This window comes from Python bivittatus, unplaced genomic scaffold (assembly GCF_059951505.1).
Source record: "Python bivittatus isolate LINGU-HERP-01145 unplaced genomic scaffold, Pbiv_v1 ctg000600_np1212, whole genome shotgun sequence".
NCBI lineage: Eukaryota > Metazoa > Chordata > Lepidosauria > Squamata > Pythonidae > Python > Python bivittatus.
The window spans coordinates 370-122,265 of record NW_028277082.1 but is presented as its reverse complement, the minus strand read 5'-3'; the positions used below and the strand labels follow the sequence as shown (position 1 = coordinate 122,265).

Genomic DNA, 121,896 nt, shown 5'->3' with positions numbered 1-121,896 from the left:
TCTGAACCTGTTTCTTTTCTGCCCCCAGCAGAAAGCTGCACCGTGGCTGTGGGCATGGGTGGGGCTATGCCAGTGGCATCAATTCTCCGCCCTTTGGACTCTGCTCACATAGGAAGATGGGGGAGGGTGAGGGGGATGCACAGGCGAGGCAACCTCTCCCGGATTCCATCTCATAAACAGCGACCGACCACAGAATTGGCAGCATCGGTCAAAAGCAAAGGCAGCAAAGATTGACCGCTTCCGTGGGGCTGCACCCGCTTGGGAGGGAGGGATGCTCCCTGCCCAACGCATCCAAACGACCGGGCTCCCATCCTCAGCAAATTCCCTCCGAAAGGCCAGCCTGGCCAGCTGGGGACCAGCTTTCCTGCTCCGTGGGAGGCTGTCGTCTTTCCACCCTCCCAGGCGCCGGTACTTACGACTCTGGACTCTCCCTGCTGCCGTACCTGCCGGAGACGCGAAGAGCTGGACTCGACTCCGGGCGGCTGAGCAGCAGCGGCGGCAGCAGGAGCGCCGGCGACGCTTTCGGGTAGACTCGCCGCGCACGGCTTCCGACGTTGCGAGGAACATCCGCGGATGCTCGAGCGGGCTGCGGCCAAACTGAGGCAGGAAAGAGCAAGGGAGCGCGGTCCCCCGCCGCGAGTGGCCACGGCCGCGGGCAGCTGAGGCGCCCGTGGGGACGGGAAGCGCCCCTCCACGTGCCTTCCGCGGGAGAGGGGCTGCCCACCGCCGTCCCGCCTCGACCGAGCGGGGCAGCTGCGCGGGCCCCCTTCGCCTGGCGCAAGCCGGAGGGCGGCACCAGCGTTGGGGAACTCCGCAGAGCCGCGGGGCGGCAGTGGAAAGCAGCGCGGCTTGGCCACATCTCGCCTCGTGGCCGTAGGAAGGGCCGTGCGGCGGCGGGGAGCGGGAGCAGCGGCCCTCGCTGCCCGGAGCGCTGACGCGGGCGACGCGAATGGCCGCGCCTGGAGCGGGAAGGAGCGCGGCCGGCGGCTGAGCGGGAGGGCAGCAGAGCCGGGCGCCGGTGTCCGCGCCGGCGACGAAGGAGTTAACACCCTCCCCTTTTCCCTTAGTCCGCTCGGCTGACCTTCAGGAGAAGAAAAACCATCCGCGCTGCGCATGCGCTTCTCTTGCTCCCGTCGACCGCGGGAGCCCGGTAACGGGGCGGGCCAATCAGAGGGGCGATGTCTGAAGAAGCCCAGTGGGTGGGGGTCAGCCCCCACTCCCGCCCGCCCATACTGCCTTCCGCCCCCCGCTGCGTGGGCCCTCCCTAACGGGGCTTGAGCCGGACGGGGGGGCCCGAAGGGGGATTCCATCCCGGCCCTCGCACCCCCCGGGCCCGTCCGCCGCGGCCAGTAGAGGCTCGGCATCCTCGCCGCAAGAGGTAGAGCGCCGGGAAGCAGCTGGGCGCCCGCCGCTCCTCGGTCCGCGTGGCTTCCCGCCCGCTGCCCCGGCCGCAGCCCTCGACCGCCCCCGCCGTCATGGCAGCAGCTGGGGCTGCGCTGGGCACCGACACTGCTCGCTTTAGGTACCCCGCCTGCCCGTTACCTGGCAACGCTGCCTCTGTTGCCAGGGCGATGCGCACCAGGAGATGCCGGCGTACGTTGCCGCACTCCGGCCACCGGCGGCAGGGCAGGCCCGGGAGCGGCCGCGGAGGGCGGCGGCGGCGGCGGCGCCTCCTCCTCCCCCGCACCCGGGCCACCGTCTCTGCTCTGGGTGGGGAGCCAGCCCTTCCTTCCGGCTCGCGCGGGACAGGCGGGCGGGGGTGGTCACGGGTTTCAGCGCGGCTGACCAGAGCCTTGGTTTTCGGGATTGCGGCAGCAGCGCCCGCGGGGACGGCCGCTTCCTGATCTGTCTCCCCTCCCGGCTCAGCCAGGACGGAGAGCGGGAGTTCGCGTGCCGCGCCGCGCCGCGCCGGTAGCTGGGCGGCCAGACAGTCCTAAGGGATGAGGCCCGGAAGCGACGGAGGGAGGGGCGCGACGGCGGGAGGGAGGGCGGGCGGACGGGCAGTCCTTGTGTGTCCGGGGAAGGACGGGCAGACGGAGTGCCCGGTGAGGCGGCGGCCAGGCGCGGCGCGGGTTGCGCGGCCGCCGGCGTCTCCTCTTCCCGCCCTTGGTCTTGCCCGCCAGCAGCCGCGGCAGCTGCCAGGCCTGGGAGGTTGCATGCCGCCGGCCCCTCCTCTGTCCGAGGCGCTCCCCGTCTCCGCGCGCGCGGCTTATCAGCGGAGGAATTCGGCCGCTGCCGTGGGCCGTCGCGGGAGCCCTGCCGGGGCCCCTTCCCCGCTCGGCCGGCGGCGCTGTTAGAAGTGCGAGCGGAGCGCCCAGCAGGGCTCGGCGGGAGCGAGTGGGAGAAACGGCAGAAGAGGAAACGGGGAAGAAAGGAAGGCGGCCAGGGACGCGAGCGCGAGCCAGGCGGGGAGGCGGAGCAGAGCGACCCCGATGGCCGCGGAGGAAGTCACTGGGGGCGCGCGGAAGGCGACGAAAAGCAAACTTTTCGAGTTTCTGGTCCATGGGGTGGTGAGTGGGGAAAGTTAGGGACTCGTGCGGCGCGGCGCAGGGAAGCGGCCTGGCTCGGGGCGGGAGGACCGCGCAGCCCGGCCGGGAGGGGGAGGGTCGCCGCCCCTCCCCCCGACATGTGCTCGGACGCGGGCTGGCCCCTGGGAGCAGGTGCGTCGCCGCGGGGGCGCACCGAGGAGGCTCCGCCCGGCCCTCCCCCGGCCGAGCGCGCCGGTCTGGCTCCTTACCGGGGTGGTGGTGAGGAGGGCGAAGGTTCCCCGCCTCGTCGTTCAGCCTCGGCCGTGCCGGGGTTGCTGGGCGCGAGCCCAGCACTTTCTGGCCGGGGCAGATGGGGAGCGCTGGAAGATGCTGGGCGACGCAGTTGGAGCGGAACTCTCCAGAGACCCTCAGCCAGAAGTACAGCAGCGCCCTTGCCGAGCCTCTCAGAGGGTGGACTTTTCAGCCCCTGCCTGGCTGCTGAGTGGCTCCCGCCTACAGGGCTGCTCCCTGGGCCCATTTGGCCCCACCGAGGCCTTTCCTTCTTTCCCAGGCCCCAGGGCTCCTGTCTGTGCCACAACTGGGTCCCAGGCTCTCTCGCAGCTACCAAAGGGCACTGCGGGGGCAAGCAGACGGGCACTCTGGAATCCATCCCTGCGTTGCAGGATCCTTCTTTCAATGAGGGTGCCGAGGAGCCCGTGTGGGGAGCTGGTTGGCAGTGGGATGTGGGCATTTCCCCTCGGCAGCTAGCCAGCAGTCTAGCCATAGAGTCCGGCAGCTGGTCAGTTCTGAAGACTGCCTGAAGTTCTGAAGGGTTTGTGGAGACTCACCTCCACTCCTCATGGCATGTGCCAGAGAGTGGGCCAGCCTCTAGGCAGAAAGGCTGCTCTGCTTCCAAGAGACAGTTCTAATAATAGAGGGCACCTTAACGGAAGTGGAATGTGAAGCCTCTCTGCCTTGGTATGTTTCTGGGTTTGCCTTGGACCAGGTAGAAGATGAGTGCTCCTTGCCCACCCCATTCCAGCCCTCTTGCAGGACTTTCTCTCTTTCCTGGGCTGCGCCAGGTCTGGTGGACTGTTGCACCCCCAGCCTGACCCTAGCTGGCAGTGGCCTTCCCTGTGGCATCTTGTGGCTGGTTGCTGCAGTTCCTGAAGCCCTTCTGGGGTCAGGAGGCCCTATAGAGGTAGGCATTTCTAGTAGATGGTACTCAGGGAGGTGTGTGGCATTAGCATCATTGCACCCACAGGGACCTCTCTATGGCTTGGCCCTCTGGATGGGGCACCCTTTAACTGTGCAAAGCTTGGCTGGAGCACCTCTAGAAACAGCCTGGAATGGAGTGAAAATTTTATGAGCTGAAAGGGATGTGTGTAGAAAAACATCTTCCATAGGTGGTTGGGCCAGAGTTGCTGCTCCCTCTTTTTGTCCTCTGCACTTTGGTGGGATTGGAGTTATTCTTTTCCACCTGAATGCCCCATGCTTGGACTCCCAGCCCCCCGTCACAAACATGCTCTGCTGGAATGTCTGGTTCCTTTAAGAGTCTTTAGTCATTTTTACCAAAAGTGAAAGGGGAGGAGCTCCAGTGGTAGTTTCTGAAACTCCATCACTGCCTAAAAGTTGCAGTTGGCACTGAATTCACGCCAATACTCTATGCATCATGCCTGAGTAAAGCTACTTCTTGGCCGTCTCTGGTATTACCATCTTAACAGGGGACCGTCGAGGAGGAGGAGGAGGAAGAGTTATTAGGAAGTACATAGTAGATACTTTATGGCGTTGGCTTGATGCACTTCCCAGAGGATGGGTTCTCAGTGTCCTCCCCCCCCGCCCCCGTTAAAGAGGGAAAGACAGGAGAAGAACATAGCCAGATGTATGGAAAAGTGGGCCAAAAAGATGTTGGCTCTGCAGCTCGACAGGGAAGTGCTGTAACTAGTGGGGAAGAACGGAAAAGCTTGGAGGTTTTCTGACTTGCCAAGAAAGTCTGGGCTGGAGACCCCATCTCCTTTGGGGTCTGCAAGGCAGCTTTGAAGCCTGAGTTTCCTGGCTTGCGTCTGCCAGCTACAGACACCCGTTACCATAGCAATTACTCCCAAACAATTCTAGGAATAATATCAAAAACACACCCTGGTCAACACAGACCAAGGTTTCAAAAATAATTTCAGGTGCAGCCTGGTGGCATTTCATGGGTCCGTGGCATAGGATGTAACATCTGTCCTCAGACCTGTAACCCCTGTACATACCAGGGCTGAGGATATCAGAAGTACTGCTTGGCCAAGGGTCACCACGATGAGAAACCAGGGCCTTTTGCCTGATCTGCCAGGGCTGTCCTTACATTCTGTGATCTCACGTGCTTCATCCACGTAATTTCTAAAGATGCTGGGTAACGCATTTGGCCAAAGGCAGATGCCTGGGATAGCCCACTTGCCACCATACTCCGAGCTGAGGAGTGAGCTGGGCTGCAGGCCCTGCCATCAGCCATGGGGAAGCCAAGTGGCTGCGACCTTACCTGGTCCACATTTTACCTCCTTGCCAGTAAAAGGATCACAGCTGGCCTTGCTGAAGCTGTGCTAAAATCAAGGCATGCTATATCACCAGCCTTCCTCTGACCTACCCGCCTGTAAACAAAAAAGAAGACGGGGTTGGTCTGACATTGCTTGTTCTTGGGAAGCCTTCTCTGGCTCTCTGATCACTGTCTTTGTTTTCTGAGGCTCGTAGCTGGCGATTTAAGCCATTGTTGGTGTCTAGTGATTTGTTTCAAGCTGATGGGTAGGCTGGTGGGTCCTCTTTTTTCACCTCTGGAAAGTGGGTGCAACTCTTGCTGCAAACATACTTTGCTTGGTCTCCAGAAAAGTTTGCCGAGTACGGCCAGAGGGTGGAAATGACACTTCCACCTTCTGCTGTGATCTTGGGAAGCTGTTGTGCAAGCTGATGTTCTCAAACCACTTCTTGGCGCCGCGGTTCACATTGTTCCTTTCACCTCCTTTTGCTGGACCAAGAGGGGGTGCTCTTCAGGCAGAAGACTGAGTCCAGGCGTTTCCTTCTGTTGCCTGCTGAGGCTTCCGTGTCTTTTTTCTCGCAGAAGAGTTGCCCCACTTGCTGATTCTTTTTCTTGCTCAAAAAAGCACCCCTCTTACCCAAAAGGAAAGAAAGAGCTGATTTGGGGCTCCCCCTGTCATAGAATCGTAGACTTCTTGAGTCGGCCATAGAGTCCAGTCCCCTCCCTGCTCAGGCCAGGGATTCAAATCGAGGCATGGTGATGGATGACTGTCCAGGCTTCACTTGACCACGTGCAGGGAGGGGAGCCACCTGGCTGCCTGCCTCTTGGGTCAGGGGTTGCACTGTCAAACTGCTCTTACTGTTCAGCAGTTTTTCTAACGTTCGGTCAGAAACTGCCTGCCTGTAACTTAATCCATCATTCCATGTCCTGCACTCTGGAGTGATGGCCAGGAAGTGAAAAACATAGAGCAGAACACGGTTTGTCCTCTTCCTCCACGGCTGCCTGGCATCCCATTTGTCTGATGTTGCATCCCCCTGAAGTGGCTGCCCTCCTTTCCGGCAGCTGCTCTTCTTCCCTCATAGCAGTGGCAGGAGGCGCCCCTCTCCTCTCAGCTCGTCAGCACCCCAATCCCCGAATGGGGCCTGAACTGCCCCCCTGCAGGCCGCTGACTTCTCTCTGGCTTCCTCAGGCCCCCTTGAAGCCATTTCTGGGCACGTCTTTTTGGTGATCCTGTTCTGGGCTTTCCATACAAAGGCCCCAGAGAGTCTGTTGGAGGGCACTTGTTCCCGGGGCACTGCAGATATATTCTCAGAGCTGGGCTGAAACCAAAGCGGCACATCCCTGGGATGTTTTGATCGGTCTCCTGACATGATTGACGGGGAGCAGCTGAGCTTCCTGAGGGGGAACCGGAGCTGCAGACGGGCAGCCACAGGCAGCCTCCGCTGCAGCTGTATGTGCAGCGCCAGGAAAACGGCCAGTTGGTTGGGACGCGTGTTCCCATTGCCAGCAAACGGGGGGGCGAAGGCTGGCAGTGGCAGCAGATGTGCCCTCTGGGAAGAGGGTTCTGTTGGCGCTCCCACTGCCATCGCCCCTTCCTTCCACCCGAGTGGCTCCCCAGCTGTCATCCCCGGGGGTGGGGGTGGGGGTGGGGTTGCAGGAGCTCGGGGTTCAGCTGTTGAGGACCAGGCTCGCTGAGAGCCAAGCCAGCCTCGTTCGCCAGGTGTGTACAGTCAGTCTGCCTGTGGGCAGGGTGAATGTGTGGGTGTGGGAAGAACAAGGGCTGGGCACAGGCTACCTGCACCTGCAGGGCAGGAAGGGTTAGGGTTAGGGAACTGATTCAAATTCCTTTTGCAAATGAAGAAAACTCCACCAGGAGAAGATCCCAGAAGGAACTGGGTGGAAGAGGACTCGGAAGACCAAACAGAACTAGGTGACACTTGGTGGAGTGGCCAAAAGCAGTGTATCTTGAGACTCATACTTGCATGGCCTGACCTGCCTCTTTGCTTGGGGTCCTGTCCCTTCTCAGGAAAGGCCCCCAAGCCCACCTGACGATGCAGTTGTCTTGCCAGCCAATTACCTATCAGTGCCTATCCATTGGGGAGATGGGAGTGGGGAGCAATCTACCTGCCCTTTGAGTCGGCTAGATGCTTTTGTTCTCAGTGTCCTGAAGGCCAGGTTAGCTGCTGTTCTCTTAGACGAAAGACAAGGCAAATCAGTGAATGAGAAATTAAATCTCAGCGCAACCCAGATTTAAAAGAAAGACAGTGGCCTTTTTATAGGGCTGCAAGAACTTATCAAAATAAACATTCTCCGTCCCAACCCCAAAAGGACCAAAAATACCCAGCTAAGATCTTCTGCTGGTGTTCCACAATTAGGAACTAACCGTGAGACTGTCCTGCTCCCATGCTGCTGTAGCTCCGTCTCTTGACTGAACAAACAGTGGCCAAGTTCATGTATCATACCAGTCGGCAGCAGGGAGTTGGGGTGCTGTTGGGAGTGCCAGGCTTAGGGGTGCTCAGTTGAGCTAGGGGCTCTGCTGGGAGACCTCTAGCAGCCCCAGTGTGCTGACCTGGAGGCTGGGTTCTGGGATGTTGCCCTGTCAGGGCCTCGCCCTTGGAGCTAGGGGCCCGGCATGTGTCACCTGTCCATTGGTGTGGGCTTTTATTTAGAAGGGGGCTGTAGTGACTTCCTGATAGGACCTGCTGCCTGACACCTGCAGAGCGCTAGGAGCAAAGCAGCTGGTGGAGGGCTTGAGATTTGAGTAGGACCAGATGGACTGCAGTTGTGGTGGGAGGGGCTGGGTGTGGCATTTTGGTTAAGGTGAGTCTGTTGTTGGGTGTTTGTATGTGTGTGTATGAATGGTTGGGCCTGGGACAGTGGAACCAGGGAGGGGATGGGGGGAGAAGAGAGGGCAGATGGTGTTATTGGAACTGTGACAGGCAGAAGTAGACATGGTGGGAATCTGAGGGTAGGCCACAGGAGTGCTGTTTGAGCACAATCCCAACGTCTTGCCCTCCGTATGCACCCTCTGGACCAGGTAACCAGATTCTTGGTGGCTCTGGGCTCTGGCTGTTGCTGTTGAATACCAGGTTGGGGTGTAATAAGGTTGCCCTCATCCATGGCTTGATTGTGGATGAGGACACTAACCTGGTTATGTGTTCCCGAGACCTGAGTGAGCCTAGAGTGGGGTATTCCTCTCTTGGAAATACGTTCACCTGAGTTTCAGATTCTGCATCAGCCGAGACACCAGGGGAGGGGAAGTAAGGTGGCTGTTGTTATCCATGAGTCATTGAGGGGCTCTGCTCCACAGAAAATGGATGCGAGACCCTCTGGTTGAAGTTGATCCTATGGGAACAGCTAGGGTTGCTGCTGCTGTAGTTGGTTAAACAACAGGGGACTTTAACCTGTCTCCTGGGGACATTGAGTCTGGGGCAGCTCAGGAGTTCATGGTCTCTGTGGACCTGTCCCAAGTCATAGAGGGCCCAACACACACTGGGGGTCACATTTTAGATCTGGTTTATATCTCAGGGTAGCTATGATGTGATCTGGTGTTGGAGGATGTTGCCATCAATCTGTAGCCATGGACAGATGTTTGCTTGCCCTCCAACTTGCTGGTGCCACCCAGCTGTGCAGGTTTGTTTGATCAGCCTGCCTCAGGTGACTGAAGGACCTATTGGATCTGCGTCTCTGCTTAGAGTGACCCATTCCTTCCTGGGGAGGGATGGGCCACAAGACTATCTACTGGGCCGTGGGGAAGAGTATTCACGTGTGGATGGATACTCTTTATCAATTCTGGTAGATGGAGTTGCTTGGATTTGCTTGAAGTTGGACTCCAACTGGGCAGGTCCAGATAAGTTGCCTGGGACACAGTCTTGTGATGTTATCTGGACTGAGTTTGATTCTGTTACTCCCGAAGAAGGGGACAAAGTGTAAGTTTGGCTACCTGTCTGTTAGATCCAGGCCCTTCCTGGGTTGTTAAGGCAGCTTGGGAGGTGATCTGTTGGTGGGCCATGTGATAGCTTCTTTAAGAGAGGGGGTGATCCCCTTGGCCTTGAAAGAGGTGGTGGTGCACCCCCTTCTTACAGATGGACTCCTCTATCCTGGACAGTTCCTGTCCAGTCTCCAGTCTTCCCGTTGTGGGGAAGGTTGCTGAGAAGGTGGTGAGGCAGCAGTTGTAGAGGGTCTTGGAGGGGGTAGATTATCTGTACCCACTTCAGTTGGGTTTCATGCCAGGGGATAGTAAGTACACAGCCTTGGTTGTGCTTGTTAATGACCTTTGGTGGAAGCCAGGATGGGGGTGGTGCATCCAGCCTTGCGCTCCTTGACCTCTCAGCAGCTTTCAGTGCTGTTGACCATGGTATCCTTCTGGACTGGCTGCGGGGGTTGGGAGTGGGAGGCATTGCATTGCAGTGGTTCACCTCCTTTGTCAGTGGTCAGTTCTAGTTGATCTCTCCACCAGGGGAGAGATCGCACCCACAGCCACTCACTTATGGGGTGCCTCAGGGTTCAACACTGTCACCTCTCCTGTTTGACATTTACAGTGCATTCCGAAAGTATTCAGGCCCCCTTTACTTTTTTTCAATTTTGTTATATTGCAGCCTGATACTACAATTGTTCAAATTCATTTTTTTTCTCATTAATCTACACTCAGTACCCCATAATGACAAAGTGAAAACAGAATTTTAGAAATGTCTGTAAATTTATTAAAACAAAAAAACTGAAATATCACATGTACTTAAGTATTCAGACCCTTTACTCAGTACTTTGTTGAAGCACCTTTGGCAGCAATTACAGCCTCGAGTCTTTTTTGGTATGACGCAACAAGCTTTGCACACCTGGATTGGGGGATTTTCTGCCATTCTTCTTTGCAAATCCTCTCAAGCTCAGTCAGGTTGGATGGGGACTGTTGGTGGACAGCCATTTTCAGATCTCTCCAGAAATGTTCGATAGGGTTCAAGTCAGGGCTCTGGCTGGGCCACTCTAGGCATTCACAGAGCTGTCCCCAAGCCATCCCTGTGTTGTCTTGGCTGTGTGCTTAGGATCGTTGTCATGTTGGAAGGTGAACCTTCGGCCCAATCTGAGGTCCTGAGCGCTGTGGAACAGGTTTTCATTGAGGATGTCTCTGTACTTTGCTCCATTCAGCTTTCCCTCAACCCTGACCAGTCTCCCAGTCCCTGCTGCTGAAAAACACCCCCACATCATGATGCTGCCCCCACCATGCTTCACTGTTGGGATGGTATTGGGCAGGTGATGAGCGGTGCCTGGTTTCCTCCAGACATAACGTTTAGAATTGAGGCCAAACAGTTCAATCTTGGTTTCATCAGACCAGAGAATCTTGTTCCTCACAGTCTGAGAGTCCTTCAGGTGCTTTTTTGCAAACTCCAAGTGGGCTTTCATGTGTTTTGCACTGAGGAGAGGCTTCTGTCTAGCCACTCTGCCATAAAGCCCAGATCGGTGGAGGGCTGCAGTGATGGCTGTCCTTCTGGAACTTTGTCCCATCTCCACACAGGATCTCTGGAGCTCAGTCAGAGTGACCATCGGGTTCTTGGTCACCTCTCTTACTGAGGTTCTTCTCCCCCGATTGCTCAGTTTGGCCGGGCAACCAGCTCTTGGAAGAGTCCTGGTTGTGCCAAACTTCTTCCATTTGAGAATTATGGAGGCCACTGTGCTCTTGGGAACCTTCAGTGCAGCAGAAATTTTTTTGTAGCCTTCCCCAGATCTGTGCCTCGCAATAATCCTGCCTCTGAGCTCTGCAGGCAGTTCCTTTACCTCATGGCCTTTGCTCTGATACAGTATGCGTTGTCAGGTGTGAGGCCTTCTATAAAGAAGTGTGTGCTTTTCCAAATCATGTCCAATCAATTTAATTTATCACAGGTGGACTCCAATCAAGGTGTAGAAACAGCTCAGCAACGATCAAGAGAAATGGGGGGCACCTGAGCTAAATTTCAAGTGTTGTTGCAAAGGTTCTTAATACTTATGCCAATGTGATATTTCAGTTTTTCCTTTTTCATACATTTGCAAACATTTCTAAAATTCTGTTTTCACTTTGTCATTGTGGGGTACTGAGTGTAGATTAATGAGGAAAAAAAATGAATTTGAACGATTGTAGTATCAGGCTGCAACATAATAAAACTGAAAAAAGTGAAGGAGGTCTGAATACTTTCGGAATGCACTGTATATGAAACTGTCAGGTGAGCCCATCCATTAGTCTGGGGTTTGCAGTCATCAGTATGACGATGATACCCAACTGTGCATCTCAACCCCCGACTGTGCAGGCAACGCTGTCAATGTACTGACCCAGTGTCTGGAGACTGTTTGGGTCTGGATGGGGAGGAACAGACTTCAGCTCAGTCCTGATAAGGCTGAGTGGCTACAGCTGTCTGGGTTGGAGGCTTTTTCACCTTTGGTCTTGGATGGGGTGGCACCTCCCTGTTTGAGACTCGTGTGCAACTTGGGGGTCCTCCTGGACTCACAGCTACTGCTTAAAGGGCAGGTGTCATCTGTGGGCAGGAAGGCCTTTGCGCCGTTTTATCTTGTGTGCCAGTTGTGCCTTTCCTTGACCAGAAGGCCCTTCGGATGGTCAGTCCTGCCCCAATTACCTCACAATTGGACTATTGTGATGCCCTGTACACGGGGCTGCTCTTGGACCCTCCAGCAGTTACAGCTGGTTTAAAATGCAGTGGCACAAGCAGAAACGGGTGTTTCTCGTTCTGCCCACGGGTCATCACTGCTACATGAGCTGCACTGGTTACCATTTGGCTTTTAGGTGCAGCTGAAGGCGTTGGTTGTTGCTTCTGAAGTCCTTCACGGCATAAGGCCTGGTTACTTGGGGGACCGCCTGTTTCCAGTCATTTCTGCCTGTTTGGTGCATTCAGGCAGAGCGGGTGCGATCCAGCTCCCCTCAGTTAAATGCTGAGTCTTTTTTTCTGAAAGTTGGGGATTTATTTATTTGATTTCTATAGCTGCCCATCTCAGCAAGGGAATGCTGTTTTAGTCTGGGCAGTCATGCTGTTTTAGTTCTGTTTTTTTAATTTAATGTATTGGATATGTTGTTGGCCACCCACGGTCTTTTTGGTGTTGCGCGCTTTAACAAATCTAATAAATAAATGAGAGAGAGCAGGGCTTTATCATCTTCTGTGTGACTGTCTTCAGGCATTTGAAGAGGGCCATCATATTCTTCCTGAATGGTAAACATTCCCAATTCATCCTCGTTGCTCTTCTTCAAACCTGTTCCCCAGTTTCAAAGAAAACCTTTCTTAAAATGTGATTCCAAGAAGGAGATAGAGTTTTCAAAGTGGAGTCTGATCAACACAGGATGAAGTGGACCAGTTACTTTGTGTGCTTTGGGAACTATGCTTCTGTTGATGCAACTTAAAATTGCATCTGCCTTTTTTGCAGCCACATACGCTGCTGGTTCATATTCAGTTTTCAATTACCATTCCAAACACAGTAATAGTGTTTTCATAACAGTATTATCAACTCAGTTGTCTGCCATCCTATACCTGTGTGTGTGTTTTCTGCTTCCTAAGTAAAGAAGTTTGCATTTGTCTTTGTTAAATTTCAAACAAGCAAAAATGGGGAATGTATTGTCGAAGGCTTTCACGGCCGGCATACAATGGCTGGTGTGGGTCTTCCGGGCTGTGTGGCCGTGGTCTTGAAGTTTTGTTTCCTAACGTTTCGCCAGCACCTGTGACCGGCATCTTCAGAGTGCAGGAGCACAGGCAGGAGCAGCTCTCTCTGTGCCCAGGGTGATGCTTCTGTGGGTATTTATAGAGATCTGGGGGGGGGGAAGGGGGGGATTGGGTGTGTGTGGGTGGGGTTGGGTTACTGAGTGGCTGCTTGTTTTGGTGTCAGCATCTGTGTGTATCTTCCTGGGGATTAGGCAGGGTTTTTTCTTCTATTGAATTGTTAACGAGGGGCTGCTGGGGGTGATTAGCAAGTTCATTGTGTGAACTGTTCACATGTCCTGGTGGTTGAGCTGAGTTCGTTGACCTTTTGCAGGCTGTATTTTTCAGGATTGGTAGCCAGGTTTTGTTGATTTTTAGACTCTCCTCTTTTTTATTGAAACTGTGCTGGTGTTTGTGAATCTCAATAGCTTCCCGGTATAGCCTGGTATAGTGGCTGTTGGTGTTGTCCAGTATCTCTGTGTTTTCAAATAGGATTTTGTGTCCAGTGTGCTTGAGAGCATGTTCAGCTACTGCAGATTTTTCTGGTTGCTGTAGTCTGCAGTGTCTTTCGTGTTCTTTTATCCTGGTATGGATGCTGCGTTTTGTGGTCCCGATGTATACTTGCCTGCAACTGCATGGTATGCGGTATACTCCTGCGGCGGTGAGGGGATCCCTTTTGTCTTTTGCTGATTTTAGCACTTCTTGTACTTTTCTGGTGGGTCTGAAGATTGTTTGGAAATTGTGTTTTTCCATCAGTTTTCCCATGCGGTCTGTGACCCCTTTGATATAGGGCAGAAATACTTTGTTGGTGGGTGGCTGTTTTTCTTCTTCAGTCGCATGTTGCTTTCTTGGTTTGATGGCTCTTTTTATTTCATTCTTGGAGTAGCCATTCGCTTGTAGGTCCCAATTAAGGTGGTTAAGTTCAGAGTTTAGGAACTGGGTTTTGCAGATCCGATTGGCACGATCCATGAGGGTTTTGATAATGCCTCTTTTCTGACATGGGTGGTGGTTGGAGTTTTTGTGTAGGTACCGGTCTGTGTGGGTGGGTTTTCTGTAGACTTTGTGTCCTAATTTGAGGTCTGGTTTGCGTATGACCAACGTGTCTAGAAATGGAAGTTGGCCGTCCACTTCTTTTTCCATGGTGAATTGTATATTGGGGTGGACGCTGTTTAGGTGGTTCAGGAACTTCTCTAGGTCTTCTTCATCCTGACTCCAAATTGCGAGGATCCTTCATCCTGACTCCAAATAGAGAGGTTCAGGAACTTCTCTAGGTCTTCTTCATCCTCGCAATTTGGACCACAAAACGCAACATCCATACTAGGATAAAAGAACACGAAAGACACTGCAGACTACAGCAACCAGAAAAATCTGCAGTAGCTGAACATGCCCTCAAGCACACTGGACACAAAATCCTATTTGAAAACACAGAGATACTGGACAACACCAACAGCCACTATACCAGGCTATACCGGGAAGCCATTGAGATTCACAAACACCAGCACAGTTTCAATAAAAAAGAGGAGAGTCTAAAAATCAACAAAACCTGGCTACCAATCCTGAAAAATACAGCCTGCAAAAGGTCAACGAACTCAGCTCAACCACCAGGACATGTGAACAGTTCACACAATGAACTTGCTAATCACCCCCAGCAGCCCCTCGTTAACAATTCAATAGAAGAAAAAACCCTGCCTAATCCCCAGGAAGATACACACAGATGCTGACACCAAAACAAGCAGTCACTCAGTAACCCAACCCCACCCACACACACCCAATCCCCCCCTTCCCCCCCCCAGATCTCTATAAATACCCACAGAAGCATCACCCTGGGCACAGAGAGAACTGCTCCTGCACTCTGAAGATGCCGGTCACAGGTGCTGGCGAAACGTTAGGAAACAAAACTTCAAGACCACGGCCACACAGCCCGGAAGACCCACACCAGCCAAAAATGGGGAAGTTAGGTTGGGTGGGGTGTGAACAGATCAGATTTTTGCTCTTCATCCGAGCAAAATGTATGAGTGTGGGAAAGATGATTTTACCGTTGTTGATTTAAAAGTGTATAAATAAATTTGAATTATGGAATGTTTTGCACAAATATGAAGGTGAAGTTGGCTGCTCAATGCAGTAAGTTCAGTATACGATGGAAGTAAAGCTGCATGAGAAAAAAATTGATTGCTTAGGAAATGGCTCAGCCTTGACCAAGGAATAACCCAAGGAATGCATGATGCCCCTTGATTATTTAATGTATTTATGGACACAGGCATAAGGAATGCTTCAATTAAGGTTAGAAGTGTGTTGCTTAGAACCCAAATGATTTGCAATGAACGTTAGATAGATATAAAGGGAAAAATTAGAGCAAGTAGCAGGTCTCTTGGTAGGTTTATTAAAGATTGGGAAATGGATAGAGAAATGCTAAGATTTGCAAAAATTGATAGGGTACTGGGCAGTTTGTGGTCTGTGGGGAGGAATAAATGTTGGAAGAAGCAAAAATGGCTGTAGTTAAAAAAAAACTTCTGCCCACTTTTTTTACATGGAAATGAGAGCTATGTATGTTAAGAGACAGATGAATACAGTGGGAATGAATTACTTAATAAATGCATGTGGTAAAACAAAAAGAGCGAGGATCAAAAATGTATGGCTGCTGAATGAATATGGGTCGAATACAAGCACCAGAGAAGTTTGTTGAGGTGGTCCGGCCATTTGGAGAGGATGAGCGGGGACTGGCCCACAGGGCAGGTGGTGGAAGGAAGCGTGAACGGACGAGGAGGCTGAGGCCGCCGTGCTTGGGTGGAGACGATGAGATCCTGAGAAAGGAAGCAGGGAACTTGAAAGAATTAGTCCTGAAGCCGCGGGTGGGCACAGTGGAGGCAGGGGCAGACGGGTTGGCAGAGGTCACAGCGAATGGTTGGGGCGCAGAGTCCCTTTCCTGTTTCTCTGGCCTGTGATTCCTTTGGCTTACTATTTCTCACTTGTTTTCTGTGTGTTTTAAACCCTGGAAGGAAACAGCTCAATTGGCACGCGTGTATGCATGTCAGAGGAGCGTACTGTTCATGGAACTAAACTCAAAAAGGTGCTTTGGAGCAGATGTGGGCATGTCCATTGCACCTGTCAGCACCTCCTTAAAGCAGCAGCAGCCGCCAGATCCCAGGGAGATGGATGTGGGAATGAAGGAAATGCCCATGGCGTGCCCGCTCCGACTCCTGACTGCGCCTCCTTAATTTTTGCCTGCGTTTTCCGGGGATCATGTGGCTGCCTTGCGAGCCCAGGAACAGGTGGCACGGCTTCTCTGAGGAGGCCTCAAGAGTGCCCTTTTTTGGCTTTGGATCCTGTGCACTGCACAGCCCCAGGATGCAGCGTACATGTTATTCTGCAGTTTTCATTCCATTCCTCTAATCGTCAGGGTCTAAGTCATCCATAAAAATGTTGATGAGTAGAAGGGCCAGGACTGAACCTCGTCTGGGTCGAACCGTTGGGAAATGTTATTTGAGCTGGCTGTCTACTGACCTGCATGGTATCCTGCCCACAGTTGGCTGTGGATGGGATGGGATGGGATGGGATGGGACAGGGTGTTTTGTCGAACGCTTTGCTGAAATGAAGACATGTTATGTCTCAGGCAGTTCTTGACAAATTCACAGTGGCTTTGGGTGCTTATAAATGAAGTACTGTATGACCTCCTCTAGGATCCTGCTGAGGGTCTGCAGTTCCTGGGTCCTCGTTCCACGGGCGGGGGCTTCTCTGGGGCTTCGTTTGTTCTCTGGAAGATAATAATCATCTTGCCAGACTGCCGTCAGGAGGCGATTCCTCTGGCCCTGAGGATTTAAGTTCTTTCAGGACAAGAAGGCGCTTCCGGACCGTGTCGCTGGTGTTCTCCCCTTGCAGTCCGGAGCCTGCAGTCTGCCTTCACGACTGTCTGGCAGGGCCCTTTTCCGGAGAACCCGGAGCCAAAGTAGGGATTCCCTGTTGGCACTGAGCAGATGGCCTGTTTCTCCCTCTTCCTTTTTTAACGGATGCCTCTGCAGAAGTCCTTTTATCATCCTTGGCGTCTTTGCCAAACTCGGCTCAGGACCTGTAGCTTCCTTGGCGTCCAGCCCCGTCTTCCCACCTGGCCCTCTTTCCAGCCCCGTCATGTGTCCTTTTTGTTTTTGTGTTGTAACCAAGCTTGCTGGGCCACCGCAGCATTCCTGCACAGTCCTCTCCCTCATGGCATTTTGAGGAGGAATGGCGGATTCACAAGGGACGGATGGCCTGGAGTTCCTGCTGTCGGTCTCTGTGTTTTCCGGCAGAGGAAAAGGGTTGCAGAAGTCTTGTTGGTTCTACACTGCTGAATCTTTGGCCCCGCACGGTCTGTTGTCTTCCCCGCTTGCTTTCAGGCCTTCCCTCACAGGAGAAGGCCCTCCTTCTCCAGCCCTTGGTTAGAGGGGGTAAACTTTGGGGGCATCATGAAATTTTGGCAGCCATCTCACAAAATGGCTGCCACAGAGAACGATCTTGTTCCCAAAGTGGCTGCCAGGGATCCCTTAACCCCAAGGCAAGCTAATGAAATTCCTGCCGGCTATTCTCCCAGCTTCTAGGATGTTATCTGTTACCTCGGATGATCTTTTCCTTTTTTCTGGCAAGGTGGGCACATTTTCAAAGAAAGCATGAAGCTGCAGCTACGCGCCCTTTTCTTCTCCAAGAACACCCACTGTGGAATCTAGAATAATTCATAGATAAGTTCACGATGCTAAAGGCTGGTTCTTTGCTTGCTCCATTGCCAGCTTCTGAGCTTCCCAGTTCTGAACGTCATCAGTGTTTGCAAGAAGTCTGGAGAGGCACTAATGGGCTTTCTGCAAGCCCACTGGTGCCCTCGCTGCCTCGTCCTGGCCAGCGTTCTCTTGCAGGCTGGCACTTGCCTGCCCCCTTGTTGGTTTTCTCTTCTGCTGCTCTGCAGATGACCGCGATTAGCATTATTACTCAGGTCTCTGTGCTTTAGAGGGGTGGTCTCTGCTCTGAGGAGTGCCCACTTGGGAACAGTGGGGAAGGGAAGGCGGGGACAAGGCGGGAGCAACAACTTAGTCTCCTGCATTTACACTTCCTATATTTTTGCAGTGGGATATCAGTATCCCCAACCAGCCCTACCCCCTGCCCTTGTGGGAGGGAGCTGCTGGGTGTGACGGAGCTCGCGAACGTGAAGGAAGAAGGGAGAGGCAGGTTGTGGCAGCTGGCGTGGGTCTGGAAGAGGTGGCGTTGGCCGGGCGGTGGTGGTTTGGCCCTGGGAGAAGCTGCGGTCTTGGGCTGCTGCGGGGAAGGACGCAAAAGAGTCTGGCTGGAGGGTGGCAGGCGGGAGGGGAGATGCGGTGGAGGTGGAGCGTCTGTGGAGGATCCGCTGGGATTCTGTGGATGAAAAACGGTCGTGGTGGTGACCATCTTGGATTTGGCCTTTTGCACCTTAGGTGCTAAGATGGTTTGTTCGGGCACCTTCTGCAAGGCCTCCCCTCCTGAAGGCTTAATGGCGGAAGGTCAGCACAAACTTTCAGGACCCCGGATTATTGAGACCAGACTGTAAGGATTTCCAAGTACATTCTTGTAAATCTTCCTGAGGCTTTACAACACGCACGTTCCCACCCTCTGTGTATCCTTAACATAGTAGAAAGTGGGGTAAATAACCCTAAGTAATCTCTCTCTGAAGACGTGGTCGCTAAAATCGGCCAGAGATGGCTTAGTCCAGGTTACTCTTCTGAGGAAGGGGTTCTCACTGGCCAAAACAGGCCTTGCGATATCCTGCTTGCTCTGCTCCATATTGGGAGAAGCTCCAGTGGAAAGGGGGCTCCCAGCAGGGTTAGGGTAAGGAGGGACCGTTCATACCCCCCACCAAATTTCTCCCAGGACCGCTCAGTGTTCTTCTGCTCCTGCGAGTCCCTGTTAGTAGCAGTGATGGCCATGCCCCCAGTACGTGTCCAGGTTCTGCCCTTGTGCCAGGTGGCCTGTGCGGGTTGCTGGGAGCTCAGCTTGACCAGGACCAATTTCCTGCCTTTCCAGCCACAGCAAGTGAGATTTGAGCTTCACTTGGGACGCCGTCCACATTCCTTTCCTTTTCAATTAGTTTATCCTGCCCCCCCAATTAATTTCCATTCAGATTTCCCCAACCAGTTTCCCTTAATTCACTGTGCAGATCTCCCCAAATGGAATTTTGCTTTAGTTGGGTAATTAATTCCCCCCAGACCTCCCTTGTAGAAACTCATTTCCCACTCACAGCCAATTAATTTCACCCTCTGCTCTCATCCCAGAGAGAGGCCTCTCACTCTCCCTTCATCAGAGCTGGGGGCTAGCCCTCTGCGCAAAGCTGGGGCCTCTCCTGCTCCAGCACAGAGATGACAAAAAAGAGGCTGGCATTTGAAAACACTGTCGCTGGTGCCAAGGAGCCCACCTGCCCATAGCTCCTCTCTGGTCACGATTTTTCCCCACTGCCCTTCGGAGCATTGGGTATCCTAATTTATCCCGGGTGTGCCCATGGACCATCCTGGCTTTGGTGGCTTTGCAGCCCGTGGGCCCTTGGGGCTCCAGCACAGCCCCACGGCCGCAGCTTCCTTCCTTCTGTCGAATCCCAGCAGGGTCCTCGGAGCCCCCTGGTTTCCTCAGTAGAAGGGTCTGCATGAAGAACGTGGGCTCTCAGGGAGGGACACTTGGAGCCCCTGTCCTAAAGGAAGCTTCCCAGAGGAGGGTTTCTGAACCGGTCAGCCGCCTCTGCCTCCACCGCTGTGCGTGCAGGGCTTCCGCCGTGGGGGGAGTGGCAGGGAGGAAAAACCTCCTCTTTGCCAGAGTTGTTGGCCTGGCTCAAGAAACTGCCCTCAGTCCCGCCTGACCTAAGGAGGCTGCTTCTCACCTCCGGTCGCTGGCCAGCTCGGCTAGGGGATGTGGTTCGGCCGAGGGCACAGAAAGCACCTCAGTGAAAAGACTTGTGGGCGCAGGTGTGCGTGCCTGCCCCCTCCGTCAGCCAGAAGGGACTCTGCTGGGCGAGCGGAGGCCCGAGGTCCTGGCCTCCCGGGTGTTTTGGTGCTGACTTCTCAGGAGGAGTCCCTTGTAGCCGGGGAGCCATGGGCCTCCGGTTCAGGAGGCTGGCCAGGCACGATGGCCACCCTCCTGGCTGCATCGGGACGGCTGACGCTCCCGTGCTCGTGAGCCCTGTGTGTGCCGCTCCCCTTGGCCCTGAGCTCAGCGCTCCCCTTTGCCCAGCTGCTTTGCCCCCGCTGATGCCGCCTCCTCCTTCTTCCCCCACCTAGCGTCCTGGGATGCCATCGGGCGCTCGCATGCCCCACCAGGGGGCCCCGATGGGTCCCCCAGGCCCGCCCTATGTTGGAAGCCCCTCTGTGCGCCCTGGGATGCCGCAGGCGGTGATGGAGCCCACACGCAAGCGGGCGGCCCCCCAGCAGCCGCCGCCGCCGCCGCCGCAGCAGCAGCAGCAGCAGCAGCAACAGCAGCAGCAGCAACAGCAGCAGCAGCAGCAGCAGCAGGGAGCTGCAACGCAGAACCGGTCCCGGAGGTGAGTGGCGGCAGGTGCCAGGGCCTCGCCTCTCCTCTGCTCAGGACCGAGGTGTGGGTGGGAGCCGGCCGCGTGGCACTGCTGCGGTTACTGAGCTACAGCCCAGCCGGCCTCCTCGCCACTGGAGGATGCCCGTGGGTGGTTCCCTCCTGACCACGCAGCCGTTTCCCACGGTCCAGGAAGGAAGGACGGATGGACCTCCCTGCCCTGTCACGGCCGGCGGGGACAGAAGTGCTCTGTCCGGAGGGCCGTTTGGGCCAGGCGGGAGCCCTGCCGCTTCCCGAGCCAGGTCTCTGCTGATTTGCCTGGAGGGAGGGTCTGGCAGAGGAGCGCAGCCTTTGCAAGCCCCAGCTGGAGGTTGGGATGGCTGCCCTCTCCTGCCCGGTATGCGGCTTGGGGTGGCTGTGCACGGAGCCTCGAGGAGGAAGGGGCAGCTTCTAAGCCAACCAAATTGGTGAAAGCTACCCTGGCAGTTGCCCCAGGTGTGGCTTGAGGAGGACTCCTGCACTCTGCGACGAGTCGCTGGCTGTGTGCCAGGCAGGACCTGGAAGCAGCCGGGGGCCTTTTGCCTTGCTGCTTTTCCTGGGCTGCAGCTTCCGTGGGTAGTGAACCTGTGAAAGAGCCAGCGGGACCTACAGGGAGCTTGGCCTTGGCTGCGTCCCTGAGAGTCTGAGCATAAGTGTGCGTGGGTAGGAGAAGGAGATGCTGAGAGAACCCCCTGAGACCCTCCTCGGACCAAGGGCCCCACAGGGCGGCTCCTCTGGCTCCGGGCCGCAGACCTGTGAGGCAGAGCCCTGGAGGCCCCTCCTCTGAGGCCAAGCTTAGCAGCCGGGGGGCTTGTTCCTCTGATTACTAGTCACGATGGGAATCTGTTTTTTATTTTCTTGCACACCGTACAGTGCCAAGAGGAGAAAAATGGCGGATAAAATTCTCCCTCAAAGGGTGAGTGGCTGTTTCCTGTTTTGTTCCCTCTGATCGTAGGTGCGTCCTGAGGAGCTTCAGGTATGAGATGAGGGAGGGGGAGCGGGAGCGGGAGAAGGAACTGTGCTGAGGCTGTGGCTGCCACTTCTCCCTCCTCACCCACCTGGGTGCAGCTGGGATAACGCAGCATCCTCCAAAATCTCCTTTCTGGAAGGGGTGAGGTTGACCCTCCCTGCCCTGTTGGGAGCTCTGGCAGCCCCCAGCCAGATGCACGCCCTCAGAGGCAACTGGGCCTGGACCAGAGCAGCCCGCCCTCCTCCCAGCAGGCAGCTGGGCGGGTGAGAAGAACCAGGCGGAGGAGGAAGATGGGGGTTCCTCTGGACAGGGAGGAGGGCTCCCAACTTTGGGAGCACGGCTGTCCTTCTGGCAGAGGGAGGGACCTGCTGGGGCACAGAATCATTCTGGCTTGCTTCCAAGTCAGTGCACATCAGTCTTCATGCACCAAACCATCCCTGGGCCTCTGGAATGGACACAGTGGCAGGTCTGAGGTCGGGCATGTCCTGGGCTAGTTCTCTGCAGAAAAGCAGTCTCTCCAGCTGCGCTGCCTGGCTGCTAATGGGACCTGGCAGGGGTGGATGGGGTGGGAGGGGTCAGCAAGATAAAAGCTGGACCCCCTCTTTGTGTTGAATTCAGTGCTGCAGACCCACAAACCACCACGCGTCGGTGCACAGCAGTTCCTGCTGGCACGTTACGCCTCTGAGGCTGTTGCCTGCCTTGGCCTCTTCTGTGGGTCTCGCTTCCCCCAGCTCTCCTTCCCCCCGGGGGCCTCAGCAGTGGGCCCTCCCAACCTAGTTCTGCTTTGCCATGCTCAGAAGCAACTTTCTCGGAGGGAGTCGCTTCCTGTCTGGCTTCCCCCCGCCTTGCCGATCCTAAAGGCTGAATTTGGGAGCTTCTCCAAATTGGGGTGGGGGTGGGGTTCCGTCCCCTTGTGTGGCAGCACCGCAATGCTCAGCTTCCTCCCCAGATCCGAGAGCTGGTACCTGAGTCTCAGGCCTACATGGACCTCCTGGCCTTCGAGCGTAAGCTGGACCAGACCATCATGCGAAAGCGAGTGGACATCCAGGAGGCCTTGAAGAGGCCCATGAAGGTGGGAGTGGCTGACCCATGCCACCTGGGGGCTGAGCAGCAGAGGCGGGTCAGCCTTCTGTTTTCCGTCAGGGAAGCGTCTCCCCCCCCCATTTTCAACACTCACTGACCGAGCCCCTCTTTTCTGGAGGGCAAGTGACCCCACTGCTTTTCTAGGGGCTTCTAATTGTCCCTGCCCGATGGGCCACTCAACTGCCAGATTTTGCTGGAAATCCTAAGCGTGGGAGCGTCCCTCCAGCCGACGCCCTCCCGCGGTCACCTTCCAATCGATCTCGCTCAGCTGGCCCTTGAGCCCTCAAGGGCTCTGTCACGGAGGCCGAGGTCTGGGGCACCACAGCCACCTCAGAAGGGCTGGGGAAGCTGTTCCTTTGCTGAGCAAGCAGCACCCGGGAGCAGCTCCTTGCTGGCCCTGACCGAAGTCTCTTGGCCCAACAGCAAAAGCGGAAGCTGCGCCTCTATATATCCAACACCTTCAACCCTGCCAAGTCAGATGCCGACGACTCGGACGGCAGCATTGCCTCGTGGGAGCTGCGTGTAGAGGGCAAGCTGCTTGATGATGTATGCCAGGGCCAGCCAGCGTCTCCCTGCTGGCTGGGGGGGGCTTTGCTGGACAGGCCAGATGCTCCCAAAGGTGGCAGCTGGCAGGGCAGCACGAAGGAGGTGCTCGAGTCCTCTGCGCGTGCTGTGCGACTGATGGTGGGGCGTGGGGGCGGGCCGGAGGTGGCAGGGTCCGCTTGGGGCTCTTGTCCACCCTGGAGAAGAGGGGGCCAAGGCTACGACTCCTCATCTGCTGATGGCGCTCTGTCCCCCGATTCCACAGCTTAGCAAACAGAAGCGGAAGTTTTCCTCCTTCTTTAAGAGTTTGGTCATTGAACTGGACAAGGACCTCTACGGGCCAGACAACCACCTGGTTGAGGTAAGAGCTTGCGCTCCATGCTTGGGCAGAAGCAGGAGCTGCCCTCCTTCCTCCCTCTCCCTGTCCTCGGTGTGCTGTGGTTGGCAGGGAGGGGGATCCATGCGCCCCATGAAACCCACGGTAGCATGATGGTTGGTGAGAGCAGTTCTGCTCTTCGATGATCTTCATTCATCTGGGGAGCTATTATGCCTCCCTGTCCATTCCCTGAGAGACCACGGAGAGCAACTGGCCTGCTCTGCCCACTCTCAGCATCGTGTCGGCCTGCTGTAAGTCCATCACAACGCGTTGTCCCCAAGCATTTTTGTGGAAAAGTGGTCTTCCTGATATCCACCACAGCTTTTCTTTGGCATGGTGCTATGGCACAGAAAAGACCAAGGTAAGGTGGAAGGCAGGGAGATGATTCCTCTTCATGAGGATCCTCTTATGCTACAGCAAAAGCCCACAACTGCATATGCAGCTGAGAAAGCAGCAGCTGGTGGCCAGAGTCACCAGGGACACTGCCACAGAGGCGGCAGGACGGGGTGCTGCCCCAAGCCTCTGAGGTCCCTACCCCAGTGCACAGAGCAGGGGCCCTGTGGATACCTGAGTAGGGAGCGGAGGGCCTCTGGGCTCTCTTGGGGACCCTGCGCCGTCCAGCGTTTTTATTGGCAACTCGGGCGATGGGCTGAGGAGGCGCTTGCCTGGTTTACTGGTAACACAAAGCCGAGTAGGGGGGTTAATGCTTTGGAGGAGAGCGAAGGCTCTGAAAGATCTGACTGCTGTGTGAGCTGTCCAGCCAGTGGAACAGGTTGTGGCACGATGTGATGAGTTCTCTTTGCTAGAGATCTTCAAACGGAGGCTGATAGTCATTGGTCGGAGACGATCTAGTGGATCTTGCACCGGGTGGGGGATTGGACTAAATGCCCTCTAACATACCTCCTGTATTCTGTGACTGTGTAGTCTTCTGAACAGACCACAAATGGGACTTTCTTTCTACGGATTACAGGAAGATGATGAGTGGGGCCCTCACGCACAGTCTGAAGAAGGAGTAAAGGCTGAAATTAGGCAGAATTTGCTAGCTTTAATGGGGAAATAACTTTGACTTAGCACCATAAAGGGGAAACAGGGTATCACAATTAGCTGGGTAGCTAGGCTGTCCTGAGGTAGAATTCTGCGGACCCAGATGCTCCAGTCTTTCTGGACTTCCCTTCTTTTCCTAGGAGTGGGAAGCTCTAATCTGAGGCTGAGGGGCACTGTTAGCCTCATGCCACTATTTTTCAGTTCTGCACCCCTCTCCCTTTTTTTTCCTTTTTTCCAGTCAAGCTGGGCTTGGTAAGTGACCAAGGGCCAGACATGTGTTCTGTGCCTGAGGCTGGCTGGTTGGGACTATCAGAGCTTGCACATTGGAAGGGCAGGGAAAGGCTGTATTTAGAAAGAGACCCTCACAGAAAATTAGGAAAGGCCATAGAATAGACAGTGTTCAACATCTGGTTTGGCTAATGGCTTTTCTTCCAGGCCCAGACAAAGGATTTGATCCTTAGCTCTCGTAGCGATTTGCCTGACGTTGCTAATCTGTGTATCCTTCTACTCTCTCTGCCCTTGGCCATGTCCACCTAGCCTCTTTGGGCAGGAGGGGAACATGCCAGCAGCTGTGATTTTCTTGCTAATGCAAATGGGGAAGCCCAGAGGACGTTCGCCCTACCTTGGGAAGATCTTCCCTGGGTCATTTGTAATGTCATTTTCACTACTGGAGTTCACTGCAGTATGCATTTTGGGGCCTTGTGGCTTTGATCAGACTGCTGAGGCTTGTGCAGATATTGACCTAATTGATCTAATTTGGAGAGAGGTAAACAAATTGGGTGACAACAATTTAAAAAGCAGAGATCTTTGGAGAAATCAGTCCTGGGCTTCCTTCATTGTGGAGGCCTCCTCTGCTGTCTTAGATGTACTGAAGGGACATTATCTCCTTCGCTCTCAATTAGTTTGGTTACAGTTATAGTTCCCTACTAATTTATATGGTATTAAGCTGCACTGAAGACTGTAGGTCAAGCCTCACATAGGAGTACTAAGGCAAAACTCCAGACCTTGTTTGCTTCCAGGCTTGAGGATATGTCAAGATCTGCCCCGAGACTGAGCTGCTGCACAGAGTAACCCTAAAGTGCAGTTGAATAGCCAGTAATGGCAGAGATGGGTAGTGCGTGACCACCCAAAGGTGGTGATCGCCAGCTTCTGTGCCAGACTGCGTGATCAGTGGCCAGGGGTGGTGGGAGTTGCAGTCCGGCGTCCAGAAGGCAGCTAGCGGATTCTTCGTCCCTAGCATGACGGGCTTGTTGGGCCAAGTCACACGCCCCTCTCCATGGGCTTTGCAATCTGTCAGAATCGGCAGGGCCCTCCTGATGAAGCCACCAAGGATACGGATAGGTGCCAGGGCTACATTGCCTCAGGTATTTTGGTTGATAAGCATTTGTGACTTTGGCAGAAGTGGTGGTGCTACTGCTGATCATCCAGGGAAGATGAGGGTCTTCTTCTAAGGGGCGTTCTTGTTATCTCTGGCAGTGGCACCGGACACCCACCACCCAGGAGACGGATGGCTTCCAGGTGAAGAGGCCGGGAGACGTCAGTGTGCGCTGCACTCTGCTGCTCATGCTGGATTACCAGGTTGAGAGTGGGCTTTGTGAGCACGATGGTCTGGGGTTTGGCAGGCATTCAGCCCCCTGAGGCCGAGCTCCGGAGTCACAGGGTTGTGTTGTGAAAATTATCTGAGCTGGGCTTTTGGGATGCCAACATTTTGTTATGGTCCTGGGTAGCCTCAGAGCAGAAAATATGGGGAAGGGAGGTTTGTCGTCACCCCAGACTCCAGTCCAGCAACACGCCGGCCTGTCTTCTCTGCTGTTCCAAAGCCTCAAGCCTTGGCGGGCAGATGTCCCACACTGCTGTGGTGTCACTGCTCTCCCCAAGGGCCAAACCTTTCTAGACCCCGTGGCCTAAGGGCTGCTGAAGGGAACCGACAGGGCCGTGTTCTGGGGCAGCAGCTGTTCTCTGCAGCTGACTCTAAATTCCTGTCTCTACGGAAGGCACCAGGGCCACTGGGTACTCCTGGAGCTGTTCCAGCCATTTCTTGCTTCAGTGGGAGGGCAGCCAATGAATTGAGCTGCCTGGCATCTTGCACGGAATCAACTGATCCCGTTTGGCAAACGTGGGTGGGGTCTGGGAGTGGGGAGTGCAAGACACCCAACCGCGTTGGACCATACTCGTCCTGTCTCCAACCTTCCCTTTTTAGGAAGGTTGTTGAGAGGTGGTCATGCTACAGCTTCAGAGAGCCCTGGAAGAAGCGGATTGTCTGGACCCCTCTCAGTCTGGATTCAGGCCTGGGAATGGGGCTGAGACAGCATTGGTTGCGCCCGTGGATGACCTCTGGCAGGAGCGGGATGGGAGTGGTGTGTCCATCCTGGCTTTCCTTGCTCTCTCAACAGCTTGTGATAGCCTCGATCACGGTGTCCTTCTGGATCGGCTCAGTGGGAGGCACGGTGTGGTGATAGTTTTCCTCCTTTCTCCAGGGCCAGTTCCGGTCAGTGTTTATGGGGGAGACAGATTTAGCCCAAGACCCCTTCTTTGTGGGATCCCTCAGGGCTCCATTCTCTCCCCATCCTGTTTAACCTTTACATGAAGCTGCTGGGTGAGATCATTTGTGGCACATCTCTACCACGGGCTTGTTGGGGTTCTTCCTTGGTGCCTGGAAGTTGTGGGGATCTAGATGGAGAAGAAAAGGCTTCAACCCAACCATAGCATGTCTAAGTGGCTTTGGGTTTTAGGGCCTCCTGGATTTGGTCAGTTCTTGACGGGACAGCACTGCCTCAGGCATACAGATAAGATAAAATAAATAAATAAATAAAAAATAGATCTGGTGTGCAGTATAAGGGTCCTCCTGAATTCACGGATCCTATTTGAAGAGCAGGTGGCAGCTGTGGCTAGGAGTGCTTTTGCACAAATTCATCTTGTGCACCAATGTGCCCTTTGGGAGGCACTGCTCACTGTTGCTCATGCCTGGGTCTCCTCCAAGTGGACTACTCCTGTGCAATGTGTTACACATGGGGCTGCTCTCGAAGCTCCTTTGGAAGCTACAAGTAGTCCAGAATGCAGTGGTGTGGGTACTGATGGGGGATGCCCATATTACACCACTGCTCCGTGAGCTGCACTGGCTCCCAGTGGACTTCTGGGTACAATTCAAGGTTGTCATCTATAAAGCCCGACATGCTGCTGGACCAGTTTTTTTCAGGACTGCCTTTCTCTGGTGGTTTCTGCCCATCCCACTAGATCCAGCGGGCTGGGTGTGCTCGTGGCCCCATCTAATAAATAGTGCCACCTGGCAGGGCCCAGGAAGCATGCTGTCCCTGTTGCAGGCCTGCCCTCTGGAGCACCATCTGTCCCTGAGATGTATGGAGCCCCAGCCCTACTAGCCTTCTGGAGGTCCTTAAAGACGTGCATGTTCCCTCGGGGATGGGATGTGGAAGTTGGGTGAGCCTGCCACTGTGAGTTTGTCCTTTTTGCGATTGGAGCTGGGGTTGTTTTCAGCCACCGTTACTCTTCTTGTGTTTCTTACGTCTGGTTTTAGCTCTAAGCTATATGTGCTGCCCAGAATTACAACTGTGAGATGGGTAGCTACAAGATTGGGCATGATATGATAAACAAGTGAATAAATAAGTGCCACCTGCATAGTGGGGAGGTGCAGGAGCCGTGCCGTGCCGTGCCACGCTGCCCGCCCCACTCCCCCCTGCCGAGGGACCCACGGGCGAGTTTTTCCAGACTGCACTCTGCGGCTGGACTGTTAAACTCGAATGCAGGAGAAAGAGAGCCCGAGAATGCCAAAATTAATTTTCTTCATAGATGACTTCAGTTATTTTTAAAAATACTGACACATGAAGACCTTGAGTAAATCTGGGAAAGCCATAGTGAGGCCACAGAAAACGTGGCAGCAAGTGCAGATGGCAGTGTCCGGGGCTTCCTCTGGGGACAGCAGATCTCTCGGGGAGGCAGGGTGCCTTCTGCCCACTCACGGACCAGACCCTGAGGGTGGCGGTGCTGCTCGAAAGCCTCGGAGGGGCCCAGTTGCCCAAAGCCCTTGGCCCTTATGGCGTCCTCAGCTGTGAGTCCTTTGCGTTGGCTCTCTGTCCGCAGCCTCCTCAGTTCAAACTCGATCCTCGCCTGGCCCGCCTGCTGGGGATCCACACGCAGACGCGCTCTGCCATCATCCAGGCCCTCTGGCAGTACATCAAGACCAACAAACTGCAGGATTCCCATGACAAGGAATACATAAACTGTGACAAATACTTCCAGCAGGTGAGCAGCGGTTGCAGCAGAAATGGGAGCGGGGGGGCTGATTTGGACATGTCCCGACTCTGGGATCGAGCTGCACCCCTGAGCGGGACCCGGTCACTGGTAGCAGTGGACAGAGAGAGAGCCAAGCTCCTTGCTGGCTAGTATTGGGAGCACGTGGCCTTGTATCCGGGTGGGGGTCTCCGTAGGTTCATGGGGAGGACAGGGCCTTCCCCTGTCCCTTGAGCTCCCGGGGTGCCACTTCTTCCTCAAGGAAGCCTGGGAAGGGGGCCTTCCCTTTCTCTTCTGGAGCTTCCCCGCTTATCCCAGCAGGAGGCGCTGCTTCCTTTTCCCCACGTTACACCTGGATTGCAGGCTGTGGGAGGTTCTGCCTTCTCCTGGCGGTGGCAAAGATACACTCCAGCAGATCCTTGGTCACTAGAGGTGGTACTGAAAGGAAGGGGTAGCTCTGCCTCTGTCAAGCCCAAGGTGGCCGATGAAACCAAGGAAGCATGGCCTCTTTAATGATAATCTGGGGTAAAAGCGGAGCCTTGAAAACTGTAAGAATAAGCCCAGCCTCGGTTCGACTGAGCCCATTAATGTGGAGTCTTTTTGGGGCTCGCTCTACCCACTTGTTTGGAACTGAGTGCCCCTTTAGGAGACGAGCGTTCCAGTGGTTTTTCTGGGGGCTCCATTTGTGAGCAAGGAAAGGAGTACTGTTAACAGCCATACCTGGGCAGAGCTGCCTCCCTTTATCAAATTTTATGACTCTGGGCTGCTGGGGTCAGAAAGAGTGAAGTAAGTGGGAATTCTGGGCAGCAGCAGATTCCTCTCCTGTTGGCTCCATCTCCAGGGATCCAGAGCTGTTGTTGGACTGACCCTGAAGGACCTTTCTGGTTCCCAAGGTGGACCCAGGAGTCCTGCCCTGTTCAGCAGGGGAAGAAGCCAAGGGACTTAGGAACAGAGGGGCAGGTGCCTGCTCTCCATTCGGTTCCCTCCCTACCTCTTGCCCATTGCGCATTCTGTGGCTGGTAAAGGAGGCGTGCAATGGCCTGTGCTGCAGCCAAGCCACTGGACTGAGGGGAGGGGAAGAAAGCGTAAGCCCTGTCTGCCAGCCAGAGCCGGTGGAACGAGTGACAGGCCAGGCCAGCTCTTGGTCTGGGGCCAGCCGTCTTTGGACATCCAGGGCCCCCTTGCTCTTTCCATAAGGGCTGGAGCTGGCAGGGCAGGGACTGACCGGCCTCTAAGCATGGACAGATGTCTCCCTTTCAAGGGCAGGGAAAGAATGGCCCCAAAGCCTTCTTGAAAGCGGTGGGGGCGGGGGGGAGGCTAGCATTTTAACCCCGGGGCTGACACACCCACAGTAGGCAGATTTATTTACTCCTTTGTTTATGAATTTCTATGACTGCCCAGCTCAGACAACATGACTTGTGCATAGACATTGTCCACTGTACAGTGACTTATCTGGCTGCATCAAACCTCTGCACCTGGTTGCTGAATGTGGGTGGCACCTCTGGAGAGTTGGAACTGATTGCCCTCCAGGGTGAACTCTGACATTTTCCATTGCTGTTTCAGATCTTTGATTGCTCACGGCTGAAGTTTTCCGAGATCCCACAGAGGCTCACCAACCTGCTGCTGCCGCCAGATCCCATTGTTATCAATCACATCATCAGGTCAGCATCTTTGCTGTGCTAGAATAGCCCCTCCCCAAAAGATTGCCCCAGTTCCTGCCTTCTGGGACTCTTACAGGCCTGAGCTTCGGATGTGGCACTTCTTGCCCTCCGTGGCAGGTGCAGTTTGAAACCTGACGTTGCTGAGAAAGAGGGTGAGACGCTTGAGATGTTCCTGCCAGTGCCATGGGGAAAGAAGTGGCTGGCCGAGCGAGGGCGCTCATGCTCTGCCCCACATTCTCCATCGCTCTTGCGGGGGGAACCTGGAGAACTTATTTCCTTCCCTCTCGGGATCTTTATGTCCAGCGAGCATCATAACCACAGAAGCCAGCAGTACCCAGTAGGACAGTTGTGTAGGTTTATTGAATCAAAGCGTGGGAACAGTTGTCCCTTTAGTATACAGTGTGTCTCAATTCCAGCACAGCTCACTAGAGGTACACATTGCTGAACAGCACGATTTTCCTAACTAAAGTAAGTAGAGAAGTTATCTAAATAAGTGACCAGGGAAAGACTGAAACATGACTGACAGAAAGAAGTATCAAAAGTCACATTACCAAAAATTGTCTTGTAACTCCTTGATTCCAGAAAAGTGTGCAGAAGTTAGTGACGGGAGCAGGCAGAAAGCAGGAAAAAACCCTAACAAGCTATAGAATGGAGAAGCTATTGCAGACTACACGCGTATTCTTACACACTTCACACACATACACACTGAGCTCCTCTGTCTCCTGTTTTATAAACTAAATGGACTGGATTCTGACCATCTAGTTTTCATTAGTCTTGTCATCGAATATTGTGATAATGTAGAGAGGGGTCTAGCTGTTCATGGGGAGTTCTTGATCATGGAAGTTCATGTTCTGACTTTTGATACTTCTTTCTGTCAGTCATGTTTCAGTCTTTTCCTGATCTTTGGCACATTACTGAAATTTTAGTCTACTTTACCCTGTTGTTGCCTTTCCATGCACCTCTGTGTTTGGATGGACTGTCTATACTTCATTAGATTGAGTATTCATCATACAGTTCATTAAGCTCATTATCCATCATGTTTGCTAAGCAAGTCTGCAGAGAAGTTACATTTGGTTCAAATATGGATTCACTCTAGTTCAGCTAGCCCTTGGTCCCTGTATGTCCAAAGTACCCTTCCAACATCACCAAAGAAGGAGCTGGGAGTCAGAATCAGGAATGTGGTCCATGGCTACAGCAGTCTGAAGCCCAGTTTGCTCAGGGGAAGGGCCATAGTTCTGGTGTTTGGGAAACAGTCATCTGCCTTGGGAGCAGATGGGCCAATTTCTGACAACATCTCCCACAAAGGTTGGGGAAGACCCTTCTCTGCCAGAGTGCCTGGAGAGCCCCTGATATGGATACTGCTAAGCCAGCTTTCTTGGAGGAGGGGTTATCCCTCCACCTGGAACATCCCCAGGTTGGGTACTGGGAACTTGGCTGATGCTGTGGGCTCTGAAGCTTTTGGATTTCTCCTTTAGTGTGGACCCCAATGACCAGAAGAAGACTGCCTGCTATGACATAGATGTTGAGGTAGAGGATCCTTTGAAAGGGCAAATGAGCAGCTTTCTACTCTCGACAGCAAACCAGCAGGAGATCACAGCACTGGATAACAAGGTGTCTGGTGGGAAAGCTGGGTGAGGGGGACTGGGTCTCTAAGGCATGGTGAAATGGAAGGGTGTGGATACAGAGCATCACTCAACAGTATAGCAATGTCTTCCTAGGAAGGTGGGAGAAAAACTGAAGCGGGCAAGCATGTGTGGCCGCAATCTGAGGACAAACCCTGTAAGAAAGATCAGGGGGGCTTTTCCTCCGTCTTCTGTTGGTTTGCTTTGCTGTGGGTTGTGATGTCTAGGATAGGTTGTTTCCCATCCCCTTCCCCTTTGCTTGCTACTGGTGAAGTTGTCCCTTGTGTGAGAAAGAGCCGGGATGGAGATGGCTCTTAAGTGGATGTTGATGGCAAATTCCAATTCCATACTTGAATGTACTGTACGCCTGCCCACACATGCATGAACCCTCCCTTTCTTTTTTCATACTGAACTTGGAACATTTGCAACCATAAGATATGGTTGTGGCCTTCTGAAGGCTTTCAGAAGGGCCTCCATATTTTTACAAGGTCTTCTGAGGGCCAGCTGCCAAGCCTATCAGAAGCACAGAACCAGATTGAAGACCTCCTTCATCCAGCAACCTAGACCCTGTATGTTCTGTTTGGATAGCTTTCATCTGAATAGCAAATTCCAGAGAGGGACGGCAACCACAGGAGAAAGGGAAGCTTCACACCTGACTTTTGGGGTCTTCCCAGAGATTCCTGAGTAGTGTGAAAACGATACATTTCATAAATAAAATGCAAGAAGGATCTGCTTGACCTAAAACACCCCAAACTCTTGGGGTTCTCCCGACCTACAACCCTTACTGTCCAAAGATGGGACTGCTGACCCTGGCATCTGCAAAGGCACATCTTCTGTGTCTTCTCTCCAAAGCTTCTCCAGCAATGTGCTATTTCCACAACTCATGCTGGCCACTTTCTGGGCTGCCCAGAAATCTCTCTGCAATGTATAACATACTTATTTTTCTGTTAATGTCACTGGTTGAGCCTGCTCAATGTGTAAGAAGAGGTGAAAAGGGGAAAATTGGTTGCTTTTGTATCCTGTGGTAGACAATCACATCTTGAACCCACTAGAGAGACTGCAAATGTACTGCCAACCTTAGATACTAGTTGGTAAAAGAATTCTCTAAGGAGAATGTGAGTAGAAATGAAGGTGTTGAGCATTGCCTTCAGTCGGCTGCAAAGGACTAGAAGAATTTACTTTGAGGGCCCTTTGTTGTAAATGTAAACCCTAACCCTAACTCTGCTGAGAAATGGACCTCTGTTTCCTTCTTTATTCAGATTCATGAGACAATTGAGTCCATCAACCAGTTGAAGATTCAGCGAGATTTCATGTTGAGCTTTTCCAAAGACCCAAAAGGGTATATCCAGGACCTTCTCCGTTCCCAGAGCAGGGATCTTAAGGTAGGTAGCTCTGTGTGCTTGTGGGTTAGAGTTAGGATGAGGCCATGAGAGTCGCTTGGGTCTCAGGCGTTGTGGTTGGATTTCTGGACTTTGGGGCCAGTCTGTCTCTCCAGCTATCTCTGGCTGCCTTTCCTTTCTTTGCTGTGGCTGGGGTAGGTGCAGCACCAGGAAAGGTGCTTTTGAATGGTCTGCCATTCCACAGCGCAAGTACTGGGCGGGACAAGCATCGGTGCAGCTTTAGATACACTAATATCTGCTGAGCCATATCAAAATATGATTGGTTTGAAATGTGGTCCCTCTACTAGGACAGAAGATATCTGGAAAGTGTCTCTCAGGAAGATTGGCAGGTTAGAATAGTCAAAAATGATTCCAGCTTATATCAGCTGATGGTGAGACATCCACTGTAGGGCAAGAAAGGTGGATGGGGAAGTACATTGTCAGAAGGAACCAGTAGCTAAGCTGATGATTCTACAGGTCCTGTCGTCTGAATGAAGATTAAGCAAAGCAGGGATTTGTGCTGGAAGATTGAGGGTTACAACCACAACATTGGAAAAATGTAATAGGCTCAGAGATTGCAGTTGGAATCCTGCAGGCAGCTGGAGTGGCCTCAGTTAACCACTGGGCAGCTTTTCCCATGTTCAGAGTTTCTGGGCAGAGTGTTTTTTCTGGAATAGCCATACTTAGAATCCCAGAATCCTAGGGTTGGAAGGGACTGTGGAGGTCTTGTAGTCCAACCATCAGTGCAGGGCAGCAATCTTCATACCATCCTGGTCAAATAGCTGTCCAACTGTTGTTGGAAAATCTCCAGTGTTAAAGCATCCACTCCTTAATAGTTTTCACAGTCAGGAAATGCCTCCTTGTTCGAGTTTGGATCTCCCTTTGCAAAGCTTCCACCATTAGTTCTTGACCTACCCTCAGGCACTACAGAGAATAAATCCCCTCCCTCTTCCCTGGGACAGCTCTTCAAGCACTGGAAGACTGCTGTCCTGCCCCCCCCCAACCCTGTAGCCTTCTCTTCTTTATGGTAAACGTTGTTGTTCAGTTGTTAAATCGTGTCCGACTCTTCGTGACCCCATGAACCATATCGCGCCAGGCCTTCCTGTCCTTCACCGCCTCCCTAAGTTTGCTCAGTTTCATGCTCATTGCTTCAGTGATGCTATCTAACCATCTTGTCCTCTGCCGTCCCCTTCTCCTTTGGCCTTCCATCATCGGGGTCTTTTCCAAAGAGTCCTCTCTTCGCATTAGGTGACCAAAGTATCTGAGCTTGAGCTTCATTATCAATCCTTCCAATGAGCAATCAGGGTTGATTTCCTTTAAGATTGACTGGTTTGACCTCCTAGCAGTCCAGGGGACTCTTAAGAGTCTTCTCCAGCACCACAGTTCAAAGGCATCAATTCTTCGGCGCTCAGCCTTCTTTATGGTCCAGCTCTCACAGCCATACATTACTACTGGAAAAACCATAGCTTTGACTATGCGGATCTTTGTCGGCAAGGTGACGTCTCTGCTTTTTAATATGCTATCTAGGTTTGCCATAGCTTTCCCCCCAAGGAGGAAGCGTCTTTTAATTTCATGGCTGCGGTCTCCGTCTGCAGTGATCTTGGAGCCCAAATAAATGAAGTCTGTTACTGCTTCCATTTCTACCCCTTCTATTTGCCAGGAGGTGGTAAACATACCCAGTTCTTTTCACCATTCTTCATAGGATTTAGGCTGCAAGCCTCTCACCTTCTTTGTTGCTCTTTCCAGTTCCTCAGCATCTTCCTTCTTGTATTGTGGTGACCAAAACTGGACACAGCATTCCAGTGTAGAGTGGAACTATTATTTCCTGTGATCTTGACACTATAACTCTGTTGATGCAGCCCAAGATTGTGTTCTCTCTTTCGATTGCTGCAGCACACTCCTAGTTCATGCTTAATCTGTGGTCTACATCCTTCTCACAAATACTGCTGCTGAGTTAGGTACCACCTATCTTTTACATCTGATTTTTAAAAAAAATTTAAATGCAGAAACTTACACTTCTCACCATTTTGTTGGATAGGGACCAATGCTCAAGTGTACCAAGAGCTTTTGAAACTTTAGCCTGCCTTCTGAGGTGTCAGCAGTCTCCCCTCCCAACTTTGTTTCATCTGCAAATGGAAGAGCACCTTTTTTAATCTAAGTAACTGATGAAAATGTTAGAGCACCAGGCCCAGGACAGAACACTGAGGTAGCCCACAGCATGCCTTCCTCCATGTGGATGACGCAGACCAATTAAAGACCATGTGTTGGGTTTGGGTTGTTCGAAGAACTGCAAATCCATCTGGTAGTAGGACTGTCCATCCCATATTGTTCTGTTGTATCAAGGAGGAGGCTGTGGTCAACTTTATCAAATGCCTTATTGAAGTTTAGGTACACTATAGTCATAGCATTCCCTTCTAATCTAGTAAAAACAAATGCAATAAAATTGTCTGGCACAACTTATTTTTAACAAACCTGCTGGCTTCTAGCAACCGCCTTGTCTAAGTGCTTGATGATCTTTTCTAGGATTTCCTCGGATACTTCCATCAAGGCAACCAGTCCAGAGCTTCTTGGCTCCACTTCTTCCCTTCCTGAAGAACAGGAATAACTGTAGCTCTTCACTCCTCTTTTATGGGGCAGGCGGGAGGTATCTGACCAGGCTCACCAATGTGCAGTTTTCCCCTTGCGCTTTCCCAGTTCTGCTTCCGTTTTTTTTCTGAAGCTCAGGAGACCCTTCATTTTTAATTCTAAATCCCTGCTGTCCTCTTTTCTTGGGAGAAGTGGGTTAGAGGGAGACTCCCTCACTATCACATCTAATAATTTGGGTACACTTGTTCCAGCTCTGCAATTGGAGGAGGGGGAAAAGGCTCCCAGCAGCATTCACTCTTATGTCTCATTTCCCTCATACACCTTATTTGTTCCTGCCCTCAGATAACACCCCCCACCTTTTTGCTTGACCATTTAAGGCCCTTCAGTGACCTGATGTGATCATCATGTTGAAATATGGGGAATTGTGGAGTGCAGCATTCTGCCAGGTTGGGTTGCCAATATTCTCCTGGCTGCCGGGGGAGACCAACAACAGAAGCCATGAAGTGTGTGGATTGAGGAAACAGCTGATCTCTTTTCTGCTTCTGATACATGAGTGAAGATAGAAGGAGATCTGGGGCAGGAGAGGCAAAATGGCAGACCCTGAAAGCGTGCTAAAGCTACATAAATCTTCATGTTTAACAATACTTTCTTACCCAATATTGAATGTATCATTGTACTTATTTTAGAAAAATATGTCCTGTAGCCAAATTCTTTGCAAATGAGTGAACCAAGGAGAAAAAAAGCCCAAAGTGGCCAAACTGGTTCTGGTTCTGCGGTTCAGGGTAACACAGAACAAGTCCATCTCCTCTTTTCAGCGGCAGCCTGTCAGAGCTTGGAAGACTGCTATCCTGCCTGCCCTTAGTTATACCTTCTGTAGGTGAAACACAGAAGTATAGACTGCTAGGGTTGGGTTGGAAGGCACCTTGGAGGTCTTCTAGTCCAACCGCTGCCCCATGCAGGAAACATCAGACCACCCCAGACAAAGGGCTGCCTCGTCTTTTCTCGAAGGCTTCCAGTGAGAATCCCCCATGATTCCAGGAAGGAGGCTGTTCCATTGCTCAATAGCTGTCCCAGTCAGGAAATTCCTCCTTAGTTCAAATGTGGCTCTCTCACTGTAAGGCTTTCAAGCCCTTGGGTGCTGTGGAGAGTGAACCCATGCCCTCTTCCCTGGGACATCCCTTCATGTATTGGAAGATTCCCTGGCCCTTTACCTGTTCCTGGAGGAGCTGTTTTTCAAACCCCTCACCATCTTGGTAACTGTCCTCTGAACTTCCTCCAATTTATCACTGCCCCTTTTGGTGCCCAGAATTGGAAACAGGACTCCAAGAGGGGTCTGGCCAGGGCAGAATAAAGGGGAACATTTATTTCCAATGAACTGGACTCGGTGCTCCTGTTAATGCTTCCCAAGGTAGGAAGAAGACAGATGCCAAAGAGGAGTTAAGACATGCTGCCTTCTTGCTGTCCCCTGTTACCATTTCACTTCTTTATCCTCACAGCAGACCTATAGATCTTTAAATTTTCCTGTGGTTTTTGACTTATCTCCCAAGGCCATTTTTGTCCTTCTGGGCAGTTCTTGCAAGCCTGAGCTCATTCTGTGCTTTGGTGTTTCTGAGCAACCCTACCATTTCTGGAGACAGCCTTAGGTCCTCCTTTGATAATGGGCCCCTTCTTCCATTTCCTAGACATTTTTCCAGTCTCGCCTTCAGTACATTGTTTACATCCTTCCTAGATGCTTCTCTCCTTCAGGATGATCTGAAGCCATGGATTTGACCTACCTTTCCTCCCAAATCTAATATAGAGATTAACTCCTCTTAGTTCCTTGTCATGTCCTCAAGGGTTAGGGTCACTTCTTCAGTTTCTCTGTGGTGATGAGGTCTAAGATAGCAGATTCCCTTGCTCCTTCTTTTACCTTCTGACAAATGAAGTTTGTTGGCAAGTGAAGACAGAACTTTGTTGGACCTCTGACTCTTGAAATATTTCATATCTCAAATGCCTTCTGTATATCTTCTTGTTGTTGTTTAGTCGTTAAGTCGTGTCCGACTCTTCGTGACCCCATGAACCATATTGCGCCAGACCTGTATATCTTGGCAGGCTGCATTTCCCCCCTAAGGTTGCAGAGTTTCTGTACCATTTGAGGTGCTTAGAAATCATATCTCTTTTCTTAATGTGCCTCACAAAATAAGTTAAAGCCTTGTGATGAATAGGCATTGTCTACTTAATATAGTAGTTAACTGGTGTTCAAAATGCCCCATATCCCCCTCTTTTTTGGAAAAAGTGGTGTCATGCCAAGAATGCTCAAGTAATCCACTGTCTGTTCAGGAAAATTATTCAGGAACTTTGGGCCGATTCAAACAATGGCAAGTGCTGAGATGCAAGTCATTGTGAGTCTTTGGTCAAAATTATTTGTTTCTTTTCTCCATTGATATATGAAGGGAGCCTTATGTTTTAGCTTGGGGCACTCTGGCTTGACAGATGCTTATGTGGTTGTCTTGCCCTGCAGGTAATGACAGATGTGGTGGGGAACCCTGAAGAGGAGCGGAGGGCAGAGTTCTACCACGAGCCGTGGTCCCAGGAGGCTGTGAGCAGATACTTCTACTGCAAGGCAAGGCAGTGGGGCTGGCTGGTGAGTCCCATTCTCCTCCCCACAAACTCCTGCAGCCTAACCCACTGCTTTCTTTCACACTTTCAGATCCAGCAGCGCCGGCAAGAGTTGGAACAGTCTCTGGGGGTGCGCAATACATAAACGTTTGCTAGCACCAGGTTCCCCCATCCCCCACCGTTCCATCAAGCATGGACTATTCTGTGTTCCATAATCTGACCCTTTCCACTGAAAATGGACCTGCTTCATGACTAGCCTGGGAGATTCCACCACAGCACCAGCATCACCAGCTTTAGCGTGTGCTTTGCTCCATCCTCCTCCTCCTCCTCCAACACCATCACCATTGCCACCACTACTACAAGCTGCTCAGACCAGCCCAGGAGGAGGTGAAATTTCTGTCTCCATCATTTATCCCTTTCACTAGCTGGTGGAGGCCGAGGCCTGTGTGTGGGCTGCAGAGGGACTGGAGAGGCAAGAGGCCAAGGTCCATAGCAGGAGGTTTCCAAATCTTTCTCAGTGTCTTGATTGATGCTGCTCCGTCCTGCAGATATCCTGCACCTTTGCAGTTTGGTGACCAGACTACTGTGTAAGATATTCCTGGTACCTATTTGCTGCAAATGGTCACAGCAATAATACGTCCAGCTGTAGAAGGAGATCTGGTACATATTCTATTGTAGGCTGCATGAAGCTGGTGAACCTTGAAAAAGGTGGTGCGATGCTAGGAGGATGTTGAGATTGCGATTGCACAGGAAGATTGATGAAGAGCAGCTTCTTCCTTCAGAATTGTTGACAGGTTGCTGGCTGGGAGAGCCCTTCTGCTGTGTGGTAAAGCTGAGCCTGGGGAAGGGGTCTCCTGCAGCAGCTTTGGATCTGGTGGCTGCTGAGGGCATTTCCCTCGTGTGCGGGAGATCCAGGGGTAAGTGAGGCAGAAACGCCAACCAGCCAGATGTACATCTTCATGGCAGGAGCATCGTGCCGATCCTCCCAACTGGCAGATCTAGGAAGAGTGACTTGCTGGAGCCCAACTGTAGAGCATTGCTTGCAAGCAGCAGGTGGGTTCTGGCAAGGCCAACCCATCACAACACCCAAGGCATGAAGGGATGGAAAGCTGCCGTGGCAGGAGGTGTGGACTCTCCTGAACTGGTGGGTCGTAGCCTCCATTCCTTCCCTTCCCAACCTAACTGGTAAAGAATTGCTGCCACCGGGGAAGAGGCATTTGCTGTGCTCCAGAACGCTTGGCTTCAAAAAAGGTTGACACGGAGTTTGGATTTGTGTTGGGCTGGACTGACCTGACTGCTCTCTACAAGGCTGCCCTCTCCCAGGAATGTAGAGGGGAGGGCATCACACATCTACCTGCCCGCCCCATGGGAGAGGGGCACCTCGATGCAAGCCCATCCTCCTCCTGCCTGCCAGAGTCAATGGGCAGATGCTTGGTTCAGATCCTTGGTGAGAAGGTGGTGTGGATAAAAAGCAACTGCTCTGTCCTTGGAGGAGCTGCGCTGCACAGGTCTTGGGGGCACCAGGTTGGGTGTCCTCAAGGGAGCGTTGGGGAAAAGGAGTTTTACGCTGCCAACTGGAGCCCCAGAGAGCAAGGACAGAAAAGAGATCTTAGAGATCCCATGGAAGCAGAAAAGAAGAGGGGTGGCCAGGTGCTGTTTCACCTGAGGCGGGCGAGTCCCAACAGGGTGTGGCTTGGCCTTCTGTGGTTCATCATGGCAGAAGGTGGCCAGAATTAGACCCGTCCTCCTGGCTGGCTGGTAAATGGTTCTGAAGCCCATGGAAGAAGACACAGGGCAGCGCACGCATGCACACTGACTTGTCTGCCGTTGGGATCACCGTGAATTTTCAAACCAATGGGGGGGCGGCATTTGGAAAGCAAGGAAAAGCTGGTCCTCCTCCTCCTCCTCCTCCTCCTCCTCCAACGCATCCTGCAGAGGCTCATGGCATCCCTTGGCGGGTGGTAAGAAAAATGCAAAGGTATTTTCAGGTTGCGTGCAACTGAGTCCCCCCTCAGGCTGGGATTGAAAGGATCAAGCAGATTCTGTGACTGGGGGAAAGTCATTGTCACGACTGCGCTGTTGTTTTACAGTGTTTGTTTTTAAGCACATGATTTCATTGGCAGCAAGATTGCCCTTTGGTCCTCCTGGGGACGCACGGTCACTGGGGTATCCCCTGTTACTTCCTACCGCCGTGGCTGCCGTTTCTTTGTTGTTTGGTGCAGAGTGATTTGTAGAAGAGCATTTCAATAAAAAAGGTCTTCATTGCTTTGTATCTCTTTCAAAATAGGGTTGCTTCATTTCACAATCTGCTGCCTACAGAGATGTACAGCAGCAGAGAAAGTCAGCTGAAAACTAGAACGCATGCCAGTAGGCACATGCGGAGTTCTGCATTAAAGCAAGAATAATAAATGCGTGTATATAGGACGGAACATCTCTGGCTTGGCTGGAGTAAATAGGGGTCCTGTTTGCTCAAGACGCTTAAACCAGTCAGCCGTGACCATCACCTCTTTTTACTGGTAGCTTTGCCAGGACACAGCTATGACCGGGTGAAACATCATTTGGGCAATGCAGGGTTCTCCCCCTCTTCCTCCAGAAAGTTCTGGATGTCCCCTTCGAAGAATCCCAGCCAAGCTTCATGATGCCGTGGCCCCTTCTAGCAGCCAAGCAGGGAGCAGTGGGGAGGGGGAAAGGGCAGGCCGGTTCACACAAGGACTGCGTCTCCCGCCACAGGCGGCTTGACCCTGCAGTTACTCTTTCTCCTCCAGGATGGCCGCAGAGGTCAGAAGATGGGTTGCTGGGAGGCGTGCCACAGAGCCACCCTGCCTCTCTAAAATGGCCCACTGGAAGGGAAACATTAAGGTGCTGGCCCAGAAACCAGGAGGCGGCGAGTTCTAGTCTCGCCTTAGGCTGGGGGACGTAGGGCCAGTCGTGCGCTCTCAGCCCAGCCCACCTCACAGGGTGGTGGTTGTGGGAAAAAAAGGAGGAGGGAGGAGTATTAGGTATGTTTGCTGCCTTGAATTACTCGTAAAAAGTAATAAAGGCGGGATAAAAAAATCTAAAAAAAGCAACAACCCATATTTGCACCCCTGGCAAAGTAAACAAGACCTTTAAGAGGAAAGCGACAGGCACCTCCAACCACGGGGTGTTAGATACCCAGGTGGGGATGGTAGGCAAACAATTTGGGGCTGATCCCTGCCAGCAGACTCCAGACTCTGGCCCTGGGCTCCTTGGTCGAGAGCCTGATGTGTCCAGCAGCTGTTCAGCTTCTGTTTTGGAGAACTGCGTTGGGGTAACTGCTCCACTTTTGACGGGATGAGGGAATTTACTTCAGCCCACAGCAGACAAAGGCTCTTTGGCATTAAAACGGCTGTTCCGTGACCCCATAGGTGGCTAGGTTCGGATCTGCAGAACGCCCTCGTCCCCGACCCGGTTATGAGGCTCGCGTGACACCAGCCCTGTCGAGGATCCCAGTCGTCAGTGAAGCAGGTGTCTGCCGTGCAATTCTGACCCTAAGCGGAGAAAAGCCATGCGCTGCCTCTCTTCCCCATCCCTCCAGCCTCATTTGGTGTTTCTCCTTCTGGGCATCGCCTTCCTCCCAAAGGAAGCAGGGCCAGAGCTGGGGGTTGGCTTCCGGCTCCCTGCTAGTCCTGCGGCAGCGGCAGGGGCTGCCTCCTGCCTGGCTGGGCAGAAGCCGAAGGGCTGCTGCTGGGCAAGGAGGTGCCATCTCAGCATGTGCCCTTTCATTTGGCTTCCTGGCTAGCTATTCCCTGCATGCCTACCTTTGAAATACCTTTTTGTGGGGTGGAGGGTTGGGCTGTCTGGTGCAGGAAGCCACCTTGCAAAGAATTGGCTTTGGAATGATCTAAATACTTGCTGATGGAACTGTCACCACCACCAAAGTGGGCAACCCCTTTGCCTGGACCCATAGTGAGTGGAAAGCCAGACCCTTTCTTCTGGAAAACAAATGCGTTCATCCACTAGATACAGTATGTGGTAGCTCTGCCCTTCTGACGTTTCATTGCTGAGTCATAGCTTGTCATCCAAAGCAGAGATTCTTCAAATTTCTTTCATTATGGTGGGAAGCTGGGAGATACAGTCTTGCCAGTGGTGCCCCCCCCGCCTGGTCTTCTCTGTAGCCATGTTGTCAGATTATCCAGAGGATTAATGCAAAGTTCAGGATGCTAAATGCTGACACAAAGGGGAACGGTGGCAGTTGCAGCGTGGCTCCTGGGAAAAAGAACCACAAAGGCCATCAGTCAGAGAAGCAGCAAGAGAGGGGGTGGGGCTGCACAATGCCCTAGGACCTTCCAAATCTTAAACTCCCTATTTCTGTGACAGGTGTCCTCAGCCTGCCTCTGTTGCAAATATCAGAGCCAGGTGTGGTGAATCAGCTACGGCAGGTTCCTAGAGGTAACAGACTATCTGGATGCTTTTCGGCCAGGGTCGTGGCACAGAAACGGGGTGTGTTGCTTCATCATGACCTAGATGGCAGGAGGGCACCTCTCTTGGTCTTACAAGGCCTCTTGGGAGCATTCTGTGCACTTGGCCTTGGTACGTTGGATTACCTACTGGGGTTGGGAGTCAGGGCATGTGTTCCTACTTAAGTGGGCAAGAGGGCAGTGCACCAGCCCTTGGGAATGCCTGTGGGGGATTTCTCCGTAATGCTTAGCAGCATCAAAAAATCTCTGGGGAAAGTCATCCCTCAGTTTGGAGTGAGCTGTCACCAATATGTGGGTACCCCGGGCTGAGCTGGAGGTACAAATCCTGACCCAGAGCCTGGAGGCTGTGAGGATCTGGATGAGGTGAAACAAGTTCAGATTAAATGCTACCCAGCTAAGTTGCTGGTCCTCAGTAATCATCTGCGCAGTCCAATAACATTGGCCCAGGAACTCCTCTGAGTGGGGCTGGGCTCCCTCAGAGGAGCTGGCTTGTCACGTGTGTGTGCTCCTAGACCCTTGGCTCCTGCTTGGGCAGCTGGGGCAGCTACTTGGTCTAGGATGCCCTGGTGACGGTGGCTCACCCTCTGATCACCACGCAGTCACGCCACTCTAATGCACTTTATGTGGCACGGTTCTTAGAGGCAAGACACCCAGGCCAAAATAACTTCAGCAATCCTGAAGTTGCGGCTCTGGTTCCCAGGTAGCTTCCAAGCCCAGTTCAGAGTGCTGGTCCCTTCGACCCTCGTGCGGTGCAGCCCTGGGAAACATCAGGTCCCCCATGTCAGAACAGAATCAGCCCATCGAAAGGGAGCTTGTTAAGGGTCCCCCCTTTTTACATTTCAGAAACAAAGTGATATTATTCCAATGTGCTTTGGGCCCCAATTTCATGTGGGTGCCTATGACCATATGGCTTTTAATCACCTGTATTTTTATACTTACTGTTCTTGCTTTGGAGTCACCCTGCCCATTTGGGAAGGCTATAACTTTTGCCAGACAAATAAATACATGACATTCCCACTGGCATCCTTTAAGACCTCGCAGAGGGATCCCAGAAGCCCCCACCCTTATGTTGTGCGGGAAATTGTTGAAGATTTGGTTGTTCTCTCAGGCCTTGGGGACAAGGGGATTGTAGAGCCCCCCTTTTGGTTTCATTTGGTTTTTTTTGGGGGGGGGGGTTGTTTTTGTACTTTGCTCTTCTGATCTCTTGTATTTTTCTTTTAATAAGTTGGCTTATAGTTGTAAGCCACCCAGACTTGTTTGGGAGCTGAGCAGCCTATAAATGAAATAATGAAATGAAATGAAATGAAATAAAGGGTGCCTCCAGGACCTGACTTATCAGGCTTCAGGACCTTCTGAGATATGTGGCGTCCTTGGGGGTCTCTGAACTTGGCTGTTTTCTTGCAAACGTTTCATTACCCGGCTAGGTCACCTCTTCAGTGCTAGAATGGGATGGGGTTTGCTCTCTGTTTATGTGCTGTGGCCTGCCTTGCCAGCGTGGGTGGGGTGGGGGTTTTATTTTTTCCTCCAGTAGTTCCTTGATTAGGGTATTGTTCACTGCTTGATTGTATGTCTGGTGGTAATGTTGGTGTTAATCTCTGCTTATCTGGGTGACGATTGCTGGTGAGGAGATGTTCTGGTCTTTTGTCTTCTTTTCTATTTTCTTTCTCTTTTGAATAGTCCATAGATGCTATTTATCTCTGTGTGCCTGTTGATGGCTGCCTTGTCTGAACACCAAGCTTCCAAGAATTCCCTTCTGGGACATCTTCTCTGGTTACCTCCCCTTGCTTTACTTTTCTTCCAGAGAAAGTTAAGCCTCTACCTGAGATCTTCCATAGGAAAGTTGGGGAAAAAACCCTTCATTTCCTTGCATTCTCCAGATGCCCCTTGAGCAGAGACATTGCAAGGGAGGCCGGGCCGGGCCCGGGGGCGGGGGGAGGGGGGAGAAGGCAGTGTCATGTTGATGCAACACAAGCTCTGCCTCTTTTAAAGTGTGTCATCACATTACAGATGTGTAGAAACGGAGCAGAGCATGCATCATAATGCCACAATGATACTTTCACTGTTTTGATGAAAAGGCTGGATCTGTTCCTGCCAATTCCTCTGTCTGTTCTGTCACTCCTTTTCCACTTAGCAGTCATAGATTCCCTGGCTGGTTTTGTGCTTCCAATTCATTTTAAAGAAGTCCTTAGTTTTTCTGATATATGCTCCTCAAATTCTCTTGGACCCTGTCCTCTAATTTGTGAGTTCAGAGGAGGCGGAGTTAAGAGTCCAACCTACATACTGGACTTCTGATAAGCAGATCTTAAGAGGGAAGACAGATTAGACCTCGTGGCTTCAAATACCGAAAAAGATATGAGAGTAGCCTTTAAATATCTGAAGGTTGGGAGAGGAGAGGAGAGGAGAGGAGAGATGAGGGAGTAGACTTATTCTTGATTGTCTCAAAGAGCAGGACCAGATCCAATGGGTTTAAACTAAAAGAAGGAGGTTCGGGCTAGATAAGAAGAGGAACTTCCTGGCCATACAAGCGATCAGCTAGTGGATGGAGTGCTATGTCCAGTATATCAAGAAACTGGAGCGAGTCCAGAGGAGGCTACCAGCATGATGGCGAGTCTGGAACCCAAGCCCTATGAGGAACAGTTCAAGATTGGTTATCTTAGTCCAAAGAAGAGACAATTGAGAGGAGATATGAGAAGAGTCTTATAATATCTGATGTCACACCAAGGAGGGAGTAGATTTGGTTTTTACTGCCCCAGAGAGCAGAATTAGATCCAACAGGTTAAAACTACAAGAAATGAGGCTCAGGAGACATAACAGAGGGAATGTCCTGACAATGTGGGCTGTTGGCCAGTGGAACAGGCTGCTGCATGATGTGGTAAGTGGAGGTCTTCAAACAGGCTGGATGTTCTAGTTAACCCTGCACCAAGCGAGGGGCTAGATGACTTCCATTTATTTGTTTGTGTTTGTTTATTTTGCAAGGCTTATACATGCTCCAGTCATAAATGAGTGTGACTGGCATACGATTCCCCCTCCCTAACTCTGACTGAAAGAAAAATACAATCCCACCAGGCTTTAACATCACAATATACAGTAAGATCCCAGGGATAGCTGCAATCCATTCCCTACGATTGAAACCGTTTCCTTAGTAGAAGGACAAACAGCTCATTCAACCTCCAGGGCTTGTTCAAACACTCAAGACTTTCCAAATGTGAAGAAAGAAGGGGCCATTCAATTGTCTGGAGAGATGCTGTTCCAAGGGGGAGTGGGCAGGGTGCTTCCATGGCCCTTAGATGGTAGACCCCGAATGCGGGAATGCAAAGAGAGCCTCCTCCTATTTTATCTTACCGGGTTAACAGTTATTATTGGGGGCAGATGGTCCCACTGATATCCAAGCCCTGAACCATGCAGGGATTTGAAAGTAACAATCAGCACTTTGAAATGTACCCAGAACCCACCTGGTCATCACTGCACGTCCCAAAATAGCTATATTATGTGTGTGCAATAAGGAGTATACACTGCACTCTGGACCAGTACAGCTTTCAAATGCTCTCCAAGGGCTGCCCCATATAGAGGGCATTGCAGTAGTCCAATCAATAGGTTACTAAGGCATGCATGACTATGAGAAAAGCCTCCCTTTCAAGGAGTTTTTGTAAGTGGTGCACCAGATGAAGCTGTGGAAAGGCCTTCCTGGCCACAGCAGAGCTATGAAGGTGATCCTCCAAGTTACAATCCTTCATTCAGGACAGGGGATTCCAACCCTGTTCAGAATTAAAAATGGAATTTCTCTGGAACTGTATGATTTACAAACCCAGAATAATTCCATCTTGTGGAATTGAGCCTTAACCTGTTCCTCTCCATCCAGACCTGAACTGACTCCAGGCACCTGGACCATCCTTTGATGGCATCACTCAGTTGGCTTGGGTCTGAGATGTAAAGTTGGGTACTATCAGCATACTGATGATACATGACCACATGTTGAAAGATAATTTCACCTACAGGCATCATGTAACATTAAATAGGAGTGGGGGTTTGCATGAGACACCCCACTGCTAAGGAGCCTAGAGCTCGATCTCTTCTTCCCTCTTGCCACCAACTGGAACAGCCCCTTTAAGAGGGAGAAGGACCACTGGAGCTCAGTGGCCCTCCCCGTAAGCCCAGAGGCAGTCCAGAAGGATACCAGGACTGATGGTCTCAGAAGCCTCCGATAGATCAAGCAACACCAGTAGGGTCACACCTGTCCTAGTTTCAACAGAAGTGTGATCATTGTCATCTCCCTGCTGTGTCCTGGGGTGAAGCCCAACCCAGCAGGCCCTCTGCAACAACCCCTCACTACCTTCTCAACAACCTTCCCCAGGAAGGGAAGGTTAGGGAATGATGAATAGTTATCCAACATTTCTGGGTCAAGAAATGGCTTCCTGAGAAGGGGCATTTACCACTGCCTCAACACAGCTCCCCATCACCTCTCTGAGGGGCCGGTGTCCTCCTTGGATGTGGAGTGGAGCCAGAGCTGAGACATCCCAACTTGGGGGTGCTAGCAAGCCCTATTAGGTGTGCCTATCTCTCTCTCTCTCTCTCTCTCTCTCTCTCTCTCTCTCTCTCTCTCTCTCTCTCTCAAAGCACAATATTGTAACTATCCACCCTGCTCTACATTATCCCTGCTTCTTCTTGTCCAGCATACAAAGCCCATAGTGCTAACCTTGTCGCTGCTGCCCATCTCAAGGTTTGGGGTTCGGGTGCTAAGGAGAGCATTGCTCAGAGGCTCTTACCTGCATTGGGAAAGCATCTGGTGGGTTGTCCTGACCAGATCCCATTGTCCTGGCATCTTCTGGTTGCAGAACCCACAAGGTGGTAACCTGGATGGCAGTGGAAGCTGAGAAGAGACCTTGCTAAGTAACTGGTTCCTTCTTTCATCCCATTAGCGGGGGGACCCAGCCAACCACACGAAATCACTGGAGGAGGAAAGGAAAGACACCAAGAGGGTTTTTCATGAATATGCCTGAATGGCCCAGGCATGTTGATGGAGGGCCCTGCACACATACGAAGTCCAGGGATAAAAGTACCGTCTTCTCTCCTCCCCGGTCCCCATGAAGGGAGCTGCTAATGGCTGAATAGGGCTAACTTGGGCTAGCTCAACATGGGCTGCATGCTGGGGTTGATGTCTTTTTTCAGAAGTTACTAAATGGCAGGGGGAGCGGTGCTGATGTAAGCCCTGTAGCAGGAGTACTGGCCCATTTCTTCCTTTATATTCCAGAGGGCACATAGATGGGCCATTGATCTCTTTCAAAAGGGCCATTCCACACATCTGGCATTTAAGAGAAACCAGAGCAGGCCAGAATGCTGCCTTGTGAGCAGAATAACTTAGTTCCTAGCTACAATGTGCCTGTGGCATCTACCCACAACCTTACCTGTTGTGGCTACTTATAATTCCCCTACTGTCACATCAGCAGCACATAAATCTCCTGAGAGATTGGGGAGGCCATTTATTTATTTGTTTATTTCAATTTAATAAATTGACTCTAACTGCCAGGCTCTCAGCCAGAGGTGAGGCCACCTACTCAGAGGACCTTAGTTGGTATTGCAACTTAACTGGGAAGACTCAGAGGCTCTCAATGGCTGCAGGAAGCCACATTAATTGCTATGGGACTGAACTGAAGGCTGCATTGTGAGATCAACTTGAACTTCATTGGATACAGGGTGTGTCTTTCAGATTATCTTTCCATGCCAGATGTTTTAAAATGCCACTGACCGCAGGCAGCAGACTCAGAGGTGAAGCCCCTGTGCTGCTAGGGACATCGGGGACAGAGGCCTAGTTACCTGGCTGTAGGCTCTCCTGTAGTTGTCTGAAACTCTGGTGGGACAACCTAGTGACGTTTCCCACTGCAAAGTCTCTGGTTGTCAGGACATCAAACCTGCAGAAAGGATCTGCTTGGCAGACCAGAGCCACCTGCTGCATGAGAGTTTCATTGGAGTCTTCAGGAGGAGAAAACAGGGGCACAAAAGAGGATTGGTGCTTTGGTGCATAGGAGTAGTCGTGCAACAGGTACTCTGTGTCATAGGTGAAAAGGGATGTTTCATTTTTAATTGCCCCTAAAAAGAAGAAAGGGAAACTTTAAGTTGGTTCAAGTCCTGAAGAAGGATTGAAAATTTTGAATGTAACCGGAAGCTCACAGCGATATATGCTGGCTTCCTTTTGCAACTTCTGAATCAACTTTTGCTTCTCTCCCAAAGCTGCTTTTCAGGGGGAAGAGTGGTTGTTTGGTTTTGCTATTGATGTTATTTGTTTGGTTCCTTGATATATCTGCTAAGGCAAGAACTCCAACTAATTGCCTTGATGTGAGTCATAGACATGTGTAGTCTTAATGCAAAATGAGAGTATTTACTTTTGATTCAGCTTGAAATGGCCTTTGAGAGGCTACAGAACACTAAGATGTTGCCTAAGGAACGCAGATCTGGTGACTTTTCTGCCATATCCCCTCCATATGCATAACTTCTGATAAGTGCAGCCATATAAATATGTTAAATAAATACAATACAACAATAAAATAAAATAAAGTAAACCATAAGGAGCCATGGAGGCATCCAAAGAGCATCTTGACTGGAACACACGAAATGGGGGTATCACATGATTTAAAATTGCTCACAATAAACAGCATCTCCCACCCATGCTGGGCAAGTGAGTTGGGCAAAAGGTCAGTGCAGGACTTTTTGCCTTGACTTCTAGTTTGCTAGGTGCAGGACGTGTTTCCTGAGACAGAGGAATCTTCACACACTTAGCAGCTAAAGCGCCTCTGCATAAGTGGAACAATATTTAATGAAGCTGTTAGTTTTAACAGGAGTGGCCTGTGAAATTCTGGGAAGGCACCAGGCATGCTTTTACCTCCCAGAAGCAAATTCATCACTGCAAGCACCCCCTGATTTTCCTGCTTATTGTCACATTTTATTCAGTTTCAAATTCTCAATATGCCAAGGGGGTCTAACTATTTTGGATCACTAAGGGGACTCAAGTAGCCAAAGCTGAGGCCTGCCCATGATTTCTGCATTTGACTTTGCATTTCCCCCTACTGCTCTTCTTTTTCTCCAGAATAGCCATACTCACAATCTGCTCCGAAGGTAAAGTGTTCTTGGGGGCCGCTGCTGCTGACATCTAGGACTGTTCCATTGCGAAGGGTCAGATCATCCTGAGGTTTGCCATTCATCAACCCAAAGAGCCCTTCTGTGTGATTCTGAAATGTCTCTGGCAGCAAAATGGTCACACTTAGCACCCTTCCTCCATGGCCACTCACTTCTATGCCAGCTCCGGATGAAAACATCACAGTGACATTCTGCCCAGGGGTGGTATAGAGGAAGAGGCCTGCAGAAAAGACAAAGCAAGACCCTGTGGCATTAGACAGCACCAACGTTATGCTAGAGTGACTGGAAAGAATTCAGAGTTACTCCCAAAGAAGGTTTGATACATGATCACTTGGCAAGTTAATTGTATTTCTCCTGTGATCTAACCCTATGAATGCTGTCAGAATTGCTTCTTTGTAAGTTGAGGACCAATGCCCTTCTAAGCTCCAGACTTCCCATCTGTGGGCCTACAGTAGGGATGAACATTCCTCTTCAGGATCCATCCATACCAGTTGAAGCTGTCTGGAGTTGTACTGTCTGTGATGTTCCAGTTGTACATCTGGAACATCACAGGTCCTCATTTCTGGTCTAAAGTTTTGCAGTTTCAACCCAGCCATCTTTGTCCCCAGCATAAAGTCAGAGCAGGAACAGTCATTCAATTTGATTTCTTCCATGGCTTTTCTATAAATTCATAGAATTGTAGAGTTGGACAAGTCATCTGGTTCAATAATTTCTCAGTGCAGGATTCATTATAGCATTTCTGACAAATAAACATCCAGCCTCTGTCTGAACACCTTCAGGAAAGGAGAACACATCACTTCATGTGGCAGATGATCCTCTGGCTCATAACTTGTATGATCAGGAATTCCTCCTGATATATAGCCTGAACGTCCTCCTTGGTAGGTTTAACCCATTGGTTTTGGCCTATTCCCTGGGGCACTAGAGAGCAGGTTCACTCCCTCTTTCATGTGCCAACCCTTCAGATGTTGGAAGACTGCTGCCTTATCTCCCCTCAGTTGCCTCTTCTCTGGGCTAATCGTACCCAGCTTTCAAATGTTCCTCATAAGAACTGGTTTGCAGACCCTTCTGCTGATGCAGCCTGGGACTGCATTTCTGTTTTTCTGTAGCTGCATCATTCTGTTGGACTGTGTTCAGCTTGCGATCTATCAAGACACCCAGTTTCCTTCTGCACATACTGCTGTCCTATATTGTCCCAACTCATCCTATATGAGGATGACCCAACCCTCGGCGCGCCTCCCTCGCACCCTCACACGTCCCCTAGCGCCCTCCCCCACCCGGCAGCAGCCACTTTGTCTGTCTGCCTGCCTGTGAGCTGCCTGGGACTTGCAGTTTCCTGCCGGCTTCCCCACTGACTTTGTTGTCGAAAGCTGGCAGGAAGCTGCCTCGCCTAAGGACCATGGGGTTCGGTTAACCTTTCAGTCCTTGTACTCATTAGGTTTTGTCCCACCAGCTTTCAGTAATGCTTTTCTACATTATTTATTTGATTTATAGGACCACCCAACTCCTTGACAACTCTGACAATGATAAAGCTCCAGAAAAAGAATAAATAAAGCAACAAGGAGACAAAAAAACATCCAGATGGAACAACCCTCCAACTCAATGGAGAAAACCCCATGAGAAGCTCACCACCCACCCTAACCCAAGGCTTGGGGGAAAGGTCATGTTTTTAACCACTTTTTGAATGAAGCCAGGCTAGGAGCTAAGTAGATGGCATGCCAGAAGAAACACCAGAAGTGCCTCTTCAAAGATTCTTACGTCATAAAGTGCTCTAAGGGGGTGGGGGAAAATAATTCTATACAAGCTTCTCTTTTATCAATATATTTTTAAAAATCAGAGAACTTCCTCCCTGCCTCATTGTTCTTATAATTAGCCATTTGCATGGGGTCACAACCTGTGTTTATTTTCAGCAAGAGTGAGACCATGATCTCTAGGACTATGTAGACTCACTGCATCACGTTGCTCAGCATTACCAATCCTGGCTAGCTAATAGGAACAGCTTTCCAGGATCCCCACAATTGACTAGGGATCTGCTTACTAGGAAGGACTGGGGATTGGCTGAGGCTGTATCTGACCCTGGGAGAGAGAACAAAGTCTCTTTTTCCTTAGCTGAGGGTTGAGTAAGCCTCCATTCAAAACATAGGCCTTGGCTAAGGTAGATAGCAAACAGTCCTGAGGCTGGAGCAAGATGAGCAAGTTGAGGACACATGTCATCCATCTTCCTGTACCACACAGTAGCCAATCAGTTGTCTCCATACTGCTCAGAATCATGGGTGGAAGGCTGCCTAATGCAGGAGTCCCATGGACTGAAGTTCCTTGATCAGACTGATTCTACTCCAGTTCCTTTTTCTCCACCAATGTAAATCAAAGGAATGCAACACTAAAAGGCCAAGCTGAGGACACAGGTAGAGTCTATATGCTCTATATGGTCACTAAGAATCAGCACTGACTTGACAAACTTTTGACAAAGTCTCTCTCAGCATTAGCAAAATAGTCAAATATGGGTTCGATGACTCAACCATTAGGTGAATCCTCAGATGGCTCAAAAATTGTACTCAAAGGGTAGTTATAAATGGTGTCAAATCTGCCAGGAGAGGCAGCTCAAGAGGGGTGCCACAGGGCTCTGTGCTAGGCCTGGTGCTGTTCAGTGTTTTCATAAATGATATAGAGGGGGGAGTTGAGAGAACGATCACCAAATTTTCAGACAATACAAAGCTAGGAATGGTGGATAATACTTGGGAGAAGAGTGAAAAAATTCAGAAAGACCTAGCCAGTCTAGGACAGGGGGTGGAAGCAAATAGAATGAAATTTAATAAGGAGAAATGTAAAGTCATGCAACTAGGTAAGAAAAATGAAAGAAACATGTACAGGATGGGAAAAATCTGGCTAAAGAGCAGCATATGTGAGAAGGACTTGGGTGTGCTAGTGGATCACAAGCTCAACATGTCTCAATAGTGTAATGCAGCTTCATGAAGGTCAATGACATTTTGAGGAGCATCAAGAGGAACATACAGTCCAGGTTGCGGGAAGTAATTATCCCTCTCTACTCTGCCTTGGTCAGGCCTTGCTTGGAATAATGTGTTCAGTTCTGCATACCCCAGTTTGAAAAGGACATTGATAAGCCCAGAGAAGGGCTACTAAGCTGGTGACGGGACTGGAAATCAAGCTGTACAAGGAACAGTTAAAAGACTTAAGTATGTTTAGTTCGCAGAAGAGAAGGTTGAGAGGGGACATGATAGCTGTCATCAAATATCTGAAGGGCTGTCATACTGTAGACAGTTCGGACTTATTCTCACTTCCTCCTGAGGGTAAGACTGGAACTAATGGGATGAAACCAAGGATGTGGATACAGATTAGACATTAGGAAGAACTTCTTGACAGTAAGAACTGTCAATCAGTGGAACAGGTCACCGTATGGAGTGGTTTCTTCCTCTTCACTGGAGGTTTTCAAACAGCGGCTGGATAATCATCTACTGGGGTGGTGTAGTGAATCTTGCAGTATGCAGGGATTTGGTCTTGATGACCTCTTAGGTCCCTTCCAACTCTATGATTCTATAATTCTGTGACAGCACGCAATCACCCATGTACTTGAAGTGAGAGGAGTTTCTTGCATAGTTTCTCGGTGTGTCCCTTTTTAGGCCCTGTTCTTCTTGTCTCACCTTTTAGGTCCATCCAGGTTTGTTCAGAAAAATTGAGCACCCTTTGATTCAGCAGGACTTCCAACTCATGGGAGTTTTCTGGAATGCGTACCTCAATGACATCTGAGTTATTCTCCTGCATGGCGATGGCTGAAAAGCCTGTCACCTTGGCTTCTACTCCTGCCAGACAGTTACAAACAGATCAGTGCGGTGCACCCAGGACCCCAAGTACTTAACCTGGCCCATTTGCATTAACATCTGATCCCTTGCTTTAGAATACCTTACAGTAAGATAAACTGAACACATTTTAAAAATCAGAACGGTCTAGGGAGATCGATTGTTCTGCATGACTACAGAATTTGCTTGATCCTTGGGTCTCACCCCTGCAACCGGCTGGACTTTGCTTGACTGACAGATAACAGGCAGAAGCCCCTCTATGCCTGCGTGTTGTTAGTCAAGCGCTTGGCCAGTAGCTAAGCCTACTTTTATAAAAACGTGTTACTTTAGCACAGCCTCACCCCAACACGCTAAGGAGAGTGACTGGGGGCTCTTGGTCCCACTGGCAGGTCATGCTTGGGGAGGGGGGAAGGAAGCCAGGGAATCCACCAATCACTGCCCTGAATGTGTCCCATGGTAGAACTGTTAGGAGATCAGCCTTGTTCTGGGGCAGAACAGGAATTTTATGCCACCATAGTCCTCTGTTAAGTCAAGGACTGGTGATGGCTTAATGCAGCCATCAGGCTGTGGCCTCAGATGAATCCCTTGGACCTGGGACATGGCTGGTGAGGAATAAAATGGACAATGCAAAAGAAGAAACTGGCACCTTCATCTTCATTTGGCATCTTAGCTGGACGAGTTCTCCCTTGGACTCTCAGGGATGTTAGCTTGGATCCCAGCACCAAATATTCACCAAGGCCCTTGAATGTGAAGTTGAGGCCATCAAAAGAGATAAAGTGAGGATCTCCAAAAGCCGAAGCTGTTGGAAAAATACAAACCAAAATAGAGAGTAGGAAATGTGACATGTTACATGTTGATAGCTATGTATTTGAGAGAGCTAAGTTACCTCCCTTTCTAGGGAGCAACGGTGCAAGCCTCCACCTTCAGTTGGATGTTCTCAGCCATCAAATGTGAATCGGCTAAGGAAAAACTAAATCTGCCCTGCTGAATGTCCTCACCTAACGATCAACTCAGCGTGAGCCTAACGTTGCTGGTCCTGTAGCCCAAGCCCAACGTGGCTTTCTAAAGTAAGTTGTGTCCTTTGGGTTGTGTTCCCTGGAAATACACCACTACATCCTTGGTTTCAGCCAGAAGTGAAAACAACCTCAACGTCTGTCTGTCTGTCTGTCTGTCTATTTATTTATTTCTATGCTGCCACAACCAAAATAACTTTTGGCACTTTACATAGAAAAATACAATTTAAAATATGCCCATTGCAAATGATAAAAACACAACACAGCAGAAAGAATAAAGGTGGCAACATCAGATATGTCATATGATTATGTGATAAAGAACAGTGTTAGTAGATTACCTTCAATACGGAGAGTGCCTGGAGAATTCTGGACCGAAATTCATTAAAGATGAAGCTAGCAAAAATCTGCCCCAAGGCAAAGAGCACAAGAAGGAACGTGGCTGGTAGCCGATATGTAGAAAATAACTGTAGGAGGCAGAAGGCAAACGATAATGGAGTCAGAGGAAAGTTTGTCCAACTTAACTCTGGGTTCCAGAGAAGAGCGAAAAGAGACCAGGACAGCCATGCAAAGACTGAGGATAATAGTCAAATGGGAAGGAAAAGAAATTTATTGAAGAACCTCTAGGCAAAGATGGGCCCAATGAAAGACAAGCAGGCAAAGATCTATCGGATAAAGAGGAGATGCTGTGAATATTTGAAGAGCTTCCCGCACCCGCGCAAAAGATCCCAGAACTGATGTCATAGAGGCAAGTTTGATCCAAACATTCTGGAAACTGAAATTAGATGCGCCCTAGAAATATTGCTAATAACAAACTGCAGGAGTTGATGAAATACTGTGGCAGCAGAGCTGTTTAAGCATTTTACCAGATGATGCTTTTAAAGTGCTATGCTGGTTTATAAGCAGCAGTGCAGCAGCCAAGGAACTAGAAAAGATAAATTTATATCCCAGTACCAAAAAAAGGACCATGCTGAAAAATGCTCAGGCTACTGAAAATCACACTTATCTCATGCTATCAAGATAATGCTTAAGATTTGAAAATACAAATTTGCATAATACATTTGGATGTACAAGCTGGATTCAGAAGAGACAGAGGCAACTAAAGGATAATGGAAAAGGCAAGAGTTCCAAACAGACATTTATTTTTTGCTTTATTGATTATGCAAAAGTGATGGGCTAACCACAGGAAATTGTCGACAGCCTTTAAAAACATTGGCATACCATCTGCTTATTGCAAAAAACAAAAACAAAAAAAAGTGTTATGTCCAGGAAACACCAGAACAGAACATGGAGCAACTAGATGGTTCAAAACTGCGGAATGAATGCACCAAGATTGTATGCTGTTATCTTATTTTTTAATGTATATGAATAATATATCGATAGAAACCTGGACTAGAAGAAACTGAACTTGGAATTAAAATGGCTGGGAGACACATCAGCGACCTCAGATACACTGATGATGCAGTGCTACTTTGATTACTTGATGCGAAGGAGACTTAAGGAATCTCTTGTTGAAGGTGACAGAAGGGAGCGCAAAAGATAATCTGCTGCTCAATATTAAAAAAGAAACAAGATTGCAAGGAGACTGAGAAGCAGTTGACAGAGTATCAATTTTTACCATCCTAGGCTGAAAAATTCATAGGAATAGTGACTGTAGCCATGAAATAGAGAGATATCTGCTCTTTTGGAGGAAGGGTATGAAAAATATAGACAAAACGCTAAAGTACAGAGACATTGCACTGGCAACAAAAGTATGTATTGCCAAGGCTTTGGTCTTCCCAGTTGTAACATCTGGCTGTGTTGTGGTGCTGGAGAGAATTGTTGAGAAAAGCTTGGATTGCAGGAAGAACAAATCATCCACTGCTAGATGAAATATAACCAGATTGCTCACTGGAAGCACTGAGGCTTAAAGAAATTGACTTAAATCTTTTAACAAGGAGGCAGGAGTCATTGCAGAAGACCCTGATGCCTGGGAAAAATCAGTGACGATCAAAAAAGAAGCTGGCAAAAGACAAGAGGATGGATGCTTCCGCTGATGACACATGCAGGAGTTTACAAGGACTCACAGACAAAATTATGGGCAGACAGTTCATGGCAAAGCTGCATCCATCAGGTCGTGAAGAGTAAAGCAACTGAGCAAATGCTGTGGGAAGCTAGCCGTTGCCTTTGCAGGCTGTGTGAACCAGGCTATCATCATAAGTTGGTTGGGAGCCGCCCAGAGTTTGATATAAGATGGCCGGCTATATAAATGTTTTGAACAAACAAACAAGTTGTAACATGGTTGATTTGGCCATAGCATTTTTGTGAACTCAGCAATTGTATTTTGTTCATCTGTCTTAGGCTTTAGTATGTAGTGTGAGCCCAAACATTGTTACTTCTAACTTGCAACTCCTGCTTTTTGCTATGGTTCGGTCATAACTAGAGTGTCAATCAATTAATGGACTAATTAATTCATGCAATCCTGAGTTACACTCTCTGCCTAACTCCACCAGGATGTCTGCCGACGTGTCTTTCTTCAGGTGGTCCCACGCCCAGCCGGCAAAAGACTCTTGCCTCTCCGTCTGTCAGCCCTCGGAGGCGGCCCAGTTCAGGAAGCAGGCAGCCCAAGGACCGCCGGGGTTCTGCTTTTTGGTTGTCAGGCATAACCACAGAAGCCTGAAAGCCAGACAGGCCTTCCCTGCACCACCTCTTATACTAAAGAGAATCTAGGGTCGAGTCTTTTTTTTCACTCCTCTTTCTCCCCAGGGCTAAACTGATGTTTATATAGCTTCTTGCTTTCCTCCTCCTCCTAATCAGTTCAGAACTGCGTTAGCCCCTCTAACAGCTGCCTCACCCTCCTGACTCCTGTACAGCTTGTTATTGTTGTTATATTTTTATCCCGCCTTTTAATATATATATATATATATATATTTCGTCAGCTCAAGGCAACAAACATCTATAATCCTCCTGCCTCCTGTTTTCCCCCCAACAACCCCCTGTGAGGTGGGTTGGACTGAGAGAGGGGGACTGGCCCAGAGCCACCCAGCTGGCCTTCAGGCCTAAGGTGGGGCCAGAACCCACCGTCTCCCAGGTTCCAGGACAGCACCTTCACCCCCACACCAGACTGGCTCTCCTGCTGCCACTGACCGCACCCAAGTCCCAGAAGGGGATGGCTTCTGTCTGGGTACCTAACCATGGCTTGGACCTCTCCTGTCAGCATCTTTTCCGTCCTGACCCATCATCATATCCCCAGCCAGTTTAAAGCTTTCCCTAGCAGTTCCAGCGTTAAAATAATATTTTCCCCTTTAGGCAAGGAACAAGCCATGGCAGTTTGCAGGTGACCCCTTGGAGGGGGACCAGCCAGGTTCCTTGTTAAGCTCATGTGGGGTCTGTCAACTGTGGGTTAGTGTGATGGACTGGAATGGAGGAAGGGGGGTGAAAACGGTGCTCTCGTCTCCAGAGCAACGCTCTGGAGATAAGCGGAGGAAGCTGGCGCATCCCTAAACATTCCAGAAGATAGTAGAGAGTTGTGGCTGGGAACTACTGGTCAGTCTGAAAAGATTCTGTAAATAAGCGCTAGCTAATAAAACTTGCTGATTGAACCTACACGGTCTCCAGGAGTTCCTTGGGCTAGGCCTGACAGTTAGGCTGCTTTTGAACAGGTTTACCGCTGTTTCAGAAGAGCCCTAAGCCTGGTGTTTCCAGACGTATGGCAAAAGGAGGACATGTCCTCCCTTTTTGTCCTCAAGTCCTCTGTCTGGTAGGCATAGCCTTAAAATCAAATTTTGTCTGGTTTTTTTTGAGTATCTAATAAGGTACTTGAGCAGCGCTTCCCTTATAAGTGCTAACCATAAGTGAACAAGCTCAGTTCGTGACCTTAATTAGTCGATTAGTACCCTCTGGCAGGCTTGTGCTGCTGCCTGAGATTGACAAGACCTTAATCAGTTACGTGCTGAAGGCTTTTGCCTCCTAGCCAGCTCTAGCACATTCCTGCGATTGAAAAACCAGTCCTTCTGATGCCGGAAAAAGTAATTACACATACATGTATGCCTAAGTACATTTTTTTTGGCAGTTTTTCTCTGTAATTTTTGTTGCAAATGCCAAGAAAGTTAGTGTGTCCTCTATTTGTCCTCCTTTCTGATTGTCCATGTCCTCCTTTGTCTGTTCAGACATCTGGTAACCCTAACAAAGCCCATCTTTAAAAAATACCCCTCCCCACAAAGAGCTGACTGGTGGGGAACAGGAGGGTGAGGTCAGATAGCGCAGAGGGTAAGGTAGATGACCTTGGCAGAGATACGCAGGCTCTGTTGCCGAGTGAAAAGGAGCTGAAGCATTTTTTAAGCCCAGAAGTGGCTCCAGTGGCTGCCTCCCTGGACTATAAGGAGGGGGAGGGGGAGGGGGAGGGGGAGGGGGAGGCCCAACACAACCGACCTGCAAGCTTCTGTCACTATAGCCAACCACAATAAGAACAGTTTTAGCCTTCCTGTGGAGTGGATTTCATGGTCTGGTCTACCTGGTGGGGCTGACAAGTGAGTGGAGCTCCCCCCTGCACGAAGCACATACGCTTTTGAACATGGGCTTGCTACCCGTTCAGAAGTGTAGAAACCTCACGTTCAAAAGCAATCGTGCTATTTGTTATAGATGACCCTAAACTTGTTTCCAAAGTTCCAAAGGAGACGGGCACAAGGGTTGCATATGGAAGAGTGCCATGTAGCCCTGCAGCCCCCCTGCTGTTCCAGAGCAGGCTTTTCCGTCCCAGCCCTGGTGGCCGTGGGCTGGACGGAACGGCCAGTGGAGAAACAGCTCTTTGGGGTGGGTCACCTGCGAGTAAAGGCTCTGCTTTCCCACTTTTCCTGCCATCTCCCAAGCTGGGAAGGGGGGTAGAGGTGGAGCGGCCTCTGTCACCTTATCCCCACAAGGCTGCCCTCTTCTGCTTCACCAGGCAGCCTCTGCCCCCCCACAGATCAGCTGCAAGTCCAGGGCCTGAGAGGCGGGATGGGAAAGGGTGCCCAGTGAAGCAGACGGAGCCCTCCTTCTTTACCAGGCAGCCCTTGCCCCTTGTCAGATATTGTGGTGTCAGGTTTGAGAGAGGGCTAACTCCCCCAGCCTTCCACCTGTCCCAGCTCACCTTCTCCACAGCACCAGCCTTATCCTATATTAAGAGGAGTGATGTCTTCCTACCAGCTGGTGGGGTTCGTGGGAGTTTGGGGGAGGGACACAAAACTGGGACCCCCCCCTAAAGATCCCCGTTGCCAGTACTGTGCTGTGACAGATTGGCACCCCAGTGGGGGAAGCCAGGGTTACGATGGAATAGTTTTCTCTCAGTTCAAGGATGGGTGGAAAGCACTTCAGGTTTCAATGGGGATGGTCCCCTTAGGCTGGATTTTACATTGCCTGTAGCACTCAAGGCACCTCTTGCCCAATTTCTTTCTCTTTCACTAGTGTCCCTCTTCTGAAGCCTAATATTTTCTTTAACCCAGGCATGTTGATTTTTCTTTTGCCGCTGTGTGTGCTCAGTACAATTTAAACATTATTTAAAGATACATTTTTTGTAACATCCCTCCAACGCTTCTTGGACTGATACCCAGATCCTGGGCTGAGACTATCTTTGTGGTTCTTGGCTAGCAGAAGAGATGGAGGCAGTTCCTTCTTCCGGCTTTGTTCCCATAATCCAGGTTGAGGAGATGGAGGGTGGTGGCAGCAAATGCCACCTGAAGAGGACCCCTCCAGGCTGTACCGCTGCGGGGGGGGGGAGTTTTACCCCTGGTATTCTGTCTACTGATGTCTCAGTCTGAGTGCAAACACAGGAGAGGCAATCTGCTTGAAGTAAGATCCATCTAAATATACAGTAAAGGAACAGCTAAAACCAGGGAACGTACCAACTCGGGGCGGGTGGTATCTCTTGCAGCCGCTTGAGGGACGGTGCTTGAAATACAAGGAACAGTTGTCAGACCAGAGGCAGCAGTAGTAAAAGCTGATGACGTCGTACAACCAGTGGGAGAAGCCTGGGATGCGGGGGGGCTTTTTGTAAGGAGGAGCTCCCCAGTCATGGCCTCGGTCCGGTGTGCTCCCCCCCATGGAGTCGCCTGTGAGGACTTGGGTGCCAGAAGCATCGTAGCAGCACTGTTGCCCTGCGGCATACTGCGGGCTGTTGGGGAACAGGAAGGGAACTGGTTCAGAGATCACCCCTGTTTCCCGAGGAAATCCTAAGGCAAACACAGCTGAGCCCGGAAGACGCTACTTACTGTACCCTGTGGATGGCTCCAAAGATCTGGATTTCCCCCAAGCTTGGTCAGGAGACTTGTGCCCTACCTAATTGTATTTTGATGATTTTTTGGGTTGGATGAAGTTGCCTCAGGTGCAATATGTTTAATTTTCTTTTTAACGTTTTGGGGTTATGCACTGTTTTCATTTTTGTACACTGCCCTGAATCACGTGTCAATTGGGTGGTGAAGTTCATTGATTTAATGAATAAGCAAACAGCCTTACCTGCCCTGAATGCTTCTCACGCAGTGCACTGCCCCAGGGTGATACGTGCAGACGCTTCCTTTTTCTATATCACACCCATAATCAGTCTGAAATGGGAAGATGCCAGTTGGTCAAAATCAACTGGGAAGTTATCTGAGCCTTGACTCTGTTAGCTGTCTGATTTGTTTAAGAAATTAAACATTAAAAGAGGTGCAAGATTTATTTATTTTTATTAGAATTTTGAAATACAATAAAAGTATAAAGTGTAAAGAATAAAAGTAAAGATAAGAAAAAGAAGGAAAAAAAAGAAGAAAAAGAAAACATATAATGATGGCTTCCACCCTTCTTTCTATTGAGCTGTTCCCATCTTACTCTTTCCCCTTCCTCTTTTTCCCCTTACTTTGTAACTCCCTTCCCCTTCCCTTTTAACCCTTCTTAGTCCCCAAATCAGTAAATCATCCATTCGGTCTTTTCGCCTTTCAACAAGAAGTCCATATATGGTTTCCAGTCTTTCAAAAAGGTCTTTATCGTTTTTTCCCCTGACCAAACTGATCAGCTTTGCCATTTGCACAAGTTCTGGCAAAAAGGTGTAAGATTCACAAGAGAACTTACTCCCAATAAATCAGTAAATCTTTACATTTATCTTCAGCAACACTTGTCTAACGAACGGCGGGCCCGGCGTCTGAGGGCGGGGGGAGGGGGTCTAGAATTTTAGCAGGGTGCCTTGCGGTGCAAGCTCAGGCGTCCGCGACGTTCGGAGGCGTTTCGGGGTCATTGACTCTCAGGACCTCTCTAAGGGCACTCTCAGAGTCTGGGGAAGAACAGGGAAGTTTTCGAAACAGGCAGGCAAGGAGCAGGGGGACCCTTCCGCCTTCTCTCTTAAGCCAGCCGTCAGTCTATCTGTTTGGGCATCTGAGAGAGAAGTTCAAACAACTCATAGAGATATCACCTTAATGTGCTTGCTACTAAATGTGGACTGAGGCCTTCCGAAAATTCTGTAAGCTGTTCCCTTTTTCCTGGCTCTGAACCTGATAATAAAATCTGTTTGACTCTTTCTTCATTGGTCATGTGCTACTGTTAGAGGCTTGGCCACATGGTAGCCTGAACAATATTAAATCTGGCACAGGGAGCATGAAAAGGGGAAGATTTCAAAAATCCTGGGTAGGCCACTTAAGGCTTCCAAAGTTAAAACCAACACTTTGATTGGCACAAAGAAATGGTCTGGCAGAAAATCCTCCTCCTCATCCTCCTCCTCCTCTCTGGCAAGGAAGGAATCTTCAGGCATTGGGTGGCATTACGCAGCATTGTGGCATATCTGAATATCTTATTCCAAGGCATAACCTACATAACCTGCATTACCTGATCTTCTCTGTGACCTGTGGAGAGTCCCGGGGTTTACTGGAGGAGTTTGTTCTCCACCCTTTCTTAGAAGTGACCTTGCTAAATCTTTTTGACGGGAATGAGTTAGTTACGCTCAGGAACAGGATGAATGCAAAGAGAAGATAAGCCTCAGCTCCTTCGCAAGGCAGGCAGTTGTGCTACTATGCCACAAAACCTTTTGCTCCTGATTTCGCAGCATGCAAGTGTCCGACCCTGCCACCTGGAGGGTGATGAGCAAGCCAATGGGCCGCCTGAGAGCCTTTTCTCACTTGCATCTCCCTGTGGCACAGACCTCTTTTTTCCTGCAGAATGTCCTTCAGACATTGCTTCTGCTGATCCCTCAGGCCCGAGGCAGCCTTGGGTTGTCCTGAGCAATGCGACGGTGGTGTTAACATTGCTTTTTCCTGATTACACAACACAGGCTTGGGTATAATCTGACGTGGGTCATGAATCAGTCTCTTGCTAGTGCAATCAGCTGGAATCAACCCAACACCTCTTGACCACTCTAAGCTGATGTGAGGGTGCCCCCTCCGCTCTGGTCTCCTGGCACTGTCTTCCAGGGCCAGTCTGCTTTGGGCAATGGGAGAGTCTGGTTGGATGTGGTTTTAGAATATTTCAGCCCTAACTTCTGGAATGCAATGCACCTGAAGAAAAACCAGAGTGAGTTTTGACAGGTTGCTAGACCCGCCACCACCCTGATCCCACATGAAAGAGAGTCACTGGCCAATGTTTACTGGCCTGTGGCAGGGTAGGGATTGCTGGTGGAGGCAGCAAATTTTCTGCCAGTCAGGTTTTCTGCCAGCTCAAGGATTGGTGCAGAGCATTCTAGCTCAGCTATGAGGAAAAGATTATGTACGCTGCCCAGAGTCACTGTGAGTGAGATGGGCGGTTACAAAAATATGATAAATATCTATCTATCTATCTATCTATCTATCTATCTATCTATCTATCTATCTATCTATCTATCTATCCATCCATCCAGGGTAAGTGAACTAATCTTTTCTACCGAAAACTTCTTCTGGCCTGTTAGCAATCCTGATCTGGTCTGTGGAAGATGAGAGGAACCACCATTCTCGGCAACCAGACAGCCACATGCCTCTCTGTACGTTTTTCTCTCAGCTCGTTGGCTCCTCAGGCTGTCAGTCGGTGGGGCAACATTGTTGGCTGCAGTTATTTTGCCTGACTTGCATTTAAAACCAGCCTCCAATATGCCTTTGAGGAGGATAAATGAGTCAAAGCCAGATTTTCCCTGTCTTGCCACAGTATTAGCAAATCTCCTTCCTTACCCTTGCATGCAAATTGGACTGTTCTGCCCTACTGTATGCAATCCTGGAACATCCTTACCTCTTATATAATGCTTCAAAACTGCGAGTGGGTGAAGGGAAGGGAACTGCAGCGGCTTGGCTGCATGGGGCTTGTGAGGGTCCACCGGAAGTAGCTGGGTTCCCATCCCATCCCATCCCTTGTAACCTGAATCGACCAGCATTCAGGCCATGGGGGTAGGCTGCTTTGCGTGCAGAAGACCAGAGGCTCAGCTCCAGGCAGCATCTCCGGCCCAAAGGATTCCCAGATGGGGATGCGTGTAGGAGGGCACCCTGTGACCCTGTCCCCCAACCCGAGTGAGAATGGAGGAGCAGAAATGCTTTGCAGGGGGAGGCAGCAGTCACTCAAAGAGTTAGGCAGCTTCTCAGCTACTGCTTTTGCTAAGACGGCCCACCTCGGGGTACGTGGCGGAGATTGTGAGGTTCTGCCCTCAAGAGCAACATGAGCAAGCCTCCCCTCCCTGCAAACAGTTCTCTGGGTCTGATCACTAGAGTTTTGGGAGCGGGGTCCAGAAAGGGAGGGGGCAATCATCCCATAGAATTTCTGCTTTGATCTGGAGCCCTTCAAGGCATTACTGCAGACTTCATGTGACTCTAACCAAAATAACCCAGATGCCATGTTCCCGACCAACACTGAAGGAGCACTCCTTAAGAAGTATGCCACTCCCCCAGCCTCTTTGGGGACCTACGTGAAAGCGGCCTGAGTCAGCATGGGCTTGGGCCAAAGTACAGGGACAGTCCAGAATCTCCTCCAGAAAATTGGGCAGGTCCACCTCTTTCCTATCCCACTGGTGGCACTTGGCTGCAGCCCAGGCAACCGAATCCTTCCGGAAGGTGTCCTCCAGGTGCCAGGCCATTGCATGCTCTGTGCTCCAGATGGCAGCCACATTTCTGACATTGGGGAGAACCAGAGGAAAAAGAATGAAATGTGTTGGAAAAGTTACCAGGAAACAAAGTGGGCAACCTGATGCTACAAAATTGGGTTTGGGTTACATTTGCAGGAACAGCATTTCCAAGAAAGGGCCTTTTTGCGTTTCCATGATCAGTTTTATGCTGCAAAATAACACAAGTAATATGTCCTTTGAGTCAACTCAGCTTATGGGAACTTCAGAGACATATCCATGTAATTTTCTGGAGAAGAAGAAGTGGTTTGCCAGAGGCACTGTCTTTATCCCAGATTTCTTTCTTTTTTTTACTTCCCAGTCTGCTGACAGCTATGGGATTTCCTGGAGGTCCCCAGTCCAAATAATAATTAGGTCAGATCCAGTTTAACCTTTGGGGATCAAGCAAGATCAGAAAGCCATTAAAAGATGGCAAATATGGCAAAGAGAGCCAGTTTGGTGTAGTGGTTAAGGTGTTGGCCTAGAAACCAGGAGACGGTGAGTTCTAGTCCTGCTTTAGGCATGGAAAACCAGCTGGGTGACTTTAGGCCAGTCCCTCTCTCTCAGCCCAACTCACCTCACAGGGTCGTTGTGGGGAAAATAGGAGGAGGAAAGAGTAATGGTATGAGTTGTATATGAAAAAAAAAAGGCGGGATAGAAATCTAAAACATTTTTTTTAGTAAAACAAGGATGAGGAGCCATGGGTGGAAGGTTTGTTGAAGGAAGTTTAGTTGCTTCACCAGGAAGAACTGGGAGAGGGGACAATTTCATGACCATCTTATCAGGATCAGCTGTTAAAGAAGCAACCAAATTCATTGGGGATCTGCTTGACAGAGACAGAAAGTGGACCTTTTGTGCCAGAAGTCTGTTGCTGTCATGGTTTTTCCATGTTTGCCTACCAGGGTTTACAGTACACTAATTTGTCTTCTGCAATGGTGGAAAAGCCTGGAATACTCACTGTTGGCCTTCAGAAGAATCATTCGAAGAAATCCTTAGCGCACCCACTTCCCAGCCACTGTACTGGGCAGAAGGAACAGGCAAAAATGTGAACTGTCCTGTATTTGGGGCGTTCCGCTTCAGCGTGTACAGGTACTTCCATTCAGCTGCCCAGTTGTTAGAATAAGGTTTGCCTGGACATGGAAGGAAGGAGAGAATTGAAAGACCCCACCAGCTGTGCCCCAAGCCATTGCAGGAAAACCTGCTGGATCCAGCCCCTCCAGTGCAGGTCCCCTATATTCCCTTGTGGGAAGGAAGCAGCAGCTGAAACAGTGAATGCTCTTGGAAAACCAGGTGCCCTGAACCCAGGGAGTTGTGCTTTACACACAGACAGGCCACTGTTCCCAAGATTGGTGCAGTTTGCTCTGACTGGCAATATGCCTGGTCCTCTGTGACAGAAGGACTTTTTCCAGCCCCACTGGGGGCAGTTGTCAGCGAACAGTCTGGGGATGCCTGCAGGCCAAAGAGTTCTCAGCTCCTGGCATGGGAGATTCTGCTGGATGGCTGTTAAGATAAGAAAGCACCTTTTCCATCAATCTATTTTTATTTATTATTTGTTTATTAAAAGTATATGCCCCTGATCTCCCCCAGAGGGTGACTCTGGGTGGCTTACAATTAAATTAAATCTATGATGCCATTTTATAGCCATTTAGCAAGCAGCCATCACCTTTCCTGGTCATGAAGAACTGTTGTTATTATCCCAGACAGAACTAGTGTGCAATTTGGAGGTCCTCTTGGATTCGGGACTCCTGCTTGAAGAGCAGGTGGTGGCCACAGCCAAGAGGACTTTGCACAACACCATCTTGTGCATTAATAGTGCCCGTTCATGGATCAGGAGGACCTGTAATGGTCACCCATGCTTTGGTTACTTCCCTCTTGGGCTATTGCAATGTGCTTTACATGGGGCTGCATTGAAAGCCATCTGGAATCTACAATTAGAATGCAGTAGCATGGATAGGTGTATAGGTGTACCACATAATGTAACACCCTGAGGTCACAAGCTGCACTGGCTTCCTATAAGCTTCCAGGTGCAATTCAGTGTGGAACTTATTTGTGGAACTGCCTATCTATGAGATTTGACAGAGTGGACATGGAAAAATGCCGTCTAATGGGATTGAGGTGGCATGCCTTCTCTGTCATGGCACCTGATCTTTGGAAGAGGAAGCCCCTCAAGATTTGGATGACTCCAACCATGCTGGTCTTTAAAAACTTGGCTTTTCTCTCAGGCACACTCAGGTTAGAAGTTTGGGTGAGCCCATCTGAAACAATCACTGTGTTATGGTTTTCTATACTGCAAACCAGTTTTTCTGTTCTGCCAGAGATCTAGCACAATGCCATTACTATTCCACTGTGTGGGATTGCCCACAATGCTTCCTCAGAGATTAGGGTTTTGTTTTTGTTTTTAAAGTTCCCATGACTTTTGTTCTGCAACTATGCCCTCATCACTTTATTTCTGTGTGGTCCATAATGTAGACCAATATGACATGGAGGTTGTATTGATGTGTCTTGTAGTTGTCTGAATGTTCCCCTCCTCAATGGATTTATGGTGCTGCATTGTTTCTGATTTTTCAATTAATTATTTCAATGAAAGTTCTGCTTCCTTCTACAGTGCACAAGGCCATATGAGGTCCTTCTTTCAGTCTTTTTTGTTTCTATCTCCAAGAGAATTGAGTTTAAACCCTCTTGATCAAGTTCACTCTGCTTTGACCAAACATAGCTTTACCAACTCTTATGAGGTACAACCCGTCTCATGCCAATAGTCCACCTTTCAGCTAACTGAGATGATAATCTCAGAATCCTAATCTCTCCCATGAGCACCACTGACACATTCAGCCATTCACCTGTGGTATTCTCTTTGGGGTTCTCTTCCTTTGACTGGAATGATGGATGAAAACACCACCCCACTCTTCAGAGTCCTTCCTGTGTCTTCTAAATCCATGCTGTTATAGCTGTTCTTGGTACAGCTGTTCTTGCCACATGAACTAGCAGGAAGAGGTAATTGTCAGTGGAATTGGTAAACCCTAGAAGTTGTTTTGTCATACAAGACTTGTCTGTTGCCAACATTGTCCACCTTCCAGATAAAGCTGAAGACTGAGCTTTTCCAGAGGGCTTTTGGGGCCTGATGTCATATGTTGTGGTTTGGCATGATTTGCCTTATTTTTATGTTATTGCAAATCTTTGTCTTATGAGCATCCTATGACTGCAGTCTCACACAACTATGATAAATCAATAAATCCTGAATCCCTACTCCTGGCAGACACTCACTTCATGAGCAGGTGCATCTGGTTGGCACATATATATTTTAGTTCCTTGTCTTAATAAATTACCAGTGATCACATCTGCTTGCCTTCTTGGAGAGCACAGCTGCCTTCCCTATGATCTTCAGGAATCCTGTTCCATAATGTCTCCTTTCATTTCCTGAAGTCTCTGAGCCTGTTTATCTGCAAAAATCTAAGAGATGTTTCTCAGTTCTAGCAGCACAAAGTATCTTCTATATCTGTTGCTTCTGGTTGTCCTTCTCATCTGCTGGATGTGCTCTTTGCCTCCTCTGTCATCACCTATTGTAGTATTTGTTTTCTTGGATCTGACAAATCTTGCATCGGCTAACAGGGGAACTTGCTGGTCCAATCCTTTGACTTTTTCTTCAAGGACCACTACAAGCTTGCAGTAGCTGCAGATATATGCCTGATAGTTCTTAGGGAGGAATATAAACACGAATAAGCATAGCAGGTCAGAACAGCAGATTTCTTGTTGGTTCATCATCTCTTTTGTTATTTAAGGTGTTACCAGCTGAGGATTTATTTCTTGTTGTTCCCTGCCTGAGCTGTCAAGTTAATGAACTACTGGTGATTTAGAGGAAATATTGATTAAGATGTCTCCTTTCTCCCTCCACTGAATTCCACTCCTGTTTGCTCATTCCATGAGCTTCTTCCTTTGAAACCGGATGCCTTCTATTCCTTCTACAGTCTGAGGTGCTTACTCAGTAGGAAGCAGTCACGCAATCACCTACAACAGGCAATCAGCAGCTCTTTAGGATAGGATCTTTTCACTTCGTTGGAAGACCTGACAGGCTTGACCATTGGGAGACTTGAAAGAACTGGTTAGGGATAGATTGTCATGGAGAAAATCTATCTATGTGGTCATAAGGAGTCGACAATGACTTGATGGCGCATAATCAATCAATCAATCAATCAATCAATCAATCAATCAGTCAGTCAGTCAGTCAGTCAATCAATCAATCAATCAATCAATCAATCAATCAATCAATCTTTTCACCCCTCTCAGCTGAGCATACAATTCCTGAAAGCAAACACCTTCTCTACACTGTTGTCTTTTCCTTCAGTCCTTCATCCTGGCAGACTCCTGCTTGCTCTCCCTGTTTGCTCACTCACTCAATTTTTAATTAATTGCCTCCTTTTCCCACCCTCTATCCTGGCCTTATAGTACTGGCTCAGATCTCCTTCACTGATAGATTCAGAAGCATGTTTTGCACTAATGTGCAGACTGTTGTGCTGGCTGTGGCTAGGACTACTATATATGGGCTGCAAAAATGTGAAAAACCACCAGATGGCAGAAAATGCCAGCTCCAATAGAAGAGAATCTCTGCAACTCAGGGTCTCAGGGTTGAACCGTGGAGTCCTTGGCGTTCTCTGAGCTTGGCTGTTTGCTTGCAGACGTTTCATGACCTGACGGGGTGGCATCATCAGTGGATGCTAGCGCTGTTAGCCGATGCTAGCTCTCAGCTGCCCTCTCTTAGCTGTCCACCTCTCTGCAGCCCAGATATTGCAGCCCTAGCTTTGATTGACCAAGTAGCTTTTGGAAGCTCACAAGCGAGGTCAAAAGGCAATAAATGCCCCATTACTTTAGCTAGAATTGTGTACTGTCTCCTTTCCATCGAACCTGCCTTCCTTGTATTGTGAAAACTGCGTGCAGGAATGATATGGAAGTACCTGTTTCATAATATCCCCAAACTTCTATATTAATGTGGCTGGATTGCAGCGTGTGGTGGTTCCATGTGATGGTCAGGTGTCCCCCAGTTCCTGGAGTGCCATAATACTGCCACTTGGTTTCATTCACCAGTGTGCTTTTTTCTGAAGAGGAAACTTTACTATGATGAACTGCGGTACAGAACAAAAGAAGAATCAATTTAGTTGCTTTGCGTGTTGCCAAACAAATATGACATTATTTTATTTATTTATTTATTTGTTGGATTTCTCCCCCACCCATCTCTCCCACAATAGGGGACTCTGGGCGACTTACAAAAAACATTAAAACTATAAATATATATAAAATACATAGTACATCCAGAATTAAGAACAATACTAAAAAAGGAAAATCCAAGAGGATGGAAAATCAGGCTGTGGACAGCTGGACACTATGGGGCTAGCCATCCCCCTGCTTGAAGTACAGTATTCCCTCCCCGCCCCAGGCCAGGTGGCAGAACCAGGTCTTCAAAGCCCTCCGGAAGGCCAGGAGTGAGGGGGCCAATCGCACCTCCGGGGGCAGGATGTTCCAAAGGGCGGGGGCTTATCCTGGCTTAGTACTCAGTGCCGCTAATCACATCATGCCATTTTTAAAGAAAAAGGGATGTAAAGTACCTGACCCGTTCTAGTCTGCTGAGAAAAAATGGGGAGGCTGTGTCCCCGCTCCAGAAGCAGTAAAGGCCAGGGGAAAACCCAGTCTGGCTGCTTTCTCCCCATTGTTATCTTTGCCACCCACACTGCCTCGCAGAACGGCTTCATTTGGTTGTTTTGTGATTTAAGAGCAGAAAAAAGTGCTTTTAACAATTGCTCTGGAAACCTGTCACTGGAGAAAACAGATGCTTTGTTTTGGTTCTGTGGTCGATTGAGAACATATAAATTAGAAAAATAGGGGAAGCTAATCACCTGAAATCCAAGATCCTGACCAAGGAAATGTCTGTCCACCATCAAGAGAAATTTCCAGGCTGAGGACGCCAATCTCATAGAGCAACGGGGAGATACAGTGAAGCTGTCCATCATCGCCAATGTATCCTTGGGTCTCTGTCGCTCTGGCGAACCTAGGAACGAATTCCACGGCAGCACAAAGGGGCCGGGGTTATGGGCACAGCTGCTGCAGACAAGCCCGCCCTACCCTCTTTCTCTTGCTGGAGAAGTATCGCATTGCCATGACCATCTGACCTGCATGGGCCCCTGATTAGATTACCATCCCACTCTCTGCTTACTCATTTTATCATGGCAAAGTTGTTCTCCTTTTCTCCCCCTTCACTGTGGACACTTTTCTGGGAGATCCTGCTAGCTTTATTCTCTTTCTTTAAAAAAATGTTGACCAAGCTTGTTTCTGGCTTTGTTGCCTATTAATGCTTTAAATCTTTTCCTTTATTCATGCTTTATTTCTGAATTTATAGACCATTTCGGACAACTAACTCCAAGTGGTGTAAAGGAACAACAGCTGAAGCCAACACAATAATAAAATATAATAATACACAATAGAAACAAGTATGATATATCAGTACACTCGAAACTTACAACCCCCATAGAAACAGTTACACTATTTCTGGCTCTGGGAACTCCACAGTACTCTGTTCCAAAGGCCTTCTAGGACACCCTTGGGCACTATTTATTTATTTATTTATTTATTTATTTATTTATTTATATGTCAGATTTAGATACCGCCCATCTCACAAAAAGCGACTCTGGGCGGTTCATAATAAAACAGCAATAAATATTAAAATACAATAAAATATAAAATACAATAAAAATAGAATAAAAACCAAACACATACACAAATAATACCTTCCAAGATGTTGATGGTCAGTAAGATGTTAACATATGGAAGCATCTTCAAGGTGCCAGCCACCCCCAGGGTGGGTTGCCCTTTTTTGCGCCCCATGCCAGTTGGCAGAGCCAGGTCTTGACTGCTTTCCGGAAGGACAAGAGAGTTGGGGCCTGCCTCACCTCTGGGGGGAGAGTATTCCATAGGGCGGGGGCCGCGGCAGAGAAGGCTCTTTCTGGACCCCGCCAGTCAACATTCTTTCATCGACGGGGTCCACAGCACACCCTCCCTGCCTGACTGGGTGGGACAGGTGGATATAATGGGGGTGAGACGGTCCCTCAGGTAACCTGGTCCCATGCCATGTAGGGCTTTAAAGGCGATAACCAACATCTTGAATTGGACCCGGAAGCAAACTGGGAGCCAATGCAGCTCAAGTAGCAACGGTGTAACATGTGCCATCCTTGGGGCACCTAAAATTGCCTGTACGGCTGCATTTTGAACCAGCTGGAGCTTCCGGATACTTTTCAAGGGTAGCCCCGTGTAGAGCGCATTGCAATAGTCTATACGGGAGATGACTAGGGCCTGAGTGACTGACTGAAGGGACTCCCAATCCAGAAAAGGGTGTAACTGGTGCACAACACGTAGTTGAGCAAAGGCCCTCCTGGCCATGATTGCCACCTGCTCTTCGGGCAGGGGTCGTGAGTCTAGGAGGACCCCCAGGTTAGGGTTAGGGTTAGGGTCTGTAGTGCGACCCCATCCAGAACCAAAGATGGTAAACTTCCAGATACAGAGGAGCCCCCAACCCACAGCCACTCTGTCTTACCAGGGTTCAGCTGAAGCCTGTTGTTCCCCATCCAGACCCCCATAGGCTCCAGGCACCACGAAAGGGTAGTCACAGCATCACTCAGATCACCCGGGATGGAGATGTATAACTGGGTATCGTCTGCATATTGCTGATACCTCATCCCATGATGGCAGATGATCTCACCCAGTGGTTTTATGTAGATGTCAAAAAGGAGCAGGGAGAGTACTGAACCCTGCGGGACCCCACAAAGGAGGGGCTGCGGGCTGGACCTCTTGCTCCCTATCAACACTGATTGGGACCAGCCTTGGAGGAAGGAGGCGAATCAGCACAAAAGTGTGCCACCCCCTCAACCCCCCAAGCCGACCCAAAAAGATACCATGGTCGATGGTATCGAAAGCCGCTGAGAGGTCAAGAAGAGCAAGGATGGATGCACTACCCCCATCCCACTCCCACCAGAGATCATCCAAGAGTGTGACCAGTGCTGTTTCCGTCCCAAATCCGGGCCTGAAACCCGACTGAAAAGGGTCCAGATAATCTGTTTCATCCAGGATCCTCTGAAGTTGCAATGCCACCACCTTCTCAACCAGCTTCCTTAAAAAGGGAAGGTGGGAGACTGGACGAAAATTGTCTGGTATGGTGGGATCCAGTGATGGTTTCTTGAGGAGGGGGTGCACCAGTGCCTCTTTAAAGGCCATTGGAAACACTCCTTCTCTCAAGGATGAATTCACCATCGCCTGGACATGTCCAGCCACATGTCACATCCTGAGCTGCCTTAACAAGCCAGGAAGGGCATGGGTCTAATTGACAGGTGGTGGCATTTACAGCCTGGAGGACCCTGTCCACTTCCTCAGGTCCAACAGGGTCAAACTGTTCCCAGGTAACAGGGTAAGTACATACCCCTGGCATCTCCACAGGCCTTGCCCCATGCTTGGCATCCAACTGGGAACGTATCCAAGCAATTTTCTCTGCCAGATGCCCAGAAAACTCCTCCCTAGCCCTAGCCCTAGCCCTAGCCCTAGCCCTAGCCCTAGCCCTAGCCCTAGCCCTAGCCCTAGCCCTAGCCCTAGCCCTAGCCCTAGCCCTAGCCCTAACCCTGTAGGTGGGTCACTGGGCCCACCTTTCCCAAAAGAGATTGAGTGATCTTAAAGAGGGCCGCTGGGCGGCATTCTGTGGATGCAATAAGAGCAGAAAAATGTTGACGTTTTGCCACTCTTACCGCCACAAGGTAGCCTTAATAGCAGCTCTCGCCTGTGTTTGGTCGGATTCAGTCCTTCTTTTCCTCCAGCGGTGCTCTAGACGTCTCTGAATCCTTTTCAGAAAATGCCCGATGCTCCTCTGTAAACCATGAGGAGTGTCGGGCTCGATGGGTCAAGAGAGGTCGCATGGGCGCAACCTTGTCCAAGCCCTCGGCCACCTTCTTATTTCAGGTGGTGGCCAGGGCCCCTGCTGGACTGTGCAGCAGGTCCACGGGAATATCCCCCAGCTCCCTCTGGAACCCCGTTGGGTCCATCAGTCGCTGGGGGTGGACCAATCGAATGGGTCCTGCCTTCTTGCGGAGGGGGGGTGGCATAGGAGAATCTCAAGGCCACCAGGGTGTGATCAGACCATGACAGGGGGGTCAGATGTAATTCCCCCCCCCCAGTGGTAATCACATTGCCATTGCTCAGACAAGAAAACCAAGTCTGGTGTGAAGCCACTGTCCTGAGTCGGGTCGTGAATAATCTGGGACAGGCCCATGGCTGCCATGGTAGCTATGAACTCCCGGGCTGCCTCCGAGGCACGTCCCAGGGACAGCAGATTAAAGTCCCCCAGAACCATAAGTCTGGGAAACTCCGCTGCTAGCTCCGAGACTGCCTCCAGCAGCTCAGGCAGGGAGGCTGCCATGCAGCAGGGAGGCTGGTACAGCAGCAACAATGCCAACTGTCCTTGCAAACCCAGCTTTAGAACAGGGTCTCACAACCGGCCACTTGTGGAGCAGCGCCCCTGAAGAGAGTCCCGGATGACAACCACTACCCCTCCTCCCGTCCTGGGGTCTCGGCTGGTGCCAAACTGTAAACCCGGCTGGGCACATTTGTGAAAGGGGCACCCTCCCATAGGGACCAGCCAGCTCTCGGTAATACATGCCAGGTCGGCCCGCTCCTTGGTGATCAGATCACATATAAGGGGGGCCTTGCTGTTAACTGACCTGGTGTTAAGAAGCAGCAGCTGAAAGCCAGGGCCACCGTGGATCTGCTGTCCGAGAAGCCCCCACAAGAAATATCTGCTTTTGAGCCCCTCTTGTCACACTTCTTTATAGCGCTGGATAGCTCTGGCCTTTTGGGATTGGCTCTCCACATTAAAGGAACTACTGATCAAGGCATACGCTTCAGACTAACACATGGTAGGGCTGGAATGATATTCTGATGCCATGATGTTTCTGTACCTACTAAGGTCAGAATTGTGCAGACAATGATTTCCTTGTGACACTCTATGGATGTGAAAATTGGATTTCAGATAGGCAGGATAGAAAGAGTATTGATACTTTTGAACGTTGGTGGTGGTGGAATACCATGGCTAGCCAGGGAAATAAACAAACGGATCATAGAGCAAATCAATCCAGTGTTCCCACTGGAGGCACAAATGACCAGGCTCAGTCCATAATGTGATAAAAGGGGGAAAAAGGGGAGGATCCGTAGCAAGGTGGTTTGACATGATTACAACAGCAATGAATGTACCATTGAGAGACTTAAAAGGCCAGACTGAGGATAGGTCATCCTGGAGAAAGTTTATCTGGGTGGCGGCCAAGAGTGGACACTGACTTGACAGCACTTGATCAATCAATCAATCAATCAATCAATCAATCAATCAATCAATCAATCAATGCTGCCACTATTCTATGAAAACTAGGATCTCTAACCTAAGAACCACCTTGCGTGTCAATACACTGTACTGTTGCGCGCCTCTCACCAATCTGAGGGGACAAAAACAAAACGGAAAAATTGTTTGTGGCCTGATGTTACCACCACAACCGTTTTGTAGACAATCCAATCTTCCAAAGTTTTCTAGATTGTATCCCCTCTTTGGTACAAAGAGCATCAATGGTGCACATTATTATCACCTTTCTATAGAATTTGGGTCCACAGTTCCATCAATTCTCTCCATTTTGCCAAATTTCTGTTGTAGTTGTTTTTGTAGTTGTAGTTCTGTAGTTCTGTAAGTTTTTTTCCCTAACCAAGAGCTCTGTTTCCCTACTTCCCTTGGAGACTTCAAGCCCTGGCACAGAAACATCTAGACTGCATGTGCTTTTTCAAATATTCCTTTGAAATGCCAAATGTTGCTGGCATGAACCTTTCTCATGGCTGTTTTGTTTCCCATCATTAAGCCTCTTCCTACACTGGCCTGCTCCTTATAGCAGGGATTCTCAAAGGGGGGTTGCAGTCCCCTCAGAGGTTTTGAGCAAATTGCAGCTGCCAGAGCCAGGACTCCAGGGTGCTTCAGCCTCCTTTGGCTCCCGGCAGGCTGCCACCCTCCCTGTGCATGCCGATGGGGCTGGGTCATTTCACTGGCTGTGGGTCCTTCTTCCTTTTCTCTAAAAATAGCTCTCTCAACATCACCCAGCAATGGTTGGCAGGAAGGTTGACCCTGCCCTGCTTTGGTTCCAGAATGAGGTTGTGCATGCCCCGCTGCCGCCTGGTGCTGCACTGCTTGTGTAGATGCATTATGATCACACCTGGGGGAACCTGACAAGCTGAACTGTGAAGGGCGAACCAGGGAGGAAGGGGACGCTTCTTGAGGAAAAGATGCCACGCCTACCCGAGCCAATTTTCCTTCATTATTCCAACTTCCCCAGCCCTCATCCCAACCAGTGTCTGGAAGGGACATTGCTGCTGCTACTGTTGATGATAATAATAGAGGATTAACAAGGCAGCGTGTTATGACCCTGCTGGACATGTCCTCAGATGAGGAGGATGGGTGGTGGGTGGTGGAGCCAGGGTCTCCTATGGACAACGGTCTTGGGTGGGTGATTCCAGCAGTGGTGGCGCCAAGGACTCCCTCTGGTTGAGGCAAGCCCCCAGGACTCCCTGCCTGCACCCACTGGCAGCCCCTCGGACCCTGAGGTCCTGCCACTCAGTTCCAAGCAGAGGGGGGTGATAAAGATCTGACTATGGAGAGACCTGCCAGGAAATAAGGCGACAGAAGAGCCAATGCTGACGGCTCAACTGCCTCGGCTTGTGTTGGGTGGAGGCTCGACGTGGCTGACTGACTGGCCTCACTCCCTGGGAGCAGACCCTGAGAACCGTTTTGCACGCCTCGGCTCTGTCATGTCTACCTTGCTGTGCCAGGCTCGGGATTTTGGAACCCAGCTCACTGTGTCTCCTGTCTTTTCCCTTGTTTACTGGATTCCTCGTCTCAGCTTGCACCAAGCCTGTTGACTGTGTTTTCAGTTCCTGTCTTAAGATACTGGTAAAAAGGACACCTTCCTTTCAAAAGTCCTGCCTGAGCTTTGCTGGACTATCACTGGACTGTGGCAGGCATCCAGCTTGCTATCTTGTTGGCTGGCAGCCAGCAGTGCTGGCACAGGAAACAGTAAGGTTTTAAGAACAAACAAAGAAGGAGAGACACTGAATAGTTTCCTTTTCTCTCCCTGAACCACAAACTGTTCTCTGCAGAGATCATTTGGGGAGATAAAACTGGGGAGGGTTAGGGTTAGGGTGGGCATCTCCTACCAAAGTTTCATAGAGATTATTTGTTCATCCTAGAGAGAAAGAGTAGATTAAATCATTAAACTGTATTCAGAAACCAAACATACTGTAACTCTCCCATTATATCATTGTCGTCGTCGTCGTCATCATTGTTGTTATGATTAATATTATTGTTATCTGCATATTCCAGTGGCACTGATGAAAATATTATACATGCCCATATCCGTGTAGACCCTTTTGTCCATCCCTGCTGGCCCTTTCTCATTTTGGCACTGCTGCCATATCAGAGGCCTGGATGGACAGTCAAGCTGGTTTCTTCCCCAGCTCGACTGCTCCTCAGATAGTAAAACTTTCTATGTTGTAATTTTGCTACTTGAGTCCAGATGAGTGAGGAAGACTACAACTAAGCTTTATGGAGATAGGCTCTACTAATAGAACCTTGCCAGTCTGATTATGTTTTGTGGAGTCCATGGGGTTCCCTGAGCTTGGCTGCTTTCTGGCAGATGTTTCGTTACCCGGCTGGGTCACATCTTCAGTGCTAGACTAGCGCTGAAGATGTTACCTAGCCAGGTAACGAAATGTCTGCAAGAAAGCAACCAAGCTCAGAGAACCCCACGGACTCCACAATTCAACCCTGAGCTACATACATTCTCTTCTATTGATTATGCTTTTCCTCCCCTCCCCATTACACCCTAGAGAGTCAGCGGGGAGCCAACCTGAGTCTCTTCCTAGGGCTACCTCCTTTCCCAGAACTCAAGGAATGTTTCTGCCCTTTTTGTTTTTGTAAAAGCTGCTGCATATTACCCTCAAGGCCATCTCCATGGTTGGCGTGGGAGAAGGGAGGTTGCAATCTTGATCTTGCAATTTTCTAGACTGTGGATTCTGTAAGTGTATCTCAGCACCCAGCCATTGGGAAAGAGGAAATCTCCAGGACTGGTTTCAGCTGGAGCTGGCTACCTTAGGTGGACAAGATATGGACATTGCATAGGACTTTAGTCTGTGGAACTTTTTTTCCTGTCATCTCTTCCTTTTGGGGAGGGTTCATCTCATATGTATTAATACTGTGCTAGCTATGACTTTTGGTATGGCATCTAGCATATTGAGAATATTTATGCAAAGGGGTGTCACACAGAGTGAATTCATTTCTTATTTTTGCTGGTCATGGCGTCATGAAGTTTGAGAACTCCTGCCCTGCAGTATTTTCTGAAACATCCATATCCTTCCAAACTGAATTCTATCCACCACCTTTGCTTTCCCCCAGGGATCTATTTAAAAGCGACTCTGCCTCTTATTTCGAAGTTATGCACCAGCCACCTGTTTCCATCCTGATTCAAGTAGAACCCATCCCCTGCATACAGGTTTGGCTTGTCGTAAAACGTCCTCTGGTGTGTAACAAATGTAAGCCTTTTCTCTGGTACCACCATTCCATCCATCCATCCATTCCATCCTTAGCCCTAACCTTAACCCTAGCCCTAGCCCTAACCCTAACCCTAACTTCAATGCTAACCCTGATCTCTACCATTCTGTCTTGCCCTGCATGTGGGATAGGTAGCACTTCTAAGACTTCAGCAGTCCTGGATTTCAGCTGGCTACCTTGCAACCTAAATTTGCCTTTCAGGACTGACTGACTATATTTTCAAATGATATTGGTGCCAATGTAGATCATGATTGCAGCCTTCTCCCCAGCACCACCCAGCAGATTCTCTAGATGGCGCATGAGGTGCATAATCTTTACAATAGGCAGGGAAGCCATGACACCTGCCTACCCATCCCAAACTATCTCTAACCATTCCACTTCCAAAACCCCTCTGTCCTCTTCCAGAGTGCCCTTGGTACAAGAAGACATGGATTTATCACCTATCATGCCCTCCTTCCTCAAGACCCTCCTTCTTCCTAACAATAGGGAGCTATCATTCTGCGTGTGGGATGAAGCCATTACGTTTCAGAATGTCTCATCTACATTCATATCTGACTCTCTAAATATCTCTAGCTCAGCCATCTTGGTTACAAGGGGATATACTTTTCTCCTGAAAGCCAGGAGCCCTAAACCTAGAACAAGGAGGCATTGTCATACCTTTGAAACTTTAAGCAACCAGCTGGAAGGCACTCTCTATTGCTGGCTTTCTATCTTCACAGAAGTTAGTGTTGGCAGTTTAACTTTCTTTTTCCCCTAGCACCTGTTTGCCCTAAAATATAGTCTTTATGTTCTACAGAGTTACAGCCCTGGCTTCCTCACACAGTCACTAAACCTGCCTTGATGTTTGGCCTAAGGTTGTTCTGCATAGTTTTTATAGCATCTTTTAGAGTCATTTAACCCTGTAATGCCAGAATAACCATAATAGGGGCAGCCTTTGTGTCCCTTCAAAGACAGCTGAATGATGTTATAAAGGTGCTAGGAGTCACTAGTGCAGAAATGACTAAGGGCTGTGGAAGTGGGTGTGATCGTCTGTTAAATTTGCTCACCAAATTCCCTGGCCTTCATGCTGCTATGCTGTGATCAGGATCAAAATCTTGCTGGAGGGTGGGGTGGAGGTATCTGGTTGAGGAGCAAACCAATCCTTAGTTTTACTTCTCACATCTCACGTCTACTGCATTTGATCACCACCGGCCTTGGAACTGCCACAAAACTACCCTTCTCTTGGAAAACAGAATATCTGATCAGGATTCAAGCTCTAAAATGACATCAGGTTCGGGCGACAAGCCGGTCAGTTAATTCTTGTCGCAACCAATGAATCAACGTCCAGTTGATTAAAAAAAAAAAAAGCAGACCTGCACCAGCGGGAAAATGCTAGGAGGAAAAAAAATCCAAGCTCTAAAAGAATAAAGCAAGAATTCGTAAGCAAAAACTCCCTTGGGAGAAGCTGGCTTCCCTCCATCCCCTGACAATCCATCATTTGGTTTCTGTGTAGCTACTCTCATGATGCAGAAGGTATCCTCTTGCCCAGAAATAGTTTTTTTTAAGCAAAAGTGTTTGCATGCAATAGCACCATATATCCGTTGAGGAGGAAACATTCAATCAATTGCAAGACATATCAATGCAAGCTGCATGCCATATTGGTTTACGTTAGGTACCACACAGAAATAAAGTGACAAGGGTGTAGCTGCAGAAGAAAAGTCATGGGAAGATTAATTAAAAATACCCCCCCCCCAACTTCCAAGGAAGCACTGTGGGCAATCCCACAGGTTGGAATAGTAATGCCATTGTGCTAGATTTCTGGCAGACCAGAAAAACTGGTTTGCAATATAGAAAATCATAGCCCAGTGATTGGTTTGTTTTCTTCATTTTGTTTTGTTGTTGCAAGATGGCAGCAGGTTACTTCCTTGTAGGGCTGAGTAATTATGATTGTGTTAATATTTATTAGAATATGGAGGAAGATGAAAAAGTTGGATTGAAGAACTTGGATCTTGTGATTTTAGAGTCTGGTGGGTGCTGGAATGCCATGGAAGGATTGAAATATAGACCATGATATCAGTCAAGGGAATCAAAGCATACAGAGGGATTTGGAAGAGGACCTAAAAATCAGCTGGTGAGGGGGGCAAAGAAAAATCTGCATCTGTCCCTGTCAAAGTCCTCCCTTCACTTAGGAGAGTTTTCAGAACTCTAGCATTGGCACAGGAGCAGATCTGGTGAGACGCATGAAGCCTGACAGTCTTGGCCTCTGGAGTTGTTGTGGTCAACAGGCAGCCAGAGGAATTCCCAATGACTTTGCCATCAGAGAACAGAGAGAGAATTTTGACTCTTCTGGCTGGCTCCTTCCCCTGCAAACAACAGAAAACTAGGAAAGGACTATTATGTAAGCGAGATAAGACATAATTCTGCCTGAAAGGAATACTTGTGCAGTGACACGCCTGCCTCACCTGGCCTTTCTAGACTTGACATAGGATGAGGGTGAAGCTAGGGGTGGAGGTGGTAGTAGGAGGGTGCCTGGGTGTTGTGAGGGTTCTCTGTTTTGGAGGGGAGATATTGGACACTTGGATAATAAGGGGTTGAATGAGGAAGAGTAGGCATTTTTTTAATGAAATCAAAGGGAAGGTAGGTCAGCTACACTGGCTTCAAATCTGTAAAGAGAACAATGGATGGATGAAAATTCCTATGAAACAAGATACTGAAGACAGAGTTTTTTTCAACAAAAAGGAAAAAATGGGATGAATCTAAAAGGACAGTGTGGATAATGCAAAGCTCTCTAAAACAATGAAGAGAAAAGGGGGCATATACAGGAAGCAGAAGGAGGGAAGCGTAACTGAAGAATACAAAGCAGTCTCTAGAAACTGTTGGAACACAGTCAGAAAGGCTACAGCTAGGAAGGAGCCAGGGCTTGTGAGAGATGCCAAAAGCCACACACGGATACACGGAAAGTAGAAACAAAAGTAAAACCAAAGAGACTGTAAGTCCATTGCAAGGAGGAAATGGTGATGTGGTCATGGTTGAATGCCTCTGTGTGAACTTGGGTTGTAAGGACAAGTAAGGATCCTGCTGGTGTCCTGGACACCTGGCTGCTCAATATAGTTCTTTCCTGGGTTTTTGGAGGTGGTTTCTGGGATGGTGGTGGAGACTTTTCATGTACTGATGCTGGGGGATGTCAACCTCCCTGTCTTGGGAGCCATGTCCAGGAGGCCTAGGGATTCACCGCCACCATGGGCTTGTCCCAAGCTCTGGCCTGATGATACACATTAGATCTTGTTGTGGCTTTGGAGCTATTGTTTTGTGACCCGGGTTGGAAGGGATTACCACAATATCTTTGCTGTAGTCAGATCACTTCCTGGTCTGGATGAGATTGGCTGCCAACCATGACCTCTGAAGGGTGAATGGTCTCATTCAGGTGGTTTATCCCAGGTACCTAAAGGGATTCTGGCAGCAGTTTCCCGGTGATTGGGCACATAGCTCTATGGTCAGCCAGTGGCAACAGACTCCTCCTTCTGAATGGTCTCTCTCTTTCACCCAGTTCTGGAAGGCTGCTTGGTTTACTGGTGAAGGAGGATGAAAGTTGAATATGACCAAGCCCATTATAAGCCAATGTTAAGATATCCCACCTGCCCACTGTGACCAATTTGCACAGTACGTTGCCAGTAAAATAATTTAACTTACTGAAGTCTTGACCCTTCAAGGGAGGAGTCCACTATGGTGATAGGGGCCAATCTGGTCATGTTATCTGGGGCTCCTTTGGGTAAAGTGGCTAGGGTGCGTGCTGGAATGACCTCTCTACTTGGGACTTCATGTCCCACTGGCTGCTTTGGGGACCTGCTTATCTGAATTTGGTAAACTATTAATGCCTCATTGCAGGAAGGGTTTTGCCAGCATGTGCCTCCCTCCTCACAAAAAGGCCCTTCCTGGATTCCATTTGTTTGGACAATGATCAGCTGGGGAGCGGTCCAACCTCCGTGAAGCTTACAGTAACATCAACCATGGTATCTTTCTGGACTATCTGTAAGGGTTGGGGATTGATGGCATGGTTTTACAGTGATTTTCCAGCCAATAGTTGTCAGGGAGGAGTTTTTGGTGGCTTGTGGAGTGCCATGGGAAAGGATCAGTCTTCCCCCTGCTCCTTTTTACAGCATACATGAAGCTACTTGCAGAGGTCATTCATCCATTTGGGATGCCACATTATCAATAGGTTGATGATGCTCATGTATCTTGCACTCCAGGCTGTTCTAGAGAAGCTGTGGAGGTCTTGTCCCAGTCTGGAGGCCATAAAAGTTTGGAGGGGAGGAAACAGGCTACAGCTGAACTCAGGCAAGACTGCGTTGCTATTTGTACATCTTGGTCCTTTATGTTGTTTCTTGGTGGAGAGGTCTAACTTGTGAAGGAGCAAGTGTAGACTAATGGCTCTTACATTTATTGTTTTATTAGGATTACCTGCTGCTCCAGTCACAACCAACTCTGAATAGCTTACACACCTGAGTACAACAGTACCATTAAAAACAAGAATAACATTATAGAAAAAGCTCTCAAGCCCTGCGGAGCAGATAAAGGGAAAGCCTTGCTCAAAGCTCCTGTCCTTATCTCTCATCTTCAAACCACCACCACGGACTCCATGTGGGGCCGCCTTTAAAAACCATGCAGAAACTGCAGCTGGTTCAGAATTGCAGCATGAGTCCATGGTGCTAAGACAGGTTGAACTGTTACTCTATCTACTAGATTAAGCTTTAATTAATTGCTCTTATCCATTCTCAACATCAGATACCAGTTTAGTATAGCAGAACAACTTATCTGGATTTAGATGGAAAAGAAAACTAGACTACATTTGCATAACATCTTAAGTTAATTGCTGAACTGGTTGCCAACTTTCCCCCATGACTCCATGGAGCTAAATGCTTTTTCCTGGCTCACCTGCACGTCACAGGAACATGTGTCTTAAAAGTCACATTTAGGAGAGTGAAATCTTTTCCACCAAGTAGGGTACCCGAGGATGGTGAGATGATCACACAGAATTCCCAGTAATCAGGGCAGCAAATTCCCAGGCGCTCACAGGTTGTATGACACGAGCAGGTGGTTAGGACTCTCCCACAATGATCTGCGCAAAAGGCTTGGGCTCCTAATTAGAAAACAGAAATAGATTGGATGGGAAAAGGGAATATCTTCTTTCTGCTCATATAATCATTCTGAAACCTATGCTTACATCTAGGGATTCCAGCTGGTTATTTCTGAGAAACATTTCCAGGAAATCTCTCTGTGCTCCTTGCATCCTTTCAGCAATATACACCTCTACTTTTGAACCGGAATAAGATATTTCTTTAATATCTGGCTAAACTTTCAGGCAGAAAGTGGGAGGAATTTACACTCAGCTTGGGCTGCTCTTTAATCCCTGGGAACCATTAGGATCTGCTCAAATTCCAGTTTGTTTCTCATTATATGGGAAAAAAGAGAACAGTCCTCCCTCTGTGGAAGATTCTCCCCATTTAATTGATGTACTGGAAAAAATAAATTTAACAAACGAAATGGAGGCTGCACCCCTCTCCTCCCTCTCTTGCACACATGACCAGGGTCAACCCCAGCTCCCCTCTTTGCCTAACCCAGGCAGACCCAGACCAACCCTTCCTGCCTTCCGACAAAGCCCCCCCCCCGCAATTGCATCCGAGCCGCAGAAAAGAGGCCTCCTCACCCCCTCACAGCACAACCCAAGGGCAACCCTTACAAGGAAACCGCAACCTAGAGAAACCCCAACTTTCCATCATTATCAGTTGATGACATCAATGTTCTACCTGTTTCATAAGGGGCTGCCCCAACTCCTCTGCCTTCCTGAAAGGCCCATTTTGCCTAACAGTGCATCTCACCCCAGATACAGGGACAAGGACCTGCCTAGCTTCCCCAAATTGGCCAACAATCAGATCCCTAGGATTTCCCATCTTGCAGCCCTCAACCTCTATGAGAATCTCTGCTTTCACCTCGCGCGGGGTCCCTCTTTCTTGTAAAGCAGGCGCCCAATGACCAGGGCAATAAACATGGCTATTCTCCTCAGTGTTGTGCTCCTTACTCTGGTAAAATTCCATGACAGTTGACAACATTTTTGCTCAGTTACACCGAATCAAAGGAAAGAACAGGTAAACAATACTTGTACATAGCGAACAATGTGCTGAACAAATATTGGCAAAAACTGCTAGGCTAGGGCTATAAAGTTATCGGGGCAAGAGCTGGTGTTCTCTTCATCTCTGTTGACATCTGGATCTTCGTAGACCAGGTCTGGTACCCTTGTTACTCAGAGACATTGGATGGTCTGCCAAACGGATCTGTCCGAGGTCAGATTCTGCACGCTTCCTCTTTCTTCCATTCCATGGAAGGTTTCCGTAGCGAGCCCTCTCATATTGTAGCAGGCATCCATTAGGTCCTTGCGGCAGCTGCCAGCGCAGCTGCCCTCTTCTCCCCTGCTCCTCTAGAGCTGGAGCCTTCGCGGGACAAGCGGGAGCTCTCGACAGCCTGCGGCCCTGTGCCCTTCTCCCCCTGCTCGGCTCCTTCCCCTCCTTCACATGTTTGTCATTCCAGCCTCTCCTGCAGCGCCCATTCTGCTGGCAGCAAAGGCCCAGCACGGCCTAAGGAGCCCAGTCGACGCTCCCGCTGGAGACTTTCGGTGACCGTTCGGACCGGTTCCCCCCTTTTTGCCCTGGGAGTCTGGGAAGGCTGTGGGATAGCAAAGATGCGGGTGGGAGGGCAAAAAATCAGTGTCTCTGATTCTTCTCCTGCAGAAACTTTTCTCTCTTTAGGTGAAGAACATCAGGGTCCATCTGCACATTCAGGCAATTCAGTTTGAAGTTTGATCAGAGGGCTTGTGCAGCAAGTCTATCTCATTTTACCACAACTTTAGGACTTTTCCCTTCCAAAAGAAGATAGGAAATTAGACCTACCTGCTTTGGGCAGCAACACAATAATGCAGAGAAGAAAGAAGTAAAAGGTGCTGCTGGTGCAAGGAAGCTTCATACTTGGTGGTAGAAGTTCTCTTCCACTGGCGTTCTGATCCTGAAGGGGAAAAAAGTTTTGTCCGTCTCTAGAGGAGTACAGGGACCTTGGAACTGGGCTCAAAGTTTCGCTGGGAAATGCTAACTTGACACAGAACAGCCTCCTCCTCCTCCTCCTCCTGAGGCCCCACCCACTGCTGGCAGACCCGCCTTGCTTTTCATCAGCCATCAGATGCAAGGGCCCAACAGTAGGCATTCTCTCCGCTGGTTTTGCTCCTGGGCTGTCAAAAAGGCAATCTTTTCTGGCTGGGTTTGATTGTAAGGCGCAGATTAAATCCATTCCATGTTCGGGTTGATAGGGATCTGGGGGATCATCCAGTCTGGACGCTGCCCAGGGCAGGAATTCTTTGACATACCTAGATAAATGGAAGGCAGGTCTCGGCAGGCAGGGTGCCACCCATGCTCTGTATAAGAGCAGAAGCTTCTCTCTCCTGTGCAGTCCTATTTCTATGGCATTTTTCTTTGGTGTGGAACTCACGCTGGGAGCCCGTTGCAGCTGTAAAGTCTTTTTAATTGGCAGATTTGTCAGTTCATTAATGTATGAACTCCGTACTGAAGACACATCCAAGAAATTGTTACAGTATAGTTTTTCAAAACAAACACACAAACAAATAAGGAATTGCTATTACTACTTCTCTGCCACAGTGGTTCATAAAGGCAATTGTTAGATTTTTATCCTGCTTTTCCTCGAGGAGCTCAAGTTAGCATGCAGAGAATTCCCTCCTGCAGTTTTTTCCCCAGAACAACTCTGTGCGGTAGGTTGCATGAGAGAGAGGAACTGGCTCAGAGGCACCCAGCAAGCTTTCATGGCTGGGATAGAAGTGAACCTGGATCTCCCCAGTGCTAGTACCACACTTTCTCCATGCACCACACACTCTTTAGCACCAAGTAGACTCCTCCTTCACTATTACAAACTGCAAATGTTGAGCTTCAAACCACATTCAGGCATTTTCATCTCTTATTGTTGTTTTGCAGAGTTTAACTAAGGAATGAATAAAAATGTCTACTTGGTGGCATTTTTCATGTTCATAAGTGAAATACCAGCATGCTGTAGATTCTGATTGCAAATACACAGATACTGAGCTAAACTGAGGATTTTAAATCCTGTGTTGTTATATAGCTGACTAACACGCTGGGAGGGAGACATCTAGTGGCCAATGATAGCACCACATTGGTACATTTTAAATTGAAAATAATCAACTGTTTTGAACTCTGGTAGCAGGTAGACTATGGACAGGCTCGGATGGGTCATTTGCAGCTTGAGTCACTTGTGACTCAGTTCAAGGGGCACTGGGAAGGGACGCTCCATCAAATGTGCAGAGCATGACTCATGACTTTCATCAATGCAAACCTTTAACAGCCATTGATACCGTCTTGACTAAAGACAGGTGGCCAGGTAGAGCCATCGTGCATCTGCTTTGAAGAGTGCATCTAGCAAACTAGGTCAGTATGGGCTGAATGGCATGTCTGGTTTTGAAAACTATCCACAAAGGGTGCACACATACAATTCTCCATCTTCTCAGAAGATTCAACAGTTTTAGTGGTGATGGGCAGAGGGGTGGAGGAACTGCTTATGAAATTTGCTGGTGATGCAAAACTGGGTGGTGCCTAGCTAATATTCTAGAAAAAAGAAACACAAATACGATCTTATTGTAATGGAAAAGTGGGCTGAAAATAACAGTGAAATTTCACAGAGACCTGTATGAAGTTCTTTATTTAGGAAAAATAAATAAGATGAAAGTTACAAAATGGCAATACTTGGCTTGGCAATAGTACTTGGGAAACAGATCTTGGAATAACAATTGATTGCAAGCTTAATATGTTTCAGCAGTGTCATGTGGTTGCAAAAAAAGGGAAAAAGCAAATGCAGTTTTGGCCTGGGTCATCAGAAACATAATTTCCAGATCATGGAAAGACATAACTCCATCCTCTTCTGGATTGGTCATATCTACCTCAAGCCTTGTTCCACTTCAGGCAACCTTACCTTAATCCTACGAAGTGAGATGAAGGAAGCTGGGTGTACTTAGCCTTGAGAAAGCTGAAGGGGGATATAATAGCAGTCAGGCACCTGCAGCGTTGTCACAAACAAAGCCATAATTTAAAGAATGGAATCCTAGTGTTGGAAGGGACCCTGGAGCCAAGGCAACTGGACTGCTTTTCTTTTGGGTTGATACATTTTGCTGCTTATCCAAGCAGCTGCTTGGATAAGCAGCAAAATGTATCAGACCAAAAGAAAAGAAGTCCAGTTGCCATGACTCAACCTCCAGACAATTCCACTTGGATGACTGAGAATCCTCATCAACAAGGGACCCTGGAGGTTTTCTAGTTTAACCCCCTGCCCAGTGCAGGAATCCTCAGACCATTCTGGACAAAGGGCTGTCCAGTCTTTTCCTGAAAAACTCCAGTGATGGAATTCCCATGACTCCAGGAGGCTCTTCCACTGCTTCGTGGCTCTCGCAGTCTGGACAGTCCTCCTTAATTCAAGTTTGGGTCTCTCACAGTAAAGCTTCCACCTACTGGTCCTGGTCTTACCCTCAGGTGCTCAGGAGAATAAATCTACTCCCTCTTCCCTGTGATATCCCTTCCTTCATGTATGGGAAGACTGCTACCCTGTCACCCCTCTGCCTGAACAGACCTAGTTCCTTTAACTGCTGTTTGTAGGACGTAGCTTCCAGGCCCCTCACCATCTTTGCTGCTCTTCTCTGCGCTCTTTTTTGTACTGTATTAAATTAATAGTCTTAAGTTAAAGAAGGAAGGTTCCAACTGAATGTAAGGAAAGTCTTCCTAACAGTAAGAGTGGTTAGGCAATGGAGCCAGTAAGATAGGGAGGTGACGAATTTCCCTTTGCTGCACAGCAGTCCATCAGGGATGCATAAGATTAGACAGATGCTTTGACCCAGTAGTCTAAATGCTGCTTCCAACTCAACAGGTTGATGCTCCTAACTGCAAGGACAGCCATGCCTTGCAAGCTGGGAGTGAGCAAAAACCCTTCTGCGTGCTTGTTTGCTTTCCCTGCCTCCTTGCAGGGAGGAACCCAAATTCCACCTGCCCAGTGTGAAAGAAGATACCTTCCATTCATGATGAATGGATGCCTTGGCTTTAAATTATTGCTTGAGCTGCTCTTGGGTGTCTGGCTGTTGCTCTGAAGGAGTTGCCAGCCACAAAGAACCAGCTAGGTGCCCAGGCCCAGGCCAAGCAGCTCTTTGAGGGCAACGTCTAAGAGTCATTCTTGTTTGAACTTCCTAGGTGTGTGTCCGTGTCCAGCACGCAACTCCTCCTGGGTGGGATGCAGGCCACAGCATGTTGGCTTGCCAGGTACTCTCCGCATGGGAGAGCCTGGCTTACACAGAATTGTGGGAGGAGGCTTGGGATAAAACTGGACTTCGGTTGCACTTTTGGCATGTTGGCCAAAGGGCACTCAAACTGCCCGATCCTCCCCCTCTTCTTCTTCTTCTATTATTATTATTATTATTATTATTATTATTATTATTATTATTATTTATTTATTTATTTCTTATCCCACCAATTATATATCTCTGCCCCTGACGAGCTAAGCAACGCTGAGAACGTCTTGTCCCGGTGCCTGGAGGCTGTGAGGGACTGGATGGGGAACAACTGAGCCCTGGCAAGGCGGAGTGGCTGTGGGTGCTAGGACGATGCCATCTTTGGTGCTGGAGGAGGTTGCACTGCTCCAGACAAACCCAGTGCACAGTCTGGGGGTCCTGCTGGACTCACGACTCCTCTCGAGGAGAGGTAGCAGTTGTGGCTAGGAGAACCTTTGCACAGCTTCATGCTGTGTGCCAGTTGCACCCATTCCTGGACTGGGAGGCCCTGCTCACAGTCACTCATGTCCTAGTCACCTCCAGGCTGGACTACTGTAAGGTGCTCTATATGGGGCTGCCCTTGAAGAGTATCCGGAAGGTTCAACTTGTGCAGAATGAAGTGGCGCAGGCCATTATGTGTGCTTCCAGAATAACACACATCACACCTCTACTCTGTGGGCTGCATTGGTTGCCAGTCTGCTTCCGGGTCCAATTTAAGGTGCTGTTTTTGACCTTTAAAGACCAACATGGCATGGGACCAGGTTATCTGAGTGATCGCCTCTCCCTGATTACATCTGCCCACCCCATCAGATCTGGCAGAGAGGGTTAGGGTTAGGGTTAGGGTTAGGGTCCCGTCTGCTAGGGACTTACACTTGGCGGGTCCTGGAGGTGGGCCTTCTCTTTGCGCCCGCCTTATGAAACATTCTCCCCCCCCCCCAGAGTGAGGTTAGCTCCATCGTAGTTATTGTTCCGTAAGTTCCTCAAGACCTGGCTATGTCAGCAGGCCTGGGGGTCCCAGTGACATCTTAAGATGGCTCCGTTGTTAATATCTGCTGTCTCCTTTGCCTGGTGGTTTGTATTTTTAGTAATTGATTGTTTCATATTTTTAATGTTTGTTTTTAAGTATTTATTGTTTTATTTAATTGTTGTATGCTGCCCAGAGTCACTTCATGTGAGATGGGGGGCTATATACATTTGCTAAATAAATAAACAAATAAAGAAATAAAATAAAATAAACAACAAGGAAATACCTCTCTTCCCCTCACCCCACATTAAATTCATGAAAACCCGGGTTAATGAGGATAATGGTTACACTTTTGTTCTAATACTTAGGGTTTGAACCTGCGGGGAACTCTGTGTTCTCTCTGGATCAGGTCACACCTTGGTTTGGCTATAGGCCAAGGGATTTAGGATTTGGGTGGCTGTGGAATGAATAGTCCCAGCCGTTAAAGGGACTGGGCAGCTGAGGGGAGATCAGAGGACTGGGGGTATGTACAGAATGACATGAGGCAAGTGGGGCAGAACAGTTTCCTCCCCTTTTTCTTCTCCCAAGGCTCCAATTTCTTGGCCTTACTGCCCTTTTGCACACAGTTGCTTACCACAAAAGGGAACAGCATGCTGGACGTGGACGTGTGGCAGCTTTTCTTATATAGAACGCTAATGGTGGAAGGAGCCACTGGCCCCCATGCAGGACCCGCTCTTCGGTGTCATTTTGCCAGTTCCAGTCATATTCACGGTAGCGTCCTCCGCTGAGCACAGGGCGTGAGGTCTGACTCCGCCAGTGCCTCTCAGTTCTAACAGAGCCCATAATACACAAAGCGATTTGAGCCAATAGCAGTTACTGGTGCTTGGCATAGTTTTCCAGTGTCTGAAATTGTTTGACCCCATTTGACAGGTGAAAGCAAAGATACTCCAGATACGAATCCTGACTTACAACAATAAAACAAAAAGTATTCCTACTATTAAATTAAAAAATTATCCTCTCAATTTCATTCCCATTTCATTATGTTGTACTAAGAGGGAAGGTAATCGTTGTCCTCGTCCTTTTTGGAAGCTGTTAGAGCATTTATTTCTCTCTTGCAATTAAGAGGGTTCAAACTGTTTGAAACTGAGAGGAGCTCCAGGTGTCATCTGCTCCCGCTTCAGCTCAGCATTGGAAGCAGTGGAATTATGAAGACCTACAAAGGTTCATCTCTTGGAGGGTCTGTGAGTTTTTTGATCAGATTCTAATATGAAAAGTGCTGTTAAACAAACAAACAACAACTTATTTGGGACCTTTTGTGAGAGGAACAGTCAGCAATCAGGACTAGTATCATGACTAGGACAAAACATTAGGACAAAGCTAAATATTCGGGGCTCGAGTCCAGCAGCATTTGCCAACCTTGGCAACTTTCAGACCTGTGGGCTTCATCTCCCATAATTCCCAGCAATAGCCAACACAGTTTTAGCCTCATGACTATTCAGAAGGACTGCCCCCCAAATGTGTCTAAGAAAAAGTGCTATTGTCTTGGTTGATAGAAATTCTGCATAGAAGACAAGAACCCTCAGTGGGGATCGTGCATGAGAGTTTTTGTCCTGGCGCTAGCTCAAAGCTATAGTTATTTCAGTGGCCCGCAGAGTCTGTTCATCATGACCCTTATGCTTAATTGTTCTCTGGGAGCTTGTTCTGCCAAGCAAAGCCCTGCGTGTTCCCACCCTGCTTGATTTCCCTGGCCCTAGCTGGCTTGGAGGGGGGGTTCTACCATCATTTGCTTGATCACTGGTAAGGAAAGGAAAGGAAAGGAAAGGAAAGGAAAGGAAAGGAAAGGAAAGGAAAGGAAAGGAAAGGAAAGGAAAGGAAAGGAAAGGAAAGGAAGAAAGGAAGAAAGGAAGAAAGAAAGAAAAACTAGCGCAGGGTGGTTTCTCTTACCTGAGGAAGTCGGGGGCTCTCACTATCATGTGCTGGAAATCTTCCAGCGACAACTTGCCATCGTTGTCCAAGTCAGCTTCATCAATCACTTTATTACACACCAGGCTCACCTCCTCTGGGGTCAGTTCTTTACGGGTCAGTTTATTGACAGTCTTCTCCAGGTCAGATTTGCAGATATAGTTGTCATCATTAAAGTCTGCTAAGGGAGCACTCACAACTCTTAGAGCTGGCCAGAGAAAAACATCCCTTTGCCTGTCCTAGGCTTCTCACTCCATGGGCCTGATAAAGCGAATGGCTTCCTTCTGCCGGAGGGAGTATCCAAGATCCAGACTCAGCTGGCCCCAGACATCTTGCTCTGAAGCAAAGGACCTGATATTCCCACCCTCCATCTCCTGCACAAGTGGATAAGCAGTTGACCCTTAGTGGAACATCTCCAAAAGGATAGCTTGCTCCAGCACAAGGAAGGAAGCACCTCCCTTAGATGCTGCCTCGCTCTGCCTGTGCACTGCAGCTGGCCTCATGGCAACCAGCAACTTAAGGGGAAGGGGAATGAAGAAGGCCTCCCTAGGGTTTCTAGGAATATCCCCGTGCAAACAGCCATGGAATGCCTATGAGTTTCCACTCAAACTCCTGGGCATTATCCAGCCCTGAAAGCTTTCCAGCAGAGGATGTGGTGGTGATATTTATTTATTATTCATTTTATCTATTATTAAATTTATATGCTGCCCATCTCCCCTAGAGGGTGACTCTGGGCAGCTTACAATTAAAGACAAGAACTTATCTCTGAACCCTTAATAGATCATGTCAGGTGAACGAGCCTTTTTCCTATCCCTTGAATTCTCGGTCTGCACCTGCTTTTTTCCCCCCCATGATCCTCTTTTAGGACAGTTTGGCAACTGCCTGCCCTTCTCACTCCCAGAGCAATCGCCAGCCGCAAAAAAGAAGAAAAAGAAGGTGGCCCTGATAGTTCCAGCTCATTAGCACAGTCCTCCTGGCTGGAGACTGTGTCCTTGGTGTGGTGCTAATGATGAGGGAGAGCTCTGCACCATCTCCCTGGGAGAAGCCAGCAGTTCCACCCCGTGGATAGCGCCCCCCCCGGCCCCTAGCCCCTGCCAGCTCACCGTAGATTTTGAAGGCATAATAGGCCTTGAGGTCACGAGGTGCCATTTCACTCATCACTGAGAACATGTCCAAAAAGTCATCTAAGGTCATGTTGCCTTCCCCGTCCTCTGAGAAGACCTCTGCTATTCGCTGGCGGAAGGGATTGTCCTGCAGGAGGAGGAGGCAGAGCACAGAGACAGGAGAAGGGCTTCTTCTTCCCCATCTGTTTCACAGCGGCAGCCTTGCTTCCTATTTAATCTAGGTCATTTCCTGGACCACCTAGGGAAACACTTTTCTCACAGCCACTGAAGAACCCCACATGCTTTCCAGGAGCCAAGCAGGCCAACTTCTGGCTGGAAAAGACTGTTGCCTCTTGTTCTGAAGTGCAGGACACAGAATCATGCCTTTAAGTTACAGGAATGCAGATTTCAGCTGAATATGAGAAAATACTGGTTACCTGTAGGAGCAGTTGGACAGTAGAACCAGGATCCCAACAGTTGATGGGCTCCCCTGCCCTAGATATGTCCAACTAGAAGCTGGGCAGCTGTCCATCAGGATTCCTATTCTGGACTAGGGATCCAAAGCTCTTCCTACTCTAGGATCCTAGAACAGCTCGCAGCGGAGGGCTGTCCTGGCATTTGCTGCCCAGTTGCACTGAGGACATCTGCCCTGATCCTCTGTCTCTGCTGCTCTGCTTGGGAGGTGATCCAAAGCAAAGAAAGACACATAAGTGGAAACCCACGGCCTCTACTTGCAGCAACATTACTTGTTAACCTGAAATGGTAGCAGAGCAAGGAAACTTCACAGTCTTTTTCTGCTATTTTAATTCTTCATTAATGCTTCTGGCACCAGTAAGTTGTTAGGGTGACAATTTGATTTTAGTGAAGTAGGTGTAGATTGAGGCTGTACAAACACAAGTGCACATGCGCGCATATACACACACACAGACATTTTATAAAGTATGTGATATTTACTAAGCTTTGAACGGTGTATGGTTTGCTCCCCTCCTCCAGATTATACCCCCAACTGGCTTAAGGTTTGTACTAACATAATATTATAGTCAAGCCAAGATGTCAAAACTGATTGTAGGAGCAATGCCCCTTTTTAGTCATGTCCAGCTGGGAAAAGGACCCTATCGTTTGAAGGAAAGCAGAGTGCCTTCGACCCTGCCTTCAGTCACACCCTGTGCACAGCAACTCTAGCAGCTACAGGGAATCAAACCTAATTCCGTATTATTAGAAAGGACCCAAGCATAACCTTTCCAAGTGCTTGAGGGCAGAATCCCTTATCAGATGAGAAGGAAAACCCCACCTCTGGCTGCACGAGCCAGAGCTTTGCTTGAATTTGTGTTCCTTTTCTCCCTTTCCCATCACCATGCACAGCTGGAGGGAGAAGGAGAAGGAGAGCAGAGCAGGGCTGGGCCGGGCCGGGCCAGGCCGGGCTGGGCAGGACACCTGGCCCCAAGCTTCTCCTCACTTGCCCGCCGTTCTGCTTATCCCAGAGGGAGATCTCTCTGAGCTCAGATCTCTCTGAGGCCAGACCCTGCCCCCTGCCCCCCACCCAAGTGGCCTTCAGACCAGTGTGACTCTCTTGCAGGCAGTGGCCTGTTGGGGGTGGTGGGCGGGGGCCACCGTTGACTTGGACCTGCAGTACAGCCCAAAGAGGTTGCTGGGCCTTACAGCGGCCGAGCCGAACTGCTGCAGCGTGTTGCCTGCTTAGACTTCAGAATCCCCATCTCCCTGGGACCCAGAAGCAGCCTGGCTGAGTTGAGTTTCACGGTCTAGAAGAGCCAGTTGGCTTCCCCTGACCAGCAGGATCCAGAATCAGACAAAGGGAGCAGTAGACCCAACCTTTGAATTGCTCCAGCAGAATTGTGGTTTCAGGGAGCCAGGAGCACACCCAGCAAAGCCAGCCAAACAGCACCAATAAAGCCGTGATTGAGAGGCACCCCTATCTGCCCTTCCTTCCAACTGTTGGAGGATCCAGGTAACCCTGAACCTCAAGGCCAGACCTCTGCGCACAAGCGGCAAAGCAGAGGGAGATTCTCTCCCCTCCTTTCTCTTTCCAGTTCAGAAACATTATTTTTCCTTATATTTAAACAAAATCTAGGTAGCTGCCTCTCACATCCATTAGTTCCGGTCCTAGTTTCTGTGGCCAGAGAAAAGAATTCCTAACCCTTTCCCCTTGTAGCTTTTCTTTATGTACCTGGATCCAGCTATCATGTCTCTCGTAAATTTTCTTTTATTCTCAGATTCCTTTGGCTTAATGGAGCAATGTGCCAAACCCTCAGAGAATATTAGTGCTTCTTATTTGATTGCTTTGCATGTTAGCTTTAGAACTTTGTGCTATATTCCCTGTAAATTGTCAACCACCTATTTGATTGCCTTTATACCATTGGCCTCCAGTATTAACTGCTTGATTAATTATAATTTCATTTTTGGACTTCCACAATGCCTAAACCTGTTTAGTAACCTATACAGATCCCAACAGAAGTGGCATTTTGGCAGGCTCCAGTCAGTTAAAACTAACAAATGGTAAGTCTGTTCACTGACTGATGATCTAGATGCCACAGCATAAAAGGGAAGGAGAAGAGAAGAGGGAAAAAACCCCCAACTCAGGTGCTTTAAAGTTACATCAGATAACACTCCATCAGTTTTCTTGCTCCACTTGACTATTTTAAAATAAGAATTAAAGACATTGCATGGGATGCCTCACAGAGCACTACATCAGTTGATAGCACATCCATGTTCCCAGCACCGGGATATCATGCAATCGAACTTTGGTACCAAGTGACTGAATTCTGGCAGCAGTTTTTTTTTTCCTCTTCAAAATTAAGAGCACCTACCATTCCCATTTCCACCCTTAAACACCCCTGAATATAGTCCCAAAGATTGCTTGGGCGGGGGGGGGGGGGAGGGGAGCAATTTTAGCCTTTTTTGGTGTTTTGGGGTATCTTAAGGGTAGGGCCTGATTGGCATTGCAGAAGCCCACTCCCTCAAGGAAAACATGGCTGAATATACAAATAATCCACCTCCCCGCAAAGGGGAATTAAAAAAAACTACCCAGGAAGAATTGTTCTTTGTAGGTTGCAGTTTTCCTGATCCTCCTTGTCCAGGGGTTTGGAGAACTGCCCCACTGAAATATTTGCAGTCTTGGCTGACTGAGGGTCAGTCCCACAGCACCACCGTGGCCATAACTCCCCTATCAAATCCTCCTGGGGCTTGTAAACAGCTTTGCGACATCTGGGCACAGAGCCCACCACAGAGGCCAAAACCCCATGGAGACAATCTCCTCCTGTAAGGCAGAACCAGCATGGCACTTCCAGCCCCATTCCACCCTCCACCCTGATATGATCCCAAACATGCTAAAGGGGGTCTGCACCACAGGTGCAAGCAAGCAGCTGTCCCAGCAGCAGAAGACTCGGCTCCTCCGGTACCTTTAGCTCCGGCATGCTTCCAATGAGTTCGTAGGGGAGTTTCATGCTGGGTTTCTTGGTATAATCTTGTGGCACTAACTGGGGAGCCAAGTCACGGTACTTGTCAAACAACCTACAAGGAAGCAGAGGAAAGGTTTCCTTTTCAACTGGCAGACCCAGGCCTGGGGCTCAGAGTGCCTGTCCTCCAGGTCTCGCACTTTTTATGAGCCAGAGTGAGAGGATATCAGCCAAATCTCTCTCAGTCTGAGTAATGTGTGGGAACATTGGCGCCCACCAAGAAAGCTTCGACCTTGCAGGAGTTTGCAAAGCACAGCAGTGACAGGAGAGCCTTTAGCTATGCTTTCTTGGCAACAGCGCAGAAGTGGGTTACCCTAGGGTTACGGTTAGGGTTAGGGTTAGTCTAACCTTAACCTCACACCTGGATCAAAGCTTGGGAAAACGTCTTTGCCAAGTAAGATATAACAAGAAGCAGGGGTGGGGAGGATGGTCCAAGGAGAGTCAAGACCTGAAGTCTCTGCAGTTAAAAGTCTTAAGATGGAGGAGATGAAGAAAACATGGGCAGGCAGAGGAGCAATTTTAAGCTTTCATGTCTAGAAACAGACAGCTGGACAGGGCCATAGAGGCCAACTCCTTGCTGAGGGCAGGAAACCCAAAGAAAGCAGCCCAGAGAATGCCTGCCCATATTTGCTTGAGCACATCCAGGGAAGGGGGACCCCCACCTCTATGGTCAGTGGTTCCGTTGTTGCATTACTCTTACTCTTACAAGCTTTTTCTAATATTCTGCTTCTTCTTGTAATTTAAGAATATTATTCTGTGTTTTGAATTCCAGGGTTAGGAATTAGGAATTCCAGGGTTGTAGAATTTCCTCTAAAAGACACTCCTTCAGAAATACCACCATATCCCACCCCTTCTGTTGTCTCAAAATTAAACATCCCCAGTTCTCTTTAACCTCTTCTTATAGGATGTTTCCCATCACTTGGTCAACCTTGACACCCTTCTTTGGAATCCATATTTGTCTGAATCCAAATTTCTCTGAATCACAGTTGGACACACTTGAAGTATTGTCTGACTTGTGTGTGGTCATGTATACACTTGTACTATAGAACAAAAGCATGACTTCCTGTGAGTTGGAAGACATATCCTATTGATGCAGGCTAAACTTTTATTTCCATATTCACCTTGCAATTACAATTTCAGACCTGTAGGTATTAATACCAGATCAGATCCTCCATCCCAGATTGGTGCATTTGGCTTGTTTTCCTAAGTGAAGTACTTTGCATTTGTCCAATAGATTACACTTATTTTTTCAGTCCATTTTTCCAATCTATGTCATCTATTATAGTCTCATTCATTTGGTCTATTTTGCCTCTTCCAATCCCTCCCCCTCATCCCAGTAATAGAGTTTTTACAATATTATGTTGGAGGTCAAGAAAAATTGTGCACAACTTGTCAATAAAGTCATTACTTGACCATGAACTATTGAATCTGTTTAACTTGGCAGCCAATGGAAGTTTCCAAGAAAATAGGAATTCATCAGCAAGATACAAGAAGAGTTCCTCTCAACAGCTCAGCTATTATTTAGAGCAGAAGTGGGGAAGCTCTGAAGAGCTGGGGGCTGCAACTCAGAGGGTCACAGGAGGCCTGAAATAAAGCGGTGAATTGTAGCCGAAAAAAAATGATTGAAATTTGTCAGTGTGGAAGGGTAGATACAATGGCAGCTTGCCTCCAAACCTGCCACTTTCATTCCCACCAGAAAAACGGTACTGTTAAAATGTTTTTGTAGCTGAATTTTGGCTCTGCAATCCCAGAATTATGAGGGCCACATGCATATATATGTGGCATGAGGGGAGCCTGTCTCTTTTTCCCCTTCCTCCTCCCAGAGGAGGAACATAAATGATGGTGAAGAGATACAAGTCAAGACTTCTATACTCAGAAAATTGTTGAGGAGGGAGAATGGCAATGGATTTGCTGACTGCTAAGGATTCCTCAAATGCACTAGAATGTTGGCATTGTTTTTGAGTGGGTGCATGCACGCGGACATATTTAAATTTAGAAAATAGTCCATTTCTTGCAGTGGGAAATGGCTAGGATGGGCAGTCCCTGAGTAGCTTCCCAAAGACTAGAGGATGAACTGGATTCCTGTTTCTGAGACTAGTCAAAACAACTTTAGCAGCTTACTTCACTGCTGCTGGTATCAATCCTGTAGCTCTATCCTTTTATTCCTGCTCTGTTTCCAGCAGTCCTCGGCTCACTTTTAAGTTTTGCTCTAAGTGTGTTGCTTCTTTCTGCAGTTAGTATGATGGGCTGTCCTATTACTTTTTTATGTGTTATCAGTCACTCTGAATGTGGGACACTGGGGACTGAAATCATTAAAAAGGGCAGTTCCAAAATAGGGAGGCGGCAAGGGGAAAAGCCTTTCCCTTGCCTTGCATGTTTATCTCTGCTGTTCTTGCAGTGGAATGAGCAGTCTCTCTTTTACAGCATTCATCTGTTAAAGTGGAAGAGCACAATGAAGCCAAAGTTTTGAAAAGGCTTCCATCTCTATCAATAATGCATGCCTTATTCATGATACAGTTATGGCCTTGGCTTCCATTCCAGAGATGAAAGCATGCTCATACTTAGGTTTCATGAACAGCAGCGTTTTCTCCAGCTGTGTTTCTTGGATGCAGCTTGTAACAAATTACAAAGGAGGGTGACCTTCTTCGGATCAAAGCACTCTTCTCTCTGATGTCCTGACCAATGTGCCTTGGGTCCTGTCCTTTTGCTCTCCGAATAATAATCATTTATTTAGTCAAGACATTCAGTCTGTTTATTGAATTCCTAGGACAGGAAAGAACAGGGAAAAAATGCAAAGTACACAGAATCCTAAAAAATTCCTACATGATCTTGCTCTGTTGGATGAGTCTAAGAGGGCTTCCCGAGTCAGTCAGAGCAGAGCTTCCCAGGCACTACCAATCAAAATGCACTGGTTGCCATTTCACCTGCTTTCCTTGACATTCTTTTTACAGAAACTGACAGAAAACACAAGAACAAGAACTACCCACAGAAGAGAGTACTTGGTTCCCTTGTAGAATGCAGGGGGGTTGCCCAGTAAATCTATGTTCAAAATGATCCTAAAATTGCATTACTTTTAAATTACAGCAGTAATTCTATGCACATTACTTTGGAGTAAAGTATGCTGAACTCTCGAGGACTTACTTCTGAGTAGACACACATTGACTTATACTTGTTAATCTGTTGCATGGAGCTCCCAAATGCCAGCCTAATGAGAATGTTGGGTAAATGTGCCAAGCATCTACAGTATTTAATTCAAAGCTAGAATAAAAAATCTCCACTCCCTTCAGCTTGGAAAAAAGTTGAAGAAAATCAGCTTCTTCTATCACAACACTGCTAAAAGCTGGTTCTGCTGACTTTAACTTTTGGATCTAGCAATTTTGCACTGCAGCAGGTCTCACCTCAGAATTTCTTTTCTTGTGAAAAACGTGACATCCTGGAACATGAAAGAAACATAAAACCAGCATGGGAGCCAGCAAGTATAGAATTCCTTGATGCTGTGCAATTTTGGATCATCTATTATAAACCTTTGGCTGCTTCACAGTATCCTCCCCCTTTCCCCTGCATGCAGCACAACCAGGGAAAAGTCCTTGCCTTCTGTGGAAGGGCAGGAATCTTCCTCCTCACACCTGGCCACCCACCCCTGTTTCATGTCCACCCCACCCTGAGGAGAAGCCTCATTTGACCAGGAGCAGCAGCCCTTCCTGCCCTGCACGAGAAACAGAGCAGCTGAGGCAGATCCGGAGACATGGCCCGTTCTCAGTACCTGATAGGCATCCAGCTGTTCCGGAGTGAAGATTGTCTGCTTGTTACCCATTTCTGTGCCCCCAGCACTGAGCCATGGCTTCTTCTGTCCCCAAGGTTGCCTTTCCAGAGAGGCTAGATGCAGAGATTATGCAGAGCTCCAGCCCTGGGGCTCTGGGAGGCTTGAGAGGATCAGATGTCCGCTTGCTTTGCTCCAGGGATCTCCGGATCATAATAGGGGCATTTCATCAAATCTTTAGACTGGAGGTGGCATGTGGTGTGCCTCCAGCACCCCCTACTTCTGCCGTGCTTCAGACAGGCTCAGATTACATCATGGGCACCCGGCTCTCTGAGCAACAGAAGAAGCTGCATCAGCTTGCCTTTGTGAAACTGTCTTGCTACTTGATGTGTGCATGTGTGTGTGTGTGTGTCCTGTTCTCCCACAAGTGCCAAAGAGCTCCCATGGCTTTCCTTATGGAAATTATTTATTTGGGTGTTAAAATTTAAAAAGAGTCTTATGGTTATATCTCTTTCTGCCAACCAGAAATTGTTTCTTGAGAGTTTGCTGTCAAAATCCAGCACATTGCTCAGTGATGAATGGCATTTGTACAGGGTCAATTTGCCATATGTGACATCCTGCCATTGCACCATCTGGCCAAAATGGCATGGCATTTTTAAAAACTGGCCTGGAAACATTCTTCTGATGTCCTGCATGGAATGCCCCATGATGCCCATCCCTGGAAGTCTCCATCTGTGGCACCCTGCAGAGAGGTTGGAAGTCAAATGATCTCTCCAATGGCAGGAACAACCTCTTCTTGGCTCTGGTCTGCTGCAGCATCATGCTAGCACCAAAGAGGAATGGGCCAAGGAAGAGCTTTGCACAGGAAGGGACCATGGTCACACTCCCAACCAAGACTTCCAAGGAGTGCCATGGATGGCCTCTGTGAGGAAATGTGTAGATGTGGCTCTGCAGCAATGAATTGGGCCAACTCTTCATCCCAGGCCACACATTTCAGGAAATTCTGGGAACATCCAGAGAATCCAAAGAGATGCCATGCCAAGGGAAGGAGAACTGATTTTATGACTGGATAGTTTGGGGGTCCGGTGGCACACTGGCGAGTCCATTGGCATAGGACGGTGAGGGCATTTGATGTCTTTTTTTCCTCTCCCTCCTTCTGATTCAGGACAGGTTGCAGCTCACACATCACCCATTTAACATAGCCAGGGTAAATAGTTTCATATTATACAACGCTGACTTCCTTTCTTGGGCTGTCAGATGTCTAGGGCAGGGATGGCCAGTGGTGGGGTTGTGCTGTTGTGAGAGCCCAGGGTGAGTGGGAGTGTGACTCTTCATATTTATGAGGAGTTGGGTGAGTGTGAGTGGGTGGGGTAATGGAGGCCTTGGTCTGGGAATGGAAAGAGAGGGATGGGAGGGACCTGGGGATGCATGGGAAGGCAGATTGGAACAACAGGGCTGTGATGGGCAGAGGAGATATGGTGAGATCTTGGGGCAGGCTGCTTTGGGAGATGCTGGGCTCACTGTTTAAGAGTGATCCCAACACCTAGCTACAGGATTGTCCCTTGGGGCCAGGTTACTGGATCCTTGGTGGCTCTGGACTCCACCTATTGTGTTGAATGCCAGACGGGTCTGTAATAAAGCTTTTGTTGTGGTTAAGGTTAGGGTCAGGGTTAGGGTTAGGAAATGATTTTTTAAAATGATTTTTAAAAATTCAGTTAAAACCCTACTACGATGTCAACCACCTGCTGCTAAAACTGACAGGTGGGCTCATAAATGAATACAAAAGGAAAAGGAAAACCCCAAACCTCCAATGGAGAGCTCTCATAGGTCCATCGTAGGGCGAAGCCAGGCCCCAAAGTCCGAAGCACCCCCGTACTTGAAAAACCCCTGGCACCTGCCAGTCTGCTGGTTACGTTATCGACAGGATGCAATTCCTTTAGGTGATCAATGGCATCTGTGATGAGTCCCACCAAGGCCACAGTCTCTGCCACCATTCTGGTGAAAAGTGATGCAGCTCCACCTCACATAGATGCCCCAGTGATGAAATCTGCCAAACACTCTGCTGCTCCTCTTCACCTTGATGAGAGAGGTCCATCCTCAGTCCCAATGACTTCTCTCCTGGGCACTTGTCCCACTCCTCCACCCAGTACCGAGTCCTCAGATGACTATCAGCACAATGTAATTCAGCAACTGGGGTATGGACCGCACCAGCAGCCAATAGTCCTGGCCAGAGCACCAATGGTAAGTCCGAGGCTGCTGCTGTTGATGCTGCTGTGGGTGCTGGCAGGAAAGACACTGCTGCAGCTAGTGCTGCAGAACAAAAGGCACCACCGTTTAGTGAGTGCCCTGTATTCTGAGCCTCTTGGGTCTGAACATCTCATATGCTGTGGGCATTGCGGTGGGTGCAGCTGTGTCAGTTTGAACCCTGAAACGATGGCTGCCATGGTTGCTGAAGCAGGTCTGACCACTGGAGACTATCGGCAAGAAAAGCCCAGAGAGTGGCCACTGTTGGGCAGGTCATGATGGAATGCTTGAGGGTCTTGAGATAATGCTTGCCATGCTGCACCACCTCCTGCATGCAGAGCCTATGGGAACAGAAACAGGAGGCTTCTGACAACCATGGATGCACCATTTCAATGCATGGCACCCATGGAAGAACTGCCAGTGTGCTTCACACAAGTCATAAGGTAGGCATTGGTCCTGGAATGGTGCTAGCGGATAGTCTAGTGCCTGTAGAGGGTTAAGGGTTAGGGATTAGGGGTTGGGGTTAGGTTTTAGCAGTTCAGATTCAGGTTTGGATTTGGGAGAGGGTTAGGGCTAGGGATAAGGCTAGGGCTAGGGCTAGGGCTTGGGGGTTAGGGTTAGGGTTAGGGTTAGGTCAACACACTTTTTTTTAGGTCAACACACTTTTTTTATTATAATGAAGACCCTGCTACATAAACCCAAACCTCTCCTATGTGGGAGGCCGGGCAACAAAATTACAAAAAAACCCACAAGAACAAAAAACCCGAAAGGGATACATCTGCCCCAAACAAAAGAAAAACCAACCCCCATCCTATCCCCCTTCCCCTGCACCCCATCCCATTTTGACTGCCATCCTGCATGGCCTCTGATACCCCCATGACAGGCCACAAGCCCAGCCCAAATCTATAACCAACCAACCCCCATCACCCCAAAAACACCCGCTCCGCCACCCGCCCGCACCCAAAAACTGCCACTGAAAACCTGCATGGAGGACACAGGAGAGGAGGAGGAGGAGGAACAGGGGAAAACAAGGAGATGAGGGGAGCAAACCAAATGTCCGAAAGAGCCCCACAAGGTCTGCAGCAGAAGAACTGGCCACGTAAAGGCCTAACTGAAGCAGTCCAACGGGAGGCCGCGATCCAAACTGCAACCATCCCCGATCCACTGGGCAACACTCGTCCTGCAAATTCCTCACGTGATGGGTGGGGTGGAGGTGGCGGCCTTCCATGGCCAGAGCCGCCACCAGCATGTGGCCGGGCCATGGTCCTGCTCCGCGGCGCTTAGCATGTCCAAGTGAGCCGCCATGTCCTCCGCTGCCCGGGAGGGCAACCAATCTGGAGAGGCGCTCTGCGCCGCCGCTCCCGAGGTGGCTCTTGCCACCTTTCTGCCCGGGGCACAGCCCACACCACATAGTTCACTAGGCAGACGGTGCTTCAGGGTTGGTTAGGGTTAGGGTTAGGGTTAGGGTTAGGAAACAGACAATTTTTTTAGGCAACAGACAATTTTTGTTTTTGTTAAAACCCTACTACAGAGTCCATCGGCGTGCCCCTAATTCCAGGCAGCTGGGTTCATAAATAGTTATATAAATAAAAGAAAAAAAATCCAGCTGGAGAAGCCCAAAATGAAAAACAACTGGGGGAAAACGCCGCACCCACAGAGTCCCCAGAAACCACTCTGACCCCTGGGACACTCTTGGCTCCCGTCCCATGCCCCATGATCCCTGTATGGCGCTAGGTGATTGGGCTGGCGCTGGTGCCCGCTCCTGCCACAGCCACAGCTGCTGCCACCACTCCTTCTGAAGCTGCTCCCGCTCGGCCTCCCGTACCCAGGCCGCCTGATCGACGACCCTCTCGGCCTCCACCATGGCCCAGTCTGCCGGGAGGGCTCCGCTGCCACGCTCCAGCTGGAGGTGCTGCATCTGTAGGAGACAGAGGATGTGGATGACGATGGTGTGGATCAAGTGGCATGTCGATCAAGGCAGCCGGGGCAAGCCGCTGCCACCTTGCCACCCGCCGTGCCACCTCCTCTGCCGTGCCCTCCATAGCTGCCTCACCTCCATCACCACTATCGCCGCCGCTGTCGGCGCCGCCCCCTCCGCCGTCCTCACTGCCGCCGGTCGTGCCGTCACCATCTTCGTCGCTGTCCGCCGCCAAAGGCACCTCTGCGCCTGCATCTCCTCCACTCCGCCCATGCTCACCTGCAGAGGAAGGGGTGGGAGGAAGAGGAAGGGAGGGGGAGGGGGTGGCAGGGGGGAGACAGACTGCCTCTGGTGCCTCCAGCCCCAAGACAAGGCACAGCCAGGGCTGATTGGTGAGCTCCGGCTGCCCAAATCGCCGTGCCACCGCCGCCCAGAGTGCCTGCACCACTGGGCAGTTGGCAACAGGTGGCGGACATCGTCCTCCAGCAGCGCATCTCCCGTCCAGGCCACCTCCTGGGCGCAGGCTGCCCTTGGGCAGAGGCGCTCTGCCCCATGAGCCCACGGCTGTGCCAAGGCCTCCCGCGGCACAAGGTGGTATAATCACCAGCGGGTTTCCCAATAAATATAAGGCAGCTGCCGGTTGGTAAATGGCTCCAGTGCGCCCGCCGGCCACACCACGTAGCCCGGCAGCCGCCCCTCAGCCATGTGTCATCGGCACACCTCCCACCACGGCCCAAGGACGGCGCGCTCCACCACCTCTCCTGCCACCTCTTGCCGCATTGTGCTGTGAAGGACGGCCTGCTCATGGCCCACTACATCTGCGGTCACGACTGCACCGGCTGCCTCCCCATGGCCGTCGGCATGTCCTCCTTCCTGTTACGAGGGGAAGAAGTGGGGGCACAGGAAGGCCGGCAGCTCAGCCAAGAAGGGCGGCAGGCAGCCACACTCCTGCCCCGACATGCAGAAGCACAAGTGCTGTGCCGCCACCAGTGCACCTCGCCCCAGTCACTACCCCACCAGTGGCGGAGGAACAGGAAGGCCCACAGCGGGGGCGCAACCATCTCCGGCCCCTTGGTGGGTTAGGGTCAGGGTCAGGGTCAGGGTCAGGGTCAGGGTCAGGGTCAGGGTCAGGGTCAGGGTCAGGGTCAGGGTCAGGGTCAGGAATGACAACTATATTTTTTTTAGGAATGAGAACTATATTTTTGATTAAAATAAACCCTCCTACAAAAGCTTCCAGCTCACTCCTAAAACTGGGCGGTTGGTTACACTCAAAGAAAAACTACTACTAAACAAAAAAGAACTACTCCTATGTGGAGAAACGAAAAACAAACAAACAAAAGGAACGGGGAGCACTCCCCGGCCGACAGAGTCCAAACGGCTCCGAACAAAAATCTGCGTGCCACCCCAAAATAAACCCCCCGTTGCTGCAGAAGCACTTGCCTGTGTGTCTGCTGGCAGTATGCCAGCCAGCTTCACGTAATGGGGTCCGGTGCCAGCTCCCGCTGTTTCCACGGCCACAGCTGCTGCCACTGCCACACCACCCGCAGCCGACCCCGCAGCTGCAGCCCGAGCCCGCTTGTAACAGTGGTTGAAAAGGCCCGCAAGCGGCTCCGCCAACACCGACGCAAACGCGTGATAAAAAGCCTACCCCAGGCCATCTGGCCTGGGCGCCGAGCGCCGCTGGCCACCCCGTGCGATGGCCGCGCGCACCTCAGTCGAGGTCACAGGGTCGAGCAGCGCCCAACAGGTGCGCCGCACCGCGTCTGCCTCCGTCCGCGAGAGCCCGCCCCCGGGGGACGGCAGGGTCTCAAAATAGGCTTCCACCGCCTCACCCAGGATGTCCCCACGACACGCAAAGAGCCGCCTGTAATAGCGCTCCATGACGCCCAGCATACCGCGCACGTCCGTGCGCAGCTGGGCCGCCGCATCATCACGCAGGCCTTCCATAAAAACGGGGACGCGCACAAAGGAGACATCCTCCCCCACGAGCCTTGTGTCCCCACCGGCCGCACCCTCCTCCCAATCCTGCGGGCCCACCACTCCCCCCAACACCCGCGCAACGCTGCCAAAGGTGCCTTGTACGCCGTGCGCTGTGAAAGCGCCCGATCTCCACTCGGGCCCCCTCCAGGTCCACCAACGACACCGGACGACCCTCGCGCACCCGCGTGTGACATCCCACAAACGTACGGACCGCGGCTCGGTACCCGGCGAACTCCACGTGGCGCCGGCGCCAGGTGAGGCAGAACCCACGCACATTCGCCTTCACCCACTCCCACCAAGCCTCAATGCCCCCCGACTCATCCTCATAGAGGCCCAGCAATGACACCCAGTCCTCCAACAGGCCCCCCAGCGCCTCCCGCAGGGCCACGTCGGCATCCAAGGCGAATGTGGACAGCCGCCACGGCGGCCTCGGCGCCCCTGCCCAGCCGTCCATCTCCACCTCCACCGCGAGGACCCTGTGCACCGACCAGGGTGTCACGAGGACCTCGCAGGTGAGCACCGGCCGCTCCTTCGGGACCCACACCCTGTCCACCTGACTCGCCATGCCTGCTAAATAGCACGTGAGAAGGGGCCGGGGACAACCCCCATCCCCCACCACTGCCAGCATCTCAGCCGCCGCACGGCGAGCCGCCACCGAGATACCTGAGGGCATCCCCTCGGGGGGCCGCTCCGGAAAAAATCCCAGGGAGCCGGGGGCGGCCACCACCGCTGCATCCACCAGACCCTGGTCCTGCCTGACTCCCTCCAGCACCTGCTCCTCAGCCGCCAGGGGCGGGGATGGACGCGACCCGGTGGACAAGAGCACCGACCCTCCCCCGGGGCAACGGCTCCCGAAGCAGATCAGCACCCTGTCCGACATCACGGCCTGATTGTTAAAATCCGCCACCACGAGCACTTCCCTCCACGTGGCGCTCGCTCGCCGCAGCGCGCCCCAGAGGGCTGCATGGGCGCCCGCTGAGGACGCCGAGGCGTAGACGCTGAGCAACCGAAAGGCGCCCGCGCCGCATCGCGACGAGGCCGACACCGCACCCGAGGCATGCGGCGCTGGCGCCCCCGCCTCCCGGCCCGTGTCTCCCGACCCCGGCCCCGCGAGGGCAAAGTCCAACTGGACCAACCGGCCAGGAACTAACTCGACAAAGCGGCCGAGGCGGATCCCGGGCCGCGCACGGACAAGCACCCCCACCCCAGCCTGCAACTCCTCCCTGTAACTCCAGAAGGAGAAACCCCCCCGCCAGTTCCTCTGCACCGCTGCCCGCTGCTGCTCCGACCCAAAGGCCGTCTCCTGAAGGACAGCCAAATCGAACGGGAGCCCCGCCAAGGCCTCGAGAATCTCCTCCTGGCGATCCGCTCCCCAGAGACCGCCGACGTTCCACGACACCAGCCGCAACGTGCGTGGAAGAAGACCAGGCTGCCCGTCTCGCGACTGATTGCTGGCTCCGGACATGAAGAAGACCTAGAAAAAAAAACCCCACTCCCTATCGGGCCCCCGGGGCACCACCACCCACGCTGCCCTCAACAGCTGCCCCCGTGCGATGGGACACGAGCAGGGCAGCAGAAGAAGAAGAAGGACGGGGAAGAGCAGAACCCACAGGATCCGCCAGATGAGAAATGGGAGGAGAAGGAAAAGGAAACACCGGGAATGCAGAAAGAGAGGGAGGAGGAGGAAGGGGAATCGAAAAAGGAAAAGGACCACAAAGGGGACTAGAAGAATCAGAAAGAGACGCCGATGGCGCCTCCAGCTCCTCGACCCGCTCCGGGGTGGCCGACGCCTCCCCCAAAGAGGCAAAAGGGTTCATCGACAACGGAATCCCAGACGAGGAGTCGCCAGGACGCCCGACCCGGCCCCTCGAGGCCCCAGGTGCCACTCGCTCCTCTCAACTGCCGCCGACCTCCGCCATGCACCGCGGCTTCCAGGAGCATGAACGAACCCACTCGTCCCTCCTCGGCAACCCTGTATCGAAGACAGAAGCCGGGGAGGGGAGACATCCAGGGCCAGACAAAGGGACAGGACAAGGAACAGGATCAGGGCAAAAGCCAGGGTCAAGGCCGGGGCCGGGGCCAGGAACAGGGGTAGGGACAGGGACAGGGATAAGGCGAGGATTAGGGTCAGGGATAAGGGTAGAGGTAGGGGTAGGGGTAGGGACAGGGGTAGGGGCAGGGCCAGGGCCAGGGCCAGGGCCAGGGCCAGGGCCAGGGCCAGGGCCAGGGGTAGGGTAAGGGTCAGGAGCAAGGTCAGGGTTAGGGTTAGGGTCAGGGTCAGGGCGGGAAATGGATACAGGACTAGAGGACAAAACAGGGCCTGGAACCAGACAGGCCGATGCAGGCTCCCGTGCTGTGCGTTGCTGCTGCTGCTGCTGCTGCTGCCGCAACTGCTCCGCCCGGCCGGAAAGACCGGGTTCCTGGCTCCCACCGGGACCTCCAGCATCTGGTCGGCGATCTCCTCCGGCACGTCTCCAGGCTGCCTCTGCTCCCTGCTGAGCTACCTGAGCGGCCCTACGGGACCACTCCCCTGTCCCTAGGACACCAGAGAAATGCGTGCCCCTCCTGGAGGCACAAATTGCACCGCAAGGGTGCAAGACAAGCTCCGGAGAAATGACCCCGAACCCCACACTTCGCACACAAAGGAGTCGCACACTCCCGGCGACGGTGATCAAAGGCCCCGCAGCTAAAACAAGCCACCAGCTGCCCCTCGTACCGAGTCTCCCCCTGTCTCCCCCCAGATAAAAAAACTTGGGAAGGCGCCTGGCCCCCAATGGAGGGAATGTCACCAGAGCCTGGAATGTACCTGTCCAAATCCCGTCCTCATCCAGGACCTTCTCCAGACCAGCACGCAATACTACGTAATGCGCCAACCACGTCGCCACGTCCTGCGCAGCGACGACCGAGGTCCAAAAACTCACCTGAACCTCACGCGTGTCCTCACGGACCAAGGAATGCCACGCAAAATCCCGAAGTACGTGCGGGAGAGGTCCAGGCAAGCCCCAGAGAAGGCACGATAGGCCGCGAAGTCAGTAAGGCATACATCCACCTCCTTGGACCCCGTGGGATGGATCACTGCTGCTATGCGCTCCCGCGTGAAGCCGACCCATGCGTCACCCCCATGAGGCGATTGAGCCACCGTAACTGGAGGGGCCCCAAATGGGGACTCCCCCCTGACGCGCCGTGCCCCTCTGTGCCCACCACCATCTCTGGAGAGGCACCGGCCAACTGCAGGTCCGGAGCCATCAGCAAACCGGTGGCCTGCACCCCTCGAGAGCCGCCCTCCCCCTCTGGGGCACACAGCTCTGCAGCAGCAGCAGCACCCCCACATGCGTCCCGGGGACCCCTCGCTCAGGCCCTGCACTGTGCCCCTGGAAGAAACCAAGGGCCGCCGCAGAAGGACTCGGAGCCAGGCCACTCTGCAGCGCCAGAGAAACAGCCTGATGCTGTGCAGAGGGAGTGCCAGCCGGCTGCGTAAACGACTCGCGAGGAGTCCCATAGACCAGCCCTGGGGAAGCAAAGACAAGCCCCTCAGCTGACGCTGGGAGCGACCCAGCACGGGCCCTGCAGCCCCCCGCCCCCCCGGGGGGGTGGGGACACTCCCTCCCGCAGGGGGGGTCGGCGAAACACTCCCCCGAACTAAAGGAGAGGAAACCTCCATCTCCTAATGGGGAAACACAAACACCAGGGAGGGAAACAGAAGGGAAGACTCACACGAAAAAAATGCCCACAAACGGGGACAGGGGGGCCCAACAATGACCCCCCCTGCTCTCCTGAGCAGTCCCCGCGGGACCCCCACAAAAAGCAACAGAATGGGGAAAAAGAAAAAAAAAGAAAAATGAAAAAAAACAAGCTAGGAAAACTGAAAGGAAGAGAAAAACAAAATGGCGGCCGCCAGGAAGGGAGAAACGGGGGAGGACAAACAAACACCCCAAACGCCCCCCTCAGGCAGGCAGGACCGCCCCCCCACAAGGGGCGGTGCCCAACACCTTCCCAAGCGTGGGGCTCCCAAGAAAGAGCAGCCTACTCTGCTCTAGCAGCCCCAAAAACCTTAAGTTTAGAGCTGCCTCTGGAAGAGCTCTCGCCAGACACACCCTGCCTCCACCACTTCCTGTCGTAGGGTTAGGGTTAGGGTTAGGGTTAGGGTTAGGGTTAGGGTTAGGGTTAGGGTTAGGGTTAGGGTTAGGGTCAGGGTCAGGGTCAGGGTCAGGGTCAGGGTCAGGGTCAGGGTCAGGGTCAGGGTTAGGGTTAGGGTTAGGGTTAGGGTTAGGGTTAGGGTTAGGGTTAGGGTTAGGGTTAGGGTTAGGGTTAGGGTTAGGGTTAGGGTTAGGGTTAGGACAACACAATTTTTTTTTAGGACAACACAATTTTTTTATTTAGAAAAAGAGGACCCTACTACAAAGTCAACCGGCTCCCCCTAAAACAGGGAAGCCGGGCTCATAGAGAAACAATAAACAAACCGAAAACCGAAAAACGGAAGGGCAGGGAGGGAGGGGGGGAAGCGAGAAAAACAAAAACAACAACAACCCACCACCGCAGGGGAGGGCCCAACGTCCACCGCCGCAGCGGAACAAAGTCCACAGAGAGAGAAAAAAAGAAAGAAAAGGCAGTCCACAGCAGCCGAGGCGGCCGTCACGTGATGGGCCCGTCGGCCGAGGCCGCCGACCAGGGCCAGAGGCGCGCCCACCTGCGCCGCGGCCAGCGCGCCCGCTCCGCCTCGCGGATGACGTCCCAGCGCGCGAGGACCCCGTCGGCCACGCGGGCCGCAGACCAGTCCGGCGACGGGGTCCCGCGCTGCCGCTCGCGAGGTAGCTCTCGACGCCGGTCCGCCACCAGCGCCTGCAGCACGAGGAGGGCCAGCAGCCGCACCGTCGACCACGGCGCCGCCCAGAAGCGCCCGAGGGGTGCGCGCGGCGCAGCGCGCGGCACGCGCGGACGGGGCCCCGGGGCGCGGGCGGCCCCCGCGGACGAGGGCGCCGCGCCCCGTTCGCCGCCGCCGCCGCCGCCGCCGCCGGCACCGCGCTGCTCCCCGAGGCCCGGGCAGTCCTGCGCCGAGGGGGCCAGCCCCCGCGCCGAGCGTCCATGCTGCTGCTGCTGCTGCTGCTGCTGCCGCTGCTGCTGCTGCTGTCGCTGCTGCGGCCGCTGCTGCTGCTGCTGCCGCTCCACGCAGCGCCGCTGAGGCCGCTGCTGCTGCTCCCGCCGCTGCTGGCAGTGCCGCCGCCGCGGCCCCCGGAACGGAGGGTCCAAGTCGAGGGGCTCAACGCCGCAGGCCAAAGCGTCCCACGGCAGGCGCAGCAAGTCCGGCCAGCCCAGGCGGGCCGCCACCGCCACCCAGACGGCACGCGCCACCGGGCACGCGCGCACAAAATGTGCGACGGAGTCCTCCCGCTCCTCGCCGAGCCGCAGCGCCTCCGCCCTGCACGCCGCCCGCGCGCAGAGCCGCGCCGCGCCGCGCAGCCACGGGGCGCCGGCCGCCACGCCCAGCGGCGCGCCGTGAAAGAACCGCCAGCGCGTCTCCCACAAGGCGTAGGGGACCCGCCGGTCCTGGAAGGGCTCCACCGGCGAGGCGGCGTCCCGCGCGCCCGGGCCCCGCCGCTCCCGCCACGGCCGCAGGACGGCCCGCTCCAGCGCCTCCTCGTAGACCTCGCGCCGCACGGTGCGGCGCCGCCGGCGCTCCTCCGCGACGGCCGCTCCGCCACCTGCAGGGAGAGAAGAAGGGAGGGGAGAAGGGGCGGCGGCGGGGCGAGGGGAAGGGCCGGGAGCGGAGGAGGGCAGGGGCCCGGGGCGGGAGGGGCAGGGCAGCGGGGAGAGCGAGCAGAAGTGCGCCGCGGGGATCCCGTAGCGGCGCAGCACGTCCGGCAGCGGGGAGAGGAAGTCCGGGAGGCGGCGGCGGTCCTCCGCCGAGAGGCGGAACGCCAGGCCGCCTCCCGCCACCAGCGGCGGCCCGCCCACTCGGTGGACGCCCAGTGGGCCGCGAACAGCACCGCCCACAGGGGAGGGGCGGCGCGGACGGCACGGGAAGGGCGCGCGCCGGGCCCGCGCGAAACGGCGCCGGCGGCCGCGGCGGCCGCGGCGGCCGCCGCCCCGACCTCGGGCCGCCCCACCCCCAGGCAGGCGGCGGCGCCCCGGTTCTGCTCCAGGAACGCCGCCCAGAGGGAGAGGCCCAGCTCCGGCAGCGCCAGCCCGCCGTCGGCCACGGGCCGGTAGGCCACGGCCCGCGCCACCGGGAAGTGCGCCGTGCCCCAGAGGAAGCGGAAGACCAGCGCCGACGCCTCGCGGACGAAGTCCTCGGGCGGCGGGTAGACGGCGGCCAGCGGGAGCACCCGCGGGAACAAGTACGTCTTGACGTACTGCGCCCGCTGGAAGAGGCCCAGCCGCCAGCGGCGCCAGCCCGCCACGCGCACGCGCCAGTCCTCCTCCGCGCGCCACCAGTTCTCGCGCCAGGCGCGCGCGCCCAGCCCGAAGCGCACGCCCAGCACGCGCACCGTGCCCGCGGCGGCCGCGGCCACCCCCAACGGCGGCGGCGGCGGCGGCGCCGCGCCCCGTCCGTCCGGCGCGCCCGCGTCCCACCAGCCGCCCAGCGGCCAGCTGCGCAGCCCCCCGGCGCCGCCGTCCGCCGACAGCGGCACCACCCAGCACTTGGCCGGGTTGACCCGCGCCCCCCAGACGGCCTCGAAGGCCGCCAGGACGCCCCGCGCGACGCGCGCCGCCGCCACCGACGGCACCAGCAGCGACACGTCGTCGGCGTGCGCCACGAACTTCAGCGTCCGCCGCCGCCCGCCGCCGAAGCGGCCCACCGGGCACGGGAAACCGCCCAGCCGCTCCTCCGCCTCCAGCGCCCGCAGCGCCACGTGAGCGAGAGGCGTTGGGGCCGCCAGCCAGGCGTTAGGGTTAGGGCCAGGTTAGGCCAGCCAGGGCAGGGCCAGGTTAGGTTAGGGTTAGGGTTAGGGTTAGGGTTAGGGTTAGGCCAGCCAGGGCCAGGCCAGGCCAGGGCCAGGGCCAGGCCAGGGCCAGGCCAGGCCAGGGCCAGGGCCAGGCCAGGGCCAGGCCAGGGCCAGGGCCAGGCCAGGGCCAGGGCCAGGGCCAGGGCCAGGGCCAGGCCAGGCCAGGCCAGGCCAGGGCCAGGGCCAGGCCAGGGCCAGGCCAGGCCAGGCCAGGGCCAGGGCCAGGGCCAGGCCAGGGCCAGGGCCAGGGCCAGGCCAGGCCAGGGCCAGGCCAGGCCAGGCCAGGCCAGGCCAGGCCAGGGCCAGGCCAGGCCAGGGCCAGGCCAGGGCCAGGCCAGGCCAGGGCCAGGGCCAGGGCCAGGGCCAGGGCCAGGGCCAGGGCCAGGGCCAGGCCAGGGCCAGGGCCAGGGCCAGGCCAGGGCCAGGGCCAGGCCAGGCCAGGCCAGGGCCAGGGCCAGGGCCAGGGCCAGGCCAGGGCCAGGCCAGGGCCAGGCCAGGCCAGGGCCAGGCCAGGGCCAGGGCCAGGCCAGGGCCAGGGCCAGGGCCAGGCCAGGGCCAGGCCAGGGCCAGGGCCAGGGCCAGGGCCAGGGCCAGGGCCAGGCCAGGCCAGGCCAGGCCAGGCCAGGCCAGGCCAGGCCAGGGCCAGGCCAGGCCAGGCCAGGCCAGGGCCAGGGCCAGGCCAGGCCAGGGCCAGGCCAGGCCAGGGCCAGGCCAGGCCAGGCCAGGCCAGGCCAGGCCAGGGCCAGGCCAGGCCAGGCCAGGGCCAGGCCAGGGCCAGGGCCAGGGCCAGGCCAGGGCCAGGGCCAGGCCAGGGCCAGGCCAGGCCAGGGCCAGGCCAGGGCCAGGCCAGGGCCAGGGCCAGGGCCAGGGCCAGGGCCAGGCCAGGGCCAGGCCAGGGCCAGGCCAGGGCCAGGGCCAGGGCCAGGCCAGGCCAGGCCAGGGCCAGGCCAGGGCCAGGCCAGGGCCAGGGCCAGGCCAGGCCAGGGCCAGGGCCAGGCCAGGGCCAGGCCAGGCCAGGGCCAGGGCCAGGGCCAGGCCAGGGCCAGGCCAGGCCAGGGCCAGGCCAGGGCCAGGCCAGGCCAGGCCAGGCCAGGGCCAGGCCAGGCCAGGGCCAGGGCCAGGGCCAGGCCAGGGCCAGGCCAGGCCAGGGCCAGGCCAGGGCCAGGGCCAGGCCAGGGCCAGGGCCAGGGCCAGGGCCAGGCCAGGCCAGGGCCAGGCCAGGCCAGGCCAGGCCAGGCCAGGGCCAGGGCCAGGGCCAGGCCAGGCCAGGCCAGGGCCAGGGCCAGGCCAGGGCCAGGCCAGGGCCAGGGCCAGGGCCAGGGCCAGGGCCAGGCCAGGGCCAGGGCCAGGCCAGGCCAGGCCAGGGCCAGGCCAGGCCAGGCCAGGCCAGGGCCAGGGCCAGGGCCAGGGCCAGGCCAGGCCAGGGCCAGGGCCAGGCCAGGGCCAGGGCCAGGCCAGGGCCAGGCCAGGCCAGGGCCAGGCCAGGGCCAGGGCCAGGCCAGGGCCAGGGCCAGGGCCAGGCCAGGGCCAGGGCCAGGGCCAGGGCCAGGGCCAGGGCCAGGGCCAGGCCAGGCCAGGGCCAGGGCCAGGGCCAGGGCCAGGCCAGGCCAGGCCAGGGCCAGGGCCAGGGCCAGGGCCAGGCCAGGGCCAGGCCAGGGCCAGGGCCAGGGCCAGGCCAGGCCAGGGCCAGGGCCAGGCCAGGGCCAGGCCAGGGCCAGGGCCAGGGCCAGGGCCAGGCCAGGGCCAGGCCAGGCCAGGGCCAGGGCCAGGGCCAGGGCCAGGGCCAGGGCCAGGCCAGGCCAGGCCAGGGCCAGGGCCAGGGCCAGGGCCAGGGCCAGGGCCAGGGCCAGGGCCAGGGCCAGGGCCAGGGCCAGGGCCAGGGCCAGGCCAGGCCAGGCCAGGCCAGGGCCAGGCCAGGGCCAGGGCCAGGCCAGGCCAGGCCAGGCCAGGCCAGGGCCAGGCCAGGGCCAGGCCAGGCCAGGGCCAGGCCAGGCCAGGCCAGGCCAGGGCCAGGGCCAGGCCAGGGCCAGGGCCAGGGCCAGGGCCAGGGCCAGGGCCAGGCCAGGGCCAGGGCCAGGCCAGGGCCAGGGCCAGGCCAGGCCAGCCAGGCCAGGCCAGGGCCAGGGCCAGGCCAGGCCAGGGCCAGGGCCAGGCCAGGCCAGGGCCAGGGCCAGGGCCAGGCCAGGCCAGGGCCAGGCCAGGGCCAGGGCCAGGGCCAGGGCCAGGCCAGGGCCAGGGCCAGGCCAGGCCAGGGCCAGGCCAGGGCCAGGGCCAGGGCCAGGCCAGGCCAGGGCCAGGGCCAGGGCCAGGGCCAGGGCCAGGGCCAGGGCCAGGGCCAGGGCCAGGCCAGGGCCAGGCCAGGCCAGGCCAGGGCCAGGCCAGGCCAGGCCAGGGCCAGGGCCAGGGCCAGGGCCAGGCCAGGGCCAGGGCCAGGGCCAGGCCAGGGCCAGGCCAGGGCCAGGCCAGGCCAGGGCCAGGGCCAGGGCCAGGGCCAGGCCAGGGCCAGGCCAGGGCCAGGCCAGGCCAGGCCAGGCCAGGGCCAGGGCCAGGGCCAGGCCAGGGCCAGGCCAGGCCAGGCCAGGCCAGGGCCAGGCCAGGCCAGCCAGGGCCAGGCCAGGCCAGGGCCAGGGCCAGGCCAGGCCAGGCCAGGGCCAGGCCAGGGCCAGGGCCAGGCCAGGGCCAGGCCAGGCCAGGGCCAGGGCCAGGCCAGGCCAGGGCCAGGCCAGGGCCAGGGCCAGGGCCAGGGCCAGGGCCAGGCCAGGCCAGGCCAGGGCCAGGGCCAGGGCCAGGGCCAGGCCAGGCCAGGGCCAGGGCCAGGCCAGGGCCAGGGCCAGGGCCAGGCCAGGGCCAGGGCCAGGCCAGGGCCAGGCCAGGCCAGGGCCAGGGCCAGGCCAGGGCCAGGGCCAGGCCAGGCCAGGGCCAGGGCCAGGGCCAGGGCCAGGGCCAGGGCCAGGCCAGGGCCAGGGCCAGGGCCAGGCCAGGGCCAGGCCAGGCCAGGCCAGGCCAGGGCCAGGCCAGGCCAGGGCCAGGGCCAGGGCCAGGGCCAGGCCAGGCCAGGGCCAGGCCAGGCCAGGCCAGGCCAGGGCCAGGGCCAGGCCAGGCCAGGGCCAGGGCCAGGCCAGGCCAGGCCAGGGCCAGGGCCAGGGCCAGGGCCAGGGCCAGGGCCAGGCCAGGGCCAGGCCAGGGCCAGGCCAGGGCCAGGGCCAGGCCAGGCCAGGGCCAGGGCCAGGGCCAGGCCAGGCCAGGGCCAGGCCAGGCCAGGGCCAGGGCCAGGGCCAGGGCCAGGCCAGGCCAGGGCCAGGGCCAGGCCAGGGCCAGGGCCAGGGCCAGGCCAGGGCCAGGCCAGGCCAGGGCCAGGCCAGGGCCAGGGCCAGGCCAGGCCAGGGCCAGGCCAGGCCAGGGCCAGGCCAGGGCCAGGGCCAGGCCAGGGCCAGGGCCAGGGCCAGGGCCAGGGCCAGGCCAGGGCCAGGGCCAGGGCCAGGGCCAGGGCCAGGGCCAGGGCCAGGCCAGGGCCAGGCCAGGGCCAGGGCCAGGCCAGGCCAGGGCCAGGGCCAGGCCAGGGCCAGGGCCAGGCCAGGCCAGGCCAGGGCCAGGGCCAGGCCAGGCCAGGCCAGGCCAGGGCCAGGCCAGGCCAGGCCAGGCCAGGCCAGGCCAGGCCAGGGCCAGGCCAGCCAGGCCAGGCCAGGCCAGGGCCAGGCCAGGCCAGGCCAGGCCAGGGCCAGGGCCAGGCCAGGGCCAGGCCAGGCCAGGGCCAGGCCAGGCCAGGCCAGGGCCAGGCCAGGGCCAGGCCAGGCCAGGCCAGGCCAGGCCAGGCCAGGCCAGGGCCAGGCCAGGGCCAGGCCAGGGCCAGGCCAGGGCCAGGGCCAGGCCAGGCCAGGCCAGGGCCAGGCCAGGCCAGGGCCAGGCCAGGCCAGGGCCAGGCCAGGCCAGGCCAGGCCAGGGCCAGGGCCAGGCCAGGGCCAGGCCAGGCCAGGGCCAGGGCCAGGCCAGGGCCAGGCCAGGGCCAGGCCAGGGCCAGGCCAGGCCAGGGCCAGGGCCAGGCCAGGCCAGGCCAGGCCAGGGCCAGGGCCAGGCCAGGCCAGGGCCAGGGCCAGGCCAGGCCAGGGCCAGGCCAGGCCAGGGCCAGGCCAGGCCAGGCCAGGCCAGGCCAGGGCCAGGCCAGGCCAGGCCAGGGCCAGGGCCAGGCCAGGCCAGGCCAGGCCAGGCCAGGCCAGGGCCAGGGCCAGGCCAGGCCAGGCCAGGCCAGGGCCAGGGCCAGGCCAGGCCAGGCCAGGCCAGGCCAGGGCCAGGCCAGGCCAGGGCCAGGCCAGGCCAGGGCCAGGGCCAGGGCCAGGGCCAGGCCAGGGCCAGGCCAGGCCAGGGCCAGGGCCAGGGCCAGGGCCAGGGCCAGGGCCAGGGCCAGGCCAGGCCAGGCCAGGGCCAGGCCAGGGCCAGGCCAGGCCAGGCCAGGCCAGGCCAGGCCAGGCCAGGCCAGGCCAGGGCCAGGCCAGGCCAGGGCCAGGGCCAGGGCCAGGCCAGGCCAGGGCCAGGGCCAGGCCAGGCCAGGCCAGGGCCAGGCCAGGCCAGGGCCAGGCCAGGCCAGCCAGGGCCAGGCCAGGCCAGGGCCAGGCCAGGCCAGGGCCAGGCCAGGGCCAGGCCAGGCCAGGCCAGGCCAGGGCCAGGCCAGGCCAGGCCAGGGCCAGGGCCAGGCCAGGGCCAGGGCCAGGGCCAGGCCAGGCCAGGCCAGGGCCAGGCCAGGGCCAGGCCAGGGCCAGGGCCAGGGCCAGGCCAGGGCCAGGGCCAGGGCCAGGCCAGGGCCAGGCCAGGCCAGGCCAGGCCAGGGCCAGGGCCAGGCCAGGGCCAGGCCAGGCCAGGCCAGGCCAGGGCCAGGGCCAGGGCCAGGCCAGGCCAGGCCAGGCCAGGCCAGGCCAGGGCCAGGCCAGGGCCAGGCCAGGGCCAGGGCCAGGCCAGGGCCAGGCCAGGCCAGGCCAGGCCAGGGCCAGGCCAGGCCAGGCCAGGCCAGGGCCAGGCCAGGGCCAGGCCAGGCCAGGCCAGGCCAGGCCAGGCCAGGCCAGGCCAGGCCAGGGCCAGGCCAGGCCAGGGCCAGGGCCAGGGCCAGGGCCAGGCCAGGCCAGGGCCAGGCCAGGGCCAGGCCAGGGCCAGGGCCAGGGCCAGGCCAGGCCAGGGCCAGGCCAGGGCCAGGGCCAGGGCCAGGCCAGGGCCAGGCCAGGCCAGGGCCAGGCCAGGCCAGGCCAGGGCCAGGCCAGGCCAGGGCCAGGCCAGGCCAGGGCCAGGCCAGGCCAGGCCAGGGCCAGGGCCAGGGCCAGGCCAGGCCAGGCCAGGCCAGGGCCAGGCCAGGGCCAGGCCAGGCCAGCCAGGCCAGGCCAGGCCAGGCCAGGGCCAGGGCCAGGCCAGGCCAGGGCCAGGGCCAGGGCCAGGGCCAGGGCCAGGGCCAGGCCAGGGCCAGGCCAGGGCCAGGGCCAGGGCCAGGCCAGGCCAGCCAGGCCAGGCCAGGCCAGGGCCAGGGCCAGGGCCAGGGCCAGGGCCAGGGCCAGGCCAGGCCAGGCCAGGGCCAGGCCAGGCCAGGCCAGGCCAGGCCAGGCCAGGCCAGGCCAGGCCAGCCAGGCCAGGCCAGGCCAGGCCAGGCCAGGGCCAGGGCCAGGCCAGGCCAGGCCAGGGCCAGGCCAGGGCCAGGCCAGGGCCAGGCCAGGCCAGGGCCAGGGCCAGGCCAGGCCAGGCCAGGCCAGGGCCAGGCCAGGCCAGGCCAGGCCAGGCCAGGCCAGGGCCAGGGCCAGGCCAGGGCCAGGCCAGGCCAGGGCCAGGGCCAGGCCAGGGCCAGGCCAGGGCCAGGGCCAGGCCAGGCCAGGGCCAGGGCCAGGGCCAGGCCAGGCCAGGGCCAGGCCAGGGCCAGGCCAGGCCAGGGCCAGGGCCAGGCCAGGGCCAGGCCAGGCCAGGCCAGGCCAGGGCCAGGCCAGGCCAGGCCAGGGCCAGGGCCAGGCCAGGGCCAGGCCAGGCCAGGCCAGGCCAGGCCAGGCCAGGCCAGGCCAGGGCCAGGGCCAGGCCAGGCCAGGCCAGGGCCAGGCCAGGGCCAGGGCCAGGCCAGGCCAGGGCCAGGGCCAGGCCAGGCCAGGGCCAGGCCAGGCCAGGGCCAGGCCAGGGCCAGGGCCAGGGCCAGGCCAGGCCAGGCCAGGGCCAGGGCCAGGGCCAGGCCAGGCCAGGGCCAGGGCCAGGGCCAGGGCCAGGCCAGGCCAGGCCAGGGCCAGGGCCAGGCCAGGCCAGGCCAGGGCCAGGGCCAGGGCCAGGCCAGGCCAGGCCAGGCCAGGCCAGGGCCAGGCCAGGGCCAGGCCAGGGCCAGGGCCAGGCCAGGCCAGGCCAGGCCAGGCCAGGGCCAGGCCAGGCCAGGGCCAGGGCCAGGGCCAGGCCAGGCCAGGGCCAGGGCCAGGCCAGGGCCAGGCCAGGCCAGGCCAGGGCCAGGGCCAGGCCAGGCCAGGGCCAGGCCAGGCCAGGGCCAGGCCAGGGCCAGGCCAGGCCAGGCCAGGGCCAGGCCAGGCCAGGGCCAGGCCAGGGCCAGGGCCAGGGCCAGGCCAGGCCAGGCCAGGCCAGGCCAGGCCAGGGCCAGGCCAGGCCAGGGCCAGGCCAGGGCCAGGCCAGGCCAGGCCAGGGCCAGGCCAGGGCCAGGGCCAGGCCAGGGCCAGGCCAGGCCAGGCCAGGGCCAGGCCAGGCCAGGCCAGGGCCAGGGCCAGGGCCAGGGCCAGGCCAGGCCAGGGCCAGGCCAGGGCCAGGCCAGGGCCAGGGCCAGGGCCAGGCCAGGCCAGGCCAGGGCCAGGGCCAGGGCCAGGGCCAGGCCAGGGCCAGGCCAGGGCCAGGGCCAGGCCAGGGCCAGGCCAGGGCCAGGGCCAGGGCCAGGCCAGGGCCAGGGCCAGGCCAGGCCAGGCCAGGCCAGGGCCAGGCCAGGGCCAGGGCCAGGCCAGGCCAGGGCCAGGCCAGGGCCAGGCCAGGGCCAGGGCCAGGCCAGGCCAGGCCAGGGCCAGGCCAGGCCAGGCCAGGGCCAGGGCCAGGCCAGGCCAGGGCCAGGCCAGGCCAGGCCAGGGCCAGGGCCAGGGCCAGGGCCAGGCCAGGCCAGGCCAGGCCAGGGCCAGGGCCAGGCCAGGCCAGGGCCAGGCCAGGGCCAGGCCAGGCCAGGGCCAGGCCAGGCCAGGGCCAGGGCCAGGGCCAGGCCAGGCCAGGCCAGGCCAGGGCCAGGCCAGGCCAGGCCAGGCCAGGCCAGGCCAGGCCAGGGCCAGGCCAGGCCAGGCCAGGCCAGGCCAGGCCAGGGCCAGGCCAGGCCAGGGCCAGGGCCAGGGCCAGGGCCAGGCCAGGCCAGGGCCAGGGCCAGGCCAGGGCCAGGGCCAGGGCCAGGGCCAGGGCCAGGGCCAGGCCAGGCCAGGGCCAGGCCAGGGCCAGGGCCAGGGCCAGGCCAGGCCAGGGCCAGGCCAGGGCCAGGGCCAGGCCAGGCCAGGGCCAGGGCCAGGGCCAGGGCCAGGGCCAGGCCAGGGCCAGGGCCAGGGCCAGGGCCAGGGCCAGGGCCAGGGCCAGGGCCAGGGCCAGGGCCAGGCCAGGCCAGGGCCAGGGCCAGGCCAGGCCAGGCCAGGGCCAGGGCCAGGCCAGGCCAGGCCAGGCCAGGCCAGGGCCAGGGCCAGGGCCAGGGCCAGGCCAGGCCAGGCCAGGCCAGGCCAGGCCAGGGCCAGGGCCAGGGCCAGGGCCAGGGCCAGGCCAGGCCAGGGCCAGGCCAGGGCCAGGCCAGGCCAGGGCCAGGGCCAGGCCAGGCCAGGCCAGGCCAGGGCCAGGCCAGGCCAGGCCAGGGCCAGGCCAGGCCAGGCCAGGCCAGGGCCAGGCCAGGCCAGGCCAGGCCAGGCCAGCCAGGGCCAGGCCAGGCCAGGCCAGGCCAGGGCCAGGCCAGGCCAGGCCAGGGCCAGGCCAGGGCCAGGGCCAGGCCAGGCCAGGGCCAGGCCAGGGCCAGGCCAGGGCCAGGCCAGGCCACCAGGCCAGGCCAGGGCCAGGCCAGGCCAGGCCAGGCCAGGCCAGGCCAGGCCAGGGCCAGGCCAGGCCAGGCCAGGCCAGGGCCAGGGCCAGGCCAGGGCCAGGCCAGGCCAGGCCAGGGCCAGGCCAGGCCAGGGCCAGGGCCAGGGCCAGGCCAGGCCAGGGCCAGGGCCAGGGCCAGGCCAGGGCCAGGCCAGGGCCAGGGCCAGGCCAGGCCAGGCCAGGCCAGGCCAGGCCAGGCCAGGGCCAGGCCAGGGCCAGGCCAGGCCAGGGCCAGGGCCAGGCCAGGGCCAGGGCCAGGCCAGGGCCAGGCCAGGCCAGGGCCAGGGCCAGGCCAGGGCCAGGCCAGGCCAGGGCCAGGGCCAGGGCCAGGCCAGGGCCAGGGCCAGGCCAGGCCAGGGCCAGGGCCAGGGCCAGGCCAGGGCCAGGCCAGGCCAGGCCAGGCCAGGCCAGGCCAGGGCCAGGCCAGGGCCAGGGCCAGGGCCAGGGCCAGGGCCAGGCCAGGCCAGGGCCAGGGCCAGGCCAGGCCAGGCCAGGGCCAGGCCAGGCCAGGCCAGGCCAGGGCCAGGCCAGGGCCAGGGCCAGGCCAGGCCAGGCCAGGGCCAGGCCAGGGCCAGGCCAGGGCCAGGCCAGGGCCAGGCCAGGCCAGGCCAGGCCAGGCCAGGCCAGGCCAGGCCAGGCCAGGCCAGGCCAGGCCAGGGCCAGGCCAGGCCAGGCCAGGCCAGGCCAGGCCAGGGCCAGGCCAGGCCAGGCCAGGCCAGGGCCAGGCCAGGCCAGGGCCAGGCCAGGCCAGGGCCAGGCCAGGGCCAGGCCAGGCCAGGCCAGGGCCA

General features: G+C 53.1%; 3 protein-coding genes across 10 annotated transcripts; 1 reads left to right on the top strand and 2 right to left on the bottom strand.

Moving 5' to 3' along the window:
• The first annotated feature begins 1,226 nt into the window (after nt 1-1,226).
• On the top strand, nt 1,227-40,577 carry SMARCD3 (SWI/SNF related BAF chromatin remodeling complex subunit D3). Of its 4 annotated transcripts, none has more exons than XM_088147697.1 (13): nt 1,227-1,378; nt 19,901-20,160; nt 21,060-21,102; nt 22,106-22,228; nt 22,663-22,785; nt 23,048-23,143; nt 25,679-25,780; nt 28,298-28,459; nt 30,011-30,108; nt 31,584-31,719; nt 32,990-33,112; nt 38,196-38,297; nt 38,385-40,577. In XM_088147697.1, the coding sequence occupies exons 2-13, from the start codon at nt 19,910-19,912 to the stop codon at nt 38,436-38,438; spliced, it is 1,413 nt and encodes a 470-aa protein (XP_088003823.1). In that variant the 5' UTR covers nt 1,227-1,378; nt 19,901-19,909; the 3' UTR covers nt 38,439-40,577. The 4 variants fall into 4 exon arrangements, with proteins under 4 accessions (XP_088003823.1, XP_088003825.1, XP_007439093.2 ...); XM_088147699.1 differs by lacking the exon at nt 1,227-1,378 and adding an exon at nt 1,407-1,522; XM_007439031.3 differs by lacking the exon at nt 1,227-1,378 and adding an exon at nt 2,011-2,510.
• A 1,698-nt stretch (nt 40,578-42,275) lies between these two features.
• SUSD2 (sushi domain containing 2) lies at nt 42,276-85,495 on the bottom strand. 3 transcript variants are annotated; one of them, XM_007439032.3, is made up of 14 exons: nt 85,287-85,494; nt 83,278-83,482; nt 70,595-70,746; nt 69,659-69,826; nt 65,671-65,842; nt 64,521-64,722; nt 61,151-61,236; nt 60,541-60,809; nt 54,319-54,471; nt 53,517-53,675; nt 49,826-50,080; nt 48,544-48,816; nt 47,496-47,678; nt 42,276-42,520 (listed from the first exon to the last, which is right to left on the bottom strand). In XM_007439032.3, the coding sequence occupies exons 1-14, from the start codon at nt 85,357-85,359 to the stop codon at nt 42,438-42,440; spliced, it is 2,433 nt and encodes an 810-aa protein (XP_007439094.1). In that variant the 5' UTR covers nt 85,360-85,494; the 3' UTR covers nt 42,276-42,437. The 3 variants fall into 3 exon arrangements, with proteins under 3 accessions (XP_007439094.1, XP_025029456.1, XP_088003818.1); XM_025173688.2 differs by lacking the exon at nt 48,544-48,816 and having other exon boundaries at nt 85,287-85,495; XM_088147692.1 differs by lacking the exons at nt 53,517-53,675; nt 54,319-54,471 and having other exon boundaries at nt 85,287-85,495.
• A 5,443-nt stretch (nt 85,496-90,938) lies between these two features.
• CIB3 (calcium and integrin binding family member 3) lies at nt 90,939-100,036 on the bottom strand. Of its 3 annotated transcripts, none has more exons than XM_088147689.1 (6): nt 99,986-100,036; nt 99,621-99,655; nt 96,166-96,277; nt 92,750-92,897; nt 91,629-91,827; nt 90,939-90,960 (listed from the first exon to the last, which is right to left on the bottom strand). In XM_088147689.1, exons 1-6 carry the CDS (start codon nt 100,034-100,036, stop codon nt 90,939-90,941), a joined length of 567 nt encoding a protein of 188 aa, XP_088003815.1. The 3 variants fall into 3 exon arrangements, with proteins under 3 accessions (XP_088003815.1, XP_007439096.1, XP_007439097.1); XM_007439034.1 differs by having other exon boundaries at nt 91,629-91,824; XM_007439035.1 differs by lacking the exons at nt 96,166-96,277; nt 99,621-99,655 and having other exon boundaries at nt 91,629-91,824.
• Between the last annotated feature and the right edge of the window lie 21,860 nt (nt 100,037-121,896).

What these genes read in the sequence shown, in the direction of transcription:
- SMARCD3 (XM_007439031.3), top strand. Translation starts at nt 2,433, where the DNA reads ATGGCCGCGGAGGAAGTCACTGGGGGCGCGCGGAAGGCGACGAAAAGC. An exon ending in TGCTCATGCTGGATTACCAG is followed by an intron (nt 25,781 to 28,297) that starts GTTGAGAGTGGG and finishes CTCTGTCCGCAG; the next exon opens with CCTCCTCAGTTCAAACTCGA. An exon ending in GCAGATACTTCTACTGCAAG is followed by an intron (nt 38,298 to 38,384) that starts GCAAGGCAGTGG and finishes TCACACTTTCAG; the next exon opens with ATCCAGCAGCGCCGGCAAGA.
- SUSD2 (XM_007439032.3), bottom strand. Translation starts at nt 85,359, where the DNA reads ATGAAGCTTCCTTGCACCAGCAGCACCTTTTACTTCTTTCTTCTCTGC. An exon ending in TGTGTTGCTGCCCAAAGCAG is followed by an intron (nt 83,483 to 85,286) that starts GTAGGTCTAATT and finishes TTTTCTAATTAG; the next exon opens with GAGCCCAAGCCTTTTGCGCA. An exon ending in CTGACTCAGGCCGCTTTCAC is followed by an intron (nt 61,237 to 64,520) that starts GTAGGTCCCCAA and finishes TTCCCATTTCAG; the next exon opens with ACTGATTATGGGTGTGATAT.
- CIB3 (XM_088147689.1), bottom strand. Translation starts at nt 100,036, where the DNA reads ATGGGTAACAAGCAGACAATCTTCACTCCGGAACAGCTGGATGCCTAT. An exon ending in TTATGCCTTCAAAATCTACG is followed by an intron (nt 91,828 to 92,749) that starts GTGAGCTGGCAG and finishes GTGCTCCCTTAG; the next exon opens with CAGACTTTAATGATGACAAC. An exon ending in AGAGCCCCCGACTTCCTCAG is followed by an intron (nt 90,961 to 91,628) that starts GTAAGAGAAACC and finishes TTTGTTTAACAG; the next exon opens with CACTTTTCATATTAGAATCT.